At 41.5% G+C, this 144,179-nt stretch overlaps 10 protein-coding genes and 2 pseudogenes across 10 annotated transcripts in view; 6 read left to right on the forward strand and 6 right to left on the reverse strand.

Annotated features, from left to right (window-relative positions):
• LOC121616602 (SAFB-like transcription modulator) overlaps positions 1–1,853 on the reverse strand; it is a 24,697-nt gene extending 22,844 nt beyond the window's left edge. The window contains exons 1-2 of the mRNA XM_041951440.1: positions 1,746–1,853; positions 1,327–1,458 (exon numbers count right to left, since the gene is read on the reverse strand). Of these exons, the coding sequence (XP_041807374.1) occupies positions 1,327–1,458; positions 1,746–1,853 (240 nt within the window). The remainder of the gene's footprint in view (positions 1–1,326; positions 1,459–1,745) is intronic.
• A 2,443-nt stretch (positions 1,854–4,296) lies between these two features.
• LOC121616276 (olfactory receptor 4K1-like) lies at positions 4,297–16,199 on the forward strand. Its single transcript, XM_041950992.1, has 2 exons — positions 4,297–5,251; positions 15,943–16,199. Exons 1-2 carry the CDS (start codon positions 4,297–4,299, stop codon positions 16,197–16,199), a joined length of 1,212 nt encoding a protein of 403 aa, XP_041806926.1.
• Positions 16,200–23,463: 7,264 nt separating this feature from the next.
• LOC121616508 (trace amine-associated receptor 13c-like) lies at positions 23,464–24,911 on the forward strand. Its single transcript, XM_041951306.1, has 2 exons — positions 23,464–23,636; positions 24,092–24,911. Exons 1-2 carry the CDS (start codon positions 23,464–23,466, stop codon positions 24,909–24,911), a joined length of 993 nt encoding a protein of 330 aa, XP_041807240.1.
• Positions 24,912–27,896: 2,985 nt separating this feature from the next.
• LOC121616509 (trace amine-associated receptor 13c-like) lies at positions 27,897–29,344 on the forward strand. Its single transcript, XM_041951307.1, has 2 exons — positions 27,897–28,069; positions 28,525–29,344. Exons 1-2 carry the CDS (start codon positions 27,897–27,899, stop codon positions 29,342–29,344), a joined length of 993 nt encoding a protein of 330 aa, XP_041807241.1.
• A 4,480-nt stretch (positions 29,345–33,824) lies between these two features.
• LOC121616278 (trace amine-associated receptor 13c-like) lies at positions 33,825–35,107 on the reverse strand. Its single transcript, XM_041950998.1, has 2 exons — positions 34,938–35,107; positions 33,825–34,665 (listed from the first exon to the last, which is right to left on the reverse strand). Exons 1-2 carry the CDS (start codon positions 35,105–35,107, stop codon positions 33,825–33,827), a joined length of 1,011 nt encoding a protein of 336 aa, XP_041806932.1.
• A 12,892-nt stretch (positions 35,108–47,999) lies between these two features.
• Positions 48,000–49,409, reverse strand: LOC121616279 (annotated as a pseudogene).
• A 7,591-nt stretch (positions 49,410–57,000) lies between these two features.
• On the reverse strand, positions 57,001–58,269 carry LOC121616280 (trace amine-associated receptor 13c-like). Its single transcript, XM_041951000.1, has 2 exons — positions 58,100–58,269; positions 57,001–57,823 (listed from the first exon to the last, which is right to left on the reverse strand). Exons 1-2 carry the CDS (start codon positions 58,267–58,269, stop codon positions 57,001–57,003), a joined length of 993 nt encoding a protein of 330 aa, XP_041806934.1.
• A 7,800-nt stretch (positions 58,270–66,069) lies between these two features.
• Positions 66,070–67,247, forward strand: LOC121616526 (annotated as a pseudogene).
• A 6,405-nt stretch (positions 67,248–73,652) lies between these two features.
• Positions 73,653–74,848, reverse strand: LOC121616426 (trace amine-associated receptor 13c-like). The gene is made up of 2 exons (XM_041951187.1): positions 74,679–74,848; positions 73,653–74,463 (listed from the first exon to the last, which is right to left on the reverse strand). The coding sequence occupies exons 1-2, from the start codon at positions 74,846–74,848 to the stop codon at positions 73,653–73,655; spliced, it is 981 nt and encodes a 326-aa protein (XP_041807121.1).
• Positions 74,849–91,436: 16,588 nt separating this feature from the next.
• On the reverse strand, positions 91,437–92,615 carry LOC121616193 (trace amine-associated receptor 6-like). The gene is made up of 2 exons (XM_041950886.1): positions 92,446–92,615; positions 91,437–92,247 (listed from the first exon to the last, which is right to left on the reverse strand). Exons 1-2 carry the CDS (start codon positions 92,613–92,615, stop codon positions 91,437–91,439), a joined length of 981 nt encoding a protein of 326 aa, XP_041806820.1.
• Positions 92,616–120,858: 28,243 nt separating this feature from the next.
• LOC121616456 (trace amine-associated receptor 8a-like) lies at positions 120,859–121,940 on the forward strand. The gene is made up of 2 exons (XM_041951227.1): positions 120,859–121,031; positions 121,124–121,940. The coding sequence occupies exons 1-2, from the start codon at positions 120,859–120,861 to the stop codon at positions 121,938–121,940; spliced, it is 990 nt and encodes a 329-aa protein (XP_041807161.1).
• Positions 121,941–137,495: 15,555 nt separating this feature from the next.
• Positions 137,496–138,663, forward strand: LOC121616407 (trace amine-associated receptor 13c-like). Its single transcript, XM_041951162.1, has 2 exons — positions 137,496–137,668; positions 137,847–138,663. Exons 1-2 carry the CDS (start codon positions 137,496–137,498, stop codon positions 138,661–138,663), a joined length of 990 nt encoding a protein of 329 aa, XP_041807096.1.
• Positions 138,664–144,179: the final 5,516 nt, after the last annotated feature.

Raw genomic sequence — 144,179 nt, forward strand, 5'->3', positions numbered from 1 at the left:
ATCTAGTATATAGTAGCAGTTAGTATTGGCATCTAGCAGTTAACATTAACAGTATAGGTGAATCTAGCTGTATTGTCTTCTTCTGTTCCTCTTAGCAGGTAGCGGTTAGTATTTATCATTAGCATTAGCTAAATGGTAGCATCGGTACTGGCCACTACCTGGACAGGCCTGGGTCAGTTGAACGTGGCAGTGCTGTTTGGATTGTGTAGGAGCAGTGTGAACTGGCACTAGGGGGGGTGACTCTGGGACGCCGGAGTTCACCGCCTAGCCTCCTGGAGGTGTAGTGGGACTAAGTAGGCGAAACACTGTTGAAAGGAGGTTTCCACCTGATGACCCCCAGAGACGTGTTAGGAATCACTGGTCTTTGGCATGTATAGAGGCAGATTAGGGCTCCAAGGTTCTTCACTGAGAATGAATCCTCTTTTTGAGCACAAGTATCTAGTGTTTAAATTAACTCTAATATTCCCACAAGAAGAACTTCTCTTCAGTTGCATCATTTCTAGCATTTCTTTCTTGCCTTATGACTGAAATGTTGCACTTTCCATGCAATGTCTGAGTAGAAACAGATCTTCCATTGTTTTAGACATCACACTAACCCCGCTGTTACATTTAAGTTCACAAGAGTAGAACCACATTTAGGAGCTGCTAAACAGCTCCAGGTATCACCCTATATTCTCAGCTGATGGATAAGACTGCTCACAGTAAAATACACAAGACAATAATAATAAATACTTCTGTTACGAATAGTGGAAAAGGTCAATAGAAGCTGAACCTTGGAAGGTGGATTTTTCTCTTTTTCAGTGTTAATGCTCTTAATGGGAGATGGAAACACTTTTTCCGAATAAGTTCTGATGTAGAGAACGTTTAACTCACATGGCTGATTCGCTGTTTCAGATCCAAGAGAAGAAGAAGAAGCTGTTTCCACCATCTGAGTCTTTCCAGATATTCCCAAAATGTGCAAAAACATGGATGGTGGTAGCAACCAAATTATTCCTCGGTAAATGCAGCAAACAACTGGTTTTGTTTCTGGCTTGCAACCTCTGCTTCTACTCTGTTTATTACATCCATGCATAATTTAGCCTATACTCAACCACCAAACTCTAATGAAACTACCCTAATTAATTTGCTATAAACCATTTTCTGGAAACATGCCTGATTTTTTTGCTTCATTTGGTACTTCAAATGTGCTTGACAATAAGATGCACATCTTATGTAGCTCAATATAAAGTTTATAGTGGGCATTATGCAGTTGTGCCAACCCAAATTTCCCTTGTCACTCTACGGCCATAACTGTAGTGACGTACACACATACACGCACAGAGTTACCTGGGAGTACAGCAGAAGCGGTCCCCTGCGAGTGCTGAAAGTCTTTGGAAGGGTTGACTCTGCCTCCACAAGCAGACGGCCATTGCTGGATAGTTGCAAGAGAGAGTTCTGGGACTTCCAGATGTGGTAATCCTGGTCAATAGATGGATTATATTGATTATATATTGAATGGAAAAACTGTTTAATGAATTTAGTAATTGACGGATGAACTGATTTACGAACTGATTGATGGATTAGTTGGTTGACACACTGCGAATGTAAGAAAGTTGCAGATACATTCCATGACAAAGACTGTAATCAAGCAACAAACAATCTAACCAATATGTAATTCAAGTGTATTTCAAAGCTAATAGACAATCCTAAAATTTGTTCCAACACTAGGAATTATACTATTACAGCCATGGTGAGTGTGTTAGGACCTGCGGTGTGAAGCAGACATCCAGCCGTCCATCATGCCTCCCTGTACTTTTGCTGGATGAGAATCGACCACACCCCCGACTGAGCAGGGACAGAGACAAATCCTGCATGATGTAACTTTGTCCTGGAGGATGGTCAGGTCAAGGACAAGACTTAATTAGGTTAATCCATAGATTCCAAACTAATCAACATAATAATGATAGTACTATCTCTATATGATACTGACTTGATTTGTTAATATAAAACTTGACTATTAGGTTTAGGTTTGTGTAGGGATTTCTTTTTCTCCATTTGTCAGTTTTGATCACAAACTCTATAAAACATGGCCATAGTCTTGCTGACGTCACCCATGGGTTTCTGAAGAGCCGCTGTGAAGCTCAGTGACAGTGGCTCAAATATTGCTGGAGCGCGGCTGGAACTGACGTGGACCGAATGACACTTGGTTGTTGAAACCTAGCTGTCACTCAAAGTGGACATGCCCATAATTATGCATAACTTTGATCGCTATTGTAATTTAAACATGTGAGTTACAGAAAAATTCACCTTGCATTGAACTTGCATTTTAACATGGGGATCTCTGGGGATTGACTCACCAGGGTCAAGTGGCCAATTCAGGAACTGCACTTTTTCACACTTCATTTTTCGGCCCTGGAGGTTGCTACTTGGTTTTGATGCGCAGGTGTTTTAATGACTCTTCTTTGTCTGTAAGTGTGACCGTGGATCTGAGTCTTTGCAAAAGTCAATTTTGAAAAGAATGCCTTTACTACTTGCCTGGCGGGCCTGCTCAAATGGTCTCGCGGTTTGTTCACGGCCTGGAGGCCGAAGGTTTTTCACGCCTGCCTTAAAATAAGCTCCTTATAGCTACAGAGGTGAAAATAATAATAAAACTTTAAGATAAAAAATAGTAAAGCCATTGGCAGATGTGCCAATGTGCAACTTCATTGCAGAGCACAGCTCATCATCTCAGAATGTTACTTTGTGCAGTGCTTCCACCTTACTCTTCTACAACATGGACAATATTCCCTTTAATTTAATGAATGGATACAGTATAACAGTGGCATAAGTTAGTAACAACGGGCCCCAGTGCAGGCTATTATGACGGGCCCTTGAGCTCCTCAGTTAAGAAGCAAACACGCTTAGATTTTTAATTTTTTTAACCATCATAAGAGATCATGAGACCATCAAATCATAAACTTTATGCATTACAGCAGCACAAGTACCAGCACGACTGTCAGGATCACACTGTGATCTACTTCCTGCTCTCCAACAGGCTGATCCTGCTGCTGCAGATCCTGTCAGAGTGCTGCTGTTTCTCCCCACACACACTGAGGTTTACATTCAATCACCACATATATTGGTACAATTTTGCTCTTCGTTGTTGAACAACAGCAGAACCAGTAATCCTTCATAGGGGACATTAAGTCTGTATCTTGCCTTTTCTTCCTCTCATTCTCTCCCTCTTTTCAATTTTTCACTGATGCATTTTAACCACAGCTCAGCTGGAGACCCATTAGCTATCGGCCGGGGCCCCGGTGTAGATGCACTGTCTATATCTATGCCCCTGCAGCATAGAAAAAAGAAGAAGGCAACTTTCATAAAAGTCATGAATCATAAAGTTTTCTAGTCCTCAGTGAGTGATGAGTGAGTGAATAAAGAACACAAAAACTCGTAACGTAACCAAAAGTGAAGATGTTACTTTCGGTAACTTTTGGGCCCTGAAAAAATACCTTAGAAAGAATTGCCTGAAAAGGTTAAGGAAGTAGGGGAAATTAAGATGAGTAGATTTAGTTCATCTTCTTGATTTGTATTATGCTTTCTAGCAGAAATAAGCATTAAAAGACAAAACAGTGGACGTACCTGCTGTCTCCCTTACAAAGACTGTCTATGTGTGTGTGTGTGTGTGTGTTGCTCAATCCCTGTTGCTAGGCTGTCCAGAGTTGGCACAGTACTTTGTGTTTCTGTTGCCGAGGCTGCAGTGACATGTTGGAACACCCACACAAACACACACACAGCGATGTTTCCAGCACTCAAGATACTGTAGTGCTATCCTCAAATTATTCTTAATTGTTTTTGATTGGTCATAAGTTAGTCCTGCATGTCACGTTTCTTTGCCTGCCAGAACATCAGTATAAAGGTTCAGCAACTGCTTCCGTGTGTCTCAGTGGGGAGGGGAGGTTATAGCAGTTAAGTTTTCAGATTGTCTATCTCTCCGATGGTCTGGTGAGTTTAATCTGTGATGTGACTGGAATATGGCTGACCTGACATGACAACATGGTTTATCCAAAATCACAATTACATATGACAAAATCACATAGTTCTTTTGGTGTAAGATAATGTCTACTAACAATATTATGTTAGTACAAGAACCACACGTTTCTATAACTACATTATATAGCCATTAATTCATCCATTGTCTAAGATGTCGATCCTGTCCAGGGTTGCAGGTATTCCTGCACACCTTGATTTTAATTTTACTTACACTTTATCATGTGCAATCACACCTCCATGAAACACAAATGATTAAATGTGTTCTTGTGTCTTATTACCGGGATCATGGAGAACTCAACACAGATTATGTCATTTGTGTTGGCCATGTATAGTAACATGGGGCACTTAAAGTACCTGTATTTCATTCTGGCAATGCTATTTTACATATCAGTTATTTTTGCAAACACCATTCTTATTGTCATCATTTATGTGGACAGAAATCTGCATGAGCCCATGTATCTTTTCTTGTGCAATTTGTTTGTTAATGAAATATATGGAAGCACATCTTTGTTGCCTTGTTTGATGGTACAGATCTTGTCAGAGACTCATGACATTTCTGTCTTTTACTGCTTCCTTCAGATATTTAACATTCATACATATGTAGCAATTGAGTTTGGAACATTAACAATTATGGCATATGACAGATATATATGTATATGTAAGCCTTTACATTACAACGTCCTAATAACCAAAAGAATAGTACAACAGGTCATCCTTGTTATTTGGACAGTTTCTTTTATAGAGGTTGGGGTTTTACTGTCATTCACTATTCATTTAAAGCGTTGTGGGACTGTCATCAACAAAGTTTTTTGCGCACATCACCTTGTGGTTGAACTTTCTTGTTCATCAGACAGAACAGTGTCACTTATTCATGATCTGGTTTTTGGCCTTATCTTCACTGTTGCTGCTCCTGTCATTTATATTTCATTCACTTATGTAAAGATTTTGTCTGTGTGTTTGAAAGCTTCCAGAGAGACCAGAATGAAGGCTTTTGATACCTGCACTCCACATTTTATTTCACTCATTAGCTTTGTCTTTGCCTGTTTTTACAGTTTGATTACTCAGAGATTTGACATGCTCTCTGTTCCATATCCACTGTGTGTTTTCTTGTCTATGTATGTAGTGATCATTCAGCCCCTTCAAAATCCGCTAATGTATGGTCTTAAACTGTCAAAAATTAGACATGCCTGTAAAACTTTATTGACATTAAAAACATTGCAACCCTACATTTCCATGGAAAGTAGTTCAATTCTACTTTTCATCACTAATGAAAATGAATGGAAAATAGAGCCTGTGTGTCCATAAGGTTACGGTTTAGATTGTGAAGATCTATTCTGTTGATGGTAAAAATGTCATTGTATTACAAAACTTGAATCTCCTCAGGTTATTAACCTGTAAGAGGTTCACTGTCTTCACGAAGAGTAAGAAATGTTTTGTTTTTGCAGTGTTCCAAATAGTTAGAAGAATACTGTGTGTACCCACAGAGAGAACATGGGTTAAAGTGGGCTACAGTTTTTAGCAGACAAGGTTAAAGGATCTATAGTAGGTTCCTGCCAATAATGGCATGTAAGCCGAATATCAGAATCTGCTTTTTCGTCTGTACACATGCAAAGAATTAGACTTTAGACACAGTTTTTTCATTGCTCTAAATGTACTTAAACAGGAATATACAAAACAGCTAACACATTAATTTCCATCTTGATTAATTAACCATAGGGAATTTTTCCATAGCTTTTTGAAAGAGACATATTTTACCACTGCTGGGTCACAGAAGGTAAGGAAGGTTGCTGTGAGTATAACGATATAGAAAAAAGCGCATTAGAGAAAGTGTTTAATTATACTCCAGGACCTTCATTATGCAAAGGTTGGAATCACACTTTGTATAGACTGTAACATGATGGTGTAGAGCAGTGATCATCAACTGGCGGCCTGCGGCCCAAACCCGGCCTGCCGAATAGTCCCATCTGGCCAGCAACTGTATTCCAAAATTGAGAAAGAAAGAGAAAGAGAAAATATGGTGTGGTCCCCACTATTAAAGCAACTGAACTATCAGTAATCCCAACATTTATGACTTTATTTACATTCTGAAATGAGAACAAACTCAGCACAGACACAGCCAGCGTTTAATGTGCCACAGTCCTCAGGACAAGAGCCCAACATGTGCTCAGGCTTTCAGCACCACAGAGAGCAGCCTTCACCTCGCCTGCGGCCTGGATTTCAGTCAGCTCACTCTGAATAGCCGCCTCATCCAGCAGCATCACTTTCATGGCATTTGTGGAGAATTCTCCACTTGGGCTGATCGTGAATGGGTCACGCACAAATCCAATTACATCCCTTGAAAAGAAAAAGTAATCAAATCTGGCAGAGAAGTTGTCCTTTAATTGTGTGATGAATTTATTCATCATGTCTCTATGTTACTTTCTCCCACTGTCCCAACAAGTCTGGGTGCAACAGATCAAGTTTGTTCCCAAAGACATCAAGTTTTTCTACCATATCCACCATGGGTTTTTCTTTTCCTAGCAGCTGGAGATTGAGTGTATTCAAATGGGAGAAAATGTCTGTTAAAAATGCAACATTGCACATGTATTCTCTGTCTTGCATGATGCAGAGATGGTCAGCTCTTTTGATTTACTTTGTTTAAAAAAACCCACTACTTGGACTCTGCGTTCAGTGAAGCGCTCCAGTGCTTTTTCCTCACTGAGCCAGCGCACATCATTGTGGAGTAACAGGTCATCATGAGAAGCTTGGGATTGGAGCACAAATTTGCAGAACAGGCGGTGCTGGGTGCTTGAATTTCCTCTGATGTGATTATGAATTTTCGTTGTTTTCTCCATCACCTCTTTGATCTCAACGCTTAGCTCTGTGCACAGCACGCTTTGATTGATAATACAGTGAAGTGAAGAGCAACAGTTTTTATTCTGCTCACCAGACCCCTGTTTTTGCCAATCATGGCAGGTGCGCCATTTGTCACTATCAGATTGATTTTATCCAAGGACAGTCTATGGTTTTTTAAAAAATCCTCCAGTTTTCCAAAGATGACGTCAGCAGCGGAAGGAATGCAGGCAGCTCCTCTCGGAAATCGTTGCCGTCAAAGTATCTGACAAATTTGCGCATCAGCACATCAGTGGTGTCAGTGGATTCATCAATAGCCAGTGAAATGTATTTGGCTTCCTTGAGCCTGTCAGTGACAAGTTGCTGGACATGCTCTGCAGTTGAAACATAGAGAGATATCTGTTTGACAGTTACAATAATTTTGTCAATGGATTTGTCGGTGGCAAGTTCCTCCAGAATGGCGACCATGCACTCCTGAAAAACCTCAGCTTCCGTGAAAGGCTAGGGTGAAAGGTTTTGTTTGGAAAAGCACCCAGGCAGCCTGCAGAGGTGCACGTTACTTTCTCTTGCCCTGTGAAGGTGGAGTAATAATTCCACTCTGACTGGCCTCTGACTGCTTAAAGACTTGCTTAAACGGACATACAGGTGACTAATTTTGGAATGCTGGCATGATGAATGTGTACTTTTCAGTCCATTCATCACCAAAGAGTCATGGCCTTTGAGAGTGCTGTTTCACCCGTGTGAAAAGGCCTCTTCCTTCCACTAACTGACACCGTACCAATTAGCATTGAAGCCAGTGATTGATATGACAGCCTCACAACCAAAGCTTTGTTTCAGCCTTGTTTGTTTTTAAATATATCAGTCCTGGTGGTTGACTGTGGTATAGGTGAAAGGAGACTGACTGATAAAGGCTAAAAATGCCTTCAGTTTTGTAATAAAACAAAAATGTATTGTGATGACCTTAGGTCATTTGTAGATAAATGTGTAGATATTTCAGGTGTGTCTCTCTCCACCTCAGCCTATGTGTGTGTGTGTGTGTGAGCAGCAGGAGATGATCAGAAACAGGTGCAGTCCATGGATTGGTGGATCGGAAGGGAATTGCAGCTACCAGATTGGCCCAGAAGACAGAGCAACTGTCTTCTCCAACCCCCCACCCCCCACCCCCCGTTTCCTTTCTAGTTGTTTTGTATTTTGCTCGTCTGGTTTGGAGAAGAAGGTTAGAAACCTGCCCTTTTGTTTGCTCTTTTTGTTGTTTTAGGGCTCTGCAGAGTGGAAGGAGTGGAGCATTTATGCTACGGCCAGGGTTCCCTAGGCTTGGCTGTAACAGTAAACAATAAACATTGAATAACAACGTTAGGCCAAAATGTGATTTTATTTCATTTTATTTGGGGTCCCTGTCCGGCCCCCACAGTGGGCGCCTCTGTCAGCAAGTAGACCGTGAGAGAGAGGCGGGTCCGATCTCCTCAGCAGCGAGCCTCACTAGACTCACCTGCTCCTCATCAGTTAATCAGAGCGGCTTCTTTAGCCATCACCAATTAGCTCCTGTGCCAGATTTTTCTCCATGCTCTCTCACCAGTCTCACTTCTGAGTGATCGCCTGCCTCTCTCCCCGTTCCCATTGCCTAACTGTGATTTTCGCTTGTGAGTTTTCTCCTGGACTCTTCAAGTTTATTCCCGAGTGAGTTTTTCCTTTATGGTGATTTTTTTGTTTTATCAATAAATTTTTTTTTCTTTTGACTCTGCAACTGGGTCCCTGCTCTCCATGTTTGCATGTAACAGTGTAGAGGGTCAAAGATAAAAGGTGGTAAAAGATTATTTGACAATAAGACAATGTTGAAATCAGTAAATAATCACAATATTACTATTAATAGTGTATTGATAATACAGTGGAGGAGGTATCAGCATGTACTGCTTAATCTATTTTTTGCCCCACCACTTATCGTATTTAAAAAGGAAAGGGTGGCTCAAGGGTACTGGCAGGAAGGCCGCTCTGTGAAAAGTTTGAGTTTTTCTGCTAACTTCCTTTCAATCTGACCTTGTCCTGTCCTTTTTTTTAAAATCTGGAAATGTTTATAGACCTCAACACCATTGGGATGAAGTGAAAAGTCAACTGTGAGCCACGTCCAATATCAGTGTTGTTGCTCTTGTGGCTGAATGGGAGAAAATCCTTGAAGCCAGTTTCCAAAACATTTTGGAAAGGCTGGAAGTGAGTGAGTGGATGCTGTTATAACGGCAGATTAACACCCATGGTTTTTGAATGAGGGGTTCAATAATCCCACATTGTTTTAATGTTCAATTGTTCTTGTCAGGAAGACAACTTTAAAGTGGGTTTATGTCACTGTGGGTTTAGAGTTTTTCTCTTTAGAGTGTTTCTTGGTTGCATGTTTATTTTAGTTCTTTTAGTGTGTTATTAGAGTGCTGCTTGTTTGCTTTACGGGTATTATGGAAAGTGATTGTCAATTACCTTCATGCCTAATTTGACCACACTTAATAAGATGCGGACTCTTATCTATTACACTCTCAACCAAACACTGTCCTGTTCAGCACACAGCGACCAGCCGTTCATTCATTTTTTGAGTAGAGACTGTCAGAACAGACTTGCGTGTGGCCCCTGAAAAGCCTGTCGTGGACACTGAAATGAAAAACACATACTGGCCACCGTTGTGGATGCCAGTGTAAGAGCAGTGACCAGGATGAGAGAGACAGATGTTTGCTTTTCCTGGTTGACTGTGTGTGAAATATTCCCTCTCTTGCGTTTGGTTATGGCCCTCTCTGTGTTGCAGCTGGAGTTTCAGATCAGTACATTACACGACTGGGCAGAGCTGGAATTAAACCCTGGACTTGGGGTAAAGGGTGGAAATGGGCAGGTTGCCATGCAAGCCAAAATTCTGGAGGTGGCAGAATTGGAGCAGGTGGCATGGGGGTCCGTCCCTATAAAAAAAAGAAAACAAAAACAAAAACGAAGATATAAAAATGATGGTGTAATTTTCTTCTGCACGTTGACATATACTGTGTATACAAAGACTATGTTTTTTAGAGCTTGGTAGTCTCCCTCTTTATATTAGACTATAAATTGCAATGTACATTTATTTAGAGATTTCCATGCCAATTATTTGTGCTTTTGTGGTTTTTCAAAATGATCACTTATTCACTCACTCTAACTTCACTGCTGCCACTTTTAATGGAGATTTACATTTTAAGGGAGATTAATCAAACATAAAAAGACGATGTCCACAATGCATATTGATTTGGAGAACATTGATAATAAAGCCACAGAAGACAGGAATCTGCCAACATGGTAACAGCAGTATTTTCAAATGCAATGCGTAGAAAGCAGCATGAACAGAGATGAGACTGTGCTGACACCACATAGCAGTGTCCACTTGGCCAATAAAAGAAAACAGTGCCGGGGGTATTTTCCTAAATCATTCCAGAATTTCGCATTTTTTTGCAGTTACTTTACTACACTCTGAAGTGTCACAGCTACAATATGAGACCACTTTGCACAAACCTGAAACACGGCCACCACAAATACTCCCATACACAGAACTACAGTAACAGTAAGTAATGGGCACAAAGATGGAAAAATAAGATCTAATAATGATAAAATAGGATCTAATAACTATGCTTATAAGTCCATCAGCGTAGTTAATGACAGAGACACACACTTCAAAGCAGGAGTTATACTGTACCTGCCTGCCTTTCAGGATATCCTTCAGAATCAGACTTTGAAAGATTACAGAACATATCCAACACAGAATATAACATACGAACTCTTTTTTTGTGAGATTTCGGTGGAGTAACATGGAGGATGACAAAAAGCCACACAGTGGTCAACAGATATGATCACCATGGTTCCTACTGAGAAGGAGGTAATAATGTATGCTTGATACTGATAAAGAGCACTCATGAGGTGACACAGGAACTACCAACTGTAAAATATGAGAAGGCCCACAGAGAAATTTGACAGAGAGAGGTGGAGGAGGAGGCTGGTGGGGGTGTCGAGCACATATGAAAAAAAACAAACTGTAATTCGTCATATTTACAGGACACAAGCAACAACTGATATAACAATAATAATAAAATAATAACAATAAAGACAAAACAATATTTGTTGCTGATCAGTGTGTGACTTGTTGGAAAATTTGTGGTTCACAACCAGTTCTAAAATACATTAGTGACCCTGTAGTTTTATTTGTCACTGAAAACTTGCTATATGTTTCTCTGGATTGATGCCGAGGAAGGCTGTCCACAGTGGCGCAGTTTGTGTAATTGGTCTCGAGGGATAATGAAGATAACAACATGTTTAGACTGTAATAACTATATTGTGCATCCAACTTTTCATCAGTGTCAACAGTTACTCATCACAACTCAACCCAAAGTCACTGACAGTAAATATAACACTCTGGATAATTTTACTGAGTTGTGAATTATTTGTTAACAGGAGCATCGTATGAGGCCAACACACAGTAGCCACTTGGTCATACACTAATTAGCTGGTTGCAGGGAGCCCTGGTCCCTGAGGCCTGTTCACCACTGTATATAGGCTGCACACTGGGGAGGTCACAGTAGAGGACCTAATGACACTCATTACTGTAAGCTTACATCATCTCTGGACTTGTTGTTGTTGCTATTGAAATGACAGCATCTGAATACTGTAAACCAAATGGCTTGTTACATCATTATGAATGGAAATGTCCCGAGATGCATTAACCATTACTGTTATTATGTGTGACTTTTTCAAAATTTAAATTTTTAGTCTAATACGTTGTTCTGTCAATTTATGTGCACTGATTAATCATGTCCTTAATTACACAATGATTAAATCACTCTCATTATACAAGAGGTTTGCATTATGATATGAACTGGGAGATGAGTGAAGTTAAAAGTAATTTTAATTTTGATTTGGGCAAACACTAAAGTGATTTCCACGAGTCCTTCTGGGAGCCAAAGCTGCAACCAAAAGAGTGGGAAGTAGTGAAAAAGTAATCGATTGGAAATGTTTTAATGTAAATGAATGGAAGTAACCTGTATCTACAACCTGAAGGTGGTCTGTTGCTGGTGCATCATGTGGTATCCAAAGCTATTTGTAGTCCTTTCACTCTAGGCCATCTGCTGTATATGGTGCTTAGCAGTTCTTGGTACGCTCCAAACTTTCCTCACAGAAGATATTTGTTCTGTTTGGATCTACCTACATATGTGAACAAACATTCTCAGTGATGAAGTTTACCAAATCCCGATACAGATCCTCTCTCAGCGACGATCATTTGTCAGCTGTCCTTTGCATATCTACCTCAGACCTTCAGCCTGACTTCAGTGCACTTGCTCAAGCCCAACAGAGACCAGATTTCTCTCACTGAAATACTGCACAAACAGACATTTTTTTTATTTTTTGTGGGAGGAAGCCGGAGAACCCGGTGAAAACCCACGCTGCACAGGGAGAACATGCAAACACAGAAAGATCCCAGGCGATAGAATTTATTTTGAACATAATTGAGTTCAGCCTATTGGTATGGCCCTCCACAACAGTCCCAGTTTCTCATGTGGCCCCTTAAGAAAATGATTTGCCCACCCCTGGTCTAGTTTTATAGTTCTACTTTTCCCTGATTGGCCACAGGAAGTGAAAACGTCATTCATGGGACAATATTGTGGTTAGTTTGGACTTAGTTTGTTACCAAAGCTGTGTCAAAACTAAATATCCTAAACGTATGAGTACAAATGCAAACTTGGGTTGTAAAAGTGCTTTGAGTGTTTGTGAGACTACCAAAGCGCCATATAAATACAGCCCATTTACCATTTAACTTCCATAGACCTGCTGCAACAGGCTGCAAGACTTTTGCAAGCGATGTAAGTTTAGAAATGTGCAGATAGTTTTTAAGATTATTTTTGTCACCACTCTTTTGCAGTGCAGACTACATGTGCAGAATTCCAGATCTGAGGGATAACTCCAGGACACATGGAGAGATTAAATAGATATTATAGACTGATTGTTAAGTGTTCTTGCATCTCTTGACCAAATACTTACAAGTTATACCATTTATGATTATTACATTTTCAGGGCTCTAACTTGTACAATAAATAGGCTGGTGGTGTCTACAAAGGCCATTCGTGATCAGTACAGGAACTTAAAACACAGGAGCAGAGATTGAGAGTGGAGGATGTGGTCCGAACTCACTGGAATACCTTAATTACACATTACAGTCATTTCACAAAAATCTACTGCTACTACGCATTTATGATTTGATTTTACAACAATTGGAAAATTTCATCAATTGATTATTAATATAAATATATTGACAACAAAGAGCACCTCATGCTGCAATTCCTTCTTTTGGACAAAGTTCATCATGTTCTGTGAGAATATTTTGTTCCCCCTGAATCCAGTCCTTGATCACTGTAAAAATAATGTTCTGCATCATCATATGGTTTGGGAAGGTATGTGACTTTGCCAAATTTGTCAGCAATGTAGAATTGTACAATGTAGTGATCAATATTAATGGCCCATTTTTAAGGTTTTAAGATGTAATTGGATTCCAAGGTTATTTATGTTTATGATTTATATACTCACCTGCACTGAGTGACAGGTGTGTGCAGTATAAAGATGCCCCAACCCATTTAAGTTCTATCACAGTTTCTTTGCAGCACTGTGTATTCTACACACAACAAGACTTTAATATGTGTCCACTGAATACAATGTTACCAAAAGTTTCAGGCCAATGACTAGACTGGAGCAAACGAAGAATGTCCTATGAACAAGTGGTATAGGTGAAGGGGTAATGTTTTGGGAAAATGAATGTTTTTGAGTGTTTTAGGGTAAGATTCAGCTTTTTAAAATGTGCCATTTGTTCACTGACTTATGTTTATCTATTCAAGAAACATGCTACTTTTCTGTGTGAACAGACTTATTTGTGGTTTTCTGTAGTAGAAGAAGCTATGGCTTATACAAGGAAGAGTTTGCAGCTTCCTCCAGGACAGAAGATGGTGACAGAGGAAACAAAGCAGTGCTGAAAATGGGTGATCACTGTGAAGCATTAAAACAAGTATTATGGTGACATCTGCTGGTCAGCCCATGGTATTGCATTTATCATGAATTAGTGAAGCAAAATATTAAGGTAAGATAAGACTTTATAAATCCCCAAATATGATATTGTTATCTGATCAATAAGCAGCAGTAGTGCTGCTACAAAGTGCTGATTTTATGTGGTACTTGCCTTTATGTCGATTGTGTGTAAAAAAAATTAAAGAACTATAGCAGAAAAAAAAACTTAGATATTGGAAAATGTAAATTTCATATGAAGAGATGAATGGTTCTGTTCTGTCATGGTTGGGGCCTCAAAGGCCTTCACACAAACTAAATGAGTTTTATTCTTTAATTCATTCAGTGCCGACAAGTTTCCTTCATGCTTGCAAAATAAAAGAATAAGCCTGTCTACAAATGCAGTCTATTTTTAGATATGCATGTTCAATTGATGCATTTACTGGATAGGACAAAATACATGTTGCAAGTGTTTGGATGATATGTCTGTGCAACTAGTATAGTTACCGTGATAATTATGTCGTAGTAGTACATGAAGTAGTTCATCTTTGTAGCTTAGAAAGTGTATGTCCAGGTGAATATTTAAATAGGTGGACAAAGTAAAAAATTGGAGAACCCCATACAGGATAAATGGGAGGGTCGACAGTTCTGCTGTTCATCCATACTTGTGTGTGTGTGTTGTGTTGTGGAGGGTTAGGAATCCTAATCTTATGTAAAAGAATCTCCTCTCCATTTTCAGGCCTACCTTCCTGTTTCCTTTCTCCTATACTTATGTAGAGGTTCTGGGTCGTAATAAATCTTTGCTCAATGTGTCTGCACCCTAGCTGTTAATGTAGCTCTCTGGAGTTCACTTTCCTTTTTTTTCATATTAAGAAATAAGTCAGCATTTATAATATTTATAGAAAATGATATGAACTTGTTCTGTATACAAAAAAGAAACTTCATACACATCACCATACTATTTCCTTTCATTACTGCAACCGGCCTCTGTATATTAGTAATGAAAACTGTGCATTACGTTAATCAGCAAACAACAGATTTGCTGTGTCTTTTAACGTGGATCCAGCTCATATGGTCTTTTGTCGAGATGGCGCTGCACGTGGCAGCTTGTTATAGCAACACCGACCACTTTTCTTTGTTTTAGAACTGTAACGGGTGTAGAGTGAACCCTTTAGCAGCACAAATGAACCAGGGAATAGTAGTAAACAGTCTTTATTTAGCAGATAAAGGTTAACCACAGATGCATCAGAGCAAAGCAGGCAGGTGGCAGGATTTGAACCTGTGTGGCAGGCGGGCAAGTTACCACTCGACCAGCAGGGCAGGCAGGGAATGTAGAGGGGCTTGTGAGCAGTTAACTTTTCACAGTTCTCAATAGGCTCACCGAGTGTATAGGAGGGGAAATGGCACAAACTCACTGCAGTCAGAAGTCTTCCAGGGAGGTGGTTCAGATGAGGCCTGGGAGTGGATCCAGACCTTGAGATGGAGTTGGTGAGGCTGACTGTACCAGAAGAGAGGAGCTGGCGAGGTGAAGCTGACGCAGTGAGTCTACAGGCAGAGCAGGAACAGACTGAGTGCCAGCTAGCCACAGACAGACGTGGAGCAGAAAGCAGACAGGCTATAAACAGGTTGGGGACAGAAGGCTGGTGGGTTTACCGGGGCAGGTGACAGCGGCAGGTGAAAGCAGTGAAGCTGATGAGGGGTGTGGCTAAGCAACAGGGCAGGAGAGGGAGAGAGCAGACTGTGACAAGACACATGTTTTTTCTGTCACTTGTCAAGATCATACATTCCTATGGACGTACAACTGGTGGTACTAGTGCTTTGCTTTTTACCCTTTTCTGGATTTTTAAAAACAACATCAGTAGATCTATTCAGCCACACTCCATTGTGGGAAGACAGTGAAGGTAAACATTATAAACCATCCATACCATGTCTTATTAAGGGGAACGTAAGATCTCTACCTAATAAGATGGAAGAGCTGATCAGACTGCAGTACCAGGAGTGTAGCATCATGTGCTTCATGGAGACATGGCTGAAGGAACTCACACTGGAAACACACATGTGCAGAAGGAACTGAGAAGGGAGATCAGGAGAGGCAAGGTCAACTACAGGAGAAAGCTGGAGGAGTGGGAACAATGGGGGAGCAATGCCAGAGCGGCAGGGGCCCTGAATTCCCCCCGGCCTCTCTACCTAATAAGATGGAAGAGCTGATCAGACTGCAGTACCAGGAGTACTATAACAGCAGATCAAGAGCAGGCACTGATGGCATCAGCTCCAGACTGCTCAGGGCCTGTGCTGATCAGATCTGTGGAGCCTTCATCTGAGGTCCGTTTCACAAAGCAGGTTTACTGAAAACTCCGAGTATGTTAACCCTGAAATGAGGGAAAGTTTTCCGTTTCACATAGGAAGGTAAGTCAAACCAGAGAAAGAAGGGTAACTCAAGCCTGTTTCACAGACAGAGGTAAGTTAAACCCTGAGTCAGTTACCGCAGTAACTGACTCTATGAACCTAACCTGGTCGGGACCAGGTTTTACTCAAGGAACCTCGAGTTTCTCTGTGTCTCCGCCCTCTTTCAACCACACACCGTATTTCACTTCCTCATTCATTCATTCAGTCGGCAGACGAGTTTTGGCATAGTTCTGCCGTCTGTTATTAAAAAAAAATCATTAAAAATATCAATCAGTGGAAGTCCATTAGGCACAGTAGGTGGTGACTTTTTTCGTTAACATGGCATGTTAACGTCTTTCGATCATGATCCCGTGGATGAAGGTGCAGCGATACTGCGCAGAGAATTAAATATTCGTGGGGGGATAGTTATCAGACCACGATGTTCTTGCTTTTCCAGACAGTTATCGGCAAAGGGCCACCACCCGTTCTTCGTGCATCTGCCTTCTTTCTGTTAGCTGAGTAAAAGTCTGAGTTAGTTCAAATATAGGCTTAATTATTTAACATAACATGATATAGATGAGAACACTTTTTTTCATTTTTAAATTTTATTTCATTCGTTAACAAAAAACAAAACATTATATGAACACAATATAACCAATTTTACAATGAAAGGGAGCCACTTAATATTTACTTTACAATGTAAAACATGATCAAAATGAGGTAGCTACCTCCATGAGATGATGCAGAGGTCTTACCTGTTTGAACCATGTTTTTATATTTCATTTTAAGCTGCTGCCAAGTGCGCTTCTCCCCCGCGGGATTGCACCTAAATGAAATAAATTAATAGGCAACCATTCAAGCAGTTTTGCCCTGTAATATTATTGTGATTTCAAAGGACTACATTTATACTCACGCATTGACCCGAGCAGCAATGTTCTCCCACGCCGTCTCCCTCTCCTTCGCAGCTGCAGCGGTGTTGGACTTCCGTCTAAAAACGTGTTCATATTCGCTGTATGAGCGCATTAAAATGTCTAATTTCCAGTGGCGTGAAGTAGGCAGCCTTCCGCTTCCCCGTTGCCATGGTGACTCCTCAAATCGGGGTTCCATTGATGCTGTCTTTTTAAAGTTGTGGTGCATGCGCTTAACTCAATGTGAACCTACTCTGAGTTAATCAAACTAACTCAAATCTGCTGTTGTGGAATCGAAAACTCAGAGTTTCCTATCTCAGAGTAGATCAACTCAGAGTTCAGGGTTACACTCAGAGCTTGTTGAACCTGCTTTGTGAAACTGACCCCTGGAGAGAGTTCCAGCCCATGGAATTGTTGTGCCCACTTCATCATGAGGTGCAAAGCAACCACTACTACTCTGAGCAGCTCTTTACGAAGCAGACTCTTGCAAAGACTTGACTGGCCCAAACCTGGAAAACCAGCTGTAAGTATATATTAAAATAATCACTTCCATCTGACACCCCACCAAAGAGAAGCAGTGCTCGCTATCGCAGAGGTTAGTGTAATATACAGTATGCGTTAAAAATATATTTTTTTACGTATATGCACGTATTTTTCGAATGGTACAGTATGTCTAGGCATTTTCCAATGAAAGACTATTTGCTATATTTGTCTAGATAAATATCTCTGTCAGCATCCTGTGCCCTCTACTCTGGAAGAGGATCTCTTGAACACATCTGCAGCAGCTGCCCGAAAGTCCTGGCAGACGGTATGATCAGGTCCTGAAAGCAGTTGCAGAGACAGGAGCTCCTGCGATCCTAATGGGCTGCAATGCTGGGTCAGGCAGGTTGGTCACTCCGCAAAGCCTTGACCGAACTCAGGCAAGTGGGATTAACAAATCAAGTCAGTCACTGATGCTGCAGGGAAAAGCCACTATGTGGCTTTGACTGAAGAGGGAGGCTCCGTGGTCGACTGCCACTAGGATGCAAGCTGGGAATTGATCACCCTGGCTGGGTTGCCTAGGTGAGAGTGTCTCATGTTGAAAGATCTGAAACACTTGATGACCCCAAGTTACATGATTACACTGATGATTCATCCCAGCACATCCTCAGGATGTAGTTCTAAAGCTCTATTTATATATTGGCAATCTATATATAGGCCAGCTATATTTATATTTAGGGTATCTGTCATTTAGACTATACATCTTTGAATTGGAACCATTTACTACACATACCATTTCAAAACCTATTTGCATTGACTATTACAGTGTTTTGTGTTTAACTGCATTGGATCGTTTTTTTTGTAGTTTTTGTGTTTAGTGTTATGATCGGTGGTGTTATGGCTCAGGCTCTGATTACTAGGACCCAGATGCAGAGTGGAAAGTAACAAGATTTATTCAGAAACAAAGTACAACTAAAGACGCCAAAAACGGGAAACAGAGAACGATGAACAAATTATCAACTAAAAGAGCTACAAAACAAAAAACGCCCAAAGGGGAATAATATACTAAGCAAAGTAACAACAAAATATCAAGACAGAAATATACTAGGAATAAATAACTATAAATAACAATACGTGCTACGTGCAGGAATAATCTGGCATTGGAGGAGTGCTTGGCTGGGCTTAAGTAGCGAGCGCTGATTGGGCTGATTACTGTCAGGTGTGGTAGTCAGCTGCGCCCCTGCTCATGCACCTGCGGGCAAAGGGAGAGAGAGAGAGAGTGAGCACAGGATAACAAAACAGATCGTAACATAACAGGTGGATTACTATGAGACTTCATTTGTGAGTTCAATCAATTTTAGAATCATTTGTTGTTGGCATGATTGCACCTATTGTTATGATTGTATCTTAAAATGGTTTGCAGTAATCCAATCACAAGAATCTTAGCTTTCCAATGATATATGGCATGAGTACAAACTTAAACATAGTATTTGTGTGGGATGGCCGATTCTGGATCTGCTTTGAAGAGTCAGAAACATTTAATCTCTGAGTACCTGGGGACTTTCCTTTTTCAATGATTTGATGGCTTCAGTGTTTTCCCTTGTTATTGGTTGTGATGTTGCTGTTCAGGACTTGTGTGGCTTCCAGTATCTCTGTTGGTTGTTTTGGTTGATTGTAGAGAACTTCGTTAAAGTGTTCTATCCACCTTTTTTTTCAAGTTTTTGCTTGTGTGGTAAGTAGATGTCCTATTGAGTATTGCACTGTTTCTCCCTTGTTTGTTTTGGTTTATCTTGAATCGGTCCATCTAACTAAACACGGTTCAGGCATTCCAGAAAGCATGGATTAACAGAAATCTTGGCTTGGAGACACAGGACAGAGATGTTGAGTCCTGGGGCATTGGCAGATCTACCTGGAGGCTGGATTCTTTGGCGGAGCCACGCAGAAGGATGGCTAGGAAGTTGGAGGTCTGCAAAGGAGGCCATTAAAACAAGATCTGGCTGTAGGTTGGGGCAGGGTTCTGACTCGTGGTCAGTTAACCCCTTGATGCCTGAATTTATTTAGAATTATATTGTTTTATTTATATTTCATTATATCGCTTTTGGCGCCATCCCAGGTGGCAGCCTGTAGCAGCAGCTCCCGTCGTGTTTTTTAAGTTTCGTTTATTTGTCCGTTCGTTCTTTTTTTTCTGTTTTTCTGATCAATCACAACCTGTTTGTTAGAGTTTTGATAATGGCTGGACTTAAGTTTGCGACCCTTTTCCGTGTTTTTCTTCTACTTTCCCTACTTTTTGTTACTGGGAACTATGCCGACGGCAGCGGTGGGAGCATTGTTTACATGCGCGAACAGTTGATTGCGCTGTGTAGACCCGTGCTGCTGCCCGGAAACAGACCTGTGGTCCTGCAGGAGTTACGGAGGAGAAGCCGGGGCTGCAGGTCTGGAGTGAAAAGGAGGGAAAAAAGGAGAAGACACAAACCAGCGGTCCCCGCGAGTGTAACGGGAAACGTGAGGTCTTTGGGGAATAATACGGACGAGCTGGCAGCACTGGTGAAGACCCAGAGGGTCCAGTGCAGCATGAACTCCGAGATATGCTGAAGAGATGCAAGGACGTCCTCCTCCTCCCCTTCCCCCACTGAGGACACCGGCACTTACCACCCAACTGGGACTGCAGGCCAGGTAAAGAGGCAGCTGGAAAGACTCAATCAGCGAAAGGCAGCAGGCCCTGATGGCATCACACCTAGGATCCTGAAGACCTGTGCTAGCCAGCTGTCTCCTGTACTGGAACATCTGTTCAACCTGAGCCTGAGTCAGGAGAAAGTCCCGAAGCTGTGGAAGACGTCCTGCCTGGTTCCAGTCCCCAAGAAGCTGAGGCCATCTGACCCAGCTGACTACAGACCAGTTGCCCTCACATCCCATGTGATGAAAGTCCTGGAGAGACTGGTCCTAGCCCAGCTGAGTCCACAGGTGAAGACATTCCTGGACCCTCTGCAGTTTGCCTATCAGCCCCATTTAGGAGTCGATGACGCTGTCATTTACCTGCTGCAACGAGCTCATATGCATCTTGATGGTGGAGGAGGCACTGTAAGAATCACATTCTTTGATTTCTCCAGTGCCTTCAACACCATTCAACCTTTGCTATTGGGTGAGAAGCTGCAGGGGATGGGTGTTAACGACGCAGTGATCTCCTGGATTACTGACTACTTGACAGGCCGGCCACAGTTTGTCCGTCTGGGCAGCGGGCTGTCTAATGTGGTGGTCAGTGATACAGGAGCTCCGCAGGGGGCCGTGCTTTCTCCCTTCCTCTTCCCCTTATACACCACTGACTTTAAGTACAACTCTGAGTCACGTCACCTGCAGAAGGTCTCTGATGACTCAGCTGTTGTCGGGTGTATAAGAGAGGGAGAGGAGGAGGAGTACAGGACACTGATAGACAACTTTGTCGAGTGGTCTGAACAAAACCACCTGAGGCTGAACATCAGCAAAACCAGAGAGATGGTGATCGACTTCAGGAGGAAGAAGACGCCTTCACAGCCACTACGGATCAGAGGGGAGGTGGTGGAGGAGGTGGAGGACTACAAATACCTCGGAGTGGTGATCGACAACAGACTGGACTGGAAATCCAACACAGAGTCTGTGTACAAGAAGGGGATGAGCAGACTCTTCCTGAGGAAACTGAGATCCTTCAACGTGTGCAGCAAAATGTTGGAGATCTTCTACCAGTCTGTTGTTGCCAGCGCCATCTTCTATGCAGTTGTACGTTGGGGCAGCAGCATCAGTGCCAGTGACACCAACAGACTTGATAAGATCATCAAGAAGGCTGTGCTCTGTACTTGGACTCAGACTTGAGTCTTTTCAGACTGTGGTGGAGAGGAGGACGCTGAATAAACTGCTATCCATCATGGACAATGATCAGCACCCTCTCCATCACACAGTGGACAGACAGCGGAGCACCTTCTCCCACAGGCTGCTACAGTTCCGCTGTTGAAGGGACAGATACAGGAAATCTTTCCTGCCACATGCCATTACACTGTACAATAACAGCTGAAGATAATAATAATAATACAATACTTCTTGCCACAACTGTTTGCTAATTTTGATATTTTATTATTATGTATATAATTTTTACTGCTTGCTATTTTGCTGTAGATATTCTTTTTTGTGCAATAGTTTTTCATTACTACTGTTTACTATTTTGCTATTTTATTATTATGTATATAATCTTTTTACTGCTTGCTATTTTGATATTTTATTATGTATAGTTTGTTCTTATAGTCTTATTTCACAATTTTTCACTTATTTCACTGTGTATAGCTGCTGCTGCACTGCAATTTCCCAGCTTGGGATAAAAAATGTATATCTATCTATCTATCTATCTATCTATCTATTAAAAAATTAAAGGCATTAGAGGAATGCATGCGCGATTCGGCTGCAATGTGGATTAAAGTATGATGCTAATTCGCGACAATCTGCGTTTAGGGCTTAAGGTGCTGGGCAGCGTAGACTCTGTAGCACTAGGCAGCTGAGAAAGTCAACCGTCTCTGCAGCCATGGGGACCACACCTTCCTCCAGGGACTCCAATATGGGGGGTAACACCCTGAAATAATCAAAGTAAGACCATTGAAAAATGGCTGTTGAGCATCAGCATAAGCAGCAGGTGGAGATGGGCTGGTATAACTGATGTTGGGAGAAAATGGCAAATGAGGAACAGGTGAGCAGTTGGATGTAGGAATGAGGTGACAAAGGAATAACTTTGATGTCCTGACCTTTCATCTAGCTCCAATTTAAGGCTGAAATGTTTTAAAATGTAAATTTTTTTAAAGTATAAATACTTTATCACCAAAATTTCAGCATTCTATGACTCTAGAAAAAGATGGTAAACATGGTAAACACTACAACCAGCACTGTCATAAACAATTGACCATATCTCAAGTATAGCATCACTGAGCTGCTAGCCTGGCTGCAGGCTCTTTGTATTGTTCCTTTGTCAATGAAGGAGTCATCTATGATTTTTTTGCCAGGGTTGGTTGAGAAAGCAGGAAGTGGGAGGTTGACATCCTTTATGTTTTTAGGAAATGGGAGGAATGTTAAAAATATGAATTTATCTGTCTGCTCAGCAATTTCTATGGTGGAGAAAAGGCAGGTTGATATAAAGTGACAAATACATTTACTTCTGTCACATCAGGTGTCTTTCATTTAATACAGTAAAATCAAAGATAGCAGAATATTGTTTTGTGGCTAAGGGACCAAAATATCATGTTTTTTTCAGTGTTCAGGTCATTTATTTAACATTCATATTTCAGCTTTTCATTTGCAATTTCTTTTCCAAACTGACATAAAAATACAAAAAAAACTTAAATTTAATTTAAATAAATATAGACTGATTTGACTCCCTTGTGAAGGACTTCCACTTATAACACCATGCCATTAGCCATAGCCTCAGGTGTCGGTGGGCATTCTACTTTAACCGCATAAGTATACCCTTGTTAAATTGAGGACAGGGCTTCATACTGACCGATTACGTAATAAAATGTTCATTTTCCCTCCACATTTAATTAGATTTTACATTTTATTTTTTGTTGCTTTTGTTTTTGTTGAAACTATAAAAATTCAAGAGTCCACAAGTTCAGTCCACAAGGATCAAGCCATGTCATGAAGCCATAGTAAATACATTTGATGATTGCATCACAGAATCGGAGCAATTTCTTTGGTTATGGAAAAAGAGGAGGAGCATGATAAATCGGCTCTGTGACAGAGAATTTTGGACAGAGAGGTGACAGAGCTCTGCAGCTTCTTGTCTCATTTTCTCTCTCTGAGTATGGAGAGCCTGCAAGGATCTGAACTCTGCTTCCCACAACTACCCAACATCTCCTGCTGGAAGCCGATGCGGCATCATGCTGAGTCTATTTTTCTTTACATCCTGCTGTCTTGCATGTCTTTGCTCACTGTGGCTCTCAACCTACTGGTCATCATCTCTATCTCCCACTTCAGGCATGAAGACGAACTTATAAGCATAGCCAAAATTATTTTCATCTAACATCAAGCACTGAATTTAAGTGAATAGGCTTTGAGACAATAGGGATATTCTTACAGTAGGGAATTTTATGAAAATATAACATTTTCCATTGTGATAAGTTTACATGTATTACACGTAGCAGTCTTTCCAACATAATTAATAATAACTCTGCCATCAGAATCAAAGCTGACTGCATACTCTCTGACCTCCTCCTGCACTAGTACAGACACGCACAGTAATACATTAATGTACAATACTGCTTGTACTGTGTCTGTTGTCATGTCAAGGATTTTGATGAGCACATCCTAGTTACTCTTCTGTATTATAGTGTATCTGGACATATTTTGTTTGACTAGATTAAACCGCTATATATGTATATATACATATATATATATAATCTGTTCAGTGATGATTATTCTTTTTTCTCCAGACAGCTCCACACCCCCACCAACCTCCTCCTCCTCTCGCTGGCTGTCTCAGACTTCTTTGTTGGCCTACTGTTGATGCCGATTCAAATCCTCCTCTTAGAGGGCTGCTGGTATTTGGGGACATTCATATGTGGACTGTTTTACTATGCCTCTTTTATCCCTACATCTGCATCAGTAGGAAACATGGTGCTCATATCAGTTGACCGATATGTAGCCATTTGTGACCCTTTGTGTTATTCCACCAAAGTCACTCGGAAAAGAGTTAAAATCTGTGTTTTTCTGTGTTGGATCTGTTCTGTGCTCTATAATGGTGTGATACTGATCGACTTCCTGAAACATCCAGATAGATATAACTCCTGCTATGGAGAGTGTGTAGTTGTGGTTAATTTCATAACAGGAGCCGTTGATGTTGTGTTGACCTTTGTTGGCCCTATTGCTGTCATTATAGTTCTATATATGAGAGTATTTATGGTGGCATTGTCTCAGGCCGGAGCCATGAGGTCTCATTTTGCAGCTGTTAGACCATGGGGTTCAGTCGGTGTGACTGCTAAGAAGTCTGAGAGAAAGGCAGCCAGAACTCTTGGTGTTGTTGTGATCGTGTTTCTAATATGCTTCTGTCCTTATTTTTATCCGTCTCTCACGGGCCAGGACATGTCAACTAGTGTGGCATTTTCAGTTTTTGGGGTCTGGCTACTTTATTGTAACTCCTGTCTAAATCCAGTGGTTTATACTTTTTTCTACCCCTGGTTTAGGAGATCTATGAAAGTCATTGTTACATTTCAGATACTGCAGCCTGGCTCCTGTGATGCCAACATAGTATAGAGATGTCTGCATATACGCTTATACGATGTCTGTACTACAATAACCATCAGTCAACTTACTACTCAAAGAACAAAGGACAAAATGAAAAAAACTTGGCAATGTGAACTGACAGACCCTTTATTGAGCTGTGTTTTAGTACAGAACCTTTGTCAGGGTTTTTACTGTGTACTGTGCTGTACTGTACGATACTGTATGTAATATACATGTAAAATGGCAAATTGTCTCTCCCTGTTGTTGAGGTCGCAGCATGGTTTTCAAGTATATATTTTGTTGATAATGTAATTTGGACTAATTACTTTGTTTCAATATGACAACTCCATTTCAAAAACATTGAAACTGTAAAGATCTGCAGTCTCCCCTCCTTTTTTCCCTTTTGTGCTCCTGTTTTTTCCCCTCCTTTTGTCTGAGGGTACATCCCAATTATCTTAAATTGCATCCATGTTTCCCTCACTTGCGTCTTGCGTCCATGCAGGGAGAGAAGAAATGAGGAAATATGTTTTAATAGAATTGAGACGTCCTTCCCTCTGAAGCGTCATGTAAAGTGACGTCTGTTTCTGATGCCCTTATATGCACACTGACACAAACAGCCCACACCCCCCGGACTCAATACTCTGTTAAGACACATTCACTTATATTTACATTATTAGACGAAAGTCACTAGCAATGGCAAATAAGTATGAAACACTTTTTTTAATGCACATGAGAATGAATTACTTAATTTTTGGCTGGACGCTTCTTCCTGGTGAACAGGTGGTCATTTTCTGACCTGAACTTTATCAGCCTCACTGTGTCTTCTTTCCCTGTTCAATGAGACAGATTTCAGAGCTGTCAGTAAAGGGAAAGCTACAAGCCATGAAACACAGTATGTCACTCAGATAACACAGAGAACATCAAAGTTTCCGACATGTGAAGTTTAATAAATAACAGAGTGCTGTCGTCTATATGATCAAATATGTTACACACTTGCTTGGAGGCTGCTGTAAGTGAGATTTACAACACAATGAAACAGGTTATGGATGAAATAAATTTATTGAAACATGATGGATCCCATCATACACACAATATACTTGATAGCAGGATCCTCATCAAGGCCTCAATGGACTGGCGCCTCAGCCTATAGTCAGCCCGACCTTAGTAGTACATGGCAAGGACTGGCACATTAGGCGTACATGTACTGGCTCTTGTTCACACTACAAAGGAAAAGGAATCGGTGTTATTTTCCACACGTCTCATCTTCATGGAATAACAACATGTGTCTGAACTGCCCGGACCATATATTGTGTTTGATGCAGACAACATTTTTTTTTTTATCGACCTGGCTGACATAGTCCACCTACTGTGTCTAGGCTAGCGTATGCATGCACAGTTGTCACGTTGGGCAATACGCCATGATGTGTGATGAGACAAACTAGAGCCAGCAATGTGTTTGCTGTATTTGCTATGTGTTTGTCTAAAGCAGGCATGTCAAACTGATTCCATAAAGGGCCGTGTGGCTGCAGGTTTTCATTTCAACCAAGGAGGAGCACACCAGGCTGGAATCAGATAACTAAGTGATCCCTTGATGTTGATTGGTTGGCCTGGTGTGCTCCTCCTTGGTTGGAACTAAAACCTGCAGCCACATGGCCCTTTATGGAATCAGTTTGACATATGTGGTCTAAAGCAATGTGTTTTTGCGATAGTTGCCAGTAGTAGCCACAGGGTTGCACATTGCCTCAGTCGTGTTCTCCTGCGTCTTGCATGCTCCTGGTCATTCTGGAGCATGTGCCAAATAGCAAGTGCACATGCTGTTCACTCCATTGGATATTTGGCTTGTAAACCACATGTGGTCAAGCATTATCTGCCACTTATATAGACCTGGTGCCTTACATTCTTCATTAACTTACTGAGTTCACTGGACTCAGCTGGCACAAGTACCGTAATTTCCGGACTATAGAGCGCACCTGATTATAAGCCTCACCCAGTACATTTTTAAAGGAAAAACCATTTTGTACATACATAAGTCGCACCTGTCTATAAGCTGCATGTGCCCACATTGAAACATGAGATATTTACAAAGAAAGACGGTACACAGAAAGAGTTTTCAAAGTTTTAATAATATACCTTAACTTTCCTTTCCAAACAGTGCCTGTGACGCGGCAATAACACAACAGCAACATGGTAGCACAGCACTAACAGGGCCGGTTTAAAAAAACATACCGGTTAAAATCACTGAGACACGGCAGTAACACAGCAGCAACACGTTAGCACTCACTAACAGGGCTGGTTACAAAAACATCCCCGCTGCCGTTTCCAGCGTCTCACCATCGATTCATTTATGCCAAGTTTACGTGCAGCAGCTCTGTTTCCTTCTTTATCGGCCAGCTCGATTGCTTTTAACTTGAAAGCTGCGTCATATGCATTTCTTGCATTTTCCATGATGAGGGTCTGTTCATGCTAATTGTATTCATGCACAAAGTTACATTAAACTTGCGTCTTCCTCGACACATATATTCCACCTGTCTCACTCTTACCTTTACTGCTCGGGCACCCCTGGCGGCCGTTAGAAAAAATGCATAAATTAGCCGCATCATTGCATAAACCACAGGGTTGAAAGCTTGTGACAAAAGTCGCGGCTTATAGTCCGGAAATTACGGTAATTAGATTCAGATTCAGCATCTGAATTGCCGAATGACAGTAATTAAATTGAATGACTCGGCCTCTCACAGTGGCTGCATACTGTTCATTGCCATCGATGGTATGTGGCAAACTATAGCGAATGACTCCATAACAATGTACATATAAGTTCACCCACAAGGATTATTTTTGTCTTAACCTGGTGCCTAGAGCCATAGTAAATACATTTGATGATTGCATCACAGAATCGAAGCAATTTCTTTGGTTATGGAAAAAGAGGAGGAGCATGATAAATCGGCTCTGTGACAGAGAATTTTGGACAGAGAGGTGACAGAGCTCTGCAGCTTCTTGTCTCATTTTCTCTCTCTGAGTATGGAGAGCCTGCAAGGATCTGAACTCTGCTTCCCACAACTACCCAACATCTCCTGCTGGAAGCCGATGCGGCATCATGCTGAGTCTATTTTTCTTTACATCCTGCTGTCTTGCATCTCTTTGCTCACTGTGGCTCTCAACCTACTGGTCATCATCTCTATCTCCCACTTCAGGCATGAAGACGAACTTATAAGCATAGCCAAAATTATTTTCATCTAACATCAAGCACTGAATTTAAGTGAATAGGCTTTGAGACAATAGGGATATTCTTACAGTAGGGAATTTTATGAAAATATAACATTTTCCATTGTGATAAGTTTACATGTATTACACGTAGCAGTCTTTCCAACATAATTAATAATAACTCTGCCATCAGAATCAAAGCTGACTGCATACTCTCTGACCTCCTCCTGCACTAGTACAGACACGCACAGTAATACATTAATGTACAATACTGCTTGTACTGTGTCTGTTGTCATGTCAAGGATTTTGATGAGCACATCCTAGTTACTCTTCTGTATTATAGTGTATCTGGACATATTTTGTTTGACTAGATTAAACCGCTATATATGTATATATACATATATATATATAATCTGTTCAGTGATGATTATTCTTTTTTCTCCAGACAGCTCCACACCCCCACCAACCTCCTCCTCCTCTCGCTGGCTGTCTCAGACTTCTTTGTTGGCCTACTGTTGATGCCGATTCAAATCCTCCTCTTAGAGGGCTGCTGGTATTTGGGGACATTCATATGTGGACTGTTTTACTATGCCTCTTTTATTCTCACATCTGCATCAGTAGGAAACATGGTGCTCATATCAGTTGACCGATATGTAGCCATTTGTGACCCTTTGTGTTATTCCACCAAAGTCACTCGGAAAAGAGTTAAAATCTGTGTTTTTCTGTGTTGGATCTGTTCTGTGCTCTATAATGGTGTGATACTGATCGACTTCCTGAAACATCCAGATAGATATAACTCCTGCTATGGAGAGTGTGTAGTTGTGGTTAATTTCATAACAGGAGCCGTTGATGTTGTGTTGACCTTTGTTGGCCCTATTGCTGTCATTATAGTTCTATATATGAGAGTATTTATGGTGGCATTGTCTCAGGCCGGAGCCATGAGGTCTCATTTTGCAGCTGTTAGACCATGGGGTTCAGTCGGTGTGACTGCTAAGAAGTCTGAGAGAAAGGCAGCCAGAACTCTTGGTGTTGTTGTGATCGTGTTTCTAATATGCTTCTGTCCTTATTTTTATCCGTCTCTCACGGGCCAGGACATGTCAACTAGTGTGGCATTTTCAGTTTTTGGGGTCTGGCTACTTTATTGTAACTCCTGTCTAAATCCAGTGGTTTATACTTTTTTCTACCCCTGGTTTAGGAGATCTATGAAAGTCATTGTTACATTTCAGATACTGCAGCCTGGCTCCTGTGATGCCAACATAGTATAGAGATGTCTGCATATATGTTTGTATGATGTCTGTACGACCATCGGCCTACTTATTACTCAAAGAATAAAGGACAAAAGAAAAAAAAACTTGGCAATGTGAACTGACAGACCCTTTATTGAGCTGTGTTTTAGTACAGAACCTTTGTCAGGGTTTTTACTGTGTACTGTGCTGTACTGTATGATACTGTATGTAATATACATGTAAAATGGCAAATTGTTTCTCTCCCTGTTGTTGAGGTCGCAGCATGGTTTTCAAGTATATATTTTGTTGATAATGTAATTTGGACGAATTACTTTGTTTCAATATGACAACTCCATTTCAAAAACATTGAAACTGTAAAGATCTGCAGTCTCCCCTCCTTTTTTCCCTTTTGTGCTCCTGTTTTTTCCCCTCCTTTTGTCTGAGGGTACATCCCAATTATCTTAAATTGCATCCATGTTTCCCTCACTTGCGTCTTGCGTCCACGCAGGGAGAGAAGAAATGAGGAAATATGTTTTAATAGAATTGAGACGTCCTTCCCTCTGAAGCGTCATGTAAAGTGACGTCTGTTTCTGATGACGCGGCACAGCTGGATCTGCTGCATTTACCGTTATATGCACACTGACACAAACAGCCCCCACTCAATACTCTTTTAAGGCACATTCACTTATATTTATATTATTAGAAGAAAAAAAACAGCAATGGCAAATAAGTATGAAACACTTTTTTTAATGCACATGAGAATGAATTACTTAATTCTTGGCTGGACGCTTCTTCCTGGTGAACAGGTGGTCATTTTCTGACCTGAACTTTATCAGCCTCGCTGTGTCTTCCTGTTCAATGAGACAAATTTCAGAGCTTTCAAGCCATGAAACACTATGCCCATTTACTCACCCAGACAACTTTGGTGGCATTTGGAGTCGTTTTGAAGAAATTAGCCCCAGAGGAGCGGCGCGTATATCCGAATAATGCGAGTACTCGGGGCATCCATGCACAGCCTCTATATAACGCAAAATCTGCGGCGAAACTCGTTCATATTTCAATATTTTGTTATGAAATGCTGGTGCTATTCCCCTCTGAGCCCGTGGTGGCATGTTATCAACATCCAGCGTCTCTAGACAACTACCTCTGACGTGGATGATGTCAATCTTGAACACCGGGCGCTGCGAGCAGCCAGCCACAACACGGCTGACTCTGCGGCGGTCGGCTACGAATACGCAATAACGAACCATAGCTGTGCCAAACTACAGCTAAACTAGCCGACCGCCGGCTCAGAGGGGAATAGCACCAGCATATCAGAAAAAAAAATTGGAATATGAACAAGTTTCGCCGCAGATTATGCGTCATATAGAGGCCCCCGAGTACGGGGCTAATTTCTTCAAAACGACTCCAAATGCCACCAAAGTTGTCCGGGTGAGTAAATGGTCGTATTTAATGCTAGCAATAAGGTCCAGGTTGTAAAAAACGAAAGTTATCCTTTAAAGCCCTTGTTTAGATTTGGTTATGGGAATTCCTGACTTGTCTTTCAGTACAAGTTGTGCTACACTGTCCATTGAACATAAGCCTGTAAATGGAGGAGTTTGTCTGTTACGCATGTGGCTGCAATCAGTAGCCTAAATAAATGCATTTTCACTGCTCGACTGCCTATAAGTGTCCTACACAACTGAACAGACAACCATAATGGTATGTGCATAATAATACTGTACATGCAGAAGGGCAAAAAAGTAAAAATACAATGTTACCTGTGCAATGCTATACCACACTCTGTGGCCGGTATTTAGTGTAAAAGCATGTGTATGCACAATCAGGTACGTGACATGCTGGTGTTTAATTGCATCAGCCGTACGTATTGTCTGATATGTTCTTTACCTGTTTGGGATTGTGGTTTATCTGCATTGTCCAAGCACTCACACAGGCTTGTTTCCTGTAACAGTGCCAACTGCAAAGTCATGTATGAGGCACCATTCAGCCATAATCACAACACAGGCGTTCAGTCCATAATTGTTCAGAAGCCAGTACAACAAGCAGTATGCATTGTGCACAATAGTCTAGGCTTCACACACACCAGTCTCAGGCCAACAGTGAGGTTCACCCTGCCGTCATATTCCTGAAGGACAATGCCATTGCAAACACAGGGTGGTGGGCTTCCCCCATAACATGAGTCCATCAGGACTGGTGGCTCAATTGGGGCATCCCCCAATGGCCCCATGCATTTGGTAAAACCACGGCCATGTGGCTGCCCTGGCCTCCCCCCCGTCTGTCCCTGTCCCTGTGTGACTTTAGCAGTGAGATGTAGACACTGAAACCATGACTAAAACAACTACTGTCACAAATGCTCATGCAAGTGCACTGAGCCCATAATACACACAATGTCCATCTTGTATTTCCTCTTGAAATTGTCCCATTTTTTAGATACCTGTGTGGGGTCAGTGTGCTCTCCATCCCCATCTTCCTTATGATTTCGCTGTGGAGCACATATCAAAAGTCACTGCATCCCTGGTATGACCCCAGCCACAGGTTATTTATGTTCAATATTGGAAAAGAGGTGTACCCTGAGTACCGTAACATCATTCTGACTGATATACACATATTCCACTGTGGGACTGTAATATTCAACATCAGTCTTTCTTACTAGCATTGGCATTTTACTCATGGGAGTCTCACAAAGCATAGTGTGGAGATGTGTTTTCACATAATACGTGTGGTAATAATTATGGCGCACCCTATGTAGTTGGTACGTGGACAGTGGTGATAGTGGGACGATGCATTGCTCACACAGTGCAAGGGTATGTGCTGTGAGGTACATAGCGTTGTGGAAACAGCTGTGTAACAATGAACCCACCCCCAGGCCTTCTTGGCTGTATGCCTCTTCCCAGTGAAGAGATGGTCATTTTCTGACCTGAACTTGATCAGCCTCACTCTGTCTGCATCTTTCCTTGTTCAATGAGACATGTTTCAGAGCTGTCAGTAAAGGGAAACCTACAAGGCATGAAACACATTATTTCACCCAGATAACTCAATTGGCAGGAGGCCAATGTTTTATATATCAGCAACAGTTTCGTCAACATAAAATGGCCATGTAAAGGCTTGTAATCTTTGCATCAAAGTTTCCAACACGTGAAGTGTGATGAATAACAGAGTGCTATCGTCTATATGATTAAATACACACATGCTCGGAGGCTGCTGCTGCGATTGATAACATAACTACACCGGTTGTGGATTATGTCAAATTATGAAGTGTAACATGATGGAACCCCCTATTCATGTATTATTGCTCTTTGGAGAACGTAAAGTGCTCCTGAGCCCATGCAGTGATGTCCACTACAGAATCATGTCTGCAGTGCCAAAGATCATGACCATTCAATATTGGTTTTCGGCCTTGTCCCTTGTGTAAAGAGATTTCTTCAGATTCTCACAATCTTTTAATGACATTGTATACTGTAGATCAGGGGTCGGCAACCTTACCGACTCAAAGAGCCTTTTGGACCTGTTTCCAAGGTCTGTTTGCCTTTATACTATGTATAAACAAGCTATAATGTGTTGCGTGGTTAATGTGATTTCTGCTCCTGAACCTCAGCACACAGTGTCTGCACATCAGGACTGTGCGCTGTCACCCGCATCTTCACAGAGGATCATAAACTGTCATCTGTGAAGTGTGCACAATGTTTGTTTCAAAACAAACAAACTAAAATAAAATACATTTTAATTGAATGCTCATTAATTTTTTTTCAGGAGCCACATCAGAGGGATGAAAGAGCCACACCCCTGCTGTAGACAGATCAATCCTGGCACAACTACTATAACTTATCCAAATGCATTTTCACATTTACACCCTATAAACATTTGATAATTAATACAATAATTCTGTAATGTGTTAAGATCAGGGATTGGCAGATTTTATTTATACTACCACTGTTATTGATAATTGATTAACAGCCCAGTGCTTTTTTGATGATCTTGTTGATTTTATTTGATTACTGTGAAAAAGAAAAAAAGATCAAAATAAGAAAATAATTAACATTTCTGTGCTTTTTAAAAATAGAACATACAACAAAAGCAAGTCATTGTATAACTTTCAGAGCATTCACCTTATATAGTGAAAGAACAAAGGAGGACAAGTTACTAGACTCATAAAATGCAAATGACAAGATTGACCTTTGAAGTATCAGAGAATGAATGAAGTATCTGTCCAGTATTAACCAAATACCCCTGTTGTTTTTAGAGATGTTATCTGTCAATTGGCCTAAAGTGACCCTCACCTAACAATCTTACAACTGTGGTAGAGAGAATCTTAAAAGAGTCTACAAAGAGTTAATCTCCCACAGAATACAACAAAGGTGTGAGTAGTCTGAACTGTCAGCTACATCAGCTACAATGCATGTGGTATTATCACAGGTAACATATCCAAATTCTAAAATCAGATGATGGTGGAAAGAAAAAGGAAAGTTTATTGACAAGTGCAGGAAAAAAGTGTTCCTTCACTGAGAAAGAATGGTTTTGGTCACTCCAACACAGTCATTCTCTGTAGTATGTTGGCTTCATGTGAGCCAGGCTTCAGCGTCTGAAGTGAGAAAATGTGTTTAATCGATTTTCTGAACCAGGGGTAGACGAAGGCATAGATCACAGGGTTTAAACAGGAGTTTAAATACAACAACCAAATCTCACTGATTGCAGATGACGCCCCTACCAAGTTGTTCTCAGCTGCAACAGTGAAACAATAATATGGACATGAGCATAGAAGAAACACAAGTACAACAACACCAAGATTCCTAGCTGCTTTTAACTCAGATTTCTTAGCAGGTACTGTCTTTGAACACTGAAATGTGACAGGTGCATTTTGAGAGTACATGGCACGAGCCTGAGACACAGCCACCACAAATACTCTTATATATAGAACTACAATGACAATAATGGGGCCAGAAAATGCCACAACTAAGTCAAAAACTCCGTCAACATAATTGATGACAACTACACACTCTCCGTAACAGGAATTATACCTGCCTGGTTGTTTCAAGAAATCCCTCAGTAACCAGCTGCTGTGGAAAGCAGAAAACATCCAACACAGACAAATCCAGACTTTAACTCTTTTCAGAGTGACTTTGGTGGAATAAAACATGGGGTCACAAATAGCCACATAGCGGTCAACTGATATGAGCATCATGTTTCCTACTGAAACATTGACAACAAGGGAACCCAAAAAGTAATTTACAGCACATATAAAGTCACCCAGGATCCAACAACCTCGGAAGAGAAGGATTTCAACTGGCATCTGCAGGAAACCCACAAGAAAGTCTGTGACAGCCAGAGAGAGGATGAGTAGATTGGTGGTGGTGTGGAGCTGCCTGAAAAGGGAAAATATTAACACTGAGCACACTGTTATGTGCAGTAGGTATAGAAATACGTGTTATAAGAAGTTATGATGCTGGGAGTATGCTTGTTAATACATAAATACAGCACAGTATTGCAGATATGAAAGTTTACGAAAATCTTTTACAACACCTTTGCTCAGAGTCCTAAATGTGACATTATTCTGCCAAGTTCAAAGCCATTTCTTCATGCATCCAACTGTAACTAAAAAGCATTCTGTAGGTCATAATGAAAGGTTTATACCTACCTGAAGCGGTAGATCGAGATAATAACCAGCAGGTTAAGAACCACAGTCAGCAGAGTGATGCAGGCCAGCAGACTGTAAATGAGCATGGCCTCGACGTGAGAGCGCGTCATCTTCTTGCAGGAGGTGTTGATGTGGGGAAAGCAGAGTTCAGCCTCTTCAAGGGCTTTCATGATCAGAGAGAGAGAGGGGAGAAGCTGCTGAGTTTTGGCAGCTTCCTGATTGTAACTCTGTCATCTGTTTTATCTCTGTTCTTCCTCCCTCCCATATGCAAATTCCACCTATTCTGAAGGCCAAAGACAAGTACATCATACTCTGGTAGTCAGGCACAGTAAAATATACATCCTTATGTAGCACCCCAGCACTTTATACAGTCTAAAAGGTAATAGCTGTGTTTACTTAAATCATAATAGTGTACTTTGCTTATCTGTCCCTATCCTGTTGATTTAACTCATGGAATGTAAGTCTGTACTCAGTTTTCGTTAAGGAGGTTTAAAGTTCATTTGAGTAAACTGGACTCGCAACATTCTGTTCCTGGAGCAGTACAAGAGAAGTTTCCAGAAACTGCGTGGACAAAAAACGTGAGAAGGAAAACAACATTTTCTGGGTCTCCTGGTAGGTTGTTCAAAGTCTTTCAATTATCAGCTATAATTTCATTACTTTCAATTAAATTTTTGGCAGGACATTTTTTTCTGAACAAAGGTATTCCAAACATCTGTGGCGATAACTAGGCTAATGCTATTGTTAGCGAACATTAGCCAAGGCAGCTAACTAAAACCACCATTATCATGTCATTCACATGATAATTTATGGCACATAAATGATGTGATCATGATGCAAATGTGAATTTAAAGCAAAATTACAAAATAAAAGAGATTATGGTCATTTGGCGGCAGAAGCATTGCACTGTGTTTCTCGAGACCTGAGGACCAGGCAGGTTGGCTGACCGACCGATCTCTTCTAGACCGGCCCAAACTGCAAACACCTGGCGGGTGAAAGCGGAGCGGCTGGTTTATGCTCCAGCCCAGTCTCTTCTCTCCTCTCACACACGCACTCTCTCCTCTCCTCTCATACACACGTGTCTGCTTCACCCGCAGGGTTTTTGCAGTCCAGGGCCGATCAGGAACGGCGAAGGACCAAGAGACTAAGCGTCGCGGTACCGCTGACCTGTGATGCACCGCAACTGTGGAAACTACAGTTCGACGGGCAACTCTTATCTGACAAGAAAGTCAGCCAATTATCTTCACTGAATAGTGGCGTTGAAAACAGCTGGTACACTTGTGACAGCAACAGTGTCGGAAGAGAAATGTAAAGGAGTGAGAAGAGTGAGAGAAAAGCAGCGAAAGTGAGTCAATGTGACATGGCTTGTGCTAATATATAAATTGTAATGTACAATTAAATTCTAATGAAGCTTAAACATGATGATGCTGCAAATCATAATTGATTACCCTAACTATAACTCTTTCATTTTGTTATTCTGCTTCAAAGTAGCATTTACAAATTTGGTAAATAAATTTGGGCAGAGCATGCAGGGCAGAATGACCACAGCCAGAACCAAATAAGCAACAACCTGACTTATTGCTCAGAACTGTATAACTGTCTAGCATTCTGGATCTTAGAATGAGCAAAAATGGCAAAAAGAGATGCCCTACTTGCTCTGCCAAAATTTATTGACCTCAAATGTCTTCACTTAAAGTATTTGATCCATTTTTGATGCCCTTTTTGTGACCTTATTATTATTATTATTATTATTATTATTTTTTTTTTTTTTTTTTTTTTTTTTTACAGCTTGACTACAGACAACCAACCCTGATGCAGAGGACATGTAAGTTTTGCAACTTCACATGTGAAAAGAGAGGGCAGTTACTTAAACATTATAGACTGAAACATGGCGGTTACACAAGAACATCACCATTACCATGTCTTCATAAAGAGTTCCCCTGCACATTCAAGTCCTTTCATGCTGTTAAGGTACATCTATCAAGAGCACACTCCCAGATTGATGATCATTGTGATGCCACAAAAAATGTGTTCCGATGTCAGCTTTGTGACTTCAATGAGCCATGTGTAGAAAAAGATTTTTTTTCACCTTTACGGACACACACAGCCACGTGGGCAAAGAATGGTGACGTGTTTATTCTTATGGCTGCCTGTTCAAAGTGACGAGGTCCTGCAGGCTGTAAGGACTTGTGACATGGGTTTACTAATGGGTGCAGCCGTCTTGGATAACATCCTGCAGGTTATTGTTGGCATTCTGCAGAGTGAAGTCAGGAAATCCACTAAAGAGGAAGATGAATGTGAACATGCTGAGGTCAAGAGAATAAAGATCAGCTGCCCACATGTTCCTGTGATCAAAGAAGAGTTGCCAGTTCCCAGGATGAAGTGTCCTTCACTGGAGAGCTTCAACACAAACTACCTGCTCCCCCTCAAACCAGTGATAGAAGGCATCATTGACCACTGGCCCGCCCTCAACGAACACCCCTGGAGCATAGAATACTTAAGATCTGTTGCTGGGTGTCGGACTGTTCCTGTTGAGGAGGGATCCAGGTACACAGACGAGGAATGGTCACAAACGCTGCTTACGATCAATGGATTCATCGATCGATACATTTTGATACATTGACTCACTTTCGGTTCTTCCCTGGCTCTCGAAGAAGGCGGACGCTTTTTCTTTCGCTCCCTCCCTGCCCTTATCTACCCTGCTACTGCTCTTTGTCCTGTGCTGTCTCTGTCTAACTATCTTGGAGCCTCTCTCTGCATTCTCCTCCAAATCCAAAAAATGATGGATCTGGTCAGCTGGTCTCTCAATGCAATTGACCATATTTTCTCCACAATGAAGTTGGGTAAAGGAGAACCCGCCTGCCCTGGCGGAAGGTTCGCAGCCGGCTACACGCTGGACTCCTGGGAGAAGTGGAGGATCGTGTGTCTGTCGTTCTTTCCGTTGAGGATGTTGAAGATGCATACACAATTGGATTTATGATCTTAGGCTTTCTGCTGTTTGGCTTTGGCGGATACCTGATCTACTGCATAATAAGGAAGACGCTGGCGGAAATTGGCAAGCTGCTTGCCTTGATCGAGGGAATGTGCAGGGCTGCCAGCGATTTGTGAGCTCAATCGCAAACTGGATGCGATTCCTGAGCTCCTTCGCCGGTCAGATAAGAACTTGGAGAAGCTGTCGGCTCGGCTCGGCTGAATCTGGTCACTAATTCGGACATTTTGGAGCAAGCCACCGTGAGACCAGAGAGACTCAAGGGCAGACAGAAAAATTCCAGGTCGGCCCGTCCCAAAACAATTGTTATCTCCATTGGCTCCCAGACATAAACGGCTTTCTCAAGGACGCTTATCTCTCCACTCTCCTGGATGTTTCTGCAGACAAGATGCTCCGACCCCCACCTCCTTCTGGGACATTCACCCTTACCCTCAATTCAACGCCTTCTTTGGCTCCTCACCCCCCTCCTTCCCCCGCGCGGCATAGTAGGCCAAGGGTTGAGAGAGTACTCTTGAACCACTATCCTGATGCAGACATGTCTATTGCAAGAGAAATCGTGAGTGATGTCATTCTGAAACACACTCAAAAAGGAGGTTCCCTATCCACCTCCTGCAAAAGAGCCTCTTAAATGGTAAAAGAGTTTAAAATTGTGGAACCTGTTGAGTTTATTACAGGTGAACACAAGCAGTCAGTTGTCTACATACCTGTGCTTAAAATGCTTCAGACTTTGTTAAACAAAGATGAAATCTTGCACAAAGCTCTCACGGTTAGCAATGGTGATGTGCAAGGATACAGTACCTTCAGGGATGGTTCACGTTTCAAAGAAAATCCCTTACTAGTGGAGGAAAATTTTCAGATTGCCTTGGCAATGTAAACATTGACGACTTTGAGGTTGCAAACCCTCTGGGGACCTCTAAAATAAACACAAAATATGTGCAGTATATTGGGTTCTAGTAAATCTTGCACCCAAACTCCGTTCTTCTCTTAGCTCAGTACAGTTAGCTCTTCTTTGTAAGACAAACACTGTCAAAGCATGTGGGTACTCTGAAGTCCTTCATCCACTCCTTTAGGATCGAGTGCTTCTTGAGAAGCATGGTGTATATGTAGAAAAATTTGGTCAGTGTCAGAGGTCCGGTCACTTCTGCTTGAGAACAAAACAAGACCATGACCGGCATGTGCGGGAAGTCTAGCAGGATGCCCAGATGGTAAAGCAATATGGTGTCAAAGGGAGCTGTCCTTTAAGTGTTCATTTGGAACACTTTCATGTTGTTGATGGCTTCCCCCCTGATATCCTCCATGATTTGCTTGAAGGCATTGTTCCTTCTGAGTTGTGTCTTTGCATTCAGGAGTTCATGAAAAAGTTCTTCACACTTGAGATGATGAATCGTGCCATAAAGGAATTTCCTGACACACATTCAGACAAAACAAACCAGCCTCAGATAATTTCTAAAACATTCCATGCTAAAGGGACCATTTGAGGTCTTGAAAACTGGAGCCTGATCAGACTCCTTCCCCTGTTGACTGGCCATTATATCCCTGAAGGAGACAAAGCATGGGAGGTTTTACTGTGCTTGAAAGACGTGGTTGAGTTGGCGATGTGTACAAGGTTTACTGAGGAGTCACTCCACTATCTGGATTTCAAGTTGTCAGAGCATAGAACATTACTTCAAGAAGCATTCCCTCACTACAAACTCCGTCCAAAACATCATTACTTAGAGCATTACCCCCATCTAATTCAAGTATTTGGACCACTTGTAGATGTGTGGACTATGAGGGAAAACACAAATTCTTTAAATAAGTAATTCGTGGAGCCCACAACTTCAGAAATGTTCCTCAAATGTTCCCTCAAGATGAACACTTCACCACTGTTGCTGCAGCACTGACTGCTAAGCACCCATGCCTTGCTGAGCCAGGGTCAACCACGGGTTGCTATGGATGGAAGAATAGTTTGAAATTCAAAATGGGTAATCTCCGTTCCAAACTTCGCAGATGTGGAATTGCAGATTTGTCAGTCAACAGCAATAACAGAACACAGCAGAATCCAGAGGGGGAGCCACCTGGAAAAAGCCTGAAGAGACCCAGACGAAGTGAGACAAACTTCCTGCCAGATTTTCCACAGGGTCAAGATGCATCAACACTTGAATGCTCTAGATAGCTGCTTGAAAATGAAATGAAGAAAAGGTTCCCAAATGCAGTTCATCTGAATCAGCTGATGAACCAGACCTTCTCATTAAGACGCAAAGAAATTGTGGAAGAGCAGCTCCCTTTGAAACGGATGTTGGAACGATGGCCAGCTCTTTTCAGAAAACAACAGGTAAGCAAGCAAGTATGCTAAATAAATACAGAATGTTTCATGCCAGGGGGAATAGGTTCTACATGACGCAAAACTGTCTGTCCCATTCATAGTTTGTATACGATAATATTGTGGTCAACTCTTAACTTGGTACAAAATGTTTTGTTTGTGTTCTGTTTTGTCCTTGAAGGTCTTTGCAGAATTCAAAAGAGTGGCAAGTAATCTTGAGTGGGACTTCTTTGAGTCCTTGGACCGCCATACCCCACGTTTCCTTGAGATCTTCAAATCTAAAACTGGAATAATTGGAAGGACACTTAAGGAGATCCTTTCCCAAGTTGAAACAAAGGTAAGCATTCCTTCTCATTTTATGTAAGTGCAGGAAATCATGCAAGTTGTTCCTTTCTGACAATGTTCTATGTTACACACACACACAAATACCCTGCTAACCATATGACATGAAAGTGATATTGACCTTATAATCTAGCTCAGCAAGACAAGCAAATACATTTCCTAACATGTCAGACTATTCCTTTAAATAACTTAAGTTGGAAAAATATGATGCAGTTTCTTCAGAAAATGCTTTTCCTTATTTCACTGTTTTTCACTATTGTAGACCTATGATGTTGAAGCCATGACGATGGCTCTCCTGCGATGTCTTCCAGTTTTCCTCGGGGATGATGGAAGTGATTTTTTCAAAGTCTGTTTTGTAAGTATTGCATATGTAACACACAGAAATCAAACACTGTCGTTTCAGGTGTTATGGGGGGTTTATTTTCATGCAACACACGTAACTGTAAACAAACAGACACATAAACACACACTGGTAAAGTGTAGTGAGTATAAACTGCTAAACTGCAGCGACTCAGACCGAACCCCTTGAAGGTTTTGCACTATAAAGCCAAAATTTTCAAATTAGTTTTTAACCTTCCTTTATATCTGCAGGATGCTGATAACATCGCAGATGTCACACAAGTTCCTGTTGGGGTATTGACTGTTATACCTGAAGACGGACAGCAGCCAGGTACACATGCCCTGCACCTTGAGCCCTCCAGCATTGCTATCATACTGGAAGGTAATATCGTCATGAATGACATTGGGGCAAGGGCACAAGCTTTTTGTGTTACATTTGGACTAATATACGCTCTTAATTTGGATTATCCAAAAAGACTAAGGAACACCTTTGACTTCTTTCAGAGGGTGATGCTCAACCTGGGTGTAGGCAACCTGAGGCCAAAACTTCAGAGCTTGAAAAATGCTCTTTTGCAGTAGGTGGGTGTACTGCCGGCAGATCCTTAAAATAGGGATCCTGAAGCATATTGATTTGAGTGTTAAACTCATATATTTGCAACTAGCCTCTGCAAAGTTAAGTTACAGTCAGTCACAGATGGATGATTTTGGTTACTTGTTATTCTTAAGTTTCTATAGTGTCTCAGTCTGTTTTGAGAATTCAGACTCAGGGAATGAGTCAGATGATTGCAAAAAAACTCCTTGTGTACATATCCAAATGTTTATTTTAAAATGTTGGGACACACCACCTCTGTTAAAGATGTTACAAAGATTTGATGGCAGTGAGCCTTAACTACCAGTTAAGTTGTACTATAGATGCACCAATTTTCTGTAATTAAATAAAACACTGAACTAAGCAGACTTGAAACACAACTGTGGGCCCACACACACACACACGCACACACACACACACACTCTCATGCACGCTTACAAAGCAAAAAAAAGTTGCAGGTCTGTGTGTTGCTCGGGTGCGATGCGTCCGGCACAATCCTTATCCTTCATGGACAACGGTAATGAACAGTAACTCACACTTCCTTCTTGGAGACAGAACAGCAGCAGTCCGGAATAAACACAAAGCAACAGTCATAGTTTGGGAGATGAAACCACAGCAATGGAGACAGCAATCTTCATCAAGAAACAGCAGCAGTCTTCACCACAGGAAACACATGGAAATCCTCTTTGCGAAGCAAACGAGAGTCCTTGTACACACAGCGAACCCATGAGTCTTTGTACACGAAGCAAACACTGTCCTTTTCAGTCAGCAACGGAGTCTTCTTAGCTAGCGACTCACTGACTTTAGCATGGCAGTTAGCACAGACACAATTCGCGCCAAACTTAATCCACTGTGATTAAGCTAAAAGGTGCACTTGTCTACAGGCTAGGCTACTTTACTTAACAGTTACCAGGTTATCAAACCCAGCATTACTGAACATTTCTTCTCGCTCCATCTTTCACTCAGTTCTTGTACTTTGTTTTCCCCGTCTTTCTCCATTATTTTCTCTGCAGCATCCTTCGTATTTCTTTCTCACCCCCCGCCCCTTACTGCTCTCTTCTTCACCTGTCACCAACAAAAACAGGTGAAACTGACTGACACCTCCACTAACCAATCACAAATAAAAAGCCAAATCTAAGGCTTTTTTTTTCATTTACTTTACCTCCACTGTTCACCTAAAATAGACTATACAGTTATTTATTTTAAAACAAACCTTCACACATTCGCTTCCCACGACCCCCCAATTGCTTAAAACTGTCAAAGGCTGGTTGGAGGTTTTCCTAGTTGACGACGACTGCAGGATCTGGGGCAGGCGGAGGAGGTGACTGGGCTGTTGACAATGCGGCCTCCATGGCAATACTCAGCCACTTGGTAACACATCTTGACACTCGGGATCATACATCCTCCCTCTTACCCTGACACGTCCAGGTGCTTTGATAGACTGCATGGTCTCTTCAATTAAATCATTCTCTGTGTCTTCTGGGACATCTTTACCAGTATGGCATGTACAGGGTCAATGTCTTCTCCTTTACACCAGTGCCGGAGTTGAGCCATAGGCTGGTGGATTTACTGGGGCTGAGACGTGAAGTAAAGGTCGGAGGCGAGTCGGGTTGATAGCAGGTAAGCAGTCCCAGAACAAGTGCTGAAGAGTCAGGCATGAGAGCGAAGACAATCTGGCAAAGAGTGAGCGGACTGAAGCTGCATATAAACTGGCTTGATTGGAGATGGTAAGCAGGTGACAGCAGCAGGTGGAAGAAGTAAAGATTAGATAAGATGGCAAACTTGGAAGAAGGCTTATGCTGCCCTACCTGATTGTAGTCACTGGGCAATCTGTGCAGTGCCCTTGTCCCAGCTTATACCCCTGGCCAAAAGGTATGACTCTCTTGCTTCTTCTGTGTGTCTGAAACAAACAGCCCCGGTTATTGTTGCATCTGCCCCTTGAACATAGGCTGTATTTGAAACTGCCAACAATATATTTGCTTGTATGTGCTATGGTAACATGCAGTTTGCAATCTGCAAACAACGGCAAAATCTGCAGTAGGCCAATAATACTATGTTGTACTGATTTGGCAAAATGTGTCCCACCATGCAAAGGTCTGGAGGAGTCATAACAAACTGCCAGTCCATCAATGGGAAGTTTAAAGAAAAAGAAAAATTGCTATTTCATCAATCAACTGAATACAGCTAAAGTGATAAAGATAAGACTAAGAAATAAGACAGTGAGACTTCAGACTTGGGCATTAAAAAACGCATGTTAGTAACTAGATAGTCAGCGTGCCAGTCATGATCACAGACCCTGCTTACCTCTTTAGCAATGACTTTGCAACAATGCCAGAGGAAAAGCCTGCTTACGATACAGTGAAAAGTCTTACTAGAGGACAGCTACTGGTCCAAAAACAGAGGAAAGAACAATGCTTAGATCAAATGCACTTTGTGACACGATATAGTAGTAAAGAAAATGAAATAAAACAAACCATTAAAAGAAATTGGGACATACTGAAAAGTGAAATTTCTCTCAAATAAGCTCCTTCAGATGCCCCTCCCATCAGCACCAGAAGAGCCCCAACCCTGAATGACAAACTTGTCAAGAGTTACCTTCCCCCTGTGCAACACCTGGCTAAGTATCATAGCAGGTAACAGCAAGTGTGGAAATCACAATCATTGTGGTAATATGATTAATACTAACTACTTTACTTACAAAACATCAGCTCAGAAGTGTAATATAAAGTCATTCATCAATTGGAATACCTCTTATTGTCCATGTGGTTGTTTTTATATTGGGTGTCACAATGCTATCAGCCTCTTACCTGCTGCCATTCCATTCATCTGTTCACCTGCTGTCCATGCCCACCTGTCCATGCACCTGATCATCATTCCCAATCAGCCTGGAATTTACATTCACTTGTTGCCAGAGTGTTCTTTGCGCCAGGTAAGACTCTCCAGCATTTACCATTGGCCTGATCTCTCGTGTCACCAAACATTTCAAGAGACTTTGAATCGGCCTAAAAAGACTGAACTGAGTGAATTTCCTCTGCTCACTTGGCACTTAGCTGCAGCAAATATACTGAAAGACTTAAGACCCTACACAGTTCAGTTTGGGTATAATATGTCTCTGCCAAGTTTGAGATTAAAACCAATCTCTGTGTACTGGTGGTACTGCACTGCGGTCCTAAACACACCTGACCACAGGCCTCAGTCCACCTTAAATGAGCTCAGGACCAAAGAAGATGGTGGTGTCTATGAATCTGGTTAATATACAATTTCCCCTTTCCATGGTAGAGTTTCAACTTGCATTTGTGGATGCAGCGATGAAATGTCTGTAAAACGATGCTTTTACAGACCATGGTTTTTGGAAGTGCTCCTTAGCCCATGCAGTGATGTCCACTACATCTTGCCAAGATGGCGCTGCACAAGTGGCAGCTTGTTAAAGCAGCTTTTCTTTGTTTAACTGTTTTCTTGTGTGTTTCTCGTTGCTTTTCTTCTGGTTCAGGAGGGCTTTGAGCTCAGGGGTGACCCAGGGGTGGTTGTTGGAGAAGCACCGTACCCTCCACATTGGCACAGTGCTGTCCACACAGAACTTGATGTAGTCAGTGATGCAGTGCGTGAGGCACTTGATGTCATCTCCATAAGTGCTGCAGAGTATGCTCCAGTCTCTGGTCTGAAAAGAGTCCCCCAGTCTCTCATTAGACTCCTCAGTCCACACTTTCACAGTCCTCTTCTGTGCAGGTTCCTTTTGCACCCTGGGTGTGTATTGGGGGAGCAGATGAACAAGGTTGTGATCAGACTGCCCAAGGTGAGAGAGGGAGGCGGAGGTGCAAGCATCCTTTACATTTGCATACAGCAGGTCCAGTGTCTTATTTTCCCTCCTATGACACTTAACATACTGCATGAATGTTGGGAGAGAGGCAGAGAGAGAAGCGTGATTGAAGTCCCCACTGATCAGCAGCAGGGCTCGGGGTGGTGCGTCTGGATCTGGCTAACAGCACTCTCACACGCAGCCAAAGGAGGAATGTACACACAAAACACAATCATGTGCGAAAACTCCCTCGGTAGATATTACAGCCGCATGGCCGCAGCAAGCAGCTTCAGGTCCCATGTGCACAGCTGTTCCTTCATGTGCATGTTCGCTGGGTTGCACCAGTGCTCATTCACATACACCGCCAGTCCTCCTCCTTTCTTCTTACTGCTCTCCACTGCACTCCGGTCCGCGCGCAAGAGTGTAAATCTGTTCAGGGAAACCACAGAGTCCGTGATCAGTCCATTCAGCCACATCTCCAAGAAACACATGAGGCTGTACTCCCGGTACTCCCTCTGCTGCCGGGTTAGCGCAGCCAGCTCCTCTGTCTTGACATGACAGAGGGAATAGAAGTCCTCTGCTTCTTTCATCCACCTCTGCAGCCTCTCCTCTACCTCCGTATCTCTGCGGGGACAACGGGCTTGTCCACATACAGCAAAGAAGTGCCACGCAGACTAAGGAGTTCTTCACGTGTGTACATGGGATGCTCGGCGCTGCGGCTGAATCCAAAAGGGGTCCCCGATGTGGATCCAAAAAATGAAAAAAAAAAACAGTTCCAAACAAAAGTGTAATAAAAGTGGGTTTCCCACATGCAGAGTTGCACAATGCTTCACCCACTTTAAAGAACGATAAAGAAAAGTGTTTCCAAAAGTAAAAAGGAAAAGTAAGTAAATGGTCAGAGCAACCATAACTAGACTGCCGCGTGTACCGGGTACCGGGAGTGTAGCGTCATGTGCTTCGCGGAGACGTGGCTGAACGAACTCACGTCGGACACGCTTGTCGCTTTGGGCAATTTTCATCTGCTGAGAGGGGACAGGCGAGCGACAGAGTGCAGTAAGAGGAAGGGTTGGGGCCATAGTGATGGCTGTATCATCGGTGTCCTGGACTGCCCTCTGGACACCACTGAGGATGTACGGAAGAGGAGGATGTTAACAAAGCTGACAGCTATCATTGACAACCCCTCCCACCCCCTGCATGATACAGTGGGGGCCCTCAGCAGCTCCTTCAGTGATAGACTGCTCCATCCACTCTGTAAGAAGGAACGCTACCGCAGGTCCTTCGTTCCAGCAGCTGTCAGAGTTCGGACTGTTTTTTTTTTTTTTTTTTTTGCACTGATGTGTGTTTTATCATACGTATCGTCTTGTTACCTTGCAATATTGCTTTTTTGCCACTCTCATTGACTACTGTACTTATCAGTACATAATGGTATTCTACTGTGACATATACATATTTATTACTGTGCTGTGGTCACTTTATTACATGTGCAATTTGTGTTAAGTCTGTGAAATTCTACTGAATTTTTGGCAGTATATTTTAAGGGCAATTTTTCTTATAGTTCTTTGGAGCAGTGTATATTTATTACATATTTTGTTTTTATATAGTCCTTTGAATAAAACCTACATATACATAGTCATCTTTTATTTTGTATTTTGTATTTCTCTATTTATTTTGCTGTTTTTTCCAACTGCCATTACCTGCTGCCCGTAATACCCAAATTTCCCCAGATGGGGATTAATAAAGTCTATCTTGTCTTACCTTATCTTATCTTATCTTACAGAATCATGTCTGTTTACAATGCAGTGCCAAAGATCATGATCATCCAATATTGGTTTTCGGCCTTGTCCCTTGTGTAAAGAGATTTCTTCAGAGTCTCACAATCATTTAATGACATTGTATACTGTAGACAATGAAATCCCCATATTTCAAATCTATCCTGGCACAACTACTATAACTTATCCAAATGCATTTTCACATTTACACCCTATAAACATTTGATAATTAATACAATAATTCTGTAATGTGTTAAGATCAGGGATTGGCAGTGAAGATTTTATTTATACTACCACTGTTATTGATAATTGATTAACAGTACAGTGCTTTATTGATGATCTTGTTGATTTTATTTGATTACTCTAAAAAGGAAAAAAGATCAAAATAAGAAAATAATTAACATTACTGTATTTTTTAAAAATGCAACAAAAGCAAGTCATTGTATAACTGTGCCTGTTAGGGAATTGTTGAAGAAATTATTTTTGTATATTTGAGAGTTCTCTGCCAAAATTTCAGAGCATTCACCTTATATAGTGAAAGAACAAAGGAAGACAAGTTGCTAGACTCATAAAATGCAAATGACAAGATTGACCTTTGAAGTATCAGAGAATAAATGAAGTATCTGTCCAGTATTAACCAAATACCCCTGTTGTTTTTAGAGATGTTATCTGTCAATTGGCCTAAAGTGACCCTCACCTAACAATCTTACAACTGTGGTAGAGAGAATCTTAAAAGAGTCTACAAAGAGTTAATCTCCCACAGAATACAACAAAGGTGTGAGTAGTCTGAACTGTCAGCTACATCAGCTACAATGCATGTGGTATTATCACAGGTAACATATCCAAGTTCTAAAATCAGATGATGGTGGAAAGAAAAAGGAAAGTTTATTGACAAGTGCAGGAAAAAAGTGTTCCTTCACTGAGAAAGAATGGTTTTGGTCACTCCAACACAGTCATTCTCTGTAGTATGTTGGCTTCATGTGAGCCAGGCTTCAGCGTCTGAAGTGAGAAAATGTGTTTAATCGATTTTCTGAACCAGGGGTAGACGAAGGCATAGATCACAGGGTTTAAACAGGAGTTTAAATACAACAACCAAATCTCACTGATTGCAGATGACGCCCCTACCAAGTTGTTCTCAGCTGCAACAGTGAAACAATAATATGGACATGAGCATAGAAGAAACACAAGTACAACAACACCAAGATTCCTAGCTGCTTTTAACTCAGATTTCTTAGCAGGTACTGTCTTTGAACACTGAAATGTGACAGGAGCATTTTGAGAGTACATGGCACGAGCCTGAGACACAGCCACCACAAATACTCTTATATATAGAACTACAATGACAATAATGGGGCCAGAAAATGCCACAACTAAGTCAAAAACTCCGTCAACATAATTGATGACAACTACACACTCTCCGTAACAGGAATTATACCTGCCTGGTTGTTTCAAGAAATCCCTCAGTAACCAGCTGCTGTGGAAAGCAGAAAACATCCAACACAGACAAATCCAGACTTTAACTCTTTTCAGAGTGACTTTGGTGGAATAAAACATGGGGTCACAAATAGCCACATAGCGGTCAACTGATATGAGCATCATGTTTCCTACTGAAACATTGACAACAAGGAAACCGAAAAAGTAATTTACGGCACATATAAAGTCACCCAGGATCCAACAACCTTGTAAGAGAAGGATTTCAACTGGCATCTGCAGGAAACCCACAAGAAAGTCTGTGACAGCCAGAGAGAGGATGAGTAGATTGGTGGTGGTGTGGAGCTGCCTGAAAAGGGAAAATATTAACACTGAGCACATTGTTATGTGCAGTAGGTATAGAAATACGTGTTATAAGAAGTTATGATGCTGGGAGTATGCTTGTTAATACATAAATACAGCACAGTATTGAAGATATGAAAGTTTACTAATATTTACTAACAACACCTTTGCTGCCAATCTCAAAAGCAGCATCATAGTTAACGTTAGCTTTTAAAGCAACAATGATACATGTATAAGTATCTGTCATATTTCATCTATTATAAGAAAAAAAGGCAAAACTACTGTCAAAATCAATTAATTAATTTCATCAGAGTCCTAAATGTGACATTATTGTGCCAAGCTCAAAGCCATTTCTTCATGCATCCAACTGTAACTAAAAAGCATTCTGTAGGTCAGAATGAAAGGTTTATACCTACCTGAAGCGGTAGATCGAGATAATAACCAGCAGGTTAAGAACCACAGTCAGCAGAGTGATGCAGGCCAGCAGACTGTAAATGAGCATGGCCTCGACGTCGTCTTCTTGCAGGAGGTGTTGATCTGGGGAAAGCAGAGTTCAGCTTCTTCAAGGGCTTTCATGATCAGAGAGAGAGAGGGGAGAAGCTGCTGAGTTTTGGCAGCTTCCTGATTGTAACTCTGTCATCTGTTTTATCTCTGTTCTTCCTCCCTCCCATATGCAAATTCCACCTATTCTGAAGGCCAAAGACAAGTACGTCATACTCTGGCTCCTGGTACTGTTATGTCTCGTCAAATCCGTTAATGTGTTTTGTTCACGAGCGTCATGTCTTGTCTTGCACTTCCTGTTTTATTGTGAAACCTTACTCTCCTCTCGTTTCAGGCCCTTGACTTCCCAGTATGTTTCCCGCCTGTCTGATTGTCTACCCCGCCCTAATTGTCTCCACCTGTTCATTGTTACCTCGTGTATATATAGTCCGCGTCTCCCTTTGTCCTGTGCCAGATTGCCTTGTGCCATGTCTTGTGCTGCCTTGCTGTCTAGCTTTCATGATCCTTGTCTCCTGATTACCTTGTAAGTCTTGTCTGTAGTATAGAGTTATATCTTTTGTTTGATACTTTGCCTTAGTGTTTAGTCTTGCCTTGCGCCTTTTGTTTGTACTTAGTTTATCAGCCATAATGCCTAGTTTTGCCTTGAGCCTTTTGTTTGTTACTTTTCTCATAGTCCTTTGTGCCAAAGTTTGTTTGCTATTTTCCACCATTTTCAGCGCTTTTTGTTGTACTTTGATTATCTTGCCTTATTTAGTTGTATTATTTCCTGAGCGATTTCTGTTAATAAGTTATTCTTATTTTGAAAATCTTGCTGCTGTGTGGGTCTGCGTTCTTGAGTCCAGAAACCTCGTGCCTCCGGGCTTGTCAGGTACTTCTGAACGTAGTCAGGCACAGTAAAATATACATCCATAAAAAGCAAACAAAGAAAAAAGCAAAGTGACCCCATGCGATGTGATAGTGTGTCAAAAAAACAAGACTGCACTCAAGAGTATGTTACAGAAAATAAAGTCAACAAAACAGACTATACATAAAGTGTGGTCACCTTCAAAAGACGTTCCCCACAGCACATGAATGCATCACAGCACAACTAAACATGTCATTCCACCTTAATTAGAATGACTAAGCAGAGGCACATTCATTATTCATCCTGCAATATTATTTCATCGTAAGCCTACTAATATCAGTAAACCATGTGTCTTTTAGTGATCAGTCAACAGGGTTTACAAAGCATAAATTAGCTTTGAGGAAGGAATTAGTTTTAAATCAGTTCCAAAGAAGAAAAAGGAATCAGATACGAAAAGTCCATCCATCCATCCATCTTCTTCCGCTTATCTGGGGCCGGGTTGCGGGGGCAGCAGTCTAAGCAGGGATGCCCAGACTTCCCTCTCCCCAGACACTTCCTTCAGCTCCTCCGGGGGGACCCTGAGGAGTTCCCTGGCCAGCGGAGCGACATAGTCCCTCCAGCGTGTCCTGGGTCTTCCCCGGGGCCTCTTCCTGGTGGCATGCCCGGAACACCCTCCCAGGAAGGCGTACGGGAGGCATCTGATATAGATGCCCGAGCCACCTCAGCTGGCTCCTCTCGATGTGGAGGAGCAGTGGCTCTACTTTGAGCTCCTCCCGAGTGACAGAGCTCCTCACCCTATCTCTAAGGGAGCGCCCCGCCACCCTGCAGAGGAAACTCATTTTAGCCGCTTGTATCCAAGATCTTGTTCTTTCAGTTATGACCCAAAGTTCACGACCATAGGTGAGGGTCGGGGCGTAGATTAACTGGTAAATCGAGAGCTTTGCCTTTCGGCTCAGCTCCTTCTTCACCACGATGGACCGGTACAATGACCGCATTACTGCTGCTGCACCGATCCGCCTGTCAATCTCACGCTCCATCCTTCCCTCACTCGTGAACAAGACCCCAACATACTTGAACTCCTCCACTTGAGGCAGGAGCTCTCCTCCAACCCAGAGGGGACAAGCCACCCTCTTCCGGTCGAGAACCATGGCCTCGGACTTGGAGGTGCTGATTCTCATCCCAGCCACTTCGCACTCGACTGCAAACCGCCCCAACAGGTCCTGGTTCAAAGAAGCCAACAGGACAACATCATCCGCAAAAAGCAGAGCCCACAGCCCCCTACGAAAGTGAAGGAAGCCCCCTATGAAAGACAAGGAAACAAGGACCACTACGTCGCCTGGACTAGCATTACCGGGGCCCCACCCTGGAGCCAGGCCTGGGGATGGGGCTCGCAGGTGAACGCCTGGTGGCCGGGCCTTCGCCCCCGGGCCGGGCATAGCCCAGAGGAGCGACCTGGGCCCACCCTCCAGTAGGCCCATCACCCGCAGGAGGGATCAGAAGGGGCTGATAAGGTGGGATTTGGGAGGCAGTCATGGGCGGGGGGCCCGACGGCCCAAACCCTGGACTGGAATCTGGCAATGGGGACATGGAATGTCAGATTCGTAAAATGGCTGAATTTAAGTTTTAGAAAACAAGGCAACAACTTTATGTATAAAACATTTATTCCTTTCTCTCCTGAAACAGAATAACCCAACAATGACACAATTCATAAAAACAAACAAACTATTATATACAATGATGTGACGAACGAGGGACCAGGGCCCAAAATGCAGACAAACAGACGTGGGAAAGGTGGCTAGGTGAAAGTTTATTAAGGCAGCGGAGGGGTCGGTTGAGGTGGTGTCTCCAGACACAGGGAAGGCAGGGGAGGCAAGCAAGCAGGTGGCGAAGAAGGTAGGCCGTGTGGCGCAGCGGTGGCTTGAGCTGGCTGGCACAGGTGCTGGGTGGCTTGAGGGTAACGAGCTGGATCCCGAATATAGAGAACACGGGTAAGTAGAAGAAAGCACAAATGGCAATTCTCTGAGGCACTAGCGAATGATCTACCACAAAGCGGTGACAATCTGGCAGCGAGAACACAGGCGGGCCCGCCTTATGTAAGCTACTGACGAAGATCAGGCACAGGTGTGTGCAGCCAGCTCCTCCTCCAACCCGCAAGCCACACCGATACTGTCAGAGAGAGCACACACAAAACCCAACCCCCAGCCTCACATACCCACACACAACACAATGATGCAGTGAGCAAATAAATTACATTTGGAAGGGAAAGTTTGCAGCAGATAAATGAGCCTAATAAAATTAATGACATCAGCAGAAGCAGGTGGTCATCACTGCCAGATTGTTCTTTGCTCCGGGTAAGACTCTCCAGCATTTACCATTGGCCTGATCTCTCGCTTAGCCAAACATTCCAAGAGACTTTGAATCGGCCTAAAAAAGACTGAACTGAGTGAATTTCCTTAGCACTCCACTTAGCAGCAGCAAATATACTGAAAGACTTTATACCCAGACTGAACAGTGTAGTGGCTTATCTGGCTCAAGTTTGAGATTAAAATCATTAAGAGCAATTTCTGTGTACTGGTGGTACTGCACTGTGGTCCTAAACAAGTTACATTGGGAGAACTAAGTGTAAGCAAAGGCGTTATATTTGTGCCTCAGTCCTGAGTAAGCAATGGTGGATTTGGAGCACACACAAATAGATTTTGCAAGCATGTAAATTACTTAAACAGAAGAGAAATTACATGCAATCAAAAAAATTATTTCACTTGAGGAAACTAAAATCTAATAATAAAAAAATAATAAATGCATGTATGTTTCCCGTTATCCATATTAACATGCAATAACAACTCCTCTCACTCAGTTTTACTCATATGACCTCTCACAAACTCTTGCTTGCTGCGCAGGCTGATTTTGCACATGAGCTCACGTTGTCTCATTCTCTCTCTCAGCATCTCCACTCTGTACGCCAGGGGTGCCCAATACGTTGATCGCGATCTACCTGTCGATCGCAAAGGTAGTGTGGGTAGATAGCATGGCATTAACAAAGTAGACGTCAGCCCATCATCCTTCCTCACTATGAAATTTGTCACTTGATTGATGTATGGGGCAGCCATTCTGACATCTGACCTTTTCTGACACTTGTCACCGCACATACATTGGCGCCGCATGCATACAGCGGCGCCAAGTGCTGGCAAAACAGAGTGCTCACCCTTACGATGAGTAGGCAGGATTCTAGATCAGCCACAGAGAATTAAAGTTCACCTTCCCTGTGCAGAGGAAGTTGTAGCACCACTCTCTCAAAAATAAGAAGGTGGGCCATCTTGTGCAAAGCTGACTGCCATTATTTCACCAAGTTCTGTGTGTTCAGGTGGAAAAAGTCTCAGTAAAAAAACTCCTTACATACAAGATAATACTTCTCAGTTCTACCACTTCTCGGTTCCTATACTATCACTTTTGAATGCTGGCGGTGCTTTTACTCTAGTTGTAGTATGAGACAGAGTCTACAACCCACACAAGTGGCTCAGGTAGTGCAGCTCATCCAGGATGGCACACCAATGCAAGCTGTGGCAAGAAGGTTGGAGACAGGCCAATACATCAGGAGATGTGGAGGAGGCCGTAGGAGGGCAACAACCTAGCAGCAGGACTGCTACCTCTACCTTTGTGCAAGGAGGAAGAGGAGGAGCACTGCCAGAGCCCTGCAAAATGACCTCCAGCAGGCCACAAATGTGCATGTGTCTGCTCAAACGGTCAGAAACAGACTCCATGAGGGCGGTATGAGGGCCCGACGTCCACAGGTGGGGGTTGTGCTTTATACAGCCCAACACCAAATTCGCCACTGGCGCCCTGTCCTCCTTACAGATGAGAGCAGGTTCACACTGAGCACATGTGACAGATGTGACAGAGTCTGGAGACTCTGTGGAGCTGTCTGCAACATCCTCCAGCATGACCAGTTTGGCAGTGGGTCAGGAATGGTGTGGGGTGGCATTCTCTTAGGGGGCTGCACAGCCCTCCATGTGCTCGCCAGAGGTAGCCTGACTACCATTAGGTAGCAAGATGAGATCCTCAGACCCCTTGTGAGACCATATGCTGTTGCGGTTGGCCCTGGGTTCCTCCTAATGCAAGACAATGCTAGACCTCATGTGGCTGGAGTATGTCAGCAGTTCCTGCAAGACGAAGGCATTGATGCTATGGACTGGCCCGCCCGTTCCCCTGACCTGAATCCAATTGAGCATCTGGGACATCATGTCTCGCTCCATCCACCAACACCACATTGCACTACAGACTGTCCAGGAGTTGGCGGATGCTTTAGTCCAGGTCTGGGAGGAGATCCCTCAGTAGACCACCCCCCACCTCATCAGGAGCATGCCCAGGCGTTGTAGGGAGGTCATAATGGCACGGCTGTGCGAAGGAGCTGGGACACCCCCTTCAGCGCATATTCAACCTGAGCTTGGGACAGGGGAGGGTTGCTCCTCTGCTGCTGTGGCCAGCAGCACAGGAGCACCGCAGGAAACTGTGCTCTCTCCGGTCCTGTTCACCCTGTACACGTCCGACTTTCAGTACAACTCGGAGCTCTGTCATGTACAGAAGTTCACGGACAACACAGCAATAGTGGGCTGTATCAGGAGTGGACAAGAGGATGAGTACAGGAAACTGATCCTGGACTTCATCACATGTTGTGAGTCCAACCACCTGCTCCTGAACACCACCAAGACCAGAGAGATGGTGGTGGACTTTAGGAGACTCAGAACCAGTCATAATTAAAGGGGACTGCGTGGAGGTGGTTCACACCTACAAATACCTGGGAGTGCAGCTGGATGAGAAACTGGATAGGACTTCCAACACTCACCCTCTGTGCAGGAAAGGACAGAGCCGCCTGTACTTCCTCAGAAGGCTGGCATCCTTCAACATCTGCAAAAAGCTGCTACAGATCTTCTACCAGTCTGTGGTAGCGAGTGCCCTCCTGTACGCAGTAGTGTGCTGGGGGAGCAGCTTGAAGAAAAAGGACGCAGCACGCCTGGACAAACTGGTGAGGAAGGCAGGCTCCGTCGTTGGCACGGAGCTGGACAGTCTAACATCTGTGGCAGAGCGAGGGCACTGAACAAGCTCCTGTCCATAATAGACAATCCTAAACATCCACTGCACAGCACCATCTCCAGGCAGAGGAGCAGCTTCAGTGACAGACTGCTGTCATTGTCCTGCTCTACTGACAGACTGAAAAAATTCTATCTATCTATCCCCTATCCATCTATTTGCTGGACTTAAGTGTGGACAAACCGACTGTTGCACACTGTCATTTTGCACAACTGCACTACTGTGCCCATATTTAACTGCCAGATGCTTATCCTGTATAGCTTAGTTCTATATTATAATCTCACTAATTGTTATTATATTGTTATTTGGTATTGTCTTTTTTCCACCTTACTTGAAAGCTGTTCTTGTTCTTATTTTGCATGCCCTTGTGCTTTGAGCTGCTGGAACTGCACATTTGTCTTTGGAGATTAATGAAGTATCTATCTATCTATCTATCTATCTATCTATCTATCTATCTATCTATCTATCTATCTATCTATCTATCTATCTATCTATCACTACTGAGCCTCATTTTGACTTGTTTTCAGAACATTACAACAAAGTTGGATCAGCCTGTAGTGTATTTTTCTGTTTGATTTTGAAAAACATACCATTTTGATTTGAATACTGGAGTTGAGCTGGAGTACTTGGACTATACATTCACCATACATTCAAAGCTGTACATTAAGCAAAATCCAATTGTAAACACTGTATATGTCTACATGGACATTAATCTATGCAAAACTGTGTCAGTTCAGGGCAAACAGTGACGTTGTGCATCCATCCACTGACTGGCCATTAGCTGTTTCATTATCTGTCAAACCTTCCGGTGTTGACTTTACAAAGATAATATCAATGTATGTGTGTGTCTGTTATGCAAGGGGTTTACATCTCTCAATTGAAACCTTATCACTGCTCATTTCTTGATCACTCTTTGAAAGAGTCAGATTTGTTAATACAATCAGTTTTTCCACCAAATCTCATTGTATAAGTGATCCCGCATACCGGACAATCCCTGTATGGATGCTATTTCCACCTTTTGTGCTCCTTTACTAATGTTATTTCTACCCCAGTTCTTTCCTGTTTTGGCTCCTGCAGCCATCAAATGCTTCTTGCTTCATATGTTATTATTAATTCCAAACAACAAACATTCAGCAACTTTTAACTTCCCTCAGTGCTTCCTGTCACTGATCAGTCATAGACTTGTTCTCTGGAAACTACTAATTTTGAGTATGTTCTTGAGTTGCTGAACAGCTGTTGTCTAATAACAGTAGAAATGATTATATTTAGCCAAAACTGTTTATCATGAATAAAAAATGAGCATGTATTATTTTATAGATATCTTCATGATTTGAAAAATGTGGTTCGGTTTTGTTGAAGAACTGGCATCTGGACAGAAAAAAACTCACTCTTTGGACTAACTGTGTGAAACTAACCAGACAACAAGTTTAATATTACTGCATGTTTCTGACTAATTATCCTATAGTACTGTAAAATCATTAAAATATAAATGACATACAAATAAAATAATCAATTTGGATTTCATACTGAATATCCTGTTTAAATGTGATTATATGTTTCAGTGATTATTATCAAAGTATATCAATCACAAGCTACTGTACATGACCCATTTTCACACAATGATGAAAACTGAGCAGAATGTTTAATACAGACCAAGAGTATACAATTAAAGTTTCATAAATTATTTCTCCTTTCATAAAGAACATCTCAGCATACAAAGCTGGACACCCCTGCATGTCAATATGATATTTTAGTATCACGGGATCCAGGCTTGAATATCTGAAGTGTCAGGATGAGTCTTATGGATTCCCTGAACCACGGGTAGAAGAAGACATAGATGACAGGGTTCAAACAGGAGTTAAAATGTGCCAGCCAGATCTCAAAGGCTGCAGATGAAGCATCGACAGACGTGTCTTCACCTGCCAGAGTCGGAAAATAGTATGGACAGAAGCAAAACAAAAACACAACCACAACAATACCAAGTGTCCTGGCTGCTTTCATCTCCATTTTCTTCACAGTTTGTGGCCTTGAATGCTGGGTTGTTACAGCTGCAATATGAGACCGAATGGCACGAGCCTGAGACAAAGCCACCACAAATACTCTCATATACAGAATTATGATGATGGTAATCGGTATGATGAAGTTGAAAATAAGGTCAATAATTCCTGCAATGTAACTGATTACAACCACACACTCTCCAAAACAGGAGTTAGACCTACCTGGTTGTTCCAGGTGATCATTTAAAAGAAGAATCCTAAAGAAAACAGAACAAACCCAACACAAACAGACACATATTTGTGCTCTTCTCTTAGTGACTTTGGTGGCGTAAAGCAAAGGGTCACAAATAGCTATATAGCGGTCAACTGATATGAGCACCATGTTGGCTACTGAGGCAGAGGTAATGATGTAGTCTACAACATAATACAGAGTGCACAAAATGTCACCAAGAAACCAGCAAGCCTCTATGTAGATGATTTCAACTGGCATCAGCAGGAGGCCCACAAGAAGGTCTGAGACAGCCAGAGAGAGGAGTAGGAGGTTAGTGGGGGTATGGAGCTGCCTGGAGAAGGAGAATGCCATCACTATACATGTTAAAATCATATAGCCATAATAAGTTACTTCATTAGTTTCTTTAAATGAAGCAATGCAGTAGTGTGTCTAAATGCAAGAGGGAAATGGCAATGAGAAAACTGTTCACACACTGTAAATCATTGTCAAATAACCACAGCTTAGCCCTTGTGTCCGAAGTGTGATAACATTGGAACAGATTAAAACAATTTCTTCTTCAAGGTCAAGCTATTATATAAATGATAACATTTAAGATTGTTATATCTGCCTGAAGTGGGAGATGGAGATGATGACCAGCAGGTTAAGGGCCACGGTGAACAGAGAGATAGAGGAAAGCAGAACATAAATCAGCATTGCTTCAGTGTGAGGTTGAGTAGGTTTCTTGCAGGAGGCATTCAGCTGTGGAAAGCAGAGCTCAGCTCCTTCCATGGTCTCCATCATCAGAGAGGAGAAGCTGGCCATACAATTCTGTCACACAGCTCTTTTATCACTCTCCTGTCTTCACCTCCTCCACACTACAGCTCACGTTTTCCCACATCTCACTTACGTGTATACTGAAGTCCCTCCTCCCTTAGTCTTTATGTCATGCTTCTATTGTATACCCAATCTCGTTTAATGTTTTCTGTCTCTCTGTCTCTTTACATCCTAAATCACCTTTGTATTTTCCTCCTCTCCTAACATTTAAATAATATTCTGATAACCTTATGAAATATTGTCTCAGCAGGTATTTCTTTAAAAAAAGCGTATCTTTTTTTTGGCCACATAGAGCCAAAAATCAACAACAATATAAACTTTGCGCACATGTTTGACATATTATAGTGTTGTACAGCTGTCACATTTCTGGCCAACTGGTGAATCCTATATTAACTGTCATTTAGCTTTGTTTCAGTCTTCCCCAACTCCTAAGTGAAATATCAGCAGTTTAATGTTTCACCTCTGTGGTGACCAGTGACACCCAACAGGTGGTCATGGAAGGGTGGGACAGCAAAATGTCCCACTGCTTTTCCTTGCTCCCATTTGAAGATGACGGTGCTTACGGGTCTCCCTGTGTTGCTGCTGGGTTGAATGGCTACCAGAACAACAGAGCCATGCAAGCAGGGAATGGGTGTAGGTGGCAGGATGGGTAACTTGATTGCACCTGCGGTTGGCTGCACCACTACGGGCAAAGGTGTGTTTGAGGTATAGGGGTCACTGATGGTGCTCTCCTGCTTATCATTTCTTTCTTCTCACCCTTTCTGCATTGTTGCCACTGCAGATTCAAACAGGCCCTTGGAATTGTTCATGCAGAATGTCACACTATCCATGTGGCAGAGTTCACCCTGCCACATGGATAGCACACCTGGTGAAGTGCAGTCATTGATATGTGATGACGCATGGCTAATCTAATATCGCACTAGGTGTGTTTCCATTCATCAGTTTTTATATGCATTTTCAAGTTGAACATATTGAAACCTGTGTGGAAAAAAACAGTTTTTTACACTTGGCTGAGGTAAAAAAGTTGATGTGTAGCTAAAAGCAAAATGGCACAAAGTACAATGGAAACAGATTGCACATTTCATTCTGTCATCTTGTTGCACCCTCTTCCTCTGCAATGGCATAATAGCACCTGACTGGGGAAATGCCACAACCTACTGCTTATCTTGACTGAACCAACTCCTAATACTCACATAACAGTAATGAATGTAAATGTGCATTCATTTGTTTTTGCCTTTGCTGACTTTCTCCTACCTGATTACAGCTACATTCAGCTGCAGTGTGGGATCACACCAGCCCAAGACACAGCCATCACAAATACTCTGATATAAAGAACTATGATGACAACAATGAGAATAACAAAGTTAATAGCCAGATCAACTGCTCCTGTAATGACATTTTCCATGCCAGGAATCACACCTGCCTGGTTGTTTCAGGTCATCATATATAAGGATAGTGCTGTAGACCAGGGCTTCTCACATAACTCAGTCTAGACCCAGCCTAGACCTTGTGTTATGAATAGGCTGCAATATATAAGAAATGCAATGTTATTTTCATTTTGAAATACATTTTTTAAATTGATATAGAAATCGTTAATGATGTATATATATATAGTGTAGCTGGAGATCATTCACAGCAATCCTGTCCCCAGATTAATGTGGTTTTAATGTGTCATACTTTCTGATGTTGTCACAGTGACTTTAACTGTCATACATTAATATTACACTGGAGAATTTGCTATCAGCTCCTAAATTACATATATACAATTTCTAAGGACAAGTGTAAATGTAGTTGTAAGAATATGTCTGGGTGAGAAATAAATCCAGACAAAAAGCTTTGTGTTCCTTGGTTTTGTGCTGGCCCAATCACAAGAGATATGATGTTAATAAATTCATTAAAATTTGTTATCACCAGTAGTTATGGATGGCTTACCTTGAATGAAAATCAGATGCAGACCTTTCAGTAGTAAGTTTGAGTACTCCTGCTATAGATTACTGACCAAATCGACACAGGCAAACAAATATTGTAAAGGCATCTTAATGTTAATTTAGCAACTTTTTGTCTTGCCATCAGCTCTCAGAAATATTGCCAGCGCTGCAACACTCTTGCATTACGTCATCAACAACAGTCAGGCGTCTCAAACAAATACCCTTAGGATACTACATCCCCTTTCTTTTGAAAAAAACAAAACAAAAGAAAAAACTCAGGTGAAGGTCTCCCAAAGAAGATCCTGGTGAGAGTTCAACCGCTTGGCAGTCTGGACTTACGCCAGGTTTTTGTGGTTCGAGCAGACCAAAAAGGGGTGTTCTGTACCCTCCAATCACTGCCTCCGCTCCTCCGAGGCCAGCTTGATAGCGAGTAGCTGCTTGTTCCCCATGTCATAACTCAGAGAGATGGTGAGAAAGTGCACTGAAGAAGAAAACCTCTGCATTTGTCCAGATCCCTGCCAAATGCTGAAACATGCGAAAGAGGCCGGTCAGGCGGTGGCATGGAGACCTCAGGAGCCGAGCTGGCAGCGGGGGTCACATTTGAGACACAAGGAGATGATCCTGAGACACAAGGAAAATAGATTTGTCACTTTAAAAACAGACAACAACAAGCTGAAGCAATGCACTTTTCTTTTTTTTCAGCAGGATGACTGCTGTAAAAATAGCCACTGTATTTCCCGTATTGACACGTTGGATAAACTGGCTGTAGTCAACCACAATACAGTCACATTCACTGGACTGGACAATATCTGTTATGGGCTCTGGGAAGAGATGAATAGTACAATAAACAATGTAATTTGGTTTTTCCATAGAGCATTTTAAAAAAGGGCTTTAGGATAATGGGCTCAAAGTTCTCATCTATACGCAAATCCAAGTATATTTACTGTGACTAAGTCAGAGCCTGTAGTGGGTTAGATAAATGGGGTTCTTACCAATAATGACAGCAGGTGAACTTGGACCCAAAAGGTTTCAATTGTTATGTGATCCTGATGAAAAAAACACAAGTCACCTGCAGTGTTTAGACTAGTAACTTAATGCTGATGAAGAGTCTGAGGGATTTTTCATGTGTAAGCTGCCTCTGATAAAAGATAAAACTAAAGTGCAAGTTTAGAACTCCTCTACACACTCTCTACACAAAAATATCATGTCATTACCATGTAGCTGAAACGCTGCGTGCCTGCACAGGACTAAAAGATCAGCCGCAACAACCCTATATTCATTTCATAATCACAAGGTAGTTCTCTCACAGTTATGACATGAATGACTGAATTTGGAGATAAACATCATGTTTGTAGCAAAGCCAGAGCCAGCGGGGGCTTGATTTTGGGTAAGTTTGAATGTTTGGTCAGCTAAGGATCCTACAGCTACACTGATAATCAACTGAAGATTTTGCAACATATTGTATCTGATAACCAGAACATTCTTCTCTCCCAATTGAGATATACATGTCATCATTATGAGATAAGGATCTTCTTTGTGCTGCTCAAATATTTAAAATTGCACTCTACAAACACCACAGTAATGTGGCTGTTTTGATTGCTCAAGTTTGCAGACAGACTGTCATCAGTTCTAACAAGTATGGATTATCCAGGAAGACACAGTGCTGTCAGGTTTTTTGAAATGTCACAAAATAGCATTCACCTCTGCTATGCCTGTTCCCTAAACACCTGTGCAAATCACACCATAACTATCTAAATGACTAGAACCACTTAAGCTAAATGAAAAATCTTTTTTGCGTGATTTGGGTGAATTCACTCCAAGATGTTTGATTGATGATTGTATGATTGTATTGAGGTTGCATCACAAAGATTTAAGGGTCATGACCTTAAAGAAAGTGTCTGTTTACCTTGATGAATCATTTTTTTCTGAAGCAATCATTGCATCATGTTGTGGTGTGAAGATGCTTTATTATGTTGGTATATTTGCTTCTTTGCAGTGATGTCATCATGTGGCACTAATGAACGCAGGTGTATAAACTTTCTTAGCAATCCACATCCATTAGGAGCAAATAATGAGCAATGCACTGAGAGTTGTTCATTGTCCAGAGACAAATTAAATGTAAAAAGCCTTAATGACCGTGTGTGTGTGTGTGTGTGTGTGTGTGTGTGTGTGTGTGTGGATGTTACGTGTCCCGTGGAGCCACATCACTCCTTGAGATTATGGGCAGTGGATGCGTATTACTGAAACACACACTCATGCAGATAGTGTGGATACTGTACTACAGCATACACCAACACTGTAAACACACAAGCAATACGCTTTTTAGCCAAAAATACATAAATAAATAAATAATAGTCCTAATAATTTAAATCTAGAACTTTAATAAAATATCATGGCATGGCATCATCATTTCATTCATTCAACCTTTATTTTGCCTCAAACATAGCCAAGTAAAAAACATGAACAAAAAACCTGAGACACCATTGAACAAATAAGAAGCCTAACTAAAAATGGTGCTAAAAAATAAATATGATAAAAATGCATCCAGCAGAAAAAAAAAAACTCTTCGGAATAAATCAAGCAATTAAAATTTAAACTGACTAAAACAACAGCTGGAAGTTAAATAAAAAGGGGCAAAAAAAATGGGACAAGCTTTAAATTGTTCTGCATAGTTTTCCAGATTGCAGGTGCACAATGAGAAAAGCTCCAACCATATGGTACAAAATAGCATCATCTGAACTGAGATGTATATTACACCCATCTACAGAAGAAGCAATATCAGTGAACAGAACATATCCCAGGACTGTAGCTGTATGTTATCATAGGAAAGATCACATCACAGCTATAAAAATGGCTGCATGACATTTCACATACATAAAACACATTTTATTTTTCTGAAACTATAATTCTGAACATAGTTTTGATTTGTTATGCAGCATATTATAATAACTGGGATTCTGCTGGTTTTGTCAGGGTCATGTAGTGTGATGTATCTTGCAATAAAGTTGACAGCTGTTGAAGTTTGGCCTTTTAAATCCTTAATGATTCATATATTTACAATTATTGCATTTCAACTTCAGATTTAAATGCATTTATTCAAATTAGAATTAGATGAGGCACTTATGGTCCATGTATGAGAGCTTCAGATCCTTGCCAATTTTTTTGCATTGAATAGACTTCATTTCCCTGAACAGGAATAGACTGACAAGTTTCAGAGGAGTTTTGCTCATGCTGCAGCTACTCAAATATCAATTGTATTACTTCTTTAATCAGCACAACACTGTTGCACATGTTACTGAGCACTGTATTAACATGTTGAGATGAAAATAAAACATCGTTAAATTCAATCAAATGCTTGAATTTTGTCAGAATAATTGACAATAAAATAACTCTAAATGATGATGACACCTTAATTAATTTCCTTTTGTCTTTGGTGCATAAACAGGTGTTTTGGCACATTTGTATAAAAAAAAAAAAATCATGTCTCTGTTTGAAGACTCTCTCTGTAAATGCTCTACACAAACATGTCATCATGGGCAAGAACAACAAATTCTTTCAAATGTGTGTGCCATGGTCAGCTGTGAGGTACTTGCAGTCAATGTAGCTTACTGCATCTGAGCATTTAATTTCAACTTACTCAACTGGATCATAGACCAGCCCATCAGGTGATGCACCAAACCAAGATGCATCACAGTGAATACCAGTCCCCATTTCCTGAAGTTTTCTGCTGCATTTGGCTCTCTAACATTGCTTACCTCCCATAACATTGAAGCTGTCACCCTCTTTTTTCCTTAGTGAATTCCACAGGCCTGTTTCAGCGGCAAGTAGTAAGCCCATTGTGACTTGACCAGAACAGTCTGTGTACTGGAAAAAATGCTTTTTTAGGGCCCCTGTCAGACCAGGAAGTTCTATTTACATGGTTTGACTACTGACAAATTGCCTTCAAAAACCTGGAGCTGTTCCTGGTTCCAGAAGCCCCCTACCTGGTTTAGAGCTTGCCAATTTGAGCTGACAGCTGAATAAAGTCATCCACTCACTCACACCTGCTGGACCAATGAAATCTAGCAACTTCCAGTCCAGTCTCTGCATGTAAAAATGCAAAATGAAAAGATAAAAGAGACCTTTAAATAACAATCCTAAATAAGGCACATATTTGAAATGTGAAACAGAAATGCAAATGTAGCCTACGATACACTGTGTCATTAGATTCAATGCTTCAAAATTAATTTAAAAAAATGCTAATGAATAATAAAAATCACTACTAGATGGACTCAGCAAAATTGGAATAAAAGACTAAGCATATAAACAGAATCAAGAGTGCAAGATTAGAATAAAATGTAGAAAATTAAATTGTGCAAAATATCACAGGTATCAAAAAGGTCAAAATTACTAAAGACTCTTCACAAATTGGTATTCAGGAAAACAAGCTCAGGCACCTGTCAAGGGCTTCTCCTGTTTCTCCCATGTTATGGTTTGCCCTGTCTTCAAAAGGATCTGCCATCTTTAATGGCACTGATGTGCAGACAATGACTTCATGACTTCACCAGTGTTCCTGTAGAGGGTGAAAGATCTTTACTATCTTGATGGCTGGCCGTTCCAGGTATATACTGCTCAGCACATTAGTTTAACTCTGTAACTTCCAGCATTGCCTCTGTTAAGGGTTTTTGGACATCTGGCCTCAGGGTTGTGCCACTTTTCAAAATCAGGCCAAACCAGAGGCATTGTGTTATGTTTTTTGTACAAACCGACTCAAATGCTAAAACACAGACATGGGTGGCAGGAGTTGAGTAAAAAGTCAATGGTTTTAATAAATGCTTCATAGAAGGTGCAACAGGCGAATTCAGATGATTCACACAAAAACTGGAGAGGTGACTGAGGATGAACAGGCCAGAAGAGTATCCAATAAACTCATGAAGCACAGACAGACAGGGCATGGACTGAAGCAGGCGATGGTTTGGCACCTGAGCACAAAAAACAACAAGAGGAAGGCAGGTAAGCAGACAGGGAAACAATATCAAAAATACTTAAGTGATTCTTTTGAGGTTTCACTCATAACTGCTGTACCCCTTGAAAAAGGGGAAGCGTGCGAGAGAGAGACACAGACACAGTGTTCACTCACAATGTATTAAATGCAATGAAATACAATTTCAGCTACAAAACAATACTTGTAACAAATGCAAGTGCTTATAAACACAATCTCTAGTAAATGAAATACATATTCCTTTCCCCAAAACATTTTAACACAATCATCAGCTTATTTAAATCCTAGCTTTACCTTGTGCAATGAACTGTTACTATTTATGATGAGTTTTTAATCAGCTATTTAATCTTTTTTAGCACTTTTAATCCGATGAATTATTTAGGACTACTTTAACCTTCTATTTATCACAGAAGAATTTATTTTGCGATATGATGCTGTCACATCTACAACACAACAGAAAGCAACAGTGAAGACCTTCAAGCCACCTCATAGAAATAACCATACCGACATGAATTATATGTTTCAAATAAAAGTCCGATAAAGCTCCATGAGCTGTGTGCACAAGGTCTTCAGGAGCTATCAAGCTAGCCTATACACACACTGAGATAACTTTATGCTGTTGACATAACACAATGTGTTGAATGAGGGTATTTGGTGTGCTCCCCCCTCTGGACACCCAAGGCATTACTAATCAAATACTGAGGACCAATCAAAGACTGATGAGCAATCATGACAAATCAAGCAGAGATCAAGGGAAGGGGAGGGAAATGGGGACAGAAATAAGTCAGTATGTCAGAGAGCTTTTCTCAGAAATCCATCTGAGCTCAACAGCTTCTCTCCTCCTTCTCTCTGGTGATGGCACAGGAAGGAGTTGAGCTCTGCTTTCCACAACTCCTCAACTCCTCCTGCTGGAAACCAGAGCCTCCTCCTTCTCACACTGTGCTTATTTACATTCTCTTGTCTTCCATCTCTCTTCTCACTGCAGCTCTCAATCTGCTGGTCATCATCTCCATCTCCCACTTCAGGCACATAACCTTGTTGTTACACTGCCTTTAGACTTACAGGAAGAAATTATTTCATGTGCTAGCTCTGAGATCATTACATGCTAGTTGTTGGTCTACTGTTTTAAAGAACTGTGGTTTTTAATCATTACTGCTTTTTGCACAGCTTCTGTTGATAATATTGGTGGATGCGTTCACAATGACAATATTGTCTCACTGCAGGCAGCTCCACACACCCACCAACTTCCTCCTCCTCTCTCTGGCTGTCTCAGATTTCTTGTGGGCTTTCTGCTGATGCCAGTTGAAATACTCCTGACAGAGACCTGCTGGATCCTGGGTGACCTCATGTGTGCACTGTATTATCTGCTACCTGTCACCATAATCGTTGCGTCTGCAGGAAGCATGGTACTCATATCCATTGACCGCTACATGGCCATTTGTGACCCTTTGCATTACCCCATCAAAGTCACTCAAAAAACTGCTTCAGTGTGTGTTTTCCTGTGTTGGATCTTTTCTGCTTTCTATAGCATTATCCTTTTACATGATAACCTGAAGCAACCAGGCAGGTATAATTCCTGCAAAGGACAATGTATGGTCAGCATTGCAGGAGCTGTTGATCTCGTTGTTGGCTTCATTTTTCCCATTATCATCATCATAATTCTGTATATGAGAGTTTTTGTGGTGGCTGTGTCTCAGGCCCGTTCCATAAAGTCCCACATTGCAAGTGACTCGCTCAAGCGTTTGACGACTATAAAAGTTAAGAAGTCTGAAATAAAAGCGGCCAGAACGCTTGGTATTCTTGTACTTGTGTTTCTGATGTGTTACTCTCCATATTACTGTGTGTCTCTCACAGGCCATGACATCCTGATCGGTTCTTCAACTGAGGCCTTTATGAGTTTCTTGATGTATTTTAACTCCTGTCTAAACCCAGTCATCTACGCCCTTTTCTATCCCTGGTTTAAAAAAGCTATTCGACTTATTGTTACATTTCAGATCCTGCTGCCTGACTCCCATAAGGCCAACTTGCTGTAGAGACACTGTGGATAACTGAAAATGCTGTTGTCTTCATCTTCCATGTGTGTCTCTGTGTGTGTATTACTCTATTGAATATTTGCGTGTCAATACCCAACCAGAGAACTGACAGCTTTTTCATCACTGTTGATGATAACTTAGGTTATAGGCTCTTGTTCTTGTACTGGACCAGAGAATACACGAAATAGCACATTACATTCTGAAAAAGATTTGGTTCATGTCTGAAGATTCTTTTTGCCTCCAAATGTGTTTAAACAGTGCTTCAGTAAAACACTCGATCTATTCTGGTGATGATCCTTTCTTCTTTTTCCATGTTTTTTGCATATGTTGACTTTAAAAAAAAAAAAAACTTTTCGTTTTATATGAACAACATCAAAAACAAAGGAAAACCAAACAAGAAACAATCTGGATTGTCCTGTATATGCTGCTTGATCTCTGAACAGTCAACATTTCAGTCCTCATTCTGTCGTTGGCCAATAAACAGTGTCCATTTCTTCCATTTCTCTTGACATTGTTGTTCCTGGGATCCTATGGGTCAACAGTTCCACATTATATATTCCTCATTAATGTTAATGTTAATTTAGCACATTTGTGTGTCATAAATATGAACACATCAGATACTGATTTTCTGAAGGAAAAGTGCTCATCAGACACATCCATAAAATACAGCATAAAGTTTGAGGACAAAATAACTTAATGACCAGTTTAGACCAAAACAATGTGTTATTCTATTATACATTACCACAGTAGTGTAGTTCAATGTGCAAGTGACATCCTGTAGAGGGTGCACATACAATAAGATTTTGACTAACACTGAAAATCATAAGTCACTTTTGGCAATAACAACCTAAACATGTGATTAAAAACACAGCTTACATTATATTTGCAGTATTTTGCTACAATATTATCAGACTTATAAGCTGCTATATATATGGTCTTTTACTGAAATCTATCATACAAATAATACTAGGTGCATCTTGCAAGTTGTGGGAGAAGTTTTCAGATGCTTTCCTTAATGTGGTTGTAATCGATAGTTCTATAGTAATAATGTTACAAAAAATGACAATGCCATGTTTTTGTTCAAACGGACCCAAATGCTGAAACTCAGACAAGGCAGGCAGGAGTTGAGTAAAAAGTCAGTTGGCTAGAGGAGACCGGTTCATGGAACACTGGATGGATTCTCATGGTGGCTGGTAGTTTTAATGTTATGGCTGAGGAGACAGTGTGTTAGACTCAGTCCTGAGGGGAAAATCCTTGGAAGATAACAAAACTCTCTGGCTTGTGGACAGGGGCCTCTCTGAGGTGATGGCTGGCTAGCAAGTCTTCCTCCAAATTCTTCTGCAATGGCTGAGGTGGAGCTGAACGGATCGAAAGGTTATTTCCCCTTCCAGGGCAGGAAATAGAAGAGGAAGATACCCAAGGGACCCCTCGAAACGTGACTGACGTTTCGATCCGTTCAGCTCCCCCCCATTTAGCCTAGTGTAATCACTGGGTCAATCTGGGGCAGTGTACTTCGGTACATCACGTACTTAGGTGCCTCGTGCATGCTATCCAGTCTCTTTGGATAGATTGTCTACAAGCCAGATAGCTCATACAATGAAGGTGTCTTGAGAGTCATCAGATTCTAGTATAAACAAGGCCAAAATGCAAAAGAGGGATAATGGGGATGTTTTCCACAAAAAAAAAAAATCTGTTTTGCAGGACATACCTGACCTCTTCTTAAACTTAGAATCCACAGCCAAAGTCATACAGTTGATAATTAAAAAATAAGGCAGTGAAACCTAACCTCAACCTGATCCAGTGAGAATCTGGTCCGTGATGAGGCATCAGAAAATCCATGTCACTAGCCTTTCAAAAACTGAATTGTGAAACTGCTGTTTCACTGACTCTGTAGACTCCAGGGATATGACCTCTACTCTGGCTACCAGATAGGAGATGTATCCTGACCAAAGAAGCATTGCTTTTGCCTGCTGGCCCTAAAACTATTGATGTGAATCTGCCCTCTGCAACATGAAAACTGAAAGGTCAAGTTCCCCTAACCCTGATTTTGAGAGAAACATGCATCCTCCTCTCAACGCCAAAGATCCCATTCAGGCACATATGTCAAAGTCAAGTCAACCCCCAAATGATTTATATGTGGCCCCCCGGATGATATTTGATTAGTATTAGAACTGGCCGCAGCCGCCCGCTGGTGTTTTGCACACACCAATACTACATTCCCCACAATGCAATGGTAGCCCACGAACTCACTGCAGCGCGGCAAACGGGCCTCGGCTTCATTATTCATCAGCAGCCAGAACAGATGTTAACTTTCAGTAAACCAACCCCCAAAAAGAAAAGTATTGTTTTGTCTGTGTCCTATAGATTTTTGTATTTAAATTTATTTTATTTCATTTAGATTTATTTTCAGTTGAACTCAACTTGCCTATTGAAAATGTTTTCCCTTAATTACTGACAAAGCCATAAGAAAATATTGCTTTATTCATTTAATGCACGGGACATGTGATTTTTCTATGAAGGAAGTTTGTTTTTGTCTGTGTTCCTGTTATAAAATGTTTACACATAGAAGAATATTGGATTGTTAATTTAATCATTAAATAATATACATTGTGTTAGATCTTAGTTTAATAGGCTATGTGCAGTCATTAAAATATGTTTGAATAAAATCTGTTTCTTTGGCCCTCTGTGTATTTGACTTTGACATCCCTGCATTAAGGTAATCAATCCATTCTCTGAAATGGAAACCATCTGTCTGCCGTATAACAATAGCTTTGTGCAACTCCATATAGGAAAGAGACCTGGATTTATCTTTTGATGTTGAAAAATGTGAGAGTAGATCTGAAGTGTAAAAATGTTGAGCACCCATGGTTTTAGACATTGTTCTTCAGTTTGTCAAGTAAATGGCAGATTGATCTTTATGTTAGATTATGGTATCTGTGCTCTTGTTACTGTGAGGTTTGTTGGATCCAGTTTTATCATAGTCTTTATTAACTTTACTACTTTGCATGTTTTTAATGAAATAAAGTTCTTCATAGGAGACGAAGAAGATAAGACAAAGAGGAAGACAAATCCAAAAGGGCTGGGCAGCAGAGCAGCCTGGCCCCTAAAGATAAGACCTTTTTTTCTCAGAATTGCAATTTATCCCCAAGGTTGATGCAACCAGTGATAAGTGACTTTAGTGTCGTCGCAACCTTTAAAACAAACATTGCATCATTTGCTGACTTGTCAAGATTTCGTCAGAAATGTTTGGCCAGACAAGAAGTTACTGAAGCTTAAAAAAAGATCTGAGAGCTTGTTTTGTTGTTCAATAACACCTTTGATTGCAGTGATGTCATCATGTGACACTAATGAAAGCAGGTGTGAAAACTTCCATAGCCAGAGAAGTACACATCCATTAGGAGCAGACACACACTGAGACACACTTCAGAGCCCAGTGGGTCATATTAACACAATGTGTGTGGGAGTGTGTGTTTCTGTGCGTGTGTGTGTGTGTGTGTGTGTGTGTTCGTCTGTACCTGTGTGTGTTTGTGTTATGTGTATGTGTTTTGTGGAGCTGCTTTTGCTGCCCCTCTGAGGTTATGTACAGTGAATGTTTATTTTCCTGAAACAAATGAAGATCTTGCAAAAGTTCAATAAGGAAGACTATTCTTTTGCATGCTTAGGCCTGTAGTTTATTTCTCATACCATCCTGCATTCACCCACATGCTCACTTATCACTTCCTTGCTGTTATTAGCTGCGTTTCCATTACAGTTGTTCGCAAAATAAAAGTGATATTTCTGAAATTTCGGCAAAGTTCGAATGCGACTTGCAGGTGTTTCCATTGAACAGTGTTTTGCGAACCAGCCGAAATTCTCGTAAGTTCTCGGACGTCCCGCGAGATGTGTGTGCGTGCTGTGCATCGGTACAACTTAACACAAAGCCCTATAATTAAAAAGGAACATGCTGAAGGTGAAATAAAGAAATTATCTGTTGACTTAGAGTGATCACTGATTTTAATGGCCTATTATTGATCACTTTGTTATTACGCGAGGCTCGCTCTAACAGCGTCAGCTCGCGCCATCGTAGCAGCAGCAGAATACAGGACTGTGAATTACTGAAGTGTCCTTTGAACATATTTTCTATCAGCAATTATGTGTAAATATTAAAGTTAATGGCATGCACGCGTGTCTCCCACATAGCTGAGGTGCACACACTCATCACAAGTTCATCTCACGATTAATGAAAACAGAAAGATTAGATTTTGCAAAGTGCGCTCAGGACGAGATCACAGCTGTTGGATTGTCTTTAACAGATCAGCCAGCATGACAGCTGGAACAGCTGTAGTGTTTTTGTCTGCTACTTATTGAGATCCAGAAAACATACAAACACTACAAAATTGACAAGACGTTATATCTGACTGCATGCGGCCGGCCTGAAACGGGGAGTCCGCTGACCTCGGAGACGTGCAAATTCGAAAAAAGTGTTTCCATTACACTTTTGCGATACACCTAAATATCGACACGGCTGAAAAACCACCTCATGAGAGCGTAAAAATGTTTTTGCGATATTTGAGAGGATTTTCGAAATTTAGGTGTTTCCATTACAGTTTTTTTATTGCGATATTTAGGATTTGCGCAATTCTAGGGGCAATGGAAACGCAGCTAATGTCTGGGGCTGCCTATTCAGGTCGATGTTCTCATCAGCTCATCACATCCACTTGCACAGAGACATACGTTCATTATTCGCCTAAGCTATCATGTTATCATCTTTCTGCTGCCTTTAAATACGATTCTCTCTTTCTGCATTAGTTCATCCATGTGTACCCCTCCATCCCTCCATCATTGCCCAGTCTTCACAGATTCAACAGCTTCATCAATTAATCAGCCTCATGAGCAGGATCTGGCTTCTGCTCATGGTTGACAGTCCTCACTTCCAAAATCTCCCCGTAGAGTCTCAGCGTCAATGACCTCTGATTTTACAAATTTTTTACGTATCTTCTGTGTAATAAACAATTGTTTCTACTTCATTCATTCTGCCAAAAGACCCGTAACAAATTTTCAAGATGAACTTCCTTGACAAAGTGGAAAAACTGAGGGGGGACACTAGAGAATCCTTCCTCTCTCTATGGGGGGCCATAGAAATGCCTTCAACATGCTCCCTTTTTTGCCTTTTATCTGGGGTTTTAAAGCTCACAGAATATCAAAAACTCACTCACTTACCTCAAAGTACAAAGGTGGATAAATTCATCATTTTGAATGACTCTTAATTTGGCAGCAAATTAAGAGTCGCAGATTACCATATACCTTATTCATACCTCAGCATATCGCAGCCATTAATGCCAGGCATAAATTAATTCAATTCAAGGTGATGCACAGGCTGCATTATTCAAAAACTACATTACACAGACTCTTTCCTCCCATTTAATCCCTGTGTGATCGATGTAAATCTGCAGAAAGCTCCCCAACCCACCTTTTCTGGACATGCCTGAAACAGCATTATTTACTCATATTTAAGTGGCTCTCTGACATGTACCTGTGTTTGTTTGAACCTGATTCAGAGACTGCACTGTCTGGGCTTTCTCTTTCCATAAATGTGGTGTCTCAGTGCAAAGCACTATAATGTATTATCGCAAATGAATAATAATCTCAAAGAAAGTAATTTTAAGGCTCTGGAAGTCCACCTCTTTCATTGAGTGCTTGTGTGGAGGTGTGCTAGTGATGCAGCAGTGTGTTCATTAGTATCTTTAAATTTGCATTTTTTCATTTTTAATCCTTTGTTTTGCTATGTTTTATTGATCAAGATGTTGGTCAAGATCATAACAATGTACCTAGTGTATGATATTTAACACAGTCTTTGGAAGTGCTGCCTGGGAAAAAAGTCTCGTCTCCAACACACCTGGCCACATGACTCATATATCATGGAACTTATTTGATTATGACAAACAGACATCTACTCTCGAACATAGCTACAACATAATCTGCTCTAATTGATATTCATCTTAATTATTCAAAATCTGAACTAAAATAACTGCAATGGGTTTATGATATTTATTATTTGTCAATCATCTGAATACCTATAATGAACAACAAAAGGAGAAGCAGAATAGACAAATTGCTTATGTTATTGCTTACTGCTTATGTAAAACTGACACTAAACTGAACAAACTAGCAACAGAGGGTAATGCAGATTGTTTTATGGAAATAAGTAGGAATAGTTATGACACAATCTACATGTACTATTACTTAATAATTATCCTGCTCTTACTTTTAACAAATGTTTAGATTTGTGAAAAGTAATTGTTGTTTGTGGAGAAGCTTATCTATAGTGTACTGAGTTATTTGGTTTGACTTTAGTGGTTTTCTCAACACAAAAACATTTTCCTCGAGACAGTAAAGGCCTAATTTCAGTCACTTTACAGTCTCTTTTTACAGCACGTTGCTTTCACAGGAGTCAGGCTTCAGTATTTGAAGTGTAACAATGAGTTTAAGAGATTTTCTAAACCATGGATAAAAAAAGGCATAGATCAGTGGGTTTAGGCAGGAGTTAAAATAGAACAAACATATGACAAAGGCAGCGGAAGAAGCATTGAGCATGGTGTCCTGGCCTGTAAGTGTGACACAAAAATATGGACACAGGCATAGTAGAAACATGACAATAACAACACCGAGAGTCCTGGCTGCTTTCAGCTCCGATTTCTTAGCAGTTACTTTCACTGAACACTGGACAGCTGCAATGTGGGACCTCATGGCCTGAGCCTGAGACACAGCCACCACAAATACTCTCATATACAGAACTACAATGACAGTGACAGGACCAATAAAGGACAAAAACAGATCAAAAAGTCCTGCAACATAATCAATAACAATCACACACTCTCCCAAGCAGGTAATATGTCTGCTTGGTTGTTTTAAGTTATCCTTGATTAAGAGACCATTGTATAGAACAGAACAGGCCCAACAAAGGCAAGTATAGATTGTAACTCCTCTCATAGTGATTTTGGTGGAGTAATGCATAGGGTCACAGATAGCTACATAGCGGTCAATGGATATGAGCACCATGCTTCCTACAGAGACAGAAGTAATAATGAAGTCTAAAACATAATACACAGCACACATTAGATCCCCAAAGAACCAGCAGCCATCTATGAGGACAATTTGAAACAACATGAGGAAGCCCACGAAGAAATCTGAGACAGCCAGAGAGAGGAGGAGGACGTTGGTGGGGGTATGGAGCTGCCTGTGGAGGAAGGACCAGCAATATATTTATTAATATATCTATAGCAGTTTATTTATTTGTAGTACAAATTATCTTTCAGATGACAGCAGACAGAGCAAAAACTGAAACACAAACATTTATTGGAAAAAGGCCTGTTTTCCTCACAGTTTGAGATCAGGTGATTGAGTTTTGATTACTAACAACCAGTTTCATAAATTCATAAATTATTAGGCTACTTGAAGTGTGAGATCGAGATGATGACCAGCAGGTTAAGAGCTGCAGTGAGCAAAGAGATGGAGGACAGCAGTATGTAAATCAGTCTGGCCTCAAAATGAGGATGCATTGGCTTCCTGCAGGAGTTGTTGAGTTGTGGAAAGCAAACTTCAGTTCCCTCTAACGTCTCCATCACCAGAGAGAGGAGAAGCCACTGAGCTCTGGAATTGGTCTGACCAAAGTTCAGACGTTATATAACTTATCTGGATCTTTTGTCCCTCCTCTAAGATTCTGCCTTACTTGGAGATTGATGTCCCTCCTCCCTTGCTCAGTACAGTATCTGTATTGGTCTCTCTGCTGGTGTGAGCCTGTCTAAATCATGTCCAATAAATTTGAATCTGCCTCAGCTAGGCTGAAGTTCTAGAGATATCTAAAGGATCATCAAAGAAAACAGGAAGCACATGAACTCAAGTTCTCATGCCATAGTGTAGCACCCGTACAACCTCTGATGACACAGCTATCGTCAGCTTGCTGCATGCTGACAGTAGCCCACTGGACTTTTTCTCAGAAGTAGAGGAATTTGTCCAGTGATGTGACCATCATGTTGCTCTTCTACCGGGCTGCACTGGAAAGTATCATCAGATACGGCATTGCGGCCTGGTACGGCAACCTGACTGTGCAGTCGAGGTCATAGATTGCCAGTCTGGTGCAGACTGCCATGAAGATTATAGGGGTCAGGATTCATCCTCCCCTCCAGTTGCTTTATGAGCAGTCTGTCACCAGACTCGCACAGAAAATTGTGTCTGATCCGACTCACATTTTACACCATGAGTTCCACCTCCTACCTTCCGAAAGGAGACTCAGGGTCCCCAGAACCAGGCTGAACCGCTACAAAAACTCATTCCTGCGAACATCCATCAGACTGCTAAACAACCAACAGTACCTCTTAGTGCAATAAGATACATGGTGCAATAATTTCCTATCCGTGTATATAATATGTAATATAATCTGTTTATATCTCTCTTGTATATAGGTGTGTATATACATATACGTATATACATATGTGTATATGTATGTATATATGTATGTGTGTGTATTCACATATTTTTAATATACTTTTGTTTATATACATACACACACACACATGTGTATATATATATATATATATATATATATATATATATATATATATATATATATATATATATATATATATATACAGAACAGTAAAACAACAGACAGTTTGCCAAAAGTCTCACAGCTAGCTTAGCGGTGGTGGTGGTGGGCCCACAGTCATACATACACACACACACTGTAAAACCGTACAAGTACAGAGTACTCAAAACTTTTGTTGTAACTGATTACCTAAGAAAATTTAAGCTCCTGTTTTAATTTTTTTTTTGAGTAAAGTTTAACTAAAATAATACATGTTTATTTAACTCATTGTTTTGGGTTCTTTTAAAATTAACAATAAAAAGTATATCTTATCTTATCATATCTTATCTTATCTTACAACCACTCTATTGAGAATTTACCCGAGAATGGCGGGTGCTTGGGTTCCTTGTAGTTACAGGTGGATACCACGAAGGTGCACCTAAGTAACTATACTAGTATAGTAACGATTTGGCAAAAATAAAAGGCTTTATTTAATGAACCAAGAATGAACCATTAGCACAGGGATAAACAAGAAACATTTAAGACACAATTCAAATGCCCCTTCCCCAAATAAACATACCTTTAGTGTCAGCATGTTCAGATGAGCGATCACAGTCCCCATAGGAATTGCAGTTGGCGTCAAGGACTCATTTCGCAGAAGCACAAAGAACTGGTTAGGATCTAGCAGCTTGGAGAACAGCACGTTTGGTTGGACGAGAACACTGGGGGGAAGAGCAGGAGAGTGAGCATGTTCAGTGATGAGAATACTGTCTCCAATATCTTGCTTCTCTTTAACTTTGCAGATAGAAATGTGTTCTGTGCCAGGCTGGATGACAAGAGGACCAGGACCTGTCCACTTGGCGTCAGCCACAGGTAAGGCTCTATTGTTGTCTTTGTGTCAGGAACAGGTAAGTGGCTTTTCTGTTGCACTTGAACTTTTACTGCGTTGACGTTTACTTTGCCTTCATTCTTTGCTTTTGAATAAAACAGATGTATTCCACTGACATTTGTGCCAATGATGACAGGTATTGTTTCACAACAACAAGGGTCAGGACACACCAGGGCCAGGACAGGAACAGACCTGACTTTGTTGGATTTTGACTTTTTAGGACACTTCAACCCCACCTGAAGGTAACCTTTGTATGGGTAACTGTCCTCTGACTTACTTAGACCCCAAATGGCTAGACCCGTGTAGAGGGATGTGTGACAGGTTTTTAGCGTACCAGCTGTCACAGATGATGCGAACTTGGGAGCCACTGTCCATCAGCGCAGTGCATCGGCTGCCATTGATCTTTACTCGGGCAGTAGAAGGGGGGCCAACTAGTCCCTCAGGCAAACTCTTGATCCAAAAGTGGACAGAGCTTCTGTTGACAGTTGCATTTGTAGTCTTTATTCTTGTCTCGTCAGGTTTCTGACTTTGCTTAAACTTTCTTTGAGCAAGCAGCAGTTTCTAAATAACTTTGGGATAGTTCTCAGGAGCAGCACATTTAGTTGCCAAGTGCCTATCTTCGCCACACCGGTACCAGAAGAAGTCTCTTGAGTCTCACTTTGTATTTCTCTTTGCCGTGGCCCAGTAGCTGGACTGTACTGGGGCTTAACTGACATGACTGAGACTTGCTTTCGGAGCTTTACAACCTCTTTCTTTAAAGCTTGGATGTTCTTGTCTTCTGAGCTCTCTGCCTTGGCAGTGACCAATGGCAGTGGGCTTGATGAAGGATGACTAGACATAACTGGGGGCACAGTGAGCTTGCATACTTGTGTTCTGAGTTGATGTATTTTGGCTTTTAAGCCTTTAAGCTCAATCTCTGAGGTTACTGTGGCACTCTTGGCAAACAGCTTTGGGTGGATGGAGTTGGCGACGTGAAGCTTCATGCTCCTCCTCCAGACTTATCTCATTCAGCAGCTGCAGAGATGTTGGTGGGTTGTCACGGCGATCTCTCAATCTGAGGTTTAATATCATTAGATCAGATCTGGTGGTCCAGTTTGATGAGTTGGTCAAGGTGTGCTTTTTGTGTCTGCCTAGAGTCCACCTTTTTGGATAACTTTATTCAGGACATGCTCCATGCACCTAAGGGGCTCTAAGAGTTTTTCACTAGGGTGTTGGCACAGCATTCTGAAGGCAAAATACAGTTCTTTGCCACTTTCTGGAGTGCCAAATGTGCTCTCGAGAATGTCAAGGTAGTCAATGGATGTGGTGTTTGGGTCATTGAATCGGACCGCCTGCAGGACCTCTAATGCAGGACCCTTTACACTTTCCATGATTCTCTTCTTCTTTTCTTTTCAGGTTGTTCGCATTCTTCTATCATGAGTCTGGCTTGTTCGATCCAGATTTCCAACTGTTCTTCTCCAGAGGGTGTGGGTGTGACCCCTGAGAAAGTCCGCAGCCTTCGGTAAGGGCTGTTGAACATTGGAATCAGGTTGCGGCACATTGTGACCATCAGAATATCCAAAGATTCTCCATGGCACAGCAGCTCCCTCAAGAGCAGAACATCAAGAGGAATGGAGCTTGTATTGACCTTCTCTATGCACTCACACAGCACAGTTAGACTTTGAGACTGTGAGTCCTCTGACTCTCCCAAGTGCTTTGATAGTCTGCAATGTTTCTTCAATGGTATTTGTTTCAGCTTGTGGAGGAACATCTTTCAGCAGCAAGGCGTTCGTCGGGTGTATGCCTTTCTCCAACACACCAATTCTTCAGTTGAGCCCTCCCCATGTGTTGTGCAGTTACAGTGATCACTTGTTAAGACTAGATTTGGTTTGACTTTCAGTTATTTCAAGTTAAGGCTTAGTTAGTGGTTTCTTAGATAGGATAATGTATGAGAGTAAAAACTACAGAGTATCAGACTTTTGATTTTTTAATTTAATATAATATAATATTTAATATATACCCTTTACAGTTTTTCTCAAATGCTAAAACACATTTCACAAATGTTTCCTCTATGTTCCCCAATGTCTAAACACAACACCCTTTTCTAAAGCTACATAAACACAACCACACCTTCTCACTTCAAAACTCAAACTTTCACACCAAAAGAGCAGCTCAAAGCTTTCAAAAATGTAAACACTATACACATCATTACACACTACAGCAAAACAATTGAAAACACAATGCTCAATTTGTGAGAAGGTTCTTTGTTTCATAACTGCCAATGCATATTTTTAGAAACTTTACAGTAACGGATCTTCTTAGATCTCTGTAGAGGATTAGGCATTTAGATTTATGAGTTTCATATGAAGAATATAAATCTATAGAAAATACTGCATGTACACTACTGTAACACAACTCAATGCAAAAACAGAATCTATTGCACACAACAGTACTCTTGAAAACATGTTCAGGGTGTGAAGTTTTTTGATTTACTTTATTCACACCACAATCACTTTGCAGCATCATGTCGCTGAGCTGCATCGGGCCACATCACCTCATCCACATCGCAGGCTATATTCTCTCTTGCCAGGCACTGCGGGAAAAAAACCCTGGAATGGGATGTCAACACAGGCCAGCTCCATTGCCCTTAGGAGGTTCTCTCGAGTGTATGGTTGTCTGTCATAAACCTTCCATCTCCACGATGAGAAGAACTCCTCTGTAGGGTTCAGGAAAGGGGAGTAGGGTGGCAGACAGACTTTTGAAAACTGGTTACTGTTGGTGGTGAACCACTCTCTGATTTGGTTTGTTCTGTGGAAGCGGACATTGTCCAAAATGATCACATAAATGGGATGTGCGGGCCCAGGATGGTGTTGTTGGTGGTCCAGGAGGATGGAAGGTGAGGAGACGTTGGGTGTTGTAAGACCCAAGGACAGCATGTCAGTGGACAGGCCCCTCCGAACCCATGGCCACACAAAGAGTCTCTCTCTTTGGCCAATGATGTTACGGCCTCTTTGCCTTCGTTTCTGCAAGTTGAAGCCAGCCTCATCCAGGAAGAGGTACTCATGAGGTCTGGCCATCGCGTCCAACTGTACAGTAATATCCTCTGTGAAAACGTGAAAGTGCACAGGTGTTCTGAACAACAGTCAATCAGGTAGCACAGTGTTGTCCAGAAGTAATGTAGGCCAGTGAGCAACACAGTATGTCATAGGTCTTTGTGTCGCGCAGAGTTGCGCTCAAAGGGAACCCTATAGACCTGTTTTATCCGCATCTTTTGGCGCCAGAGAACTCGGTCTATTCTGGCCAAGCTGACATCATCAATGCTCTCAAAGTTGACATTATCGGCAATGACTTTGTCTCTGATCTCCCGGAGTCTGATGAGGTTGTTCTCACGAACCATATCCACAATGAGGGTTTCTTGTGCCCCTGTAAATTTGTGGCATTTGTGGCTTTCATGTGGCATTCTTTCAACTCTAAAGACAGAAGCATGTGTTGTCAATTGACATGTTTTACAATAACAACTGATTTGAAACCAATAGACTACTTTCACAGGCTTGTAAAACTGTATTGTGACAAAGAAAGCAATAGAGTACAATACCTGTTGTGTTGTCTGAATGCCCTGATAATGTTGGCCACGGTGAACCTACTCAGGTTTGGACGGACTCTTAGTCCTGCTTCAGCCGTTGTCATGCCATGGACAATGACATGGTCAATGACTGTTACTCGCATCTCATCCATACTGTGGTGCGAGGTTTTCTTGCTCTTCCTCCTGGGCCTTCTCCTCTTCCCCGTTGGCCTGCTCCTCTTCTTCCATGGCCAGCTCCTCTCCCTCCTCTGACTTGAATTCCTCTTCCCCTGACTCTGCCTTTATCCGTTGTGCTTGTTTGGAATCTTCAGCAAACTGTGCACTCTGAATTTGCTTTTATACATGTGGTCACAGCATTAGCAACGCGTGTCTTCAATTTTGAGTCGTTGTGTGTAATGAATGACGCCAGGTATGTTCATTGTGTTCAAATATTGCTGACTGTGGCAAGCATTTTGCATCACATGAGCTTTCATTTGAGAATATGAGCAGAGTTCTTTTGCAACTTGCGTTTTAGCAAAGAAAAATGTGTTTAGATTTATGACAACGGAGGTTTGTGTTTAGTGAATTGTGTCTTCATGTGAAATGTGTTTATGATATTGGCAAATGATGGCTAGATTTAGTAAATGTGTTTAGACAACTGGTCATTTGGTTTTGAGTATTGGCTTTTGTGTTTTAGCATTTGAGAAAAACTGTAATATAATTTATCTCCATTTAATGTATTTCAATGTTTAACTGCAGGTCAAAAGCTAATGGTTTAAGCTATGTTTGAAGTACAGTTTTTAAATCTCTGGGTCAAACTACCTTTAACTAAGTTAGAGCTAGTTTTGGACTGTTTTGTAAAAATTTATCCCAGTCGTGCCTCAAATTTTTTATGTAGCACCCGTACAACCACTCTATTGAGAATTTACCCGAGAATGGCGGGTGCTTGGGTTTGTTGTATTTACAGGTGGATACCACGAAGATGCACCTAAGTAAGTGAATACTTTCAACTAATTTAAAGCTAGCAAATTACCTAATTAATACTAGTCAGAGGTGACATATATAATAATTAGACCTATATAATAATAATGGGACCCAGAGACCCAAAATGTTTTACTCCCCACATTTTATCTCCTCTGAGAAAATCTACTCAAAAGGTAAATGTGTGTTAAACTCAAATACTCACGGAAACCCACTCTATAAATACAATTAATGTATTTAAAATAACACATTAAACATTTTCAATGAATTCATAAACTCCATTGTTGAGACCCAGGTCATTTATTATATTGCACAACAGCCTGCTTTTTCAAAGGCATCAATAATTATGATGAGAACTTTGTGTATCATGACAAATCATCAGAAACAATGCCATTTCAAATGCACTTAAACCCAGCAAAATCATTAAAACAGCATGAAACAATGTAACATCACATTAAAAGCACTTTTCAACATGAGTCTAAACATACTGGCTGGCAGAATATTAATCAGTAATGCTACTATTGCAATCAATGCAATCAGGGAGAAGACCTCGTTTGTTTTCAGAAAAATGAAACAACCATTATATTCATCTTTGGACAACACATTATAGATTAAATTATTTTTCATTCCTGACAACAAAAAGCATAACATTAACTGTTGGAATCAACTGCCTTAAACATGAAACATGTAACCTTTGTGAACTGTACCAATCAGGTTACTGTTGTCATTTGTGCTGTTTAAAGCGCAAAAATGTACACAGCCCTTATGCACTTGTGCATTCAAGCTGCGGCTATGTTCAGCAATGCAACAGATTATTCTTCAGACTTTGTAAACGTGGTTTGAGTGGTGTGCTATCATCCAGGCACATCAGTATTTTCTGGACAAAGGTGAACATGTTGATGACTTTCTTTGGGTAGTGCAAATTGAATGTGTAAATAAGGCCAAACAATAACATGAATGCATCGGGAAACCTGGGAAGCAACAACTTCTCCCTCAACTAACTAATAATTTTTGATTACATGAAATGCTGGACATTCAAGTTTGTTTACTTGATAATGTGTTTGAACTGTATTAATTGATAAAAATATCAGTCCTTACGTTAAAAGTCTTGAATAGCTTCAAGCCATCCTCACACAGGTAGACAGGAAGAGCACAAAGGGACAAACTGCACCGCATATTGACATCATGTTCTTCCTTGAATGACAAATCACAAGAAATATATAAACAAATATTTTTACACGCACAAATTTGTTCTATGTACTATAAACAAATAAAATGTAGCTCTTCCAATTTGATTATCAAAAGCAATTATGTATTTTCTCAAAGCTGTAACCTTAAAATAAACCCAAACCGTCAAAGATTGAAAAGAAAGAAATGAAAAGTAATTAGGGGATTTGGCAGTAGTCAGTGCAATGTTTTAGCTCCACACTAATAAATAAATTTACCTTTATTTCAACTTCACCAATTTTAAGGTTATATTTACAGGTTTTTAGGTTACATGTATCCATAGCTGTCAGAGACATCTTTTTGGAATTCCCAACAATATGAATTGACAAATTAATTAAGGAGTATACTTAGAATCTAGATCAGGCATGGGCAAACTACGGCCCGAGGGCCATATGCGGCCCGTTACAAATTTTAATCCGGCCCGCCAAACTTGAAGAAATTATATTAATGAACCTTGTTAATGTTTCATTTCCCTTGCAATTCTGGCTTTTCCCCAATAGATGCATTAGATGCATCTAGATACATTGAGCTTTGTTGAGGTGCGGCGTATTACTCCACGTTTGTGCTTTACTCTTCGACCCTCAGCCCTTCTGTAAAGATGAGCGGAGCTAAGAAAAGAAAAGTGGACAGAGAATGTCCAGGTTTTAATAAGGAGTGGACAACTAAATATTTTTACTGAACACCGATCAGCTGCTGTATGCCCGATATGCCAAGAGACTGTGGCGGTGTTTAAAGACTATGATACAGCAGGAAAACTGACTCCAGACTTTGATGCGCTGGATAAAAAGGGAGACCAACAACACTGTTCCCACTGAAATTAAAAGTACGTCTCTCCATTGTGTTATGTAACAAATGCATCTGAAAATAATTTGTTCAATAAGCCTTACATGTTACATGTCATTTCTGTTAAGGGATGCACATATGTGGTGCTCAGGTGCACGTACGTTCTCAAAACCAAGTGCGCAAATGCAGCGCGATCAAATATTTCGCGATCAAATATTTTGCGATCAAATATAACGCACTCCACATACTGGCGCTTTGTCACTGTTCCATTCTTGCGCTGCTCGTTGTTGAGTTTTGGCATTAGGGATGATTGAATAGAAGGAGAGGACAAGTAGACCTGCATCTCCTACCGTTTTTTAAATAAAGACAGTCAGGAGGAGAGTGATGATGATGATATCCTGAAGGATAACACAACTTTCAGTGCTTTAAAATAATAAAAAAAATATTTAATTCATTTAATTTTCAGTGTTTTAAGAGTCATTTCAATAAATAGCTCAGTTCTGTGGGACTTCAAAGACAGATATTTAGTTGTAATGCTTTTGTTAATTTTCAATTGAAATTAAAGCACATGTTTTCTACCTATCTCATGATATTTTATTTTCTCTTATGAGGTGGATTACCAAAACACTCCATCCATCTGCTCCTGGTCCGGCCCCCCAGTCAAATTTTAGAACCCTTTGTGGCCCACAAGTGAAAAAGTTTGCCCACCCCTGACCTAGATACTCATTGCACAGCTTGTCAAGATAATTGGTGGCTTGCATGCCACATAGAGGAAATTTTTAAAAAGTGTCCCGTGCTCATTATTGCTGAAACTCTGTCTAGGCACCAGATCATCACACGGTCTCAGAATCAGAAGATTTTTTGTACAATTAACTTTAGCATATTTAATGAAGCCATGCTGAATTTGATGTTCATACTATGAATATATTTTCAGAGTTACAGGTAGTCAAAGTTCAGAGGTGAATGCACTTGATTTCAACAGCTCAACAGGGTCTTTCATCCGTGAAAATGTCATGTCAATTTACTGTACTTGGTGAAGTATTGAGGGCTCAAACATTATAAGAAAATAACACAAATTATAAAGTGTCCTCACCTATGAACTTTGAGGGCCTGTAACTTGTAAAATAATCTTCATATAAAGGTATAAAGCGTGGTTTCAATAAATATACTAGTTATTGTTAGAGCTGGGCAAATAAACAATACTGAACCCATAACATCAATATAATTAACATTTGTAAGGCTGATAAGCTTTGAACATTTTTACTCTATATGAAAAGATCTAACAGCCAATCACACAGCCGCAATAGATATGACAAAAGCTAATCCATCGAGAAAGATGGACAAATGAACGTAACCACAGAGACACAAGTGAACTCAAACACAATAAAACAAGCCGAGGGCAGAGTCTCTGCAGGTAAATACACCTGCACACACTGACAGTAGGTCAGAAGTGATGAGTCAAGGGAATCATATATTATTACAGTTGAGTGTAAGTATAATTTTTTTTACAAAAAAAGTAGCTTACCTTTAAACTGCCCTTAAAAAAAACACTGTTTTTTCATTTACTGCTCTGGTTTTGTGCAGCAAATGGTACTGTTATTAACAGCGATGACTACTTCATCTAGAAATGTTTCAGTAGCAGAAACATTATGACTCTGTAAAACGTCTTCAATAGTCTTCCTGATGAGGGGTTGGGACAATGCAAATAGTTGAACCAAATGATCTACTATTTCCTGAGTTGCCATATCAGATACGTGAAGAACAGTTTGCATCTTTAGACATAATGATGCTAAGTTATGGTGCAACTGGGCTCTCAAATCATCAGTGTTACATTCACTAACCTCAGATCGATCAAAAATGTCTGTGCTCTCACACTGAGTCCTTCATGAACAAAGTCAGCAGATGTTCCTGGAGCACCTTCTGCTGACATGACATTATCATCAAAGTCTGAACTACCTACATGTTTTCTGCTTTTGTGTGCATTAAATGATGAGTATACATTTGTATGGTAATTACAGTTTTTAAATGGGCATGTTCGTAAATGACTTCTCAAATGAGTAAACAGCAATGTTTCAGAAAAAGGCTGCTTGAAGTTACACATGCAGCATGAAAAAAAATGCATGTTCTTCTGCTCCTTTATCTGATCTGCCAGCATCATTATGACATCTTGACAAATGAGCTTTCATTGCATTAAATGACTGAAAAGTACAAATACAATTGTCATACAGACATGGCAGAGGGCTAATTACTGAATAAAGGCTATGCTACAAACGATAATGCCTGAAGAGCTTTGCACGGGTGTTTAAGGATGCAGAACACAACTTGCACCTCCAATCCATTGAAACACCTGCACCCTGAAATTTGAATAACAATAGTCCTCCTTGTGAGAGTTTTTGTTATTAAAGATTCATAATCGAATTCTGTAAATACCTCGTAGCCAATTCTCCTTCCTCCTTGTGAGCGTTTTTTGTTCTAATCCTTTTCTGAGATAATTGTGATAGTCCTCCGTCATTTAAGAGCGGAGTGTATTTTGGTTTCTTTATTAGTGAATTTCTTGCGTTGGTTAATTTTGATAGCCTTGTTAAATTTCCTCCCTCTGGAGCGATTTTTGTAACCTAAGTTTTATAGCCTCTATTCCTCTTCTCAGAGCATCCTGTGTTATTCAAAGTTTTATGTTCCGTTGTGTCTTGACTACAGTCTGGTCCAGAAAGTAATTATCAAGCATAATTTCATAGCCATTGAGTTTACGCTTGTCGAAGAGTTCATTGGTTTATTGTGTGAAATAAAGGCTGTTACTGTTTAACTCTGCACCTGAGTCCTCATTCTAGTCCCGGCCTGACACCTGTGGAAAGGAAGAGACCCAGACTTGGCTTTGAGGGCTTACAGTGCCACATCCCTGGCCAACAGGAATATCAAAACTTCTGATCCTGTCATGTCATCTTCCCTTGATCCAGGGTGGTTTGATATCTCCAAACTGAAGGAAGTGGAACAAAACAGCAGCGAGAAACAGTGAGAAAACATCAACAGAAGACACAAAGCTCATTACCTGCCAGGGTTGAAGCTGGGTGATCATGTTTGGATCATTGACACAAGAGAAAAGGGGACAGTGAGGGACAGGGCACACCACTTGAAACATAATGTTTCAGGAAGATTGTTAAATTTGAGACATGCAGTCCAGAGTATGGCATATTACTCGCGAGTTCTGGACCCTGACAGCAGAGTCCTCGTGAAACAAAGAGACAGTCCATGACGTTTTTGTCTGAGTTTTGAGTGAACAACTGAAAGATGAAGATGTAGCCACACACGACATACCGGCAGTCCAACAGTAAGTCAAGAAGTTAGCAAAGCCCAATACATGACTAAGTAACAAACATTACTTCGGTAATTCAGCTTGATGAACAAATCAGGGAACAACGAAGACAAAGACTCTCTAACTCAGGAATGTCAAACTGATTCCATAAAGGGCCGTGTGGCTGCAGGTTTTCGTTCCAACTGAGGTGAAGCACACCAGGCTGGAATCAATTGATCAGCTGATCTCAGTCTTCAGCTGATAACTAAGTGATCCCTTGATGTTGATTGGTTGGCCTGGTGCGCTCCTTCTTGGTTCTCTTCTTGGTCTCTTCCTCCCATATTCCTCCACTGCCGCCACCCTGGAGGAGGAGTTGAGTCTTGTGAGTCTGTGTGTCTGTATTGCAGAGACTCAGGACATTGCATAACGTCTTGTGCGACCAAAAGACTGGCCTCACCAATAGCAGTGGGGGCACTGGTGAGTCTGCCTGCAACTAACACCTCACCCATGTCGAGATTGCAGTTTCCTGCCACCCTGTGCTCTCAGTCTGTCTGCCTTCAGCTCCAAGCATTGGTGGATTGCGGGGCCGAGGACAACTTTATCAATAAAGATTTGGCTGAAAAGTGTGGATTACCACTGGACCCTTCCTGGCTGGCTGGCTGGCTGGCTGAGGTAACACACTGCACAGTAGAGGTCACAATAATTCTGTCAGGTAGCCATTCTGAGAGGATCAGTTTGTGTGTCATGTCTGCACCTCACACCACATACTTTGGTTCTTGTTTTCCCATGGCTTCAACTCCATAACCCTCAGATTGACTGGACTTCTCTGAAGTCTGAAGATCTCTGCTTGGAGTCTGTGCTGACTTGTCAGTACATTGGGTGGGGTCATGTTCCCTCTAGTGGGCGATTTGGGTTAGTACACCTTTAATTGTACCTACTTCCTGTTTCCTGCAAATGACCTTTCTTTGTTTAATCTGCCATGATGACAGCAGTCTGAAATGTGTTCGCCAGAAATTTGGTTGTACTACCCTACAAGTGGAACCAACTGTAAGTTCATGTTCAAAATTGTTGCAATACATGTTTAAGGTTACAATAATGTCGAATGTAATGTTAAAAACGGTATATTTAAGCTACAAAAAGATCGCGATTAAAAGGTGTGAATTGGCAGTCGTTAACAATGGCACTTAGCTAACTGCTTAGTCATTTGGTTAGCCCAGTTGTATTGTGTGCAATGGAGCATGTGGGAAAGCTAATTAGCTCTGCATTTGGCTATGCTTAACGGTTTACTTAGCTAAGAAGCTGTTGTCTGTAAATTAAATATGTGTTAGTGTAATTTTGTAATGCCGACCTGGTTTTACGTGCCTTAAACTTTGTAACCTGTAAATATACTTACTTTGAGTTTGCAACCTGTGAAGAAAATCCTACTTATCTTAGTTGAAACCTGTAATGAAAATACTTACCTTAGTTTGAAGCTATTAGAGAAATTACCTACTTCTATAAGTGCCTGTAAGAGAGAACATGTTATATCTAGACTTTGTATCTTATTTTCTTATGTAACATTGTGCATTTTGTATATTTAATTGTGTTTCAGTTTTACAAATTATCAAAGAGACAAGACAACATTTCAGTAAACCAGTCAACCTGGAATCAGCTTCTTGGTCTTTATTGTACGCTATCTGTCTACAATACCCAGCTGTGTTATCAGGACAGAATAGAGTCCATTCTGTTTATCGCATTGTCTAGAGTCTGTTCCATTTCCTGAGAGAGTCTCTTCTTTCCCCAAGGCAATAAAACCACCAGATTCGTCCATTGTGTCCTCTGGCCCCAAACTAACATCCAGTCTGAAAGAACCAATCAGGAATTGGAATCCGCCTTTAGATGTGTTGGAAGAGGAAATAACCTTTCGATCCGTTCAGCTCCACCTCAGCCATTGCAGAAGAATTTGGAGGAAGACTTGCTAGCCAGCCATCACCTCAGAGAGGCCCCTGTCTACAAGCCAGAGAGTTTTGTTATCTTCCAAGGATTTTCCCCTCAGGACTGAGTCTAACACACTGTCTCCTCAGCCATAACATTAAAACTACCAGCCACCATGAGAATCCATCCAGTGTTCCATGAACCGGTCTCCTCTAGCCAACTGACTTTTTACTCAACTCCTGCCTGCCTTGTCTGAGTTTCAGCATTTGGGTCAGCATTTGAACAAAAACATGGCATTGTCATTTTTTGTAACATTATTATTAGTTAATTTAAACACAAGATACTTGTGCTCAAAAAGAGGATTCATTCTCAGTGAAGAACCTTGGAGCTCTAATCTGCCTCTATACCTGCCAAAGAGCAGTGATTCCTAACACGTCTCTGGGGGTCATCAGGTGGAAACCTCCCTTCAACAGTGTTTCGCCTACTTAGTCCCACTACACCTCCAGGAGGTTAGGCAGTGAACTCTGGCGTCCCAGAGTCACCCCCCCTAGTGCCAGTTCACACTGCTCCTACACAATCCAAACAGCACTGCCACGTTCAACTGACCCAGAGATGCTCCAGGTAGTGGCCAGTACCGATGCTACCATTTAACTATTGCTAATGCTAATGCTAACCGCTAAGAAGAACAGAAGAAGACAATACAGTTCCGATGCTACCATTTAGCTAATGTTACGTGCTAACCGCTACCTGCTAAGAGGAACAGAAGAAGACATTAAAGCTAGATTCACCTATACTGTTAATGTTAACTGCTAGCTACCAATACTAACTGCTAAGATACTATCATACTCTCACCGCTTTAGCTATTGTTAGCTGCTACAATGCTACCACAGGCCTAGATGCCACATGTAACTGCCGATTGCCACACTACCATCATCTACATCTGCCTCTCACCAACTGCACCAAAAAAGCGGGGTAGGAATACAAACCCTGGTTCAGGTAGGGGGTAGAAAATAAAGAGGTAGAGTCAAAAGATGAAAGTAGGGATTGGATACAGACCCTTGTTCGGGTAGGGGGTGGAAAATTTAGAGGGTGCTGAAGGTGGAGGCCTAAACCACAGACTAGATTTAACAGCCTCTTCGAACATTTCCTTCAAGAAGCAACAAACCCTACCATTTCCTTCATAAAGCAAACAAAGCAGGAAAACAAACCCTAACATTTCCTTCAAGAAGCAAACAAAACAGGAAAACAACCAAAAAGATCAAAAAACAAGCCAACTCTGTATCTTACAACCCAAACTCACCTGAACCGCATGGTCCCAAAGAGAGACTCTAGCTGGCCACACCCCCACCTTATCTAAACTTCCTCTTCCTGGTTCTCTTCCTATTGGCAGAGCGAGAAGATGGGGCGGGGAAAGCAGAGCAGAGGAGAGGTGTCTTGTTCAGACTTTAACCTCTTCTCCCGCCGGGTTAGGCATGCATGTCCTCTGCCCCCCCCCCCCCCCCCCCCCCCCCCCTCCCTTACTGTCCCTATTTCACCCCCCAACTACTATTATTTCTCCTGATCCATATCCACTGACTAGACCTAGCAGCCTCATCTGACATCTCCCTCACTGTCTTCCTTAAATTTTGCCCATGCACTCCCAGCTCCCTCAACAGTGAAACAGCTGACCCTGCAACAAAACCTCTACACCCCACTTAAACCGGACAGACCCTGGTCTTCCATCCCCTCTGCTCAGATTCTGTCTTTAAATCTGCATACTTAGTCTTCTTCCTTTCATAAGCTGCCTCCACTGTTAACTCAATATAAAACACAGTCTTTTTACTCATGGACCATAAGACAATGTCTGGCCTCAGATTACTATAAACTATTTCCTGGGGCACAACTAGCTTTCCTCCCAAGTCGACCTGCATTTGCCAATCATCAGCCCCTACCAGGCAGCCACCTACCTGCCTTCTCCCTGACTTAGCAGCTCTAAAGAACTATCGATTACAACCACATTAAGGAAAGCATCTGAAAACTTCTACCACAACTTGCAAGATGCACCTAGTATTATTTGTATGATAGATTTCAGTAAAAGACCATATATATAGCAGCTTATAAGTCTGATAATATTGTAGCAAAATACTGCAAATATAATGTAAGCTGTGTTTTTAATCACATGTTTAGGTTGTTATTGCCAAAAGTGACTTATGATTTTCAGTGTTAGTCAAATCTTATTGTATGTGCACCCTCTACAGGATGTCACTTGCACATTGAACTACACTACTGTGGTAATGTATAATAGAATAACACATTGTTTTGGTCTAAACTGGTCATCAGGTTATTTTGTCCTCAAACTATATGCTGTATTTTATGGATGTGTCTGATGAGCACTTTTCCTTCAGAAAATCAGTATCTGATGTGTTCATATTTATGACACACAAATGTGCTAAATTAACATTAACATTAATGAGGAATATATGATGTGGAACTGTTGACCCATAGGATCCCAGGAACAACAATATCAAGGGATATGGAAGAAATGGACACTGTTTATTGGACAGAATGAGGACTGAAATGTTGACTGTTCAGAGATCAAGCAGCGTATACAGGGCAATCCAGATTTTTTCTTGTTTGGTTTTCCTTTGATTTTGTTTGTTGATAAAAATAAAAAAATGAAGTTTAAAAAATGTTAACATATGCAAAAAACATGGAAAAAGAAGAAAGGATCATCACCAGAATAGATCGAGTGTTTTACTGAAGCACTGTTTAAACACATTTGGAGGCAAAAAGAATCTTCAGACATGAACCAAATCTTTTTCAGAATGTAATGTGCTATTTCGTGTATTCTCTGGTCCAGTACAAGAACAAGAGCCTATAACCTAAGTTATCATCAACAGTGATGAAAAAGCTGTCAGTTCTCTGGTTGGGTATTGACACGCAAATATTCAATAGAGTAATACACACACAGAGACACACACGGAAGATGAAGACAACAGCATTTTCAGTTATCCACAGTGTCTCTACAGCAAGTTGGCCTTATGGGAGTCAGGCAGCAGGATCTGAAATGTAACAATAAGTCGAATAGCTTTTTTAAACCAGGGGTAGAAAAGGGCATAGATGACTGGGTTTAGACAGGAGTTAAAATACATCAAGAAAATCATGAAGGCCTCAGTTGAAGAACCGATCAGGATGTCATGGCCTGTGAGAGACACACAGTAATATGGAGAGTAACACATCAGAAACACAAGTACAAGAATACCAAGCGTTCTGGCCGCTTTTATTTCAGACTTCTTAACTTTCATCGTCGTCAAACGCTTGAGCGAGTCACTTGTAATGTGGGACTTTATGGCACGAGCCTGAGACACAGCCACCACAAAAACTCTCATATACAGAATTATGATGATGGTAATTGGAATAATGAAGCCAACAACAAGATCAACAGCTCCTGCAATGCTGACCATACATTGTCCTTTGCAGGAATTATACCTGCCTGGTTGCTTCAGGTTATCATGTAAAAGGATAATGCTATAGAAAGCAGAAAAGATCCAACACAGGAAAACACACACTGAAGCAGTTTTATGAGTGACTTTGATGGGGTAATGCAAAGGGTCACAAATGGCCATGTAGCGGTCAATGGATATGAGTACCATGTTTCCTGCAGACGCAATGATTATGGTGACAGGTAGCAGATAATACAGCGCACACATGAGGTCACCCAGGATCCAGCAGGTCTCTGTCAGGAGTATTTCAACTGGCATCAGCACAAAGCCCACAAGGAAATCTGAGACAGCCAGAGAGAGGAGGAGGAAGTTGGTGGGTGTGTGGAGCTGCCTGCAGTGAGACAATGTTATCATTGTGAACACAACCACCAATATTATCAACAGAAGCTGTGCAAAAAGCATTAATGATTAAAAAACACAGTTCCTTAAAATAGTAGACCAACAACTAGCATGTAATGATCTCAGAGCTAGCACATGAAATAATTTCTTCCTGTAAGTCTAAAGGCAGTGTAACAACAAGGTTATGTGCCTGAAGTGGGAGATGGAGATGATGACCAGCAGATTGAGAGCTGCAGTGAGAACAAAGATGGAAGACAAGAGAATGTAAATAAGCACAGTGTGAGAAGGAGGAGGCTCTGGTTTCCAGCAGGAGGAGTTGAGGAGTTGTGGAAAGCAGAGCTCAACTCCTTCCTGTGCCATCACCAGAGAGAAGGAGGAGAGAAGCTGTTGAGCTCAGATGGATTTCTGAGAAAAGCTCTCTGACATACTGACTTATTTCTGTCCTCCTTTCCCTTCCTAAAATCCCTCCCACATCTTTTTTTCTTTCTACAACACTAACCTCTCTGTTCCTCTGCATATTCACGCCCTCTCTCTCTGATGTAATGTGGTCTAAGCATGTCGGAACATACTTGGTTTCTATTAAGGAGGAAACCATAGCACCCAGAGGAAACTCAGACAAACACATGGATCACATCCAAAGTCTACAACGGCCCATATCAGGATTCAAACCGAGGACCTTCTTGCTGTGAGGCAACAGTGCTAACCACTGAGTTCACTGAGCCACCATGCTGCCACTGGCACAATAATTATGTTTTAATCACCAACAGCTAAAAAATAGTCCCCGGGAAATGCACTACTTGTTTCTGTTTTAGCAAATTAGTCGCAAATATTACTCAAAGAACGAATGTGCTTGGGGCTGTGTGCAACAGATAAACAGGGAGGGAAGATGGACTTTGGGATTACTGACAGTGAAAAAAATACAGGACCAGCAGGCCCAGTCTCATCCTTTAAAGAAAGACCATTTTTATCAAAACTTGAAAATTATGTGGTAGAACTGTAGTTGTACTTTTCAGTGGTCAAAAGAAAACTTTCTGTCTTATCTGAAAGGCATGTGGGGCTCGGAGGAGTCAGGACTCAAAAGAAGGACACAAACAATTCCAACAAAGGGCGAGCTCAATGGCTGGTTTATTTACAAAAGAAAAAAAGGTTTTTACAGGCAAACAAAGGGCGCAGAGGTTGTGTCAAAGAATAACAAAAAGCGCTCAGGATATCAAAAATATAAACTAAGGACGCTAAGGAATCAAAATACAAAACTGTGGCACGATGATCAGGGCTGGTAACGAGACGAGATACTAGGAGCACAAGACGTACCTCCCTGTTCCAGTGTGATCTGCATTTCAAACATCATCCCGGAGCGTATCAGACGGAGCAGGCAAAAGCTGCATTCATGATCTCACATCTTTCAGGAAGAGCAGTGGCGTGGGCCACAGCCGAATGGGCTCGAGGTTGTGCCAACACGCTCAGTTATTCTCAAAATCACTAACCAAGATTTTTGACCATGAGTCCCCAGCTCATGAAGCCTTCCAGGCGCTGCTGCGCTTAAAGCAAGGTCTTTGCAGAGAAATCGATTACGCCATTGACTTTCGCAGACAGTGGATGAAACAGGCCTGCACTGAACGACGCCTTTGTCCATGGACTTTCCGACGCGCTGAAGGACCAGCTGGCTCCCCTAGACCTGCCTCCTGACTTGGAAGTCATCATCTCCACGGCCATCCGCATCGACACCCGGTTATGCGAGAGGGAGAGGGATTGCTGAAGAGAGAGCATGCAAAAGGGAGAAAATTGGAGACGGATTCCACGAAGCGTGGAGTGCTCCAGCCAGGTACCTTCCCAGCATCCTTTCCATGCTCCCACACCGCCACCTTCCTCCTCCGTGGAGGAGCTAATGCAGATAGGTCGGGCCAAATTGGATCCAGAAGAGAGACAACGTCACGTACAAGAAAGGGAATGCTTCTACTGCGGGGACCAGGGGCATAAACTTGCTGACTGTCAGGTGAAAGAGAAGGAGTACATTAAAAAGGCAAAAAGACTCAACGCTAGGCAAGCCAGATGGGCACTGTTTTTTAGTCGGTTCCAGTTTACCCTGTCCTTTAGACCCTTCACACAGAAGACCAAACCAGAAGCTCTGTCTCGCCTTTATAAACCGCAACCGATTGCCAAGGGACCAGAACCCATCCTACCACTGAATTGTGTGGTAGGAGGAGTTTCTTGGCCAATAGAAAAAGAAGTGCAACAGGCCAGTGAGGGCAAACAGTCAACTGCAGGCCACCCAGGGGCCAAAGGTACTGAATTTGTGATCAGACAAAGGTTTTGGTGGCCTTAATTAAGGACGGATGTTTTGGAATATGTGCGTGCATGTGAGACCTGTTCCAGGAATAAGACGTCCCGGCAAAGCCCTGCTGGATTTCGTAACCAGATTACCTGTTTCTCGAGGTAACACCACCATCTTAACCATTGTTGACAGATTTTCTAAAATGGCTCATTTTGTGGCCCTACCTAAGTTACCGTCCACCAAAGGCTTTCTATAGACATTGTTTCGGACAGAGGACTGCAGTTTGTTTCACGCTTTTTGTAGTTTTGTCATATTTGAGGAGCTACAGTAAGTCTGATGTCCGGTTATCATCCGGAAGCCATTGGACAAACTGAAAGACTGAATCAGGAACTCGAAACCTGCCTTCCCTGCTTGGTCTCACAAAACCAGATGTCATGGAGCGACCACTTGACGTGGACCAAGTACACCCACAACACACTTCCCTTTTCAGCTACTGGTATGTCACCTTTTCATGTTGTTTATGGTTATCAACCTCCACTCTTTGAAGTCAATGAACAGGAAGTAGCCGTCCCCTCAGCCCACGCTCCGGCAAGACAATGTCAACGCACTTGGGCAGCTGCACGCTTCATGCTATTGCGCAACCAGGCTTGAATAAAAGCAGCGGCCGACCGACATCGCAGGGCTCCTTCCAGGAGCAGAGAAGCTGTTGAGTGCAGATGGATTTCTGATAAAAAGCTCTCTGACAGATTGACTTATTTCTATCCTCCTTTTCCTTCCTAAAATCCCTACCACATCTGTTTCTCTTTCTTTAACACTAACCTCTCTACTCCAGCAAAATGGCACTGTCTTGCTTTGAAATGGCTGAGGCACTGTAGTGTATTCCCACACTTTACAGTTTTTCTCAAATGCTAAAACACATTTCACAAACGTTTCCTCTATGTTCCCCAATGTCTAAACACAACACCCTTTTCTAAAGCTACATAAACACAACCACACCTTCTCACTTCAAAACTCAAACTTTCACACCAAAAGAGCAGCTCAAAGCTTTCAAAAATGTAAACACTGTACACATCATTACACACTACAGCAAAACAATTGAAAACACAATGCTCAATTTGTGAGTAGGTTCTTTGTTTCATAACTGCCAATGCATATTTTTAGAAACTTTAGATCTCTGTAGAGGATTAGGCATTTAGATTTGTGAGTGTCATATGAAGAATATAAATCTATAGAAAATACTGCATGTACACTACTGTAACACAACTCAATGCAAAAACAGAATCTATTGCACACAACAGTACTCTTGAAAACATGTTCAGGGTGTGAAGTTTTTTTATTTACTTTATTCACACCACAATCACTGTGCAGCATCATGTCGCTGAGCTGCATCGGGCCACATCACCTCATCCACATCGCAGGCATTCTCTCTTGCCAGGCACTGCGGAAAAAAAAAAACCCTGGAATGGGATGTCAACACAGGCCAGCTCCATTGCCCTTAGGAGGTTCTCTCGAGTGTATGGTTGTCTGTCATAAACCTTCCATCTCCACGATGAGAAGAACTCCTCTGTAGGGTTCAGGAAAGGGGAGTAGGGTGGCAGACAGACTTTTGAAAACTGGTTACTGTTGTTGGTGAACCACTCTCTGATTTGGTTTGTTCTGTGGAAGCGGACATTGTCCAAAATGATCACATAAATGGGATGTGCGGGCCCAGGATGGTGTTGTTGGTGGTCCAGGAGGATGGAAGGTGAGGAGACGTTGGGTGTTGTAAGACCCAAGGACAGCATGTCGGTGGACAAGCCCCTCCGAACCTATGGCCACACAAAGAGTCTCTCTCTTTGGCCAATGATGTTACGGCCTCTTTGCCTTCGTTTCTGCAAGTTGAAGCCAGCCTCATCCAGGAAGAGGTACTCATGAGGTCTGGCCATCGCGTCCAACTGTACAGTAATATCCTCTGTGAAAAAAATCAGGTAGCACAGTGTTGTCCAGAAGTAATGTAGGCCAGTGAGTAACACAGTATGTCGTAGGTCTTTGTGTTGCGCAGAGTTGCGCTCAAAGGGAACCCTATAGACCTGTTTTATCCGCATCTTTTGGCGCTAGAGAACTCGGTCTATTCTGGCCAAGCTGACATCATCAATGCTCTCAAAGTTGACATTATCGGCAATGACTTTGTCTCAGATCTCCCGGAGTCTGATGAGGTTGTTCTCACGAACCATATCCACAATGAGGGTTTCTTGTGCCGCTGTAAATTTGTGGCATTTGTGGCTTTCATGTGGCATTCTTTCAACTCTAAAGACAGAAACATGTGTTGTCAATTGACATGTTTTACAATAACAACTGATTTGAAACCAATAGACTACTTTCTTCACAGGCTTGTACAACTGTATTGTGACAAAGAAAGCAATAGAGTACAATACCTGTTGTGTTGTCTGAATGCCCTGATAATGTTGGCCATGGTGAACCTACTCAGGTTTGGACGGACTCTTAGTCCTGCTTCAGCCATTGTCATGCCATGGACAATGACATGGTCAATGACTGTTACTCGCATCTCGTCCATACTGATGGTGCGAGGTTTTCTTGCTCTTCCTCCTGGGCCTTCTCTTCCCCGTTGGCCTGCTCCTCTTCTTCCATGGCCAGCTCCTCTCCCTCCTCTGACTTGAATTCCTCTTCCCCTGACTCTGCCTTTATCCATTGTGCTTGTTTGGAATCTTCAGCAAACTGTGCACTCTGAATTTGCTTTTATACATGTGGTCACAGCATTAGCAACGCGTGTCTTCAATTTTGAGTCGTTGTGTGTAATGAATGACGCCAGGTATGTTCATTGTGTTCAAATATTGCTGACTGTGGCAAGCATTTTGCATCACATGAGCTTTCATTTGAGAATATGAGCAGAGTTCTTTTGCAACTTGTGTTTTAGCAAAGAAAAATGTATTTAGATTTATGAGAACGGAGGATTGTGTTTAGTGAATTGTGTCTTCATGTGAAATGTGTTTATGATATTGGCAAATGATGGCTAGATTTAGTAAATGTGTTTAGACAACTGGTCATTTGGTTTTGAGTATTGGCTTTTGTGTTTTAGCATTTGAGAAAAACTGTAATCCCGCATACACCTCAGTCATGATGCACATTGTACAGCTATCATTATTGATCTGTACAGAGAAATTTATTCTCTACATTTAACACACCCAAAGTATTCGGAGCAGTGCGCAGCCACTGTGCAGCCCCCTGGGACCAACTCCAGTTCTAAACCAGTGCATTGGTCAAGAGCACTGACAAGAGAATGAACCTAACATACACGTTTTTCATTGCAGGGGAAAACAGAGCACCCGGAGGAAACCCATGCAAAGACGTGGATAATGTCCACAAGGGCCCACATCAGGATTCCTGCCCAGGTCCTACTTGTTGTGAGACATCAGTGCTAACCACTGAACCACCATTGTATCAAACATGTATTAATCCACAGCTGAAAATACTCCCCAACAACTACTTATTTTTATTTAGGTCTGTTTTAGCAGACCTGGAAAATGAACTTCCCTTAACCTGTCCCGTCTCGTATTTTAAAGCTGTGACCCAGACCCATGTAGAAGTGAGCACCGATTTCACTGTTGATTGCTAGTGACAACTTAACGTTAAACTTATAAGTTTCCAAAATCAAAACTTTGTGTCTTAGTAAATGTATCATTGATAGGCTTCTCCCCTGGGCCAGAATGTGATGCATCAACCCCCCTAGCCAAGAAAGTCAGTATTTTTTTCTTCTTTATTATTCTTCTTTATTTTTATTATTATCACTTTTTGGCTGTTTGCTCTGTCTTTCTTTGTTTTTTACATGTTCAAAATAAAGGAATCAATCAAATATTTCCAGGTTTTCTATTAATCTCCCTTGTTGATTTAAACAGTGCCACCAAATCACTTATTTCAGTTCCTAAGTCGACTTGCTGTCACAGTTTGCAGTTTGCATACTTGCAGTTTTTCCCCCCTTTTCCTATTGTGTCTTTGTCTCTGTGTTGTCCCTCTCCCTCTGTCTCCTGCCTGTCTCTCACTTGTCTGTCATGTATATGTATGTGTCACTTCAAGGCTTGGCTGACAGGTTTGGTCCGGCCTTCTCCCCTCCTGGGCACACAGTCAGACAATCAAGACCCACCTGCTTCCATAGTATAAGCACTGGTGTTTCCACCCAGTATTTACTGAATTGTCAGTTCATGCATGTTGTAATGTCATAGATAGAAATATGCTGATCTGTGCTTGTTTTCTGTTCCAAAATGCACATGATACTTTCTGTCAGTGTTTGTAATGTGTCTGTTAAGAACATGGTGGCTTATGTTGGTAATTGCCATTTATGTGCTGCTTTATACACTGCTCAAAAAAATAAAGGGAACAATAAAATAACACATCCTAGATCTGAATGAATGACATATTCTTATAATACTTTTTTCTTTACATAGTTGAATGTGCTGACAACAAAATCAGATAAAAGTTCAATGGAAATCAAATTCATTAATCCATAGAGGTCTGGATTTGGAGTCACACTCAACATTAAAGTGGAAAAACACACACTACAAGCTGATCCAAGTTTGATGTTATGTCCTTAAAACAAGTCAAAATGAGGCTCAGTAGTGTGTGTGTGGCCTCCACGTGCCTGTATGACCTCGCTACAACACCTGGGCATGCTCCTGATGAGGTGGCGGATGGTCTCCTGAGGCATCTCCTCCCAGACCTGGACTAAAGCATCTGCCAACTCCTGGACAGTCTGTGGTGCTATGTGACGTTGGTGGATGGAGCGAGACATGATGTCACAGATGTGCTCAATTGGATTCAGGTCTGGGAAATGGGCGGGCCAGTCCACAGCATCAATGCCTTCGTCTTGCAGGAACTGCTGACACACTCCAGCCACATGAGGTCTAGCATTGTCTTGCATTAGGAGGAACCCAGGGGCAACCGCAGCAGCATATGGTCTCACAAGGGGTCTGAGGATCTCATCTCGGTACCTAATGGCAGTCAGGCTACCTCTGGCGAGCACATGGAGAGCTGTGCGGTCCTGTTAGACCAAACAGGCCTGCAATGCGTTTTTTTTTTTTTTTTTTTTTTTCCGGTCCGTTAACAAATTAATTTAAGATAGCTTATATCGCCATTTATAATATGAAAAGTATGCATGCATGTGACATCATTTCTTTATTTCTTTATTATATATTTATTTCTTAATATCAGCTGTCAGCTTTGTATAGCGAAGGTGAGGTGCATGATAAAAGTTTAACTTGCATATAAGCTTAAAGACAGGGATCCGGCCCGTCACGTCATTTTGTGTTGCCCGCGAGAGATGTGTTTCCTTAATCTGATAAATTAATGGGCTCCAGACTGGTCTCATATGCAACTTTTTTTGGGAGCGTGCCAGTTAAATTTTCACGACTCACTGAATTTAGCTTTCTAGTGTGAATGTTTACCTTAATGTCATTACTTAATGTCTTAAGTAATGTTTATCTGTTTAACGGGGACACATACTAGCTAGCTAACCCGCTGACATTTTCTAATGTTAACATACTACAAAACATAAATGTTATGTCCCAAAACAGTTTAAGATCAGCTGTTTGAGTTATTACAGTTTTTCTGAAATGCTAAAACACATTTCACAAACATTTCCTCTATGTTCCCCAATGTCTAAACACAACACCCTTTTCTAAAGCTACATAACACAACCACACCTTCTCACTTCAACACTCAGACTTTCACACCAAAAGAGCAGCTCAAAGCTTTCAAAAATGTAAACACTATACACATCATTACACACTACAGCAAAACAATTGAAAACACAATGCTCAATTTGTGAGGAGGTTCTTTGTTTCATAACTGCCAATGCATATTTTTAGAAACTTTACAGTAACAGATCTTAGATCTCCGTAGAGGATTAGGCATTTAGATTTGTGAGTTTCATATGAAGAGTATAAGAAAATACTGCATGTACACTACTGTAACACAACTCAATGCAAAAACAGAATCTATTGCACACAACAGTACTCTTGAAAACATGTTCAGGGTGTGAAGTTTTTTTATTTACTTTATTCACACCACAATCACTGTGCAGCATCATGTCGCTGAGCTGCATCGTGCCACATCACCTCATCCACATCACAGGCTATATTCTCTCTTGCCAGGCACTGCGGGAAAAACCCCCTGGAATGGCGAATCCATCCTTGGAAGGCCTCCACTGGGATGTCAACACAGGCCAGCTCCATTGCCTTTAGGAGGTTCTCTCTAGTGTATGGTTGTCTGTCATAAACCTTCCATCTCCAAGATGAGAAGAACTTCTCTGTAGGGTTCAGGAAAGGGGAGTAGGGTGGCAGACAGACGTTTAAAAACTGGTTACCGTTGGTGGTGAACCACTCTGATTTGGTTTGTTCTGTGGAAGCTGACATTGTCCCAAATGATCACATAAATGGGATGTGCGGGCCCAGGATGGTGTTGTTGGCGGTCCAGGAGGATGGAAGGTGAGGAGAAGTTGGGTGTTGTAAGACCCAAGGACAGCATGTCAGTGGACAAGCCCCTCCAAACCCATGGACGCACAAAGAGTAATATTACCCCCCGGTTGGCCAGGAACCTCAGTGATGGCTCTTTGGCCAATGATGTTACGGCCTCTTTGCCTTCGTTTCTGCAAGTTGAAGCCAGCCTCATCCAGGAAGAGGTACTCATGAGGTCTGGCCATCGCTGTCATGCCCTCCACCTCCGGCTCCACCGAGCGGAGCTTCTCCCTCTCTTCTCCTTCTTCCTCTTTTTCCCACACAGGTGACGGCAGACAGGGAGAGTGAGTGAGCGTGGGCAGGTGCAGCCGATCAGTGATCATTGAGTGTCTCCAGCTGTGGCGGGGAGTGGTTCTGCCTCTGTCATTGTTTCAGCCTCCCTTAAAAGACGCCAGCAGACCACTACACGACGCCAGACCGTAAACTTACCTCGTGTCAGTAGTATTGGCTAATAGTATTGAATCTCAGTCACAGTCGTAGCTTTTATAACTTCCGTGTTTGTTTCTCCCACAGTTCAGACCCTCCTCGCTGCTTTGGTTTTCCTGCCTCATATCATCATCATCCTCCTGCTCATCTACTGGCTTTCCTCCACCATCGACATCCTTGCTCTGCTCCTGCCTGGCCCGTCTCACCCACTCTCCCCAGACACGCCACGCCCCCATGCCACCATGCCTGCCGTCTGCCTTCCTCCCCACTACAGTAATCCCTCTGCTGGTTCACCCTCTCTTGCCTTGTCCATTTAATGTCCTTAGTCATAGTCTTGTTTAGTTCTTGGTATTTTTTGTGTCGTGTAATTAGAATCCTGGTTAGTTTCAGTTCTCTCTCTCGATGTAATTTCCCCCTCCTTATGAGGGCGACTTTAGTCTACATTTAGTTTATTCTTGTATTTGCTTCCCCTCCTTATGAGGGCGACCTTAGTTTACATTTAGTTTCCTTCCTGTACCTCATTGTATCCCTGCGTTAGTAAAAATAAATTATTTTCTTGTGAACGTTTGGTCTGTTGAGTATTGTGTCTGCACCTGAGCCTCTGAACCTGATTCGTAACAATCGCATCCAACTGTAATACTGTATCCTCTGTGAAAATGTGAAAGTGCACTGGTGTTCAGAACAACAGTTAATCAGGTAGCACAGTATTGTCCAGAAGTAATGTAGCCCAGTGAGCAACACAGTATGTCCACTAAAAGTACTGTGAACATGGATGTATATTTACTTGCACGTACTCATAACGTAGGTCTTTGTGTCGCGCAGAGATGCACTCAAAGGGAACCCTATAGACCTGTTTCATCCGCATCTTTTGGCGCCGGAGAACTCGGTCTATTCTGGCCAAGCTGACATCATCAATGCTCTCAAAGTTGACATTATCGGCAATGACTTTGTCTCTGATCTCCTGATGAGGTTGTTCTCATGAACCATATCCACAATGAGGGTTTCTTGTGCCGCTGTAAATTTGGCAACCCTCCCACCTCTATGTGACATTCTTTCAACTCTAAAGACAGAAGCATGTGTTGTCAATTGACATGTTTTACAATAACAACTGATTTGAAACCAATAGACTACTATCACAGGCTTGTAAAACGGTATTGTGACAAAGAAAGCAATTACAATACAATACCTGTTGTGTTGTCTGAATGCCCTGATAATGTTGGCCATGGTGAACCTACTCAGGTTTGGACGGACTCTTAGTCCTGCTTCAGCCATTGTCATGCCATGGACAATGACATGGTCAATGACTGTTACTCACATCTCGTCCGTACTGATGGTGCGAGGTTGTCTTGCTCTTCCTCCTGGACCTTCTCCTCTCCCTCCTGGGCCTTCTCCTCTTCCCCGTTGGCCTGCTCCTCTTCTTCCATGGCCAGCTCCTCTCCCTCCTCTGACTTGAATTCCTCTTCCCCTGACTCTGCGCTCATCCGTTGTGCTTGTTTGGAATCTTTAGCAAACTGTGCACTCTGAACTTGCTTTTATACATGTGGTCACAGCATTAGCCACAGGTGTCTTCAATTTTGAGTTGTTGTGTGTAATGAATGACGCCAGGTGTGTTCATTGTGTTCAAATATTGCTGACTGTGGCAAGCATTTTGCATCACATGAGCTTTCATTTGAGAATATGAGCAGAGTTCTTTTGCAACTTGTGTTTTAGCAAGGAAAACTGTGTTTAGATTTATGAGAACAGAGGTTTGTGTTTAGTGAATTGTGTCTTCATGTGAAATGTGTTAATGATATTGGCAAATGGTGGCTAGATTTAGTAAATGTGTTTAGACAATTGGTCATTTGGTTTAGAGTATTGGCTTTTGTGTTTTAGCATTTGAGAAAAACTGTAAGCCAACGCTCAGTTTTTCTCTGTGTAAAACTACTTCATAAAAGATAAGACCTCATAGACAGAAACGGAGACAGCATCTCTTTCACTATCTTAACTCCGTTGCTATCATTACCATGGTTACTACCGTCACTAGGACTCCACCTGATTTGCAGAGAAGGCTTTAGGTTAGGACGAGTGTGTAAATTAATGGCTGCAATTCTGCTGCAATACCAAAATCTAGATAATATTGTAACAGACTGGGAGACATGACTATCACTGGTTTAAAAACATGGATAGATAGATATCACACAAAAGTAGGTGTGATAAATGTCATATAATAGTGCATGACCATTAAGCATGATGCACACTGCTAAGCTGCTGGATGCTTTGAAAATCGCTACAACACAGAACCAGACTCACCAGAAATCACCATTTAGTTAGAGATTTGCTGTTAAAAACATCACCATCAAACTTTTTCACTAATAATTAATAATTGGAATAATTTTTTTTGAAGGATCATACTGACTGTCAAGCACCAGTTCCCCTTCTTCAGTAACCTAAGGTATGTTTTTCAGTTGAATAATTGAATTCGTTATTAAAAAATAAATAAGTCGGTAACACTTTATAATGAGTACACACTATGAGCATTACTTAAGCATCAATAAATACTGAATTCATCATTTATAAGGCATGACTCCTCATTACTATGTAGTTTATAATCATAGTTATAAATGATTTACTCTTCATTAATTGGCTCATCTATATAGCTTTCATTTTCATACTTTAGAACTGGTGCATTCTGCATTTCTAAATGAAGTATTACATCAGTTGTAAACCAGTAATTTAGGATTTGTCAGTGTTTTATTAGATCATTTAGAAGGTGTACGTAAATGATGAACAAACTGTGTCGATGTACATTTGTACATGCTCTTACACATTTACTACTCAGACCCGTACTAATGGTTAGTGAGCGTGTTAGTAGATTTCCAATCCATGTCCTATAAATATTTGTTACTGTGGGAATTCATGATTTCAAGCATTTACTAAGAACTTACTACTCGTTAATTGAGTATTTTGCATGAGCTCATCTAAAGTGAGCACTATCTTTGCCTTGTAAAGCATGTACAAATGAGATTTAGAGGCTGGCAATACCTCAAGCTTATAAAAGTTTCAGTTCTCTTAACAGATGAAGGAGGGACACCACACAAAAGGATATAGAACATATGCATTTATATTTATTGCAACTTCCCAACATGTTGTAAATGTACAACTGTTCTGTTGATGTAAAAATCAAACAAAAAAAACACGGCTGAATAAAACCTTGTCGATACAAACAATGAAAAATAAAGTCTCTGTTTAACAAAACATAAAATAATCTTTCTGTATCAAAAAATAAAGCCAGAAAATATTTCAGTATCAAACATTTGACACTATTATGAAAATCGAATTAGTTAGCTATTTTATCATTCTAGTTATTTTTGTCCGACCACCGCTTAATCTAGCATTATAGCTGACTTCGTTTTCAGGGGAAGCAGCTTTCCAGAAACCTTAAAGGCTTTAACTGTGTCCACTATTCCTGGATCCTCCTGAATTAAGGTGGCACACTGTGTGGCAAACTGACTGAGTTTCACCTGGCTGTTGTAGCTTTTAAGGAGTTCTTTATATTTGCTGGGTGCAGCAATAAACAGCTCTGCAATTGGAGCAGTAACAACAACTGTGTTCCGGTCCAACCCAACACGCTTGAAAGCAGCAGACATCGTCCTTCCTCGACTGAACAGCCTGAGAATTTTTTGTACCAGGACACAGCCTGATTCGGATTTTGGACTGCAATTCAGAGGGTAAAGGATTAGTGCCTGCAAAACTGACTCACAATTTTACACAGAGCAAAATTAGCCTTACATGGTTCAAAAGTACAGCTCAGAATGTCACATAATTTAAGAATAACTAGCTAGGAGAGGAACATTTGCACAGCAGAGCAAAGCAGGACCAATCAAAAGCACAGTGAGTAGAAAGGGGGAAAAAAAGTGTATTTTACCATGTTTACGTGTCTTTGATTCCATTTTCTTTGACTTCTTGGACTTTATATTTTTCCCCTTCTTCCTCCTCTTCTTTTTCTTATCATCATCTGATGACGATGTAGTAAAGGTGTCAGACATACCATCAGATGACTCCTCATTTGAGCTGTCACAAGAGGAGGATGAAGACAGGCAGATTGACTGGGTAGAACCAGTATTCTCTTTTTGAAGAGCTGTTAAAATAAATTCAAATACAAATGTTAGGCTAATATGACAAAAAGAGACAGAGAGCATAATCTGGAGTGCAGAGATACAGCAAACTAATATAATAAAACAGAACTGCACAAGAATTTCTATACATATTGTGTGTAGTGAGATTTACCTGATGCCAGCTGTTCTTTTAGGTAGTCTCTCTCTTTAATAAGCTCATCAATCTTCTCCTTTTGCAACTCTAACTTCAGTTTACACATCTCCAACTCGTGGGATTTCCTTTGGTCCACCAGCTGTGCAGTAGGGGCCATGGACACACCTAAACGAAAGAAACTGTTCATCATGAAATGCATGTGGAACGGTATGCCAGCTAAGTATATTTTCAGACACTAGTGGTTTTGGCATGCTTTGACATTCAAGCTATTTTAAACAGCGATTGTCATGTGAATGTATTCATTTCTATTCAGTATTAAGATACAATAGGCTATGTCAGTGTAAACATGTCTTATGTATCTTAATCTTACGTACATATTTTTATTTTGTACAAAGCACACAGTACGTGTCATTTATTTTGTATAAAACACTTTGCAATGCATTCATCACTTTGTATACTTTTTTTTTAACTCGTAAATTTGTCGTTAACTTAACGGTCAAGTTACTACTTCCCCTGTAATAACGCTGTTACCATGTCTGACAATGAAATATGCCATTACTCAACAACACTTGACTCACTGGAGTGGCTCACTCCCAAGCAGGCTCTCTCGCCAATGGATGTTTTTTTTTTTTCTCCGGGGAGGATGAGTAAAGCTAACCATTAGTCCAGCCTTCAACTGCTGACAATTTAACATTAGCTTAGCTATCATCCTTAATGTGCGCCAGCAAACAAAGATATATATTCACCACCAGCACCGCTGACAGCCACCGACTCTGATATATCTGTCCCGACACCGGCATTGTTTTTGGCCCACGTCCGCCTGACTGGGCAGAGTTCTCCATCTTCATCAAAGCCCTCCGTTGTCGGGACCGCGAATGCAGCAACTATTGGCACCTCCCAACGTCATCACGTTGACGATGTATTGCAAGTGGGAATGCAAACACAGCGTACGCGCCCCAAGCACAGGTAAGATCACAAAACAGGACGTCTTTTATGAACAACCACGGATAAGTTTTTGTTTTGCTTTGTTGTTAATGCATAAAGCATTCACCCGACTGAAGAGGCCTTTTGATGAAGAAACCTCAAAAAGAAACACCCTGAAGCTGATAAAGTGGCTTCAGAGGAGGAAACTACTAAAAAAAAAAATCAAATGCAGAGTATGCCATCAGTACATGAGACTGAAAAAGAGGACGAACAGCAGAAATCTATACGCTTGGTGAGAAATACATGAGTAAATTTAAACTAATTTGCAGTTATGTGTTGATTTGTGTTATGTTTTGATATGCAGAGGTCGGATCGTAGTGATGCAATCATGCTGTTCAATTAAATGTGACAAGCCCGGAGGCACGAGGTTTCTCGACTCAACGATGCAGACCCACACAGCAGCGAGATTTTCAAAAATAAGAATAATTTATTTAATACAAATCGCTCAGGATGTAATACAAAATGAATAAGGCAAGAAATCAAAGTACAACGAAAGGCGCAAAGGATAATTAAGACTGGGAATTAACAAACTAACTAAGACACAAGAGACTAGGAGGAAAAGTAACAAACAAAAAGGCTGAAGGCAAAAACTAGGCACTATGGTTGGATAACAAAGTATCAACAAAAGACGCAAGGCTAGACTATTCACTATGGCAAGGTAACAAAGTACAAACAAAAGATATAACCCTATTCTAATGACAAGGCTTACAAGGGAAACAGGAGACAAGGATCATGAAAGCTAGATAGCAAGGCAAGTACAGGACAAGGCACGAGACAATCTGGCACAGGACAAAGGGAGACGCGGACTATATATACACGAGGTAACAATGAACAGGTGGAGACAATTAGGGCGGGGTAGACAATCAGACAGGTGGGAAACACACCGGGAAGTCAAGGGCCTGAAACGAGAGGAGAGTTAGGTTTCACAATAAAACAGGAAGTGCAAGACAAGACAACAAATCTGACGATGTGTATGTGGAGTTAGTGTCTAGTGAACATTAAAATGTTGGCTCATCTCATCCATATCATTTTGGATTAAGCATTGAAAGTATTACACCATTTATATTTCAGTGCAAATAAAACTCATTATTAATTTTTGTTTATATAAACAGCTGGTAAAATCAAATTGCATTTACAAATACAGTACTGACACATCTTGCAAATACACTATGTGTATCTTACTACATGGGATTTGAATTAGCTCCTGCTGCAGCTATTAATTTAATTAAACATTTGCAAAATGTTCACCTTCATTTTTTAATGTAAATAAAGTTATTAAAAACTGCATAATCCAAAATGCATTAAACAAAATTATATAATAAAGTCACTACCATATAGCCAGCATTCATAACTGGTCAAATCAAATTACCCTCACGAGAATACATTGGCACGCACATCTGCATCTGTAAGATACATTGTTGTTGTTGTTGTTGTTTTTTAATTGCCATAATTTCTATGTGCAATCAAACAGGCCATTCTTTTACACCTTTACATTTTTTTTCAAATGTAATTTGTGCTGATTCAAGTTAGAAATCTTTTGTTACCTGATTCTGTCATTCTGATTTTTATGTTTTAATATTATGACCCATTATAGTAAATGAGTGAGTAATTGAGTGGTAGAGAATATATTATTGTATGAAGGCTTTTCCTAAATAAACAGTATTTTATGCAACTGTACTTTTTACATAGGACCTGTCGCCAAGCAGTACATAAGGGAAAGGAAAAACAAAGAACTGTCAGGCACAAGTCAATCTTCAGTCATTCAGAGGTCTCCCTCAGTAACTGGATGCAGTTCATGTACAGGTGGGCAAGTAATAACAATAATATGATCTACAGTCGAGAATATAAATCAGGTGTTCTCTCTTTAAGTGCAGAAAACATTTAATATACAAAATAATGCATAGCATGATTTGTCAATGAATTTAGAGAAACAGAAATATGACCCTTTTTTCATTTTCCTTTGAAGATTTTGTCAGGGTCTACGATTACAACAGTTTGACAGGATGGATGACACAATTGCAGCCAGTTCAACCACTCTGACTAAAATGGCAAGAAAATAAGTGAAGTCTGTGTCACAGCAGTTGAAAGGATGAGAAGGCGTACAGGCCAGCAGATCGGTGGAAGAAGGGAGTTTGTTGTGATCAATGAGAGCCTTTTTCGGCACAAAAGAAAGGTATATTATAGTCATAGTGACTTAAATTAGGTGTCAAATACAGTAAAGCAAGTTATTGTTAATAGAATGTACCTGTTTATGTCTGTGTTTGTTCTTTTCTTTCTGCATCAGTATGGGAGAGGAAGAATGGCTGGTGGGTGGAAAAGAAAGAAGTGGGTCTTTGGGATGTTGGGTGTAAGCCACCATCGAATGAATGGTTAGCAAAGAAACACTGTGAGGGGGCATTTGGCAGACTGATTCATGACATTTCCAAAAAATACAAATAGTCATATGCAGTCACTGTGACCATTGTGAGCAAGAATTTGTCTTTCTGTGAGAAATGGCTCAGACAATTACAATGAATCAATGCACTTTGTATTGGTAGTGTTGTAAAATTCCTTTCCTGTATTATTGTCTGTGCTGAGTAGATTTATTGTATCTGACTCGAAAAATATTTACAGTAGAATTTTCTTTGAGATAGGATTAAGATTTACATTTGTACATTTCTGGCTTTATTTTTCATTGTTTGTATCAACAAGGTTTTATTCAGCCATGTTTTTTTTGTTTGATTTTTACATCAACAGAACAGTTGTACATTTACAACATGTTGGGAAGTTGCAATAAATATAAATGCAATATGTTCTATATCATTTTGTGTGGTGTCCCTCCTTCATCTGTTCAGAGAACTGAAACTTTTGTAAGCTTGAGGTATTGCCAGCCTCTAAATCTCATTTGTACATGCTTTACAAGGCAAAAATAGTGCTCACTTTAGATGAGCTCACGCAAAATACTCAATTAACGAGTAGTAAGTTCTTAGTAAATGCTTGAAATCATGAATTCCCACAGTAACAACTATTTATAGGACATGGATTGGAAATGAAATTTGTAAGTTTTTATAAAACATCTACTAGCACGCTCACTAACCATTAGTACGGGTCTGAGTAGTAAATGTGTAAGAGCATGTACAAATGTACATCGACACAGTTTGTTCATCATTTACGTACACCTTCTAAATGATCTAATAAAACACTGACAAATCCTAAATTACTGGTTTACAACTGATGTAATACTTCATTTAGAAATGCAGAATGCACCAGTTCTAAAGTATGAAAATGAAACCTATATAGATGAGCCTATTAATGAAGAGTAAATCATTTATAACTGTGATTATAAACTACATACTAATGAGGAGTCATGCCTTATAAATGATGAACTCAGTATTTATTGATGCTTAAGTAATGCTCATAGTCTGTACTCATTATAAAGTGTTACCAATAAGGCTACTTACCTGTTTTGCAAAGCTAATATATCACCACCACAGTGGATCATCTTGCACGTTAAAATAATACTCGGCACATTTGAGTACTTTCATGGTAGATGCAGCTCTCACATGAAAGAGTAGCTATATTTGTGTTTAAATTAATCACAAGTTGTGACAGAACTTCTAAGGAGTTCATTTTGCTAAGCAAATTTACTTCATGAGAAACTACATGTGGAAAGCTTTTATTAACACTGTTTGCTTATTTTAAAAACGCGTTCTTCTACGTACCGTGGTACCAGTTGGCCTCATATCTCTTGTAGTAAAAACTTTCTTTCGTATCTCTTGATCAATTCACTTGGAGTAATTGTTTTTCTCCTCTCCTTTCGTTTCAGTGCCTCCCATGCCCATACAGCCCAGCACTCTCTGCACCTCTTTGAGTTTCTTTTTTTTTTGGACCTCACGCTGCCAGTGACTGTTTGTGTTCTCCGTGTAGAAAATAAACCTTTGTTAACCCCCTCCGTTTCCGCTCCTGGGTCTCTCTCAGCACTAACCGTCACAAAGACTGGGCGATGATGGAGGGGTACACATGGATGAACTAAGGCAGAAAGAGAGAATCATACTTAAAGGCAGCAGAAAGATGATAACATGATAGCTTAGGAAGTAAGAATAATGAACGTATGTCTCTGTGCAAGTGGATGTGATGAGCTGATAAGAACATCGACCTGAATAGGCAGCCCCAGACAATAACAGCAAGGAAGTGATAAGTGAGCATGTGGGTGAATGCAGGATGGTATGAGAAATAAACTACAGGCCTAAGCATGCAAAAGAATAGTCTTCCTTATTGAACTTTTGCAAGATCTTCATTTGTTTCAGGAAAATAAACATTCACTGTACATAACCTCAGAGGGGCAGCAAAAGCAGCTCCATAAAACACATACACATAACACAAACACACACAGGTTCAGACGAACACACACACACACACACACATACGCACAGAAACACACACTCCCACACACATTGTGTTAATATGACCCACTGGGCTCTGAAGTGTGTCTCAGTGTGTGTCTGCTCCTAATGGATGTGTACTTCTCTGGCTATGGAAGTTTTCACACCTGCTTTCATTAGTGTCACATGATGACATCACTGCAATCAAAGGTGTTATTGAACAACAAAACAAGCTCTCAGATCTTTTTTTAGCTTCAATAACTTCTTGTCCGGCCAAACATTTCTGATGAAATCTTGACAAGTCAGCAAATGATGCAATGTTTGTTTTAAAGGTTGCGACGACACTAAAGTCACTTATCACTGGTTGCATCAACCTTGGGGATAAATTGCAATTCTGAGAAAAAAAGGTCTTATCTTTAGGGACCAGGCTGCTCTGCTGCCCAGCCCTTTTGGATTTGTCTTCCTCTTTGTCTTATCTTCTTCGTCTCCTATGAAGAACTTTATTTCATTAAAAACATGCAAAGTAGTAAAGTTAATAAAGACTATGATAAAACTGGATCCAAAAAACCTTACAGTAACAAGAGCACAGATACCATAACATAACATAAAGATCAATCTGCCATTTACTTGACAAGCTGACGAACAATGTCTGAAACCACGGTTGCCCAACATTTTTACACTTCAGATCTACTATTACATTTTTCAACATCAAAAGATAAATCCAGGCCTCTTTCCTATGAGGAGTTGCACAAAGCTATTGTTATACGGCAGACAGATGGTTTCCATTTCAGAGAAGGGATTGATTACCTTCATGGGATCTTTGCCATTGAGAGGAGGATGCATGTTTCTCTTAAATTCAGGGTTAGGGGAACTTGACCTTTCAGTTTTCATGTTGCAGAAGGCAGATTCACATCGATAGTTTTAGGGCCAGCAGGCAAAAGCAATGCTTCTTTGGCCATCTTTCTTTAGCCAGAGTAGAGGTCATATCCCCCAGTTTTTGAAAGGCTAGTGACATGGATTTTCTGATGCCTCATCACGGACCAGATTCTCACTGGATCAGGTTGAGATTAAGTTTCACTGCCTTATTTTTTAATTATCAACTGTATGACTTTAGCTGTGGATTCTAAGTTTAAGAAGAGGTCAAATTTTCTTCAGGAAAAGAATGAAATGAATGTCAGAGTCCAAGAGAGTGGTCCAGAGAGCTTTATTCCCTTTACAGATCTCAAAGGCCAGGTATGTCCTGCAAAACAGATTTTTTTTTTTTCTTTTTTTGTGGAAAACATCCCCATTTATCCTCTTTTACATTTTGGCCTTGTTTATACTAGAACCTGATGACTCTCAAGACACCTCCATTGTATGAGCTATCTGGCTTGTAGTAGTTCTACTGGTATCAGGTCACATGCTGGGTTATTTAAAAAAAAAAAAACATAGAACAAAACATGGACATGCAGGCGTCAAGGACATCTGGACAGAGATATCTCCTTTACACATAATCTTTAGCGGTGTGCATCTACACACACACCCTCTTCAGTGGTGTCCATTCACACACACTCTCTGAAGAAGTGTCTATTTACACACACATTCTCTTCATGCACCCAAGTACACAATCTATCCAAAAAGACCCCATGTGCATGGTGAACCTAAGGACATGATGTACCCAAGTACACTGCCCCAGATTGACCCAGTGATTACACTAGGCCAGGTTTCGGCAACACTTATCACTCAAAGAGCCATTTCCCACAGTAAAGAAAACACTGGAAGCCACAAACCCCTTTGACATTTAAAATGAAAAACGATTTTACAAGATTTTTACTGACAACCCTTAGAAGAATGCTTTACTGAAATCACTTGAGAGTATCAAAAAGGATCCAAGCACACCGCCTGGACGGGCATTGTACAACACCAAAGCCCACACAGTGGTTTCAGCTGATGTCTCTCATACAGACTTGGAGCAGTACTGCATCAGAGACATCAGGGCAACCAAGTCAAACCAGTGGCATATGCCTCAACTCACCAACAGAGACCAATGATCAAATTGAAAAGGAGGCCTTAGCCACCGAACCATGTGAGTGATTTTCTGATTTCTTTGTTGGGATTACTTTCCATGTTGAGATTGACTGCAAGTTCAAAGAATCTGAATGGCCTCATGGCCTAATAGCGTTAAAGGATAACTTTTGTTTTTTACAACCTGGACTTTATTTGTAGCATTAAATACGACCATTTAGACACCCAGACACATTTGGTGGCATTTGGAGTCGTTTTGAAGAAATTAGCCCCAGAAGAGCGGCGCGTATATCCGTATAATGCGAGTAATTGGGGCACCCGTGCGTAGCCTCTATAAACGCATAATCTGCGGCGAAACTCGTTCATATTCCAATATTTTGTTATGATATGCTGGTGCTATTCCCCTCTGAGCCCGTGGTGGCTGTTTACATCCCTCTGAGCTCCAATGAAAACAACAGGAGCGAGGCATTGAATGAACTGTACCAACACGTCAGTGAGCAGCAGACTGCCCACCCAGATGCCTTCCTCATCCTGGCTGGGGATTTCAACCATGCAGACCCAAAGAGGATGTTTCCGAAGCTTTACAAACACATAGACTTTCCAACACGTTGACATAACACACTGGACCAGGTTTACACCACCCAGAGAGGAGCTTACAGGGCCCTTCCCCTCCCCCACCTCGGCGCCTCTGACCACATCACTGTTATGCTAATGCCAGCATACAGACCACTGGTTAAAGTCACCAAACCAGTTCTGAAAGAGGTGCGAGTGTGGCCTGAAGGGTCTTTGGAGGAACTTCAGGACTGTTTTAACACCACAAACTGGGACGTGTTTAAACAGGGTGCCACCTACAACAACATCAGCGACCTCCAGGAGTACACAGACGTCATCACTGCTTACATCACCAAATGCATCGATGATGTAACAGTAACAAAGACCATCACTGTCCGGGCCAATCAAAAGCCATGGCTGACAGGAGAGGTCCACAGGCTGCTGAAGGCCCGTAACACGACCTTTAGAGAAGGAGACAAGGAGGGCCTGAGGACCACCCAGACCCCACAGCAGACCTGTGACAGCTCCACCTCCCTGCTAAATGAGCTAAATGACTTCTTTGCTCGCTTCGAAGCACACAACAGCACACCGGCACAAAAATCCCCATCCCCTCCCGGCGAACAGGTGCTGTCGCTGTCCCCTGACAGTGTGAGGAGGACACTCAGCAGGATCAACGCTCGCAAAGCTTCTGGTCCTGACAACATTCCTGGTCGCGTGCTGAGGGACTGTGCCGGAGAGCTCACTGATGTCTTCACAGGCATCTTCAACATCTCGCTGAGCCAAGCTGTTGTCCCCACATGCTTCAAAACCACCACCATCATCCCTGTCCCGAAGAAGTCGTCGCCCTCCTGTTTCAACGACTACCGTCCGGTAGCACTCACCCCCATCCTCATGTGGATGTGCTTCGAACGGCTAGTGTTGAAACACATCATGACTGTCCTCCCACCCTCCCTGGACCCCTTCCAGTTTGCTTATCGGCCCAACCGCTCGACTGATGACGCCATCTCCACTGCCCTCCACTCAGCCCTCACACATCTGGACAAAAAAGACTCAGAATGCTGTTCATAGACTTCAGCTCAGCATTCAACACAATCATCCCACAACAGCTCATCACAAAACTGGACCAGCTGGGATTAAACACCTCTCTGTGCAACTGGCTGCTGGACTTCCTGACTGGGAGACCTCAGGCAGTTAGGGTCGGCAGGAACACATCCAGCACCACCACACTGAACACGGGGGCCCCTCAAGGATGTGTGCTGAGCCCCCTCCTCTTCACTCTGCTGACCCACGACTGCACACCGTCCCACAGCTCCAACCTCCTCGTCAAGTTCGCCGATGACACAACTGTGGTGGGTCTCATCAGCAACGACGATGAGGCGGACTACAGGAGCGAGGTGAGCTGCCTGGCCTCGTGGTGTGAACACAACAATCTCTCTCTGAATGTGGAGAAGACGAAGGAGATTGTTGTGGACTTCAGGAGAAGACGCCCCCAGTATTCCCCCCTTACCATCAATGGTGCTACGGTGGAGAGGGTAAGCAGCACCAAATTCCTGGGTGTGCATGTCACTGAGGACTTCTCCTGGACCACCAACACCACATCGCTGGCCAAGAAAGCGAACCAGCGCCTCTACTTCCTCCGCAAACTGAGGAAAGCTAGAGCCCCGGCCCCCATCATGCATGACAACAGAGGAGGATATGTTCATCGATGACAACAGAGGAGGATGTGTCAATAAACGTCTGTATCACAACACTGGAGGATTTCCGTGCAATGATAAACCAGGCTGTGGTGGAGACGTTTTTTCGTGTCCCTAAAGTGAACTGGAAGACCCAGCCAAAGCCTGCAGGACCAAATGGGCAACTTTCGATTGAGTAAGTAGCTTACACACGTATAGATTGTTTATTTGCCTTTTTTGTTTTGTTTTTGTTTGACAGAAGTTTATCATTGCGCGGAAATCCTCCAGTGTTGTGACACAGACGTTTATTGACACATCCTCCTCTGTTGTCATCGATGAACATATCCTCCTCTGTTGTCATGCATGATGGGGCACAGGGCACAGGGATGCAGTTTGTGAGTCTGGGGATCTCTCTGGGACAAGACGGCACCAGCACCGGAGTCGGAAGCGTCCACCTCAACCACGAACTGAAGAGCGGGGTCGGGGTGTTTGAGCACCGGGGCAGAAGTGAACAGAGCTTTAAGCCGGGCGAAAGCCTGTTGTGACTCTGGGGACCACAGGAAAGGGGTTTTAGCTGACGTGAGCCGGGTGAGGGGGAGAGCTACCTTACTGTAGTCACGGATGAATCTGCGGTAGAAGTTCGCGAGGAACCTCTGCCTCCTCTGCCACTCCTTCCGAGTGGTGGGAACGGGTCAATCCGTGACAGCTTGAATTTTAGCTGGATCAGGTCTCAGCTGGCCCTTGGCGATGATGTAGCCCAGGAAACTGACGGAGTCAGCGTGAAACTCGCATTTCTCCGCCTTAACATAAAGTTTATTTTCTAGGAGTCTCTGAAGAACTAGTCTGACATGCTGTCTATGTTCATCTAAATCATGAGAGAAAATTAAAATGTCATCTAAATAAACGAACACAAATCTGTTTAACATATCTCTGAGAACATCTTTAATGAGAGCTTGAAAAACTGCAGGGGCGTTTGTAAGACCAAATGACATAACTAAGTATTCGAAGTGACCTAAAGGTGTGTTGAAAGCAGTCTTCCACTCATCACCCTCCTTTATCTGGATAAGGTGATATGCATTGCGCAGATCCAGCTTGGAGAAGATGGTGGTGGAGCAGAGTGGCTCGAAGGAGGGATCGATGAGAGGGAGGGAATACCTGTTCTTAATGGTGATGTCATTAAGACCACGAAAGTCAAAGCAGGGGCGAAGGGAGGCGTCTTTCTTTTTTACGAAAAAGAAGCCTGCCCCCACCGGCGAGGAAGAGGGACAGATGAGTCCAGAGGCTAGGGAATCTTGGATGTAGGTCTCCATGGCCTCCTTCTCGGGGCGTGACAGGTTATACAGACGACTAGAAGGGAGAGGGGCACCAGGGAGGAAATCAATGGAGCAATCTAAGGGCGATGGGGAGGCAGAGTCAGGGCCAACTCCTTACTAAACACTGGGGCGAGGTCATGGTACTCTGGGGGCACGGAGGTTAGAACAGGAGTAGCAGGGGGTGGTCGAGGAGAACGTGACGAAAAGGGGTTGGCCGAACGAAGACAGTGGGCGTGACAGAAGGGGCTCCAGGTGGTGATGCTGGCTGTCTTCCAGTCTATCTGGGAGTTATGTTTAAGCAGCCAGGGGAGACCCAAAACCAGGGGAATCTGAGGGGAAGGAATGACAACGAGTTGGATATCTTCTCTATGATTACCTGAAATAATGAGTGTGACAGGGACAGTACGTTGCGTAACCTGAGCTATACGGCGACCATCTAAGGTTCACGAGGTTCAAGGGGCAGGTTAAGCTGGGCCGCTAACTCGTCGTGGATAAAACTCTCATCTGCCCCAGAGTTGATCAGAACCCTCAGTGGTCATGAATCTCGACCCCAAAGCAGACCGGAGGGAACAGTTATGCGGGGGGGGTAGACTGTGACACTGTGGGGTGTCTGACTCACCAGTGCGCTCTCCGTCATGGGTGAGTCTGCCCTTTTGGCGTCTGTGGGCAGTTAGCCAGATAATGCCCTCCCTGGCCGCAGTAGATACAGAGCCTCGGAGTGCGGGGGAAGCTGGCTCGTGAACACGAGAGAAGCGAGTCTGAGATTTCTCTCTCTGTCCTTCCCTCAGGCGGTTATCTATGCGTATGGCGAGAGAAATTAGTGACTCTAGAGAATCGGGCTCGTCCCTGGAGGCTAATTCATCCTTTAACTCACTAGAAAGGCTCCGTAAAAATACTCCCCATAACTCTAACTCCCCCCACCCACTCTCTGAGGCTGCGATACGAAAGTCGATGGAATAATCTGCCACCGACCTAGAGCCCTGAGCTAGAGAAAATAGGCGTTTAGCTACCTCCTGTCCCTGTCCTGAGTGGTCAAAAATTCTGCTAAGTTCTCTAGAGAAATTCTCAAAAGAATAGAGAATGGGGGAGTGCTGTTCCCACAAAGCTGTAGCCCACTGCGCTGCCCTACCCCGTAACAGATTAACAGTATAGGCTACTTTAGCTCTATCTGAAGGGTAACTAAGGGGGTGTTGATCAAATACTAGTGAACAGCGCAAAATAAACCCCCCGGCACTTCCAATCTCACCTGAAAAGGGCTCGGGGGCCGGCACATGGGGCTCTCGCTGAGCGCTGGTGGGGGTGGTGCTGGTGCGGGGCTCGTAGAGGAAGGAGAGCCGCGGGTGTCGGAGCGGTTCAGGTGAGCGGTGAGGTCGCGGACTTGGACGCTGAGATTTTGCAAATAAATAAAAAATAAATAAATAAAGTTAGCCCCAACACAAAAGAAAACAGGAAGTGGACCTTCATAATAAATGCACCGGAAATACCAACCGTCACAGTCTTCACAGATTCAACAGCTTCATTAATTAATTAGCCTCATGAGCAGGATCTGGCTTCTGCTCATGGTTGACAGTCCTCACTTCCAAAATCTCCCTGTAGAGTCTCAGCGCCAATGAGCTCTGATTTGACTAATTTTCACGTATCTTGTGTGTAATAAACAATTGTTTCTACTTCATTCACTTGTCTCCCCTGATTGAATACCTATTATCTTTATTTAATTTTATTATCTTTCTTATCTTTCTTTTTACCTTATTTCTAACAATGGAGTTGCACACTTATGCTTATGCAGATCGGCCGGTGCACTTTGTTCTAAACATTTAAGTCCACTACAGTAACCACACTGCAAACAAAGACTGAAAACAGAAATTCAATATGATCAGAAGTCTGGTGTTTGAAGACAAAAACTCAGCAGTCCTAATGATTTAAATCAAGGTCTAAGCCTTATTAAAAATCATCATAGCATGAAATGCATTCCCCAAAAACAAACTAAGACTAAAATGTATTCAGGTAAACCTCACAGTAACACAAATCTACCAATCACAATCGACCATTTACCAGAAAAACTGGAGAACCATATCTTAAAAGATGGCTGTCAAAAATTATACTAATTAGCACCGTTCTCTCTTTTTTTTGCCTTTTATCTGGGGCTTTAAAGCTCACAGAATATCAAAAAATCACTCACTTACCGAAAAGTACAAAGGTGGATAAACTCATCATTTTGAATGTTTTAAAATATGGCAGCAAATTAAGAGCCGCAATAGATTACCACATACTTCTATTCATACCTCAGCATATCGCAGCCATGCATTCCTCCATCCATATGAGATGGATCTTTTGATAGTTGGAGGTTAAAATCTCCCAGGACCTACGGTGGTCTTCAAACATAGCCTCAATTATCAAGAAGGTGTAACACAGGATATACATCCTGCATCAGCTCAGGAAGTTCAGCCTGCCTGAACAGCTGCTGATCCCGTTCTATACAGGAATATCAATTCATGACTTACACACCTTCGGATTTAGGAACTGGGCAGGCAGCATCACTGCAGACCCCCAAATCCTCGACACAACCTGTTCCTGTTCTGACACAAAAACTGTTTCTTCCGACAAGTCATCACCCTGAACAGTTAGCGAGCTATGCAGTGTCACTTACCCTCTGACATCAAAATATCCACTGACTGGCCATTTCTAATCTATTAATGCACAGTTTTTAACATGTACATTCATCTCTCATTGTCACTGTCAACATGAATACCTGCATATTGTAAATTTCACTGTCAATATTGTTTATTGCCTCATCACTCTTTGTATATATTTTTATATATTATTTTATATTTATAGTATTTTTGCACTTATTGTTCAGTCTTTTAGGTTTTGTGCCTGTGAATAATCTCATTCATCCAGGTCATTGTAAACTTTAGGGCATTCAATCATTCGCAACTCAGAGGATAAATACTTGAATCTAACACCATTTCATTGGACTAGAGCTTTCCTATCTAGTCTGGTGCGCATGAACTGATGAAGCCTGCTCGGATGAGAGGCGAAACGTCTTCTAAGACAAACTGACGAGGGCCAGTTGCGAATGATTGAATGCCCTTAAGCTTTGGGTTTTGTCATTTTTGTCCTTGTAGAGGTATATGTCCCTTTTTCCTGTGCAAGCACATCAAGAGCAGTGTTTAAAATGGAGTCAAATTCCTTGTATATACACAAATTCCATGCTGTATTAAGCCACACAACTTATATATACTACATCCCCATGGCTGAGATACACCACTGTCAGCCATGTATTCAGGGCAAGGAGTCAATTCGATTCAATTCTTTTCCCCAAGGTTGGAATGAGGCCTGCCATGAAAATGTTTTTGACTGACAGTCCATCAATTTCTCCAGTAGCAGGCATTTCTAGCAGGCAAGCAGCTTGCAGGCAAGTCTTTTTTCAGGACCTCAGTGCCAGGTTTCCTTTGCAGAATGTCAAAAAAATCCATAATTATAATTTTATTCTTAGAATTATAATAGTAACATTCCTTCTTGTTACTTGGAAGTGGAGAGAGTTTAGCTTGATCTGTTAGCTCCTTTACAGCAGAGTCATCTTTAGTTTGGTTTTCATTTTTACATGCTTGGTTATAGAGTCCACAATCAGTATGATTGGCCATCACCCTAAGTCTAGCTGACTAAAGCTAATATAAAAGTAGGCAAAAGAGCTACGAGTAAACCACTTGCCACACATGCCTGCTAATATCTTGGATCCCAGTTGTTCATCACAAGGGGATGCAGTGCAGAACCTAAATACCATCTCTAACTGCAAATTCTACCCAGGACTGACAGTTCTCATTTTTTGTAACAGTAGGCCTTTTTTTTTTTTTTTTTTTTTTTTGGAACATTGACTTCATAAGTTATTTTATGCTAAACTTTCATAAATAAGTTGTGCTCCTCATTTAGAGTGAAATTGTATATCAATTTTCCATTCCATTTTCCAGTATCATGCAATGATGTTTCAAGATTATATTTTCCTTTGCCTTTAACATTTAAAACACATTACATCCATTGGTGCTACATTGTATTTTAAAAATCCTCCATATCCACTTACCAACAAGAAAAAGTATGCCTACATATCCAACGATGCTGAATTTGTTATTCCGGATATTTTTAGAAGGGGACCAAGGGAGTAAAAAATAGAAGGTGGAGCATATGAAAACATTGAGTATTTGAGAGAAACCCGTTGTCGGAGAGATGCTAGTGTGCATTATCTTCTCATCACCTCTTCTTACTGATGATGGAGACTCCAGAGGGAACTGAACTCTGTTTTCCACAACTCCTCAATGCTTCGTGCAGGAAGACCCTGCATCCTCACTCCCTAGCCATACTCATATATATTATGCTGTCCTTCATCTCTCTGCTTACTGCAAGTCTCAACCTGCTGGTTATCATCTCCATCTCACACTACAAGTAAATAATGTCTTGTGTTTTATTTGCTGGACTGATGATTTTTACTACAGACAATGACCAACATATTGCTCTCTCTCTCTCTCTCTCCTCAGGCAGCTCCATACCCCCACCAACCTCCTCCTCCTCTCTCTGTCTGTCTCTGATTTCTTCGTGGGCCTTCTCATGTTGTTTCAAATTGTCCTCATAGAAGGCTGCTGGTTTTTGGGTGACCTCATGTGTGCTGTGTATTATGTTTCGGACTACACTCTCACCTCCGCCTCAGTAGGAACCATGGTGCTCATATCAGTTGACCGCTATGTGGCTATTTGTGACCCTCTACACTACCCCACCAAAGTCACTCAAAAAAGAGTTCAAATGTGTGTTTCTCTGTGTTGGGTATGTTCTGTAATTTTTCACGGTGTGCGGTTTAAGGATAATCTGAAACAACTAGGCAGGTATAACTCCTGCTTTGGGGAGTGTGTGATTGTTATTGATTATGTTGCCGGACTTGTTGATCTGTTTTTGTCCTTTATTGGTCCTGTCACTGTCATTGTAGTTCTGTATATGAGAGTATTTGTGGTGGCTGTGTCTCAGGCTCGGGCCATGAGGTCCCACATTGCTGCTGTCACTGTCCAGTGTTCAGTGAAAGTAACTGCTAAGAAATCTGAGCTGAAAGCAGCCACTACTCTTGGTGTTGTTGTAGTTGTGTTTCTAATATGTGTCTGCCCATATTTTTGTATTGCACTTACAGGCCACGACACCATGCTCAATGCTTCATCCTCTACTTTTATAATATGCCTGTTCTATTTTAACTCCTGTCTTAATCCTGTGATCTACACCTTTTTTTACCCCTGGTTCAGAAAATCTATCAAACTCATTGTTACACTTAAGATACTGGAGGCTGACTCCTGTGAGACCAGCATGTTGTAGAGAGAGAATGTGACATGAAAAAATTCTGTTGCCATTTTTGAGACCAACATATTATGAAACAATGTCTATCTAACTCAAATATGGCATTTTCAATGCAGAGAACCTATTTCTTCATGTTGTTGAAACAGTGAATTCCAAAATCTATGTGAGTGAGAAAACTAAAACACCATTCATGGTTTTTGACAGGAATTGTGTCTCCGTGGGCCTCTGCTGTTCATTGTCGCCATCATTTCTGTCCCTCTCTTGTTTTGTTACAGTGGTGAAATATACTTTAATATGATGGGAATTTCAGTGACACATACCAGCACCCTCAGTGGTTTTAGTCACAGGCCCTGCTTCACATACAGTGTGAATTAAAATTTCTATCAGTATTCTTTCAAAACCGGTTAGAAGTATTATTACACATATACGGTGAATAATTCCCACTCATAAGCATGAAAGAGAAACTATCATGGAGCATCAGAGAAATTGGACAATATAAAAGCATGACTCCTCTCTTCATATGATATTATGTATATGCCACACATGACATCTTACAGACTTACAAAGTGCTTTAAGAATAAAAGAAGTAGAAGGTCATTGAAGAAACAATAAAAGGCAGAGCAGAGGTAAGATGAAAATGATAATAGTCTACACACTGTTCTAAGCTACGTAGGCAGACTATGCTAGTGCATTTATGGAAGGTTCTGACTCATCCAACACTTAATATCTGTCAGATCAGTGATAAGGCAAACTGATATACTAAATGGCCCCATTCAAGCCCAATTCCAAAAAAGCTGGGACACTGTGTAAAACAAAGGTTTTTTTTTTATTTTTTTACATATACTCAATTGAAAACAATACAAACAATACAATATATTTAATGTTAATATAATGTTAACATATTTAATATTTTTAAAGATTTTTGCAAATATTTGCTTATTCTTTGATACCAGCAGTATCTTTCAGGAGCAACAAAAGAAAGAAAGTTGTGGAACGCTCCAAAAACATCTGTTCCTGGCTCAGTCATTCACAAGCAAGGATGAAGTGAGGTTCGCCACTTTGTGAAACACATGATTCTATTAGGGATATTACTGCATGGGAATAGGGATAAGTTCAACAACAACAACAATAAAACACACACAAAAAAGAGTTTTGCAAACAAGACTTGAATGACAGTGTGTTGTTAATGGATGACCCCTAATGAGAAACAGTTGTCAGGAGCACCTTTATCAAGCAAGAGGAAATATGGCCACAGTGGAGGTCAAACTCTAGTCTCCCCAGTTGCCCCAGGTGCCTTGGTAGAGGTTTCAGATGTCAACCATGAAGGGGAATGAAGTAGTGCAACATACATCCCACTCTGAAACTGGAGGGAAGTGCTGAACATAAACCATTTTAAAACATTAAACATAGAAACATCAATCGCAACATTGCTCACGTGCACCCACCTCCAGCCTGGATGTATTTCCTTTTTGCCGAGTCAACTGCAGTGCGCATGGAGGAACCCTTTGTGTGCAGTTGCACTATTAACCCACCAGAAGGCTGCAAAACTATATACAGGACAAGCATATCAATTTTACAGAAACGCATAATAGAGGTTATTTCTAACTCTGTTACACACAGCTATACTCAGGTGAGGAGGTCGAGCCCCACCTGTAGCCATGCCCTGCAGGGGAACACACACACTTAAGAGACAGGGGAGAGACAGACAGGAGACAAAAAGGGAAAAAAGGAGGGGAGACTGTAGATCAGAAACTAGGTCCAGAGAGATACCATGCAGAGGGAAAACCTGTTTGACTAACAGGTCAGGGTTTTCTTTGACGATTGTAGTGAGGTAGAGCACCTGACATTGTGAGGTAGCGCTTTTGAATGCACCTCTAGACTCCAGTCCTCAGTAGCCACTCCCTTAATTGCAGCCAGCCTATATAAGGGCTGAGTGAGCACATGCTCCTTCTTTTGGCTGCTGGTTCCTGTGGGTGGTGGCTGCTGTTTGCTGCACTGGTAGGTACGGGAGCCTTTTTTAGTTTAGTTGTCACGTTTTATTTCTTCCCTGCACTCTTATTTAAAACCCCCTTTTTTTTCTCCTCTTAGTAAGGCTGAAGGTAGCAGTGGTGTCTGAGCCCTCTCCCTGCTGTAGTGGTCTGGTACTATAGGTGGTAAGTAGGGTTGTGCTTTTTAAACTTTCAAAAGCAGTGTTGTGAACCAATATCAATCTCATTTTCACTTTATTATAGGTTCACGTTCCTGCTGTTTTGCCCTTTAAGCGTCCTTGTGTCCTTTTTAGAGTCTTTGTGTTTGGCCCTCGTTTTGTTTGTTTTGGTTTCCTGTTTTGCTTTCTTGTATTTTCTGCTCAGTTTTGTTCTCATTCTGATTTGCTTTTACATCATATTGAGTTATTTCTTTGAATATATTAAAACATCTGGGTTGCTGTATTTGTTTTGTTATTAGTTTCTTTTAGTGAGGTGGAGTGCCATTTTGTTGGGGAGGCTAGGTACCCCGGGTAAGGGTCCTATACATTGCATGTCAGTAAAGGCACTGGGACACGATTGTTGAGATTGCTGTGAGGTTTGCTGTGTTTCACTGAGGTGAATAGTGGTGGCACCTTTAGGCACCCCTGCATTGTCTGCCTCCCCACTGATGGCCTCTGCTCACTCTTTTCTTTAGGTTATGTTGGGCTGAGTTTTTTTTTAGGTATTTAATTATATCTCTGGTTTTTAGATCGTATTTGTTAAAGCCTTTTTAGATATGTTTATAATCCCATCCAGTGTTTATTTAGTTTTATTTTGACTAGTTCATTTTTCCCTTTTTTCCTTTGCAGCTTCAGCCCTGCCTGTTTATATAGATTTTCAATAAATAATTCATTTATTTAAAACGATACGTCTCTGTCCTGTTTCAGAACGAATCTGTGTGCTTTACTAATCTCCCAACCGTTAATATTCTTGAGGTATTTCCTGGGGTGCAATTCCCCAGGTGGCGTTGTCGGTTCTCCCCCCTCATAATACTTTGTGACCTTTCTCCCCTCACTCCGCCACACAGGGAAGGGAACATTAGTCAGGAAAATGAAGTGAGCAGCCTCAGAAAACCTGTCTAGAATGGTAGTACACAGTACTGCTGAGAGAGGGCATCACGCTTGACGTTGTAGGTGAGGGTGAAATTAAATCAGCTAAAGAACAGGGGTTCAGAGCCTGGCTAGAGTTTAGGTGCTTGGCTGACTGGATGTAGGATAGATTCTTGTGATCGGTCCAAATGACAAATGGTTCCTCCGAGCCCTCCTACCAGTGCTGCCATCCCTCCAGCGGCAGCTTTACCACCAACAGCTCCCTATCACCTTTCACTATTAACTTTCTGGAAAAAAGCACGTGGATGAAGTTTCTGCTCTGCCCCGGACAGTTGTGAGAATATTGCACCTACCACAGTATCAGAGGCTTCTACCTCTACCACAAACTGCAGAGCAGGGTCAGGTTGGATCAGGATCAGGATTGGGGTTGCTGTGAAAAACTTGAGTCTGGAGAATGCAGTGGCCGTATCTGGGGCCCATGAGGAGGGTGAAGTTAGCTTGGTTAAGGGGGCTACTACTCTGCTGTAGCCACGGATTAAATGTCAGTAGAAATTGGCGAACCTCAGAATCCCAGAACCCCCAGTTGTAGCTGTTTGTGGTTTTCTGGGCTTGGCCAATCCTCCATGGCCTTAATTTTCTCCGGATCCACATCTATTCTACCAAAAATGCTGCTATGAACTCTTTCCTTTTTTTTTTTGACGCCATAATAAACTCAACACATTATGAACTTGTCTCTTTTGCTTTTAACTGCTTTTGTCTTAGGTGGATTTCTCTGCCAGAGAGCGAAGGCCACCTGTATAACACCATAATGGGCACTGTCACCCACAGCGGGCACTGGTTTTCAAGAACCAGAAGAGGCTTTCCAATTTGACTAAAAGTCAGCTATTAACGTTAGTTGATGATGGCAGCGCAATTCACAACATTGATGACCATAGTGAACCAGAACCGTATGACCTGATTAGTACGTAAGAACTGAGGGATTGAGAGTTCTGGAGGATGAAGGCATGGCCCAATTACAGGCACCAGGGTGGTTGAAGCTAGCCAGGCTGGGTCCGTTGAGATGGGAGAAACAACCCATCAATGGGGATGCTCCACTCCACCTCATCCTGATAGCTGTCAAGTCAGTCATCCAACTACACCGACCAGAGACATCCCCACACATCCATTATGCATGAACCGTGACATTCAGTGACAGAAGTGCACAAGCTAACCTATCTACAGAGAACAGACCTTCACACGCATCCACCACTATGGGAAGAGACATAAGTATGCCAGCTAGGAACCTCACCACTCCAGCATTGGCCAAGTCACTCACAGTGGGTGTTGGTGGTGCTCCCCTTAGGAGGGTGAGTCTTCCTTCCAGCATGGGAGATCAGGTACTGAGGGTGAATGGTGTTGCAGCTCTGCTCCCACACGGAGTTTAAGCTACATGGTGGACAAATCTCTGATGCTGGTTCTGACATGTCATACCGTTGCCTTTGTTAACAAAAAGGTTTGCAAGAAGGTTTTACTGAGGCAGTGGTAATTTGCACTGTGATTAAGATCATCAAACCTGGTACATTCAGGGAGATGTTAACTAACAAAGGTGACCTAACTGCTGATGAGGTAAAGTGGTTTCTTTGTGCACACATCAGGGACAAAAACAGTACTGAGCTTTCTCAAGAGTTTAGTAGTGCTTAACAGCAAGACAAAGAGAGCCCACAGCAGTTTTTGTTCAAAATCATGGGTTTAAAGCAGCATGTTCTATTTGACTCACGATAGCCTGGTGTAGAGTTTAGCTATGACAAAAAGCTTGTCCAGGGTACCTTTCTGCACACTATTTACCAAGGGTTAAATGAGAAAAATAACCATATTCAACAGGATCTCAAGCCCCTTCTCACAAACTTGCAGGTTATTGATGACCTTCTCCTAGATCAAATTAGTAAGTCTACTAGTGAGGAGGCAGACAGACTAAAACACCTTGGCACAGTAGCTAAAACCCAACCAGTGAATGTAAGCACAGCTCAGCATGACAGTGACTCAGCTACGCAAGCTAAAGTTGACACTGAGTTATAGCCTAACGTGCTGTTGTTAAAGAACTGACTGCACAAGTGTCTTCACTTACAAAACATCTGGTCCAGATGGGGAAACCTACTGACAGTGTGACACCTGGGGACCCCTGCTCACCAGCAGCTCATCGTCAGGCACCAACAGCTGAGACCAGGGGCAGATGCAGTGACTGTGTACAGCAAAGCAAGGTGAGCTGCCCTCTCTGCTTTGTTAGTGACCAAGCTGGACACGCACCATAAGCTGTCTGCAAAGGCAGAGATTGGGAAATGGGGTGAGGTCACTTGAGAGGGGCAGCCATTGACCATGACAGCTGAGGAGCCCCCAGCGCAAGCCAGCCACTCTAAAACAGCCCGCCATGTAAAAGCCAACACACAATGTCAACCAACACAACTCATAGGAAAGCGATGTATGGTCTCATGTGCTATTAACGGAGTCCCTCTTCAAATGTTGCTTGGCTCAGGGGCTCAAGTGACTATGGTGGGGAGAGCCTGGATGGAAAAAGCACTTTCCAACATCCAAATCCAGCCACTGGTGAGGAGCGGGGCTGGGTCTGAGGTCTGTGATGTGGATTGGAGGGGGGTGAAGTGGTGTGAGGATGGGGCTGCTGTCAGGGATGCACTGGGGGAAGGGAGGGGATGCTGAGAGGTAGTGCTGTCTGGTCTGGACTGGGCTCTGGTGGATGGGAGAGTGAACGGGGGCTCAGCTCATTTGCCCACTCCCGGTCTCCAGATTCTTGGCCCCTGCCGTAGTCGCTGCTGTGGCCTGAGATGGTTTTCAGGCCCCTCCAAACCTCTCTGGCATTGTTCCCCTGCAGGCACTCCTCTGACTTCCTCCTATTACTCTCCTTGCCTTTCCTGATCTCACTTTTCAGCTCCCTCTGCACCCTCTTCAACTCAGTTCTGTCCCCAGACTTAAAAACCATTTTCTTCTTATTCAGTAGGGTTTTTCACTTCAGGGGACACCCAGGGTTTGTTATTTGGGAAATACTGTACCTTTGTGGTCGGCACAGTGTTGTCCACACAAAATTGAACATAGTCTGAAATGCATGTTGTCAAACTGTCAATGTTTTAGCTTTGTTTTCACTACCACTGGCTGGTCTTACATCCACTGGGTATAGAGCCTTGACTTGGATGTGTGGAAGGCAAGACTTTCTCCAGCCTTCATTAATTACCGTGAGCTTGTATCCAATAGTGCTTGTGTTGCCACTCCCTCACAGAAACAATCCACCATGCATTTGTTTTCCAGTGAGAGCCCTCAGCTTGGCTTGGCTTGGGTCATGTACCTTGTCATCCAGTTCAGCTTGGCATGGAGCTACTGATTTTGGGGGTGTGACAGGCTGGATTGTCACCTTCATGCTGTCAGATTTCCCTGTCAGACCCCTCTGGCCAGTGTTTACATTGATCACTTATTCCCTGCTCCTGACACACTTTAAATCCTCTCCTAGTACTCATTCTAGTATGGAGGGTGGGCCCTTGGGGGTTACTTATGCTTATTATCCTTATTTTAGCCATTTCTTCTCTCAACAACCTGACTGTTTCATACAGCTCAGAGTCTCTTGAACTTGCAACAGCAAGTGTTTTATGATTCTTAGATTTCACTTCACTGACTGGTCTTGAATCCCCACTCTGGGTTCACTCACACCCTGCCCCTGCTGACTGGTCTGCATTTCAGTTTGTGGCTCATTTACTTTTGGGACTTTGTTGCTGGTGTTCTTTCTTTGCTTGGATTGTCTTACTGACTAAACACTAGCTGCTTTATTCATTTTGTTGATGAGTGTTTCATATGTCACTCTCTGATCATCAAGATAAGGCTTCAGCTGAAACTTCTGGATGAGCTCAGGGCTGTACTGTTCACCTGACTCAGCTTCCCTTGAAGCAAGCAACAGCCTCTTCTTTAACTCAATGGCTCTGAAGAGGACGTTTTGAGGCGACTCGTAGCAGTCTTGTGTTATGTTTACCAATTTGTGATATAAATCTGTAGAACTGTCCTCTTTGAAATGTCCCTTCATTTCATCTTCAGTTGGGGAAGAGCAAGGTCCCTCTGTATCTCAACCATGTTGCGAATACTCAAGCCTAGCTTGATCACAGCTTCCATAATTTCAGCTTCACTGTCCCCCTTACTCAGGCCTTTGTCAATATGGTGCATCAGATTTGTGTAAGAAAGCTTGTCCTTTTGTCCCTATTTCCCCAATCTGACCACAGATCTCGAATTCCCTTCTTATTGTCACCTCTGGAAGCTTGCTCACGGTTGTAGGTAACACATTTTGTGAAGCTGAGGCTTGACTTGATGATGCACTGTTTACTCTTTCCCCCAGCCTTCTCATTTGGTCCTGCAGATCTTGACTGTTTAACAGAAAAATATTCAGAGCTTCTGCCAAACTTGGGTTTCAGCATTTTCACTAGATTATGATTAGCAACATCCTCTTCTTCATCATCTATCACACTATCCATGGGTTATGTAATTAGTTTGATTAAAATTTCCCTTGTTATGACATCTCCACATAGGCTTTAAGCTTCAAAACACACCTGTTTCAGCCGGTCCAGTTGTAGCAGCCAAAGTCTCTGAGACACGGCTTCAGCCTTTTTCATCAGATCCATTATGTTTGATGTGGACAATGTGTGCCCCCGTAGTCAAGCCACCATAATCTCCGACCACATTCTATTCTCTTCTAATTATATCTGTGCCTCATTCCTGAGCTCAGTTTTACTCATATGATCACTCACAAACTCTTGCTTGCTGCAGATGAGCTCCCATTGTCTCACTCTTTCTCAACCTCTCCACTCTGTACGCGCTCAGTTTTACCTGCACACATGCTCAATCTGGCACAGCATTGCGATGTGCCACAAAATCAACCAACCAGAGAACTGGAGAAGGTAAATTCTGATTTGCTGTTTTGTCTCCAATTAGATATAGCATCTTTGGTACAACATCAGCATCCCGGAAGCATTATGAAAACTGACTAGAGTGGAGTTGTTCGACTACAACTGGATTAAAATACTTTTTCGTCAGTATTTTTTACTATTTACTTGTGTTACAGAAATTCCTTACTAGTTTTATGTATTATAGTGCTGTAGTGTTGCGTAGTTTGGATTAACTTTATATGTTCATGTGTCTATAGACATCAGCATTTGTGTGAATAGTTTGACACATCCTTCTTTAGCAATCCTGGCTAGCACAGTGTCGTACAATGTCATCTGAACAGAAGCACCAAAATGTCACACCACAGCCACATGTGAGTACTTTATATTGCTTTCGGTAATTTGCATACGTGCATTAGCATTAATGAAATTCTGTTTGTACTTGAGTCTATTACGTCACATTCATAGACATACATATGTAGATGCTGCATCAAGCACTGATTCACATGTCGATGTTGCCGCCATATTGGATGAGGCAAAAGTTAAGGGTCGGAGAACACACATACACACACACACTCACACACACACACACACACACAGCGTAGTTGTATAGATGTTCATCATTGCCCCCCCCGTACAGATAGATATATGCATATATGTTCATCATTGATCCCCCCATATAGATAGATGTATATATGTTCATCAATCACTGAATATCACAATGATTAATGAAAATCAGTTAAATGTAAATGTTCGTGCTCTTTATTCAGAAAACCCACCTGTCACAACTACGTTTCAGGATCCGATTATTATAAACAGATATTTAATATAAATATTTCAATATTTATAATCACAATAACAGTGTTACCTACATTGGCAGCAGTAAATCTCATAAAATCATTAGAAAAATACATACGTTGGTTTGGTGTTTACCTATGTCCTAAACATATAAGGAGTAAACATTTATAATCATCACACTAAAAGTTACATGTTGTTTTTGATGCACATTTGTCTCTCAAATATATTAGTGCATGTGAATGGGGAGATAAAATGTATTAACTTCAATCACTTTGTACAAAGGCACTTTATAAAGTTCGGCCTATTTCCTTGCATTAGTTTACGGGGCAGATCTGCCTCATATCAGTTTCCACATCACCTGGTTGGGAGTGACCATGGTATAAGTGGGATAATGCCCTTCGAGGTGTCCATTATCAGAAATGAATGGACGACGCGGAGGCGAAGTCCATTCCGCGAAGTTGGGCATTATCCCTTACGTAACTGTGTTGTGCTACGATATTCTCTTCTGCCCATCTCTCTTTCTTACACGCACACACACATACAAACACACACACACACACACACACACACACCTGACTGACCCAAGCCCATGAGAGTGGATTTGTGTCAAGCACTTAACAAAACAAACATCCATTTAGTTAATACTTTCTAATGAATCCCTCTCATCAACAATTCACACCTTTGTGTATTGATGTCAGATGACTTCAAACTCTAATCTCAGAGGGATCATTCCAATCAGAGGTGTTAAAAAAAACATCCATGTTCCAAAGTAAACATATGATGTAAAATCCACACATCAGCATATGATGCAAACCTTCAGTCCACAGAAAATGGAACATGGAACACATATTATTATTATTATTATTATTATTATTATTATTATTATTATTATTATTAATAATAATAATAATAATAACACAAATTAGAAATGTATTTGTATAGCACTGTTCAAGAGACACAGCAATAAGGGCTTTCCATAGACTGTACGAAAAACAGCAATCACAAAGCAAAAACAAAAACACAAGACAATATGAAAGCACACAATTAACAGACAGTGTAAAAGAAATTCACAAATAAATCATACAAACAGTAGAACAAGTTAAACTATTAAGATAAAATCAAGTGGTTGTACAACACAGCTGTAGTATCTAAAGAAAAGGACTTAAAAGACAGGATTTAAAAGCAGACACAGCGAATGACACAGCGAATGCTCAATCACCTTTTGATCTTAACCTGGACTCTGGCACGGCTAGCAGGCCTAAACCAGCAGATCTAAGAGGCTTCTCTGGACCAAAAGGAGTCGCGATTTCACTGATGTACTGATGCCTGGCCATGTACAGAATGTAAGTCATGAGTAAGATTTTAAAATGGATTCTAAAAGATACTGGTGATCAGTGCAAGGAGGCTAAAATGAGGTGATGTGAGAAGAGTGTTTGCTGAACTCTGGTTTTTGTCAAAAGTCTGGCTTTAAAGGTTGGAAAGGTTGAAGTTGAGCAACATCTTGGGCACTGAGGCAGGTAAACAAAATGTTTCAATAGCCCAGGTGGGAGGAAATAAAAGCAAGAATATTTTTCTCTGAATTGCTAAAAGATAACATTGCTCTGATCTTGGAAATATTCCTGCTGTTGAAGATCACCCAGGTTCTCAGCAGGGCCTTCAATATTTGGGATAAGATGAGCGATAAGTGGCAAGACTTGATAATGGATCTGCTCTGGGCACATGATCAGCACCTCTGTTTTGTCAGAGCTTAATTGCAAAAACCTTTGTAACATCCAGTGTCTCAGATCAGCTATACTGCTCTGTATAGTGTATACTGCTCTGGGCAGCTTGTTGCATTCAGAGGGTCTCATGAAGAGAAATAACTGTGCACCATCTGCTCAACAATAAAATGAGATGTTATGGTGGTAAATTGTTTGATCTAATGGCTGCATATACATGAAGTACAGCCTTGTTCCATTAATGGATCCTTGAGGTACGCTACATGATGTTTGTGCAGCTGAATAGATAAATTGATCAATTGAGACATAAAATTTCCTATGTGTCATCAGTGATTTCAAAAGCTGTGTTACGGTCAAACAGCAAAAGTATATAGCGCTGTCCTGAATCTGCTGAAAAAGTAATTTTTCACCCTGTTTGGTACTATGTATTTTACTATGCAAAATTGATATTTCTAAAAAAATGCTGTTGTTATTAAGCACTTCCAGTAGTTGTTATAAAAACAGTTTCTCAAGAATTTTTCGAAATGTTAGACATTTTTGGTATTAGTCTTTTTTTTTTTTAACTGTTGGATCAAAGCTCAGTCGTTTCGGCAGAGGCTGAATACAGGCTATCCCAAAATAACCTGTGGCACATCCAGAGGAACAGCAAACTTCCATTTCAGATTTCAGATTTCAGATTTCTTCCATCACTTCACTGAACAGTTTAGCTGGAACGAATGACTGGAGTCATCTGTATATCAGTTTCCACATCACCTGGCTGGGCGCTATCTAGCAAGCAAGGACATGAACAAGGAAAAAATAATTCAAGAACTTTGAAAGGAAATATTTGCTGAAATTTGGCACCTTTTGTTGAGAAACAAGGAAATTTCTCATAGTCAGTAGCAGATGATGCACAGGGACTAGTGGTGGGAAGTTTGACAAGCTGATTAATGGTTGTAAATAACAATCTGGAAATGGGCTGTTTGGTGGTTATTAATTTACTTACTTTCTCGTTATAGATGACCAGCGTATCTTTCATTTCAGGTTATGGACTTAGAGTTTTCATTCCCAACCTTTGTGTTCTGTTTTCCTGTATGCTTTTTTTCAGTAAAGCAATGTGCCACTTCTGTACCACTTGAGTTTGTTTGACGATCTGAAGTTTTATCTTTTTTCTTCCTACAATTTTGACTTTTTCCTACCAACAGAAACTTGGCTGCCCAAAGGCGACAGCATGACTCTTCTTGAAAGTTACCTACCATGTCACACTTTCCTAAATGATCCCAGTATAACTGGATAGGGCGGTGTTTTAGCAGTTTTATATAAAAATAGTTAAAGTCTGATCTTGGTTTATTCTTTTCTTTTGAAATTTTGCCTTTTGTTACAAAAGGGCAACCTTAACATTAAGGGATTGAAATGGAGTTGGGTTTAAGTTAAGGCTCTGGTGGTTAACAGCCCTTGTCTTTCTTTGAAAGCACCTTGATTTGGTCACAGTGGGAATTTCTTGAGGGGAGAGCCTGATACAGCTAGTCCACACAGAAAGCAAGCGAGTCTCAAGGCTTGTTGAATGTAGGCCATGGCAGACAGAAGAAGCTATAATTTGTGACCAGTGTTGTGGTTTGATTAATTATTTTGTTACAGATCATAATAGCTTTAAAACTGAAACATGGTTGGGTGAAAAAACAACAGGGCAGCAGCTCATACTGAGTCAGTGCCCCTTAATTTGAACTTTCTGGATATACTTTAAGCAAGATGAACAGGAGGTAGAGTAGCTTATGTTCAAAGATGTGCTCTTGTGTAAACAATTTTCATTTGGGACATGCAACTCCTTTGAATGTGTCTCTGTTAAACTAGATAGCAGGCCTAAAACTATTCTATTAAATGGCAGTTTTTTTTATGGTTCTGAGGTGGTTTAGTACAGGTGCATTTAGCTGATCTTTTTAAAAAAGTATCTTGATTACTGTAGTTTTCAGGGCTCTGAGGAAAACCCCTAAAAGCAGTGCCAGGCAACTAAAGACCTTTTTAAAAAACTCAGAAGGCAGGATTCAAGGCGCTATTTGAGTTGTGTCATCTTTACCAAATTATTTCTAGTTGATTGCTGAGGTCTGTTATTTAAGTAAGGAAGCACTGATAGTTAAATATTTTGAATTTTTTCGCAGAAAAAGTCATTACATGACTTTGTAGAATTGAATTCAGGAGGCACTGGTACTTGTGGGTTGATGAGTTTATCCGCAATGGCAAACAGTGTGTGTACATTATTATTCTTGAAAAAATCTATTGAGAAAGTTGTCTTTGTACAACACAGTTATTTACTGACAGAAAGTTTCTATCTTGACTTTTTCAAGTCTGGATTTAGGCCCCACCACAGTACCACAGCTGCAGTTGTCACTGTCCTGAGCGTTCCGATCTGAGAAAAAAAACAATAACTTTCGTTCATTCTGAACGAACTGAACTTTGTAGGAGGCCATTTTGTTTTCCTTGCACTACTTGGTCGAAAGCGCTATGAAACTGTGTAGTCAAGCATCAATATCCGTCTTCTTTTGGAATGACTTATAGAAACAGTGTTTGTAAATACAGCTTTTATAAGATGTCTATGTGTCGAGGTCTGAATTTTTGTGGAGAACAAGTTAAGGCCATGTTTTTTGTTTTCACGTACGACCCATGTAACCTGTCTGTTAATGTTTGTAGTCATGTATATCAGATGGGCTTTATGAGGCATATAAAACATGAAGAAAAAGCATATTAATGTTACGTTTTCTAGAGTATTAGGACCCAAAATACCACATACAGTGCAGAGGCAAATCCAGATGAGGCTTAGTCCGAGATGACACAGTCCAAGTCAAAACTGATCCCAGGTCCCTTGGTCACCTGAACATAGACAAACAGGGAGAGTCAAGAGGGCACATTGTAGACATGCAAAAACTGATGAACTGGTACTTAGCGTTCTCTGGGGTCTTTGTTAGGAAGGCAGACAACACTGTGTAGGCAGGTGAGTCTTGATTGCTTGAGTGAGAGCAGCTGTGCTCAGGAGGAGAGGAGGCGGGGCCCAACCTGATGGCAACGCCCTGCAATAACACAGACTAGACTTGCAGATTGGGAGAGACAGACAGGAGACAAAAGGAGGGGAAAAACACAAGTACACATGTATTGAAGGAGTTCTGTCTGTCTAGTTCAGGAAGGGGACTGTTTGACAGGGCCAGAAGACTGGCTGGCTGGACTGGATTGGCATTACTCTCAGCATAGAATCTGGTAAAGTCCCTGTCCTGTTGGACCTTGCTGCTACATCTGATGCGGTTGATCACGATATATTAACAGAATTTGTTCAAGTCCTACCTTCATGACAGAGACTATTCTGTATCACTTGCTAGCTGTACATCAGTGTGTCTGCCAACAACATTTGGACTTACACAAGGATTGATTCCCAGGCCTCTTTTTAGTCTTTACATACTAACATTAAATAAAAATATTCCGTACTTTGTGGTTTCATACCACAGGTATACAGATGACAGGCCATCTGTGACGATGCTGTCTCACATCACGAACCTCTTTTTTCCCCCAACTCTGTTATTTGTGTTTACATTCTGCTAATATCCATGACATTTGCACAACTATCTCGTGCAATATTACAATTTTTTGATGTGCTTATATATTTTCTACCATGCAATAGCACAAAACCACTGTATTTTATTGTCCATATTTTTTCCTTATCATTTTCTATTGTGAAACTATCCTTCACAAGGCAACATTATTTTTATATTATTTATGTTTATACCATATGCATATATAGCGCTTTTTATTTTGTATCCTTTTTATTGTCATTTATGTGTTCTTTTCTACCCCTCCATTTTGTTCTTGCTGTCACCAAAATTTACTGAGCGTGGGATCAATAAAAACGTATGATCTTTTCTTGTTGTTTTTATTCTACAACCTCAATTCCAAAAAAAAAACAATTGTCTAAAACCTAAATAAGGACAGAATGAAATCATTTGTAAATGAATTGTTTGCAGACAACAGTTTCGCAAAGTGTTCCCAAGCCCATGTAGTAATATCCCTTATACAACCATGTGTTTCACACAGTTATGAATGTCGCCTCATCCTTCCTGAACGACTGAGCCTTTCCAGGATGCCCCTTTCATACCAAGCCTTTCATACTTGTTACCAATGAACCTGTTTACCTGTGGAATGTTCCAAACAGCTGGATTTTGATCATTCCACAACTTTCTCAGTCGTTTGTTGCTCCTGTCCCAACTTGTCAAAAAATGCATCGCTGGCATCAAATTCAGAGTAACCAGATATTTACAAAAATCAGTGAAGTTGATCAGCCTCATCAAAATCATGTGTACTTGTCTTGTCTGTATATAACACCTTATGGTGCTTGTTATAGTGGCTATGTTTGTGCACACTAGATTTTTCATATATTTAAGAAAACTATGACAATAAAAATTAAAAATAGTGAGGAGGGAAACTAATAGGTAAATAAACATGTAATTTTCAGATGATCCCACATCATCTGAATTCTGCTATGGTTTCTTGCTGAGTGGCCTCCTAAACAGAATGACAGAAAAGTGCCAGGACTGTCACTCCAGCCCAATAACAAGGCTGCACGCACCAACCCAACCGACTGGATTTTTATACTGTTGGTACTCTTTGCAGGTAGGAATGTGACAGTGCATCAGATTTTTATCTCTAGATTGTATTCACAGTATCTTGAGTCTAAATACATGAACAGGATATGCCTTACTTTCAAAATGAAATGCAAGCAGGTAGAACAACTAGGATCCAGATACAGCAGTTTATACTTTAACTCTAAAGCCCCTGTTCTGGGTCCATAACAAGACTAACGTGGCTGTGCTGTGCTTTGCTGTTCCCCAATACAGAGCAACATGGAAATTGTCATTGAAAACATTTCATGAAATGTCTGATGAAGATAGATGGAAAAGTGAAGAGAGAGTTACAAAAGAGAAAAGTTCATCTATGGCCTCTAAAAATAAAAATGTCACCAGAGGAAAAGAGGGAGGAGGGATGTGGAGAAAGAAAAGAGATAAATCACCTCTGTGCCAGAGAGCTTCAGGCAGAAAGCTGAAAGAGCTCAGCAGCTTCTTGTCTCCTCTTTCTGATGATGAAAACCGTTGAAGAAGCTGAACTCTGCTTTCCACAGCTCCTCAACTCTTCCTGCAGGAAGACTATGCATCCTCACTCTGTATCCATGCTCACTTACATCATACTGTCCTCCATCTCTCTTCTCACTGTGGCTCTCAACCTGCTGGTCATCATCTCCATCTCACACTTCAAGTAGGCAAACATTTCATCAGTGAATGACACTGTTAGCTGTACAGAAAGAAATGGTGGACTCTGAGACTGTGATAATTTTTGAAATAATGTTTTTGTATTTGAGTCATGGCTTTTGTCTGCTGGAATGATAATTGATACTACAAATAACAATAAGTATATTGCCCACTTATCTCTCCAGGCAGCTCCATACCCCCACCAACCTCCTCCTCCTCTCTCTGGCTGTCTCTGATTCCTTCGTGGGCTTCCTCATGTTGTTTCAAATTGTCCTCATAGAAGGCTGCTGGTTTTTGGGTGACTTCATGTGTGCTGTGTATTATGTTTTCGACTATATTGTTACCTCCGCCTCAATAGGAACCATGGTGCTCATATCAGCTGACCGCTATGTGGCTATTTGTGACCCTCTACACTACCCCACCAAAGTCACTCAAAAAAGAGTTCAAATGTGTGTTTCTCTGTGTTGGATGTGTTCTATTTTCTGTCACAGTTTGCTGCTGAAGGATAATCTGGAACAACCAGGCAGGTATAACTCCTGTTTTGGAGAGTGTGTGATTGTTATTGATTATGTTGCAGGACTTGTTGATCTGTTTTTGTCCTTTATTGGTCCTGTCACTGTCATTGTAGTTCTGTATATTAGAGTATTTGTGGTGGCTGTGTCTCAGGCTCGGGCCATGAGGTCCCACATTGCAGCTGTCACTGTCCAGTGTTCAGTGAAAGTAACTGCTAAGAAATCTGAGCTGAAAGCAGCCACTACTCTTGGTGTTGTTGTAGTTGTGTTTCTAGTATGTGTCTGCCCATATTTTTGTGTTGCACTTACAGGCCAGGACACCATGCTCAATGCTTCATCTGCTGCCTTTGTAATATCTCTCTTTTATTTTAACTCCTGTATAAATCCTGTAATCTACGCCTTTTTTTACCCCTGGTTCAGAAAATCTATCAAACTCATTGTTACACTTAAGATACTGGAGGCTGACTCCTGTGATTTCAGCATGCTGTAGAGAAAGAATGTGATGTGAAGAAATTCTACTGGCATTTTTGAGGCCAACAAGTAACTAACATGACATTTTCAATGCAGAGAAAATACCTCTTCATGTTGTTGAATCAGTGATTTACAATATCTAAACTTTTGAGTACTGAAAAAGGGATACCTTTCATGTTTTGTAAAATGAATATGTTGGAAAAGTGATAAATATTTTGGTAATTTATTTTAATTGATTTGATTAAAAATGAAATGAAATGAAATAGAATATGGTCAATGAAGAGAAGCTAAAATCGGTGTAATGTGTACTTTTTTGTCACAAATTATATACACAAGCAAGATTTCTGCTCTGTTTTCACTGTTTACTTTTGTTGCATTGCCAGTTAAAACCTCGATGCCTAGACATTATTTCACCCACAAATCATCAAACTGGTTTCACTATGTGTATTTAAAATCACATAGCAAAGGCACTGTGTGATCTAAATCATTATATAGGCTTTGATTGGTTTGACTTCCTTTTATTTAATATCACATCCAGGTAGTTGTAGAACTGTGTTCTGCAGCTGTACTTGCTTCTCTTTAGTTTGGTGAGCCCAAACACAAGGTCATTGGGAATAAAACCCATTTTCACACAGCCTCTAGATTTGCTGCAAAAGCAAAGACAACGTACAAAGTCACTCCAGTGCACTTTTGAATCATTATGTATAAAATGTAATAATTTATCTGTAAGCACTGAATCATTTTCTGAACTAGATATTCAGTAAAGTGAGGGTGAAAAAGCTAAATGATAACATTTTTATGGAAACAAATAATAAAAATAACAATAATAAAACATCCACAGAGCATTTAGAAAGGTGTGGAAAAAACTATTGCTTTTTTGTAAAAAATGTATTAAGGGGCTGAGGAAAAGGGTGGACTCCAAAAGCTGGGCACAGATATTGATGGCTTCAATAATAAAAAGGATTTATTGTCACAAAAAGGAATATGATCACTGGGAGGTGTTCCATGTAGATCCATGATGGAGCGGACAGGCGGATGAGATGAGTTTTCTGGAGATGGACTACAGCTGGGCAGACTTGGCAGATTGAGAGGGAGAAGGAAGGGCGCTGGTGAGCAACAACTGCAGTCAGACAAACTTATCAGAGCTCCTGCAGAAATGTACTAATTTTATATGTGAACAACACTTCGACTTAAAATCCCAGTTAAAAAGTAAAAATCTTATTATCAATAAGCCAAAGGGCTATGAAAACTCAGAAAAAACGAAGTGAAGGGCATCAAAACTTTAAAAATACAGATGCACGAACAGACCATCCAGCACAAGGCCCTACACCTCCTTGGTGAATAGTTTAGATAAACCCAACCAAGTTAGGCTTGTGCCGATGGAACAATGAATACCGCAGTTATCAAGGCTGATATCCTCTCCTCCTCCTTCTCCCCTCCTTATTTATTTATCATATATTTTTTTTAACCTCATTTATTTATTTATTTGTATTTATTTATTTTATTTTATTTTTTGCTTCTTTGCTCAGATACCATACATTCTTCACATCATACATGTAGCTGCCCTGGTTATGAAAGATTCACGCTCCGTACTGATGTCCACAATCACATTCATTTTCCTCTCTTCGTGGGGTCACGGAACACCGTGAAAAAAAGTTTCAGTAACAACAAAACAATGTCAAAAACATATTTCTTTAACAGAATTAATCAGAATGCTTTTTACCGTGTACGCCTTGTAAACCAGCAGTAGATTAAATTCATGAGCATAAGAGTCTTGTCTTGTGTTGCTATGTATAGCGTCTCTCATTTCCCTCGTCTCTCGCTCTGAACTTCCGGTTCTCGTGTAAACTTAATTACTCAAGACATTTCACAGAAACATTTTAACAACCTTTGGCAGCAGCGTTATGAAGTACAGTGCAAAAGTTTCATTATAATATATGTATGTATATAAAAACACAAGAACAACAACATAGTAGCTGACTGCATTGTTGCCATGGTTACGTATACACAGTGTTACTAGCGTCAGCTGCACTCCCACCAATTACCTTTTGATCAGCAAACGGAGATGCTAAATACACTAACACTCTTCATCACAATCAATGGTATACTAAGCAGTGCTTCACTGTTGTTTCCCTTAAACATTCTCTCATTTGAAATGAACCATGTGAATTCCACAACAAATAAATTCAACAATAGAAATATTACCAACAGAATTTACATCTAAAAAAAAACAAATAATGCTTAGTTAAGGGCAGTATAATGACCTCTTGCTCAGAAAGAGGATACTTAATCAATAACTGACCTTTTCCCACCCCTCTTAGCTACTCTTCACTAAAACCACTAACTTCTGAATGGGTCTTTGAACAATGGATGGTTGGTTGAAGCGTTCTCCCCCGTTCCCTAACTTCTGTTCTCCAATTTGCTCTGTCACTTTTCATACCAGTCCATCATCATCCTGATGTGTTTCAACAACTCTAGCAAGTTTCCATTCATTCCTCCTTGCCATTTCACCCTTTTGCTCCAACGAAGTTAGTTCCCTGATCCGATTTAATGTGTCTCACTGATCCACAGATAGCAATAAAGCATCTCAGGGCACTGATAAAGGCATCTGTCGTCAGATCGTCCAACATCTCTATATGCGCTGCTGTGGAGCAAAGACACTTGAAGAGAAGGACATACCGTTTCTGTTCTCTTGGATCCCTGCTTGGTGTGAAAGGGACCAAAGCAGCCCATACCAGCTCCTCTAGCGGTGCACAAGCTCTCCTGCACTGTACACACTGCCTGATAGATTAAGCTATGGCTTTACTTCCACCAACAATCCAGCACTTCATTTTCTTTTAAAGCACTTCATCTCTCTGGCTGGCGTTTTAGTGCCCCTGGACTGGCAGACCGGGGTGGTGGTCCCTCTATTTAAGAAGGGGGACCGGAGGGTGTGCTCCAACTACAGGGCAAAGGGCAGGGCTGCCCTTTGTCATCAGTTCTGTTCATTATTTTTATCGACAGAATTTCTAGGGGAGTCAACATTTAAGACATCATAACAAGACTGTAACACCTGCACATGTGGGTGGGGTGGTCACAGCACAGTCGCCCGGGGGAGGGCTGCAGCTCCTACAGGGCGCCGTCCTCAACCCTTGGCCTACTATGCCGCACGGGGGAAGGAGGGGGGTGAGGAGCCAAAGAAGGCGTTGAATTGAGGGTAAGGGTGAATGTCCCAGAACGAGGTGGGGGTCGGAGCATCTTGTCTGCAGAAACATCCAGGAGAGTGGAGAGATAAGCATCCTTGAGAAGGCCGCTTATGTCTGGGAGCCAATGGAGATAACAATTGTTTTGGGACGGGCCGACCTGGAATTTTTCTGTCTGCCCTTGAGTCTCTCTGGTCTCACGGTGGCTTGCTCCAAAATGTCCGAATTAGTGACCAGATTCAGCCGAGCCGAGCCGACAGCTTCTCCAAGTTGTTATCCGACCGGTGAAGGAGCTCAGGAATTGCATCCAGTTTGCGATTGAGCTCACAAATCGCTTGAGTCTGAGTGCTGGCAGCCCTGCACATTCCCTCGATCAAGGCAAGCAGCTTGCCAATTTCCGCCAGCATCTTCCTTATTATGCAGTAGATCAGGTATCCGCCAAAGCCAAACAGCAGAAAGCCTAAGATCATAAATCCAATTGTGTATGCATCTTCAACATCCTCAATGGAAAGAACCGACAGACACACGATCCTCCACTTCTCCCAGGAGTCCAACGTGTAGCCGGCTGCGAACGTTCCGTCAGGGCAGGCGGGTTCTCCTTTACCCAACTTCATTGTGGAGAAAATATGGTCAATTGCATTGAGAGACCAGCTGACCAGATCCATCATTTTTGGATTTGGAGGAGAATGCAGAGAGAGGCTCCGAGATAGTTAGACAGAGACAGCACAGGACAAAGAGCAGTAGCAGGGTAGATAAGGGCAGGGAGGGAGCAAAAGAAAAAGCGTCCGCCTTCTTCGAGAGCCAGGAAGAAAAAACCTGGCCAGTTCCTCCATTATTTCGGAGTGTATTTTGAGTTCAGTGTTTTCCTTACCTAGTCTCGTTTAGTGTTTTCCGTTTTCATAGCTGTTTGAGTTTTCCTTCTTCGGGAGTGTTTTTTGTTTCTAGTTTTCTTAGCCATAGAGTTTCTTCGTTATTCCTCTGAGTGAGTGTTTTCTGTTCTTTGTTATTTTTCTTATTATAGATATTATTATAGATATAGCTATTTGCCTAGATTAATTTCATAGCCCGTTTGTTTAACACTTCGCAAATTGGTTCTTGAGTGTTACAATAAACTACTGTGTGAACTGATCTCTGCGTCTGAGTCCTCTTCTGAGTCCCGGCCTGACATTGAGTCCAAATCACGTATGCCTTGTGTGTGGCATTGCACCATACTGGATGGCAAAACCTGTCCCATCAAGAGAATAACATTACTATGGGCAAGTACCAGAAATTAGGGGTGAAAAGTTTTTGAAATGGGACCAGCATCCAAAAACAAGTGCATGTTCACTTCTTGGGGAAGCGTGACCATAGCCTACAGAACTATAATTATATGATCTACCTGGAGTTCAGACGATAGTGTATTACAGAAAAACTGAAAGAATATGGCATTTTGTATTTATATACATGATCACAGTGAGGAATGTCGTTAGGATTTTAAAAGTTCTGTAGTGTGCACCAGGCATGTTACTAGCTACTAGGGGTGGGCTGTATGATCTAAAATTTATATCATGGTATTTTCATTTGTTTTTTACAGTGACATTATTATATTATTGTGTCACAAAAATAAAGGAATACTCTATTCAAAACATTATTCTACATTTTTTCATTCTATTGACATTGTGAGGGAACACACATTTTGATGAGAAAAGTATTTAAAAATGGATGTGTTTATTGGCTCCAAATAATAATGAATATTAGGCCGATATATTTTTGGAGGAGGAGCCTGCCCGTACAATGTTAATTATTAAACGTAATGTCAGAAATTCTCACAGTTAGACAAGAAGTAGGATTAAGAATCTCAGAAGTATTTATTTGAAAACCCAAATTATAACAACAGTCAGTGTACCATGGGGAATGTCAAATATATTTCCATACAGCAATGCAAATCAGCCCTGCAGCACTACCAGCATGATACAAGTTTCACGTTCAGTGTGTGTGTGAAGATTCGAAAGATATAAGATTACTTTCTGTAGCTGGGGGAAGATATTGCTTGAGAACTTGTGTCATTTTTGATGACTAAAAGACTTACAAATCAGGACTTACAAATTTAGCCTCAGTAGGTGCTGGCAAGGAAAAAGTGAAAAACAGTGGTTGAGTTAGATGTCAGTTAGGCGTCATTACAACTTTTTTTTTCAGTTGGCCGACAACATGTAGTATTAAATCAAGTGACTTCTTCAGAAAATCTTATGCAAGATGGAATCTGCGGGAAATGGGAAAAGATGCTGATGTTACTTAACAAGAACAACATTCTCTGAAGGTCTATTACATAACATTAAAAAGTCTAGATATACACATAACAGACCTTAAACATGAT

Source organism: Chelmon rostratus, chromosome 13 (genome assembly GCF_017976325.1).
Source record: "Chelmon rostratus isolate fCheRos1 chromosome 13, fCheRos1.pri, whole genome shotgun sequence".
NCBI lineage: Eukaryota > Metazoa > Chordata > Actinopteri > Chaetodontiformes > Chaetodontidae > Chelmon > Chelmon rostratus.

Excerpts from the sequence above, each read along its gene's own strand:
- LOC121616276 (XM_041950992.1), top strand. The coding sequence starts at position 4,297 with ATGGAGAACTCAACACAGATTATGTCATTTGTGTTGGCCATGTATAGT. Across the intron at positions 5,252-15,942 it reads ACCCTACATTTCCATGGAAA|AAGGAACTGAGAAGGGAGAT; the intron begins GTAGTTCAATTC and ends ACACATGTGCAG.
- LOC121616508 (XM_041951306.1), top strand. The coding sequence starts at position 23,464 with ATGGAGAGCCTGCAAGGATCTGAACTCTGCTTCCCACAACTACCCAAC. Across the intron at positions 23,637-24,091 it reads ATCTCTATCTCCCACTTCAG|ACAGCTCCACACCCCCACCA; the intron begins GCATGAAGACGA and ends TTTTTTCTCCAG.
- LOC121616509 (XM_041951307.1), top strand. The coding sequence starts at position 27,897 with ATGGAGAGCCTGCAAGGATCTGAACTCTGCTTCCCACAACTACCCAAC. Across the intron at positions 28,070-28,524 it reads ATCTCTATCTCCCACTTCAG|ACAGCTCCACACCCCCACCA; the intron begins GCATGAAGACGA and ends TTTTTTCTCCAG.
- LOC121616278 (XM_041950998.1), bottom strand. The coding sequence starts at position 35,107 with ATGAAAGCCCTTGAAGAGGCTGAACTCTGCTTTCCCCACATCAACACC. Across the intron at positions 34,666-34,937 it reads ATCTCGATCTACCGCTTCAG|GCAGCTCCACACCACCACCA; the intron begins GTAGGTATAAAC and ends TTCCCTTTTCAG.
- LOC121616280 (XM_041951000.1), bottom strand. The coding sequence starts at position 58,269 with ATGGAGACCATGGAAGGAGCTGAGCTCTGCTTTCCACAGCTGAATGCC. Across the intron at positions 57,824-58,099 it reads ATCTCCATCTCCCACTTCAG|GCAGCTCCATACCCCCACTA; the intron begins GCAGATATAACA and ends CTCCTTCTCCAG.
- LOC121616426 (XM_041951187.1), bottom strand. The coding sequence starts at position 74,848 with ATGGAGACGTTAGAGGGAACTGAAGTTTGCTTTCCACAACTCAACAAC. Across the intron at positions 74,464-74,678 it reads ATCTCGATCTCACACTTCAA|GCAGCTCCATACCCCCACCA; the intron begins GTAGCCTAATAA and ends CTTCCTCCACAG.
- LOC121616193 (XM_041950886.1), bottom strand. The coding sequence starts at position 92,615 with ATGGCACAGGAAGGAGTTGAGCTCTGCTTTCCACAACTCCTCAACTCC. Across the intron at positions 92,248-92,445 it reads ATCTCCATCTCCCACTTCAG|GCAGCTCCACACACCCACCA; the intron begins GCACATAACCTT and ends GTCTCACTGCAG.
- LOC121616456 (XM_041951227.1), top strand. The coding sequence starts at position 120,859 with ATGGAGACTCCAGAGGGAACTGAACTCTGTTTTCCACAACTCCTCAAT. Across the intron at positions 121,032-121,123 it reads ATCTCCATCTCACACTACAA|GCAGCTCCATACCCCCACCA; the intron begins GTAAATAATGTC and ends CTCTCTCCTCAG.
- LOC121616407 (XM_041951162.1), top strand. The coding sequence starts at position 137,496 with ATGAAAACCGTTGAAGAAGCTGAACTCTGCTTTCCACAGCTCCTCAAC. Across the intron at positions 137,669-137,846 it reads ATCTCCATCTCACACTTCAA|GCAGCTCCATACCCCCACCA; the intron begins GTAGGCAAACAT and ends TTATCTCTCCAG.